General features: G+C 33.9%; 9 protein-coding genes and 3 pseudogenes across 15 annotated transcripts; 7 read left to right on the top strand and 5 right to left on the bottom strand.

Moving 5' to 3' along the window:
• Positions 1-16,558: 16,558 nt before the first annotated feature.
• Positions 16,559-19,119, bottom strand: LOC120149946 (annotated as a pseudogene).
• A 17,933-nt stretch (positions 19,120-37,052) lies between these two features.
• Positions 37,053-39,102, top strand: LOC120149930 (29 kDa ribonucleoprotein A, chloroplastic-like). The gene is made up of 5 exons (XM_039162643.1): positions 37,053-37,505; positions 37,711-37,812; positions 37,939-38,436; positions 38,643-38,743; positions 38,929-39,102. The coding sequence occupies exons 1-4, from the start codon at positions 37,125-37,127 to the stop codon at positions 38,703-38,705; spliced, it is 1,044 nt and encodes a 347-aa protein (XP_039018574.1). The 5' UTR covers positions 37,053-37,124; the 3' UTR covers positions 38,706-38,743; positions 38,929-39,102.
• Positions 39,103-45,829: 6,727 nt separating this feature from the next.
• LOC120149940 lies at positions 45,830-47,268 on the top strand (annotated as a pseudogene).
• Positions 47,269-56,673: 9,405 nt separating this feature from the next.
• On the top strand, positions 56,674-59,424 carry LOC120149906 (serine/threonine-protein kinase-like protein CCR1). Its single transcript, XM_039162615.1, has one exon. It carries the CDS (start codon positions 56,679-56,681, stop codon positions 59,250-59,252), a length of 2,574 nt encoding a protein of 857 aa, XP_039018546.1. The 5' UTR covers positions 56,674-56,678; the 3' UTR covers positions 59,253-59,424.
• A 1,904-nt stretch (positions 59,425-61,328) lies between these two features.
• Positions 61,329-63,225, bottom strand: LOC120149917 (putative serine/threonine-protein kinase). 2 transcript variants are annotated; one of them, XM_039162635.1, is made up of 6 exons: positions 63,004-63,225; positions 62,732-62,853; positions 62,434-62,650; positions 62,063-62,300; positions 61,789-61,939; positions 61,329-61,701 (listed from the first exon to the last, which is right to left on the bottom strand). In XM_039162635.1, exons 1-6 carry the CDS (start codon positions 63,077-63,079, stop codon positions 61,384-61,386), a joined length of 1,122 nt encoding a protein of 373 aa, XP_039018566.1. In that variant the 5' UTR covers positions 63,080-63,225; the 3' UTR covers positions 61,329-61,383. The 2 variants fall into 2 exon arrangements, with proteins under 2 accessions (XP_039018566.1, XP_039018557.1); XM_039162626.1 differs by having other exon boundaries at positions 61,331-61,701; positions 62,063-62,296; positions 62,430-62,650; positions 63,004-63,223.
• Positions 63,226-68,258: 5,033 nt separating this feature from the next.
• LOC120149317 (E3 ubiquitin-protein ligase MBR1-like) lies at positions 68,259-75,668 on the top strand. Its single transcript, XM_039162146.1, has 4 exons — positions 68,259-68,562; positions 73,480-73,578; positions 73,655-73,790; positions 75,556-75,668. The coding sequence occupies exons 1-4, from the start codon at positions 68,368-68,370 to the stop codon at positions 75,666-75,668; spliced, it is 543 nt and encodes a 180-aa protein (XP_039018077.1). The 5' UTR covers positions 68,259-68,367.
• A 1,661-nt stretch (positions 75,669-77,329) lies between these two features.
• On the top strand, positions 77,330-83,566 carry LOC120149310 (MLO-like protein 3). Its single transcript, XM_039162140.1, has 14 exons — positions 77,330-77,573; positions 80,054-80,238; positions 80,325-80,382; positions 80,492-80,697; positions 80,787-80,903; positions 81,199-81,259; positions 81,884-81,972; positions 82,064-82,138; positions 82,217-82,307; positions 82,498-82,548; positions 82,649-82,689; positions 82,809-82,876; positions 82,967-83,027; positions 83,114-83,566. Exons 1-14 carry the CDS (start codon positions 77,330-77,332, stop codon positions 83,564-83,566), a joined length of 1,800 nt encoding a protein of 599 aa, XP_039018071.1.
• A 12,180-nt stretch (positions 83,567-95,746) lies between these two features.
• On the top strand, positions 95,747-97,106 carry LOC120149897 (peroxidase 21-like). The gene is made up of 4 exons (XM_039162604.1): positions 95,747-95,892; positions 95,980-96,128; positions 96,216-96,404; positions 96,509-97,106. The coding sequence occupies exons 1-4, from the start codon at positions 95,817-95,819 to the stop codon at positions 97,079-97,081; spliced, it is 987 nt and encodes a 328-aa protein (XP_039018535.1). The 5' UTR covers positions 95,747-95,816; the 3' UTR covers positions 97,082-97,106.
• Positions 97,107-99,627: 2,521 nt separating this feature from the next.
• On the bottom strand, positions 99,628-104,400 carry LOC120149864 (KH domain-containing protein HEN4-like). 5 transcript variants are annotated; one of them, XM_039162569.1, is made up of 9 exons: positions 102,909-103,604; positions 102,006-102,437; positions 101,632-101,886; positions 101,216-101,536; positions 100,906-100,967; positions 100,685-100,796; positions 100,442-100,605; positions 100,001-100,329; positions 99,628-99,913 (listed from the first exon to the last, which is right to left on the bottom strand). In XM_039162569.1, the coding sequence occupies exons 1-7, from the start codon at positions 103,602-103,604 to the stop codon at positions 100,462-100,464; spliced, it is 2,022 nt and encodes a 673-aa protein (XP_039018500.1). In that variant the 3' UTR covers positions 99,628-99,913; positions 100,001-100,329; positions 100,442-100,461. The 5 variants fall into 5 exon arrangements, with proteins under 5 accessions (XP_039018500.1, XP_039018503.1, XP_039018518.1 ...); XM_039162572.1 differs by having other exon boundaries at positions 99,628-99,860; XM_039162587.1 differs by having other exon boundaries at positions 100,001-100,319.
• Positions 104,401-109,841: 5,441 nt separating this feature from the next.
• Positions 109,842-111,464, bottom strand: LOC120148924 (cytochrome P450 81Q32-like). The gene is made up of 2 exons (XM_039161883.1): positions 110,584-111,464; positions 109,842-110,517 (listed from the first exon to the last, which is right to left on the bottom strand). The coding sequence occupies exons 1-2, from the start codon at positions 111,460-111,462 to the stop codon at positions 109,897-109,899; spliced, it is 1,500 nt and encodes a 499-aa protein (XP_039017814.1). The 5' UTR covers positions 111,463-111,464; the 3' UTR covers positions 109,842-109,896.
• A 6,248-nt stretch (positions 111,465-117,712) lies between these two features.
• Positions 117,713-119,590, top strand: LOC120149301 (annotated as a pseudogene).
• A 9,568-nt stretch (positions 119,591-129,158) lies between these two features.
• LOC120149848 (acyl-CoA-binding domain-containing protein 3-like) lies at positions 129,159-132,029 on the bottom strand. 2 transcript variants are annotated; one of them, XM_039162563.1, is made up of 5 exons: positions 131,173-132,029; positions 130,497-130,602; positions 130,304-130,404; positions 130,149-130,215; positions 129,159-129,220 (listed from the first exon to the last, which is right to left on the bottom strand). In XM_039162563.1, the coding sequence occupies exons 1-5, from the start codon at positions 131,940-131,942 to the stop codon at positions 129,209-129,211; spliced, it is 1,056 nt and encodes a 351-aa protein (XP_039018494.1). In that variant the 5' UTR covers positions 131,943-132,029; the 3' UTR covers positions 129,159-129,208. The 2 variants fall into 2 exon arrangements, with proteins under 2 accessions (XP_039018494.1, XP_039018486.1); XM_039162555.1 differs by having other exon boundaries at positions 129,159-130,215.
• Positions 132,030-144,179: the final 12,150 nt, after the last annotated feature.

Below are 144,179 nucleotides of genomic sequence, written 5' to 3'. Positions count from 1 at the left end.
AGAATTGGCCCTACAACATTTGAAGTAGATTTTGTTGTCATGGATATTCATCCGAGTTATAGTTGCTTGCTAGGGAGACCCTGGATTCACATGGCTGGGGCAGTTCCTTCCTCCCTTCACCAAAAGCTCCGGTTCATTGTTGATGGGACTCTGGTGACCATCAAAGCGGAAGAAGACATCATTGCCTCTATCACTACAGATGCACCATATGTAGGGGTAGATGAAAATGCACTAGAGTCATCTTTCCGTCCTTGGAATTTGTTAATGCTACTTTTATCTCTGAAGGCAAAAGAATTCCCATTCCTCGTCTTCAAAAAATACAAAGATGCAATTAAAAGAGACATTAGCTAGAGGAGCAAAGGTAGGGAAAGGCTTGGGAAAGAAACTGCAAGGCATCACTGAAGGGCCGGCTGCAGTTCCTAAAAGAAATTATTTTGGTCTCGGATACAAACCAATGTACCATGATAAAGTCAAGGATGCACAAAAGCTTAAGGAAAGGAGGAAGGCAAGAGTAAAGGGAGAAGATCTTGTTTGGGGACCCATGGTCATTCCACCACTTTCCAAATCTTTTGTGTCTGGAGGATTTATGATTGACACGCTGAAACAGTCATGGGATATTGAAGATACAGAATTTGTTGAAGATTTATGGGGAAGCCTGAGCATCAACGTTATCACAGAAGATTCTACTGGAGAGTGTTCATTGGCATCAATTCGTCCGTGTCCTCCTGGCTATGTTTTGAACAATTACACTGTTGAAGAACTCCCTGTGTTCTATAAGCACTTTTCAAGAATGCATAATAACAAATCTGTCTCCTTTTGACCCAAATATAATAGGGCTTTTGTAAAAGGAAAATTGTTATTTGTCATTGCTTTAATGAAACAGTGTTCTTCTTTCATTCTAATCTTAGCAAGTATTTTATTCATCTCTTGAGTATTCTTTATTCTTTATTGATAATTATTCTCTTGATAAATATTAGATAAAACTTTTGTCCATAGCCAAATATACTCCTTTTGATTCGCAGGTCTTCAGATATCAACTGTTCGAGTAATGATACTTTGAACCACAAATTGATTTTGAAAATGACATGTGTCTCGAAGAATCTGAGGGTTATAAAGATGAAGAGGAATGTGAGTTAAACTCTGAGCTTGTTAGAATGATGGAGCAAGAAGATAGACAAATATTGCCCCACAAGAGACAACTGAAACAATAAATTTGGGAACAGAAGAGGATATAAAGGAAGTTAAAATTGGCACTTCACTCTCACCAAAAATAAGAGATGGTCTTATAAGCCTTTCGGGAATATAGGGATGTGTTTGCTTGGTCTTATCAAGATATGCCGGGGTTGGAAACTGACATTGTGATGCACAAGCTACCAATAAGCCGGAATGCAAGCCCGTTCAGCAAAAACTTCGAAGAATGAGACCAGATATGCTATTAAAAATCAAGGAAGAAGTGAAGAAACAATTCGATGCTGGATTTTTACAAGTGGCCAAGTACCCTGAATGGGTAGCAAACATAGTGCCAGTTCCAAAGAAAGATGGCAAAGTTCGGATGTGTGTTGACTACCGGGATCTCAATCGAGCGAGCCCCAAAGAAATTTTCCACTCCCACATATCGATACTTTGGTTGACAATACGGCTGGTCATGCTCTTTTCTCTTTCATGGATGGTTTCTCAGGTTACAATCAAATTAAGATGGACCCAGAAGACATGGAGAAGACAACTTTTGTGACAATGTGGGGTACGTTTTGTTACAAGGTGATGCCCTTTGGACTTAAGAACGCTGGGGCAACATATCAAAGAGCCATGGTTACGTTGTTCCACGTATGATGCACAGGGATATAGAAGTGTACGTGGATGATATTGCCAAATCACAAACTGGAGAAGAACATGTAAAAGTATTAAGGAAAACTATTTCTAAGATTAAAGAAATACCAGCTCAAGCTTAACCCGGCCAAGTGCACATTTGGAGCTACTTCAGGGAAGTTATTGGGATTTGTAGTCAGTGAGAATGGATAGAAATAGATCCTGATAAAGTCAAAGCAATTTTGGAATTACCTCCCCCTACAACGCAAAAAGAAGTACGAGGTTTTCTGGGGAGGTTAAATTATATTGCCAGGTTCATCTCTCAGTTGACTGAGAAATGTGATCCAATATTCCGATTACTGAGAAAGCGAAACCCAGGAGAATGGGATGATAGTTGCCAAGAATGCTTCGATAGAATTAAGGTTACCTAATTAATGCTCCTGTCTTGATGCCACCAATCCCAAACAAACCATTGATTTTATATTTGACTGTCTTTGAGAAGTCAATGGGATGTGTGTGGCCCAACATGACGAAACTGGAAGAAGAGAACGAGCTATTTACTATCTCAGTAAGAAATTCACTGACTGTGAGACTCGATATTCCTCTATTGAAAAGCTGTGTTGTGCTTTAGTATGGACTACTAAGAGGCTGAGACAGTATTTGTTGTATCATACTACCTGGTTGATATCAAGACTGGATCCGTTAAAGTACCTGATGGAATCAACGGCTCTAACGGGAAGGATGGCGAGATGGCAAATGTTGTCCGAATTTGATATAGTCTATATGAACCAGAAATCAGTTAAAGGGAGTGCTATTGCAGATTTCTTGGCGAGCAGAGCATTAGAAGACTATGAGCCAGTAAAATTCGATTTTCCGAATGAAGACTTGATGAGTATATTTGTTACTGAAGAAGATACTCCAAAAAATGAAGCATGGAAAATGAACTTCGATGGCGCTTCTAATGTTGTGGGACATGGAATTGGGGCAATACTAGTTTCACCTGAGGGAGATCATTATCCTTGTACTAGTAGGCTCGCCTTTGAATGCACTAACAATATGGCAGAGTATGAAGCATGTATCTTGGGTATTCAAGCTGCAATTGAGCGCAAAGTTAAAAGCCTGGAAGTATTCGGCGATTCTTCTCTGGTTATTTATCAGCTTCGCGGGGAATGGATGACTCGAGACTCCAAGTTGATAGAATACAAGAACTTGGTGATGGAGTTGATCAAAGAGTTTGAAGAAATTTCTTTTGCTTACCTTCCTCGCGAAGAAAATCAAATGGCAGATGCCTTGGCTACGTTGGCAGCTATGTTTAAGGCTGATGATCAATCTCGAATGTGCCTATTCGGATGAGTATAAGAGAAATGCCAGCTCATTGTTGCAACGTAGAAGAAGAAGAGGATGATAATCTCCATGGTATTATGATATTCTCCAATATGTGAAGTATCGGGCTTACCCAGCGGAGGCAACTGAGAATGATAAACGGACCTTAAGAAGATTAGCAATGGGGTATGTCCTTGATGGGATATTGTATAAAAAAAGCAAGGATCAGGTGCTTTTGAGATGTGTGGATAGAATCGAGGCCAAAAAAATACTTGAGGAAGTCCATGAAGGAGTTTGTGGAACACATGCTAATGGATTCACAATGGTTAGAAAAATCATGAGGTTGGGTACTATTGGTCCACTATGGAAGGAGATTGTATCAGATTTGCTCGAAGATGTCATAAATGCCAGATTCATGATAACCAAATACATGTTCCTCCTTCACCACTCCATGTAATGAACGCACCTTGGCCATTTTCAATGTGGGGCATCGATGTCATTGGGGCAATCTCACCGAAGGCCTCAAATGGACATCGTTTTATCTTAGTGGCTATAGACTACTTCACCAAATGGGTTGAAGCTGCCTCTTATGCTAATGTCACAAAAGGAGCAGTGTGCAGATTCTAAAAAGAGAAATCATTTGTAGATATGGAACACCTGAAAGGATCATCACAGATAATGCATTGAATTTGAACAACGATTTAATGAAGGAAGTTTGCACAAAGTTAAAGATCAAACATCACAATTCGGCTCCTTATCGCCCAAAAATGAATGGGGCAGTAGAGGCAGCGAACAAAAACATCAAGAAGATATCACAAAAGCAACTGAAACATATAGGGACTGGCATGAAAAATTACCTTTTGCGTGCTTATCGCACGTCCGTTCGTACATCTACTGGGGCAACACCATTCTCTTTGGTATATGGGATGGAAGCAGTTTTACCTGTTGAGGTGGAAATACCTTCTTGAGAGTGTTGATGGAGTTGAAACTGGACGAGGCTGATTGGGTACAAAGTAGGTTTGATCAATTAAATTTGATTGAGGAGAAAAGGCTGAGAGCTATATGCCATGGCCAAATGTACCAGAAAAGGATGATACAGCATATGACAAGAAGGTCAGACCTCGAGAATTTCGTGAAGGCGATTTGGTACTAAAAAAGATCCTACCTATGCAAAAAGACTTTCGAGGGAAGTGGATGCCGAACTGGGAAGGTCCCTATGTAAAAAGGCATTCTCAGGAGGAGCTTTGGTGTTAACAGAAATGGATGGAGAAGATTGCCTAATCCCGTGAATTCAGATTCGGTCAAGCGATATTACACTTAAAAAAAAAAAAAGGAAAAAAATGAAAAATGAAAGAAGAAAAAATAAATAAAGGAGGGTTCAAGATGAAACCCAAAATGGGCATCTTGAACCAAAGGAGGATTCGAGTTGAAAATCGTAATGGACGGCTCGAATAATCAGAAATTGAAATGGTGGATTCCCTGGAGGCCTAACAGTTTAGGGAAAGACTCTCATGCTCACACATCTTTTGTACGATCTGAATCTTCGAAACATGTCAACTTTCGAGAAAGATTTGGGGTGAAGAAATAGAAGGACTCAGCATTTGATATTCACTATATTTGTCCATTGTTTTTCCTTTGTATATACTTGTTTTCTTGTCCAAAAGATTGTACTTTCTCATTATCTATCTTCAGTGAAATTTTTGAATTTGATTCAATGTCCTCGCAATATTCACCAAATTACTAATCAATAACAACATCGGTTACTATGCTTTACTCTGAAAGTGTCAGATTATGGGGATTTTGAAACAGGTGTTCGCCAGAGAACACAACAAAGGCACGCTCCCATCAATCATTAAACAAATCATTGAGAAAAAAAGAGGGTTTAAATTAAAGAAATCAGTTTCAACATAATCATACTTTTCCCAAGCAAAGAAGTCCCAATTTAAAGGCATGCAAGGAAAGGCCATTCTGAATGAATTTTCTCTGAAAATCAATCAATGACCAAAGAATCAAAAAGGCAAGATAAACTCTCTCGGGGTAGATCAGAAGGACCAAGTCAAAGAATATTTAATGAGAGGTCAAGGAAGTAACCAGGCATGGACAAACGCATAAATATCGCATATTCCGGTCAAGGAGTATGAGAGATTCCCAATGCCAGGATCGAACTGAGCATAACCCTTTAAACATGCATTTAGATCATCCTTAGGGCATATTGCTAACATGAAATCATGGCATATGACCATTTTTACAGGATCTTCGAGACTTATTTATTATTGAAGCAATGAATCAGTCAACATCAACTGACCAGATCTCCTCATCACGTAGGAGAGTGTCAACATTAGGATAACCAGCCGTCCTCATCACGTAGGAACCGAGTTATCACCCTTCCTAACGATGGCCAGAGTTCTTCATCATGTATGAACCATGTCATCTACCCTTAGACGACCAGACTTCCTTATCACTAGGAGCTGTGTCAACCTTAGATAATCAGCCGTCCTCATCACGTAGGAACCGATATCACCCTTCTTAAAGATGACCAGAACTCTTCATCGCGTATGAGCCGTATCATCCCTTGACCAGATTTCTTCATCACGTAGGAATCGTGTTTCCCTTAGACGACCCGAACTCTTCATCACGTATGAGCAGTGTCGTCCCCAACAACCAACATTATTCAATTTCTAAGTTTGAAAGGGAGAACCAGACAAAACGTGTTGGCTTGTCGTCTTTGCACTGTTCTTGTTAACACAAGTATGTGCAAAGAGGGGCAGCTGTAGACACCCGTTTTTGTCCGGGTCTTTTATATTTATTTTTTATTTTATTTTATTATTATTAATTATTATTATTATTAATTTTACATTACATTTTTTTGTAGGCTTAGAAGCCCAATTCAGATTACAAAGGCCCAATCCCGGAGCCCAACAACCCGAAGCCCAATTGGCCCAATCCCGGAGCCCAACAACCCATCAGATTAGGGTTTCAAACCCTAAATCAGATTAGGGTTTCAAACCCTAAAACAAATTAGGTTTCAAACCCTAATCCCCTACTCAGCGCCACAGCCGTTTGGCCTTCAATTTCCCAGCCGTTCAAGCTGGCTGCTTCCCTCACCGCCGCTGTCATCGGAGCTGTGAGGAATCCATCCATCAAACAGTGACCGGTTCCTGTAAAAATGTAACCAAATCAAAGAACAGTGGCCTAAACTTACCCCAAATCTAAAAACCCATTAAATAACACCCGAAAATCCCGAAAAATCTGGATTTTATTCACCCAAATCAGAGAAATCAAATCCTATCTACCTAGATATCATCATCATTTCAATGGAAATCCAGCAAGCAAAGATAAAAGAACAAAAAAAAAGAAACGAAAGGACTAGAGAAATTCGAAACAGAAAAAAAAGAGAGAAGAAAGAAGAGTTTTACCTCCTCCTCGAACCACCACCGTGAACCTCGTTGTGACCTTCTCCGATCCAGCTAGCCCGTATCTGAAGGTAAAGCCTTCTCTCTTCTAGGTTGGTTAGGGTTGGAGTACAGGGGTTTTGGGGTTTTGATTCGCTTAGGTTTTTAGGTGAGAGAGAGATGAGGCTACTCCCCATGGCCACCGATCTCGGTGGCCGGGGAGTTTTGGGTTCTCTGTTGCTAGAGAGAAGGGTTGAGAAGAAGGAAGGTTGAGAGCCTTTTCGGCTCTCTGTTATGAGGGAAGAACGAGTGAAACGGCTGATGGGGGGAGAATAAATGATTTTTAGGGTTTCATAATAACCCTTAAAGGGTATATCTCAGACGTCAAACGACGTCGTTCTGAGACAGGGGAGGCCGAGTGATGGGATTAAGGGCTAATAGCCTATTTGGTCCCTTATCTCTGTAATCTTGCACGCGTGCTCTTAGCATTTATGGGTAAACCACAGTTAAGGTCCCTGTAGCTGTGTAATGGTTGTAATCTTACCACTTTAATGAAATTTCATCATTTCATTTGAGCTTTTATTTTATTTTTGTTACATTTCGTCATTATTTGCTATTAAATATTTTGTGGTTATATTGTGCTTCAGCCATCAAACTTAATTTATTTATACATGTGCAGTATAGTTTATTGTTGGTTCATTTTAGTCACTATTACTATGTAAAAGAAATACATGTTTTATTCATGTTATAATCCATGTATTTTGATTCTGAATGCATTTTGATCACTACTTTTAATATTGGGTTAAATGCGATATGGCTTGCTTGTTTACTTTCATTTTATTTTAGTCCTTAATATATTGTTGAGTTATTTGGTTTCTAGTATTTGTATTTTTAATGTTTTTATTGGGTTCTGTTTGTTTTGTAATTGCTGTTTAGCCTTGAAGATTCTGTTTTTACTGTTTTAGTTCCCAAAAATTCATTTTTTTTCATTTTGGTTTCTAAAGTTTCGATTATATCTATTTTGGTTCTTTAATTTCCTGTATTTTTGCAGTTTAGTCCCTAATTTTTTGTCATTTTAGCTCTTTTAATTTCCGTTAATTACATTTTGCCTTAAATGATTTATTTTGGTATTTTAGTTTGGTTTGTAATATTTAATTGTTGAAATTGTAGAACGGGCGTGGAAAGTACTATTTGACCGAAGTGGTGCAATCCGATACGACGTTCAAATAAATATGGATTGAAAGCACAAATTCTTCCTTTGTACGAGCTTATGAAAATTTTACTGTTATTCTATTCTTGTTATTTATTTTATTTTATGATTCATATTGTTTGATGTTTAATTTTAATCCTTATTTATTTATTTCTTGATTCTTAATATGAATGATGTATGCTTTGGAAAAGTATAATATGATGCATTTTATGTCAATTTTCGTCATTATTTTTTTTAATTTAAAGAGAAAATATCTTTACAAGTAAGAAATAGACGAGGTAGCTTTCCCGGCGGAGGATTGCAAATCTCGGGATTTCTTATCGAGAAAAATTTTTTTATATATTTATTTTAACTAATATTCAATAAATAGATCATAATTTATTTATTATTCTATTTCATATTTTTATTGTATTAATGGTTGTTTGTTAATATTAACGATACATAAATTAAGCATATTTATTTTCTACTCATGATGATATTATTTAGTGGTAATTCAAAGATAGGATATACTTTATAGATGAGAAATGGATGAGATAGCTTTCCCGTTGGAGGATTGCAAATCTCGAGATTTCTTACCAAAAGTATTCTATATTTAACTAATTCAATAAATAGATCATTTTTACTTCATATTCAAATTATAATTTCCACCATTTACGACAATGTGTAAGCTACAGTACCAATTTTGGACGTTGTGGGGTGTTTACCCTTCCCCACACGTAACCGACCCGAACCTATTTTAAATGAATCTTTGGTAACGTAGACCAAATTTTTGTCTTATAAAATTATTTTTCTTAAAAATTGTTTTTAAAAGACGTTTTAGGTATTTGACCTACCTAACCCAAAGGTCGATGGCGACTCTTTTCAACTCTATTCAATTTAATCCAAATTAATCCAAAATACTCAATTTTTCAAAATAAAAGTCATAATTGTTTTTTAAAATAAACATAAATAGTTTTATAAAAAAATGGTTATGACACAATCATTATAATATTAAATTACGAAAAAAATTATAAATCATTTTTCAAAAGAAATATAAAAGAAATTTTATTAATAAGAAAAATAAATTATATTGATGGATCTCTTTTCTATTAACCAAACACTTAAAAATATGGATTTTTTTTAAAAAAATTAACTTAAGTGAAACAAACATACCCTAAAATTATTATGATAACATTTTTATGTTACGGTAATAATTTAATAATATAAAATATATATAAACACTCGTTAATCGAATTTATATCTAATTATGTTGTTCATATAAAGTAATCCATTTATCCCATTAAAAGTGTCTTTTTTTTTTAATTTTAAAATTGTCACATTCAAAATATTATATTAGAAAAATCAACAAACAACAACACTTATATTTTATTTTATATCCTTATATATCTTACTTTTTTACATCTATCAAAATAAGTTGTCAAATCTATCAATAAGCTTTTAGGATAATTTTATCATTTCACTTGATCAAATATATCTCCTAAAATTATCTGTATAGTTAATGGGACAGGGGAGACTCAGGGATGGATCGAGGGGCAGGTGGGGGAAGTCGCCCCCTGAAAAATTAAAATTATTTTATATTTTAAATATTTTCTATGTATTTTCAATTAAAAATTTATTTTCACCTCCTAGAATTTTATAAGTTCAAGTTCATGTCCTAACATAAAATTATACCTATGTCCATGGGGAGTAATAAAACGAGGGAATCTGGAATTTGTACATGAAAGAAAGGGATATGAGAATGCTTGGGGGGTTTGCTTTTGCAAGAACCAAGAAGGAATAAAGCACATTCAACACCATTAAAGGAGCCCCCCCGTCTCTCTCAATCAAGGCAGGTAACAAACTAACAATGTTATAGTTTGATTGGTCGGTCGTTTGGACATCATCCTTAATAATGAAAGGATTATATAAGAATGATCCCGAAATTGTCGATATTAATATTAACGCTCGAAAATCCAAGGGAAAGATCAAATCTAAAACCGCGCGTATGAATGAAGTTTCCTTCCCATATTGGACGGGAGCGCATGGAGTTGTGTGCAATTTTCACTTTTGCAACGTACGGGCAACATATAATACCCTAACACGTAAGGTTGTAAAATCAGGTAATCGATTAGGTTTTAATCGGATCCTAAAGTCGGGTAAATTGAGTACGTGTCAAGTCATGTTAATTTGATGGGTTGGCTCGGATCAGGTCGGGTACAGATAAAATCAGTTCGAGTCATTTTCAGGTTGATTTGATATCAGATTTAGATCGGGTTCAGGTCAAGTCATTTTCAGTTCGGATAGTTGTCAGTTCAGGTCTGAAGCAGATAAAGGCCAAGTTAATTTAGGTTCAGGTGGACTTCAGTCGGATCTCGTTCAGATCGGGTCACATCATTAACAGATAAAATTCAGGTAAGATGTTTACCGAATACAGATTAAGTTCAGGTCGTATCGTCTTTATTTTTGGATTAATTATTTTGCCATCTTTCGTGAATTGCAAGTTGTAATTGTATATGATTTCGAGTAAATTACCAAACAATAATCATGGATCAATTTTGTAAAAAAAAATATGAATCTAAGGACAAAATTGAAGAAATGTAAAATTACAAATAAAATTTTAAATAAATTAAACAACACAAATAGGTAAGGGACCAAATCAAAATAAATTTAAAATGTGATGTTTAAATTAATATAAAAATGACTAAATTATACCCATTTAAAAAGTTATGGGCCAGTTACAAAAATATAAATAACAAATAACAATGGGCCAAATTAAGATACAAATATAAATTCAAGGACTAAATTGAATAAATATAAAAGTGAAAGAATTAAAATTGAAATAAATTAAAAACACAAAAGGTTGAAATCAAAATAAATGCAAAATGTGTAGAAATAATGAAAAATAGACTAAATTACATTCATTTAAAAATTTGAAAAAATAAAAACACTTATAATATATATATATATTATATATATATATATATATATAGTATATAAAGACAACACAACAACAACAAAACCCTATTCCCATATGCAATGGGGTAAGGGGGACGTAGGGTAGTAGGTTGCCCCCAACGCCAGGATTGAGAGCAGCTTCCGTGGAAGACATCCGACAGGAAGAAAATTAAAAATAAAGATAAAATAAAATGTCTGTATAAATAAATAAATAACTAAATACATAGTTGAAAAGTCTTCCTATGTAGTCTTCAATATGCTCGTCTGTAATGGAGAGTAATCCCTGCAAATAAATCCATGCGTAAAAATCTCTGCATATAGACATAAACGTAAGATCCGACTAAATTTAAAAAGAGGAAACCTGAAGAGAATGATACACAATGGTCAAACGATAGAAAGCTACGAGAAGGAATAAAGTCAAATGGGTTAAAACATAAACTGAGGCAACACTAATCCGCTACCCTAGTTCTAAGCCTTCATAAATTATAATAACAGACATATATATAAAGTAGAAGTCATGGAAATTATTACAAAGACATTAAAAAGAAGACATATATATTACACCCTATGTCTGTGACCCGCACTACTCGGCTACCCTGGTCTTAAGTCTCCATACTTTCCTATCAGAGGTCATATCCTCGGTAATGGCTAAATCCTTCAAATCAGATCTCAAGCAGTCTTCCCACTTCCGCCTTGGTCGTCCTCTCCTTCTGGCACCGTCGACTGTAATCGACTCAACCCTCCTGACCGCATCCGATGGTTGTCGCTTATGGACATGCCCAAACCACCGTAGTCTTCCATCCCTTAATTTTTCGGATACAGACACCACCCCAAAGGACATCCTAATAGTAGAGTTTGGTGTCATGTCCCACAGAGTCCTACCACATGTTCATCGAAGCATTCTCATTTCTGCGGCCTCCATCCTCCTTACGTGATCCTTCTTGATTGCCCAACATTCTGATCCATACAGCAGCGCTGGTCTTATTGCCATTGTATAAAATTTCCCCTTAAGTTTTAAAGGCACATTCTTGTCACACAAAACTCCAGTAGAAGCCCTCCACTTTAACCATCCCGCCTTTATACGATGTGTAACGTCATCATCTACACCCCCATCTTTATGTATCATAGACCCTAGGTACTTGAAACATTCCTTTGAGGGGATCACGTGTCCATCTATACATAATTCTACATCATCATCGTTTTGGTTCCTAATAAAGTTTGAGCATAAATACTCTATCTTTTCAATATTGATCTTTAGACCTTTTTCTTCTAAAACAGTCTTCCAAGCAGCCAGTCTTCTATTTAGCTCAGTTTTTGTTTCAGCTACTAGGACAATGTCTTCAACGAAAAGCATACACCATGGAACACCGTCTGGTGTCGCAGAATAGATGTCGTCCATAATCAAGGCAAAGATGTAAGGGCTAAGAGCTGACATCTAGTGGAGTCCGATTTCCACCGGGAATGCCTCGGTGTCGCCAACTGTAGTCCTAATGTAAGTAGTAGATCTACAGTACATATCACGAATCGCCTGGATATAAGCAGTTGGGATCCGTCTCGTTTCCAAGGTCCTCCAGATCGTATCGCGTGGAACGCTATCATACGTCTTTTCAAGGTCAATGAACGCCATGTGAAGATCTCTATTTTTTCCCCAATATTTCTCCATAACCCGTCGAAGTAGATGAATCGCCTCCGTAGTAGACCTACCCGGCATGAAGCCAACTATGTAATTTATATATATAAATATATAATATATAAGATTTATGTATATAGTTTATATATATATAGTATATTAAGTACATATATATTACTATATAAATAGTTTACATTAAAAATTATATAGTTTATATATAAAATGTAACTATGTGTAAACAATATATAAACTATATAAAGTATTAAAGTATATAATTTATATTAATATAATATAAGTTTATATATAAGCTATATATATAAACTATATTTATACGAATTATATATATATAAACTATGTATATAAACTATATATGTATAAACCAGTACGACACATAGTCGACCACGAACCACCGGAGTGGCTAACCAAAATTTTCTTTTAATCTTTTCCGTTTTTAAAAATGACCATGTTGAACTACTCATGCTAAAATAAATCAACTACAATTTAAATAAAATTGTTTATATTAGGAGCTCCCAAAATAATATTTAAATCAGACCAAAGTTTAAAATGAGTTATGACTCATACAAAAATATACAAATCGGGGTTTACAATTATACATGCCCTCTAAATATGAACTTTAGACAAAAGTATGTGGCCTGGTACCTCCTGAGTCTCTCAACATGGGACTCCTGTGGAGCTATGGCAGGTGGGGTTGGGAGTGTTGGCTGAGTAGGTGGGGCTACTGGTGTCCTGGTAAGGCTCTAGCTATGCGCCTCAGGGTAGCAGGCATCTCTCTAAAGAAAGATGCCTCTTCAACTCCCGCATCCCCAGGCTCCTCAAAATCTGTCTCGGGAACTAAATATTCACCGATATCGCTCGTGAGGGAAGCTCTACTCTCGTCCCTACGCTCTGGACTATGACATGGGCTCTCTTCCATATCTAACTCTAAAAATTTAAACAATAAGAGGAGTTACTATGACTATTTCAAAAGCAGGATTACTCTTTACATATCTAAAGGCATGTATACTCATAATCTTTTACTGACTCTGACCTGTAAGTTCTAGGAACGTCTAAATTTGACGCTCTGATGCCACTAAATGTAACACCATAAACCAGTACCACACACAGCCGATCGATCAGAATGCCACATGGAACCACCGTAGTGGCTAACCAAATTTTCTTTTAAATTTTTCCGTTTTTAAAAATGGCCATTTGTAACCACTCATGCTAAAATAAATCAACTACAATTTAAATAAAACAGTTTACATCAGGGGCTCCCAAAATAATATTTAAATCATACAGACAAAAGTTTAAAATGAGTTATGACTCGTATAAAAATATACAAATTGGGGTTTACAATTATACATGTCATCTAAAGTTGAACTCGAGATGTACTGTACTATCTGGGTCTAGATCACTGATGTCAAAAAGTCCTTAGACTGCTTCTGGACTAACCAGCGTAAGGAAACAAATTCCAAACGTTGAACTAACTAGCCTAGTGCAACACTAACAACTAAGTCATACTAAAAGTGTTCATGTCAAGCTCAAGCTAACTGATAACTGCAATAGTGAGTATACTCGTAGAGTGCATTCTCTACTTTATGATAGATATCATGGTGCGGTTGAGAGTTCTGCATCTCGGAGCTCACACTCCCTCTATTCTATCGAGGTTGGTTGCTCGAAATCTCTGCATCGATCAACCCCTCGACTAGCCCACTCCTTGAGTGTCGGACCTTGCACCCAAACTATTTAGCTTTAAGTGCCTCATGCACTACCTAAGGATATATTCGGACTGAATCTATACTTTCGATAATGATAGCATTTTCTAAAGGAACTCGGGTTTCCTAATCATTTCTCGAGCATTATCCAAGGCTATTTTTATGTCATCCTAATTGATATTGTTTCTAAGTGTAATATTAATATAATTAATATTCTCACTTGTAGTCTTATTTGATGATATAATGAAGTGTTGGGATGCAATAGTGTGGTTGTTAGGATTTTAGGGTTTGGAGATGAGGAGAAATGCAGAAAAAGAGAAAAATATGATGAAAAATTCGGGCTTAGTCCTTGGGTTATTTAGGATATTATTTGTGTTACAATTATTACCAAAGCTTAAGTTGCCCTAGTGGTCTTGCAAGAGCTTTGAATCTCATTAGGCTTAGGTTCAGAACAATCTAATCTTAAATTTTGTCTGACAAAATATATCATTTTGATCTGTTTTAAGCATCAAAACAAGGTCGTTCCTTCGAAAAGTTTCGTAAAAAAAGCCTCAAACAAATAGTCAAGCATATTATAAGCACTTAGAAAAATTTTGCACACGGAGACATGACAGACTATTTAATTTGATGTATGCCTTTGAAGTGGTAATTCTATTTGAAATGGGACAAATTGACAGTCAAAATCCAGTAGGTGACCATGTATTATAACTTAAAAGTACGAAACAAGCAATTTCGGGTGGAAGATCTAATCTGATCAATACAAAGGTTAGTTTGTCAACATCACGGAGGGGAAAATGGCCCCAAACTAGGAAGTCCTATAATACCTTTCAGTTTAATGAGGGAAGAGAAACCCAACATGCCATGTAATAACAATTAGCAGCTGAAAAAATGCCCAATAAGCCCAAGCGATTGTATGATCCTCCTAGAAAATGCCTTAAAGTCATAGTGGTCCTCAATATCAGATTCATTTCTAGGAATATGCAGGATTATACATCCACAATTTAAGTATTTCCCTACTTTAAGAAGATGGGCTGATTCCAATGGTTGTGATAAGTCTACTCTATATGACACGTTTTCATCTAATTTTATGACACGTTTTCTTTTGTCTTTTGGCACGTTTTTCGATTGTTTTATCGTTATTTTTTTAAGGATTGATTTGGTATTACCGCAATTAATCAAGATGACACTTATATATTATATTGTTGATCTTTCCTACTTTTGACACTCGAAGTGGATTTGGATACCCGTTATGCGTTTGTAAATATCTTTTCACGTCGCTCGAGTCTGGTTTGTCGGTGATCTTTCAGTAATTTTATTATGTTTTGTGGTTTATTTGTCTATGTGATCGGATCTGTTTAAATTTATGATAAGTACTCTATATGACACGTTTTCATCTAATTTTATGACACGTTTTCTTTTGTCTTTTGGCACGTTTTTCGATTGTTTTATCGTTATTTTTTTAAGGATTGATTGGTATTACCGCAATTAATCAAGATGACACTTATATTATTGTTGATCTTTCCTACTTTGACACTCGAAGTGGATTTGGATACCCGTTATGCGTTTGTAAATATCTTTTCACGTCGCTCGAGTCTGGTTTGTCGGTGATCTTTCAGTAATTTTATTATGTTTTGTGGTTTATTTGTCTATGTGATCGGATCTGTTTAAATTTATCTTTGTTCGAGTGTTTTGGTTAAGTTTTAATATTTCCTTGTTTGGTCCTTATGTGGTCTTAAGTTGCTAATTTTGTTTCAATGATTAGAGAAAATTGTCCTAATTATATGATAATTTACAATTATCATAGTAAATTTTCATTGTAATTTTTGGTATTTTCTATATTTGGAATAAACTTTATGAACCTTTATAAGAAAATCTATTTTGATCATTAATTATATGATAATTGTTTAAATCCGAAACTTATAAGAAGAACAATACTCTTAAAATCATTTAACGAGTTCACTTTAAACAAAACTCATATTAATAAAATAACCAAATTTATATAAATTAAAAAGTCGAGATATACAAAGCCTCTATATTTAAGGATAGGCGAAGGAGAGATGGATAAGAGACAATATCTCTTTAATTTTTTAAATTCTTTTTAAATTTTTAATAAATTTTCTATTAATAATTTATTTTCGGTCTTAAAATTTTATAAACTCTTTTATTTTTAGAAAAGTTCTGGTTTAATAAGTAATATGTACGGAAAGTGGTGGTGACATTAGAAGTGAGTTTGGGAATTAAAGTGGCACCACGTTTACTTCAAAACCCCCATGGGAAGGTGTCAACCGTTGCTTCACTCTGCAAAGGTGTAAGGCTCACGCAGATCCACGTGCCCCCCCAACACACATTTAATACCTCAACCAATGCAACTCGGAGGAATAAATGCGCTTAGCAAACTATCAATTCTGAAGTTGAAAACCATCCATCCTCCCCAAGGTTGAATTGTGAAATCAACATGATGATTCATTTTAACTTGTTTTACAAGCGAACACAAAAATCAAAGGTGAAAAAACAGGTTTGGATAAAACAAATCTCAAAGCATTACAAATGAAGAAAACGAGAACTAAGAGATGGGAAGAGGGGCGCCGTTCCATTCCTTGACGCATTCCATCATGGGATCAATGATCTTGCCTTGGCACATGGCTGTGAACACTTTATCAAACTCCTCACCAGGTGAGACCAGTTTTTCACCGCTTAGGTACCCTGTTCCGAGCTCCTCCCTCACGTATCTGTACAACGGATAAGACCTGCATTCCTTGATCTTGTTGGGGATTGCTGCGTTCCCATTCTCCACTGCCGCCCTTGCGCTCTCCACTTCCTTGGGCAGAACAGCCTTTAGCTCTTCTTCGAAAGCAGAAATCTTTTGGAAGATTGAACTGCTTGCATTCTTCTCGTTTTCGCCGTTTGTCAATGCGTGCTCCACGAGTACTTGCCTCAGCTTTTGCATCAATGGATAGGTTGCGCTGCAGGGGTCGTCGATGTAGGCGAATACGTATTCGCGGTCCACGGCTTTCACGAGATCCTTCTCGCAGAATCTCGAAGGGTGGAGTTCACCGTTGGCACCGGTTGTGAGGATTTTCTTCGCTATCTGGCTCACGGTGTTCTTTACCGTGCTCCTCAAGTTTTCTTCCAAATGCCTCAAGTCAATTTGCTTGGCAAAGGGCCACCAAGTATGTAGAAGACATGAGTTTCAATATATCAACAGCCTCGGCAGTTTTCCTTGAGGAGATTAGTCCCAAGGAGTTCACATCTTGGTTGTGCTGCTCAGCACTTTGAACATGGGTGGTGACTGGATTAGCAAGGTATTGGAGCTCGGAACAATAGGAAGCCATTGCGATTTCAGCGCCTTTGAAACCGTAATCCAGACTGGGGTTCCTACCACCGGAGAGGTTTGATGGGAGACCATTGTTGTAGAAATCATTAACGAGTTCAGAGAATTGAGCAAACATTAGTTTCCCAATAGCTGCAATTGCTAAACGAGAATTATCCATTGAGACTCCAATAGGGGTACCTTGGAAGTTGCCACCATGTAATGCCTTGTTCCTCGAAACATCGATCAAAGGGTTATCATTAACGGAGTTAATCTCTCTTTCAATTGATTTGGTCGAAAATCTGATCACTTCAATCTGTGGACCAAGCCATTGCGGAGAAGTCCTAAGAGCATACCGATCTTGTTTCGGTTTCTGCAGGGGATCCATTTCATGCAATTTCTGAGCTGCTTTAACATAGGAGCTCCCCTCAAGTATGTGTTCCATTATAGCTGCTGCCTCAATTTGTCCTGGATGGTGCTTCAATTTATGTGTCAAATGGTCGGTGAACTCGGGTTTACCATTCATCACTTCAGCAAAAATTGCGGATAATACTTCCGACAGAACAGCCAGAATGTTAGCTTCAAAAAGTACCATGGAAGCCATGCCTGAACCAACTGCAGTGCCATTGACTAAAGCAAGGCCCTCTTTAGGCTGCAACACAAAGAACCCGGAATCGATACCGGCTGCACGGAAGGCTTCCTCCGCATCAAGGGCTTCTCCGTTTGGTCCAACGGCCTTGGAATTAGGCCTGCCTGTGAGTAATCCAGCGATGTAGGAAAGGGGAACAAGATCCCCGGATGCAGTAATTGTACCACGAAGTGGCAGGCATGGGGTGATATTGTTGTTGATAAGTTTTGTAATAGCTTCCAAAATCTCAAATCTGATGCCAGAGTACCCCTGCAGCAGGGTGTTGATCCTAACAAGCATAGCTGCTCTGGTTGCCGAGTGAGGAAGTGTGTGGAATGACTCAGTTCCATGGCCAAAGATCCCAGCATTCAAGAACCTGCAACAACAGACAATTAATTTTATCCAAACTACCAATTCACTGTGAATAAATTTGCCATAAATCCCCCATTACTTTCTTGTAATAGCAACGTTAAGCTTGGAAAACTAATTTTGTTCACGCTCTTTCCAAAAATAGGATCAACTAAACAGCTCATTATAATTTGATGTCAATAATAGTAACTCGGTTATAACTCAGCTCACCATCAGGCAGGGTCAACAAAAGCAGTACTCCATACCATATCCGTACTACAATGCTAAACGTACGTCACTGAGTCAAATCGTAAAAGTCATTTAAACTTACCTGATGAGCTCTTTCTGAAGGGCAGCTCCTTGCTTGGTTCTCCGATGTGAAGTAGCACCAAAACCAGTGGTGACGCCATAGCTGTCGGTGCCTTTGTTCATGCCATCAAGGACCCAATCAGCACTGGCCTTAACTCCAGCCCTCGCATCCTCGGACAGCTCAACCTTGACACCCAAGTCCCGCGTAGCAATGGCAGCGACTTGAGAAATAGTCAAGGTCTCACCACCGAGCTTCACCAACGGGTTGAATTCAGCCACCATGCGTTTCACTTCGTCCAAATGACTCCCCTTGAGCGACTCGGCCCCACGTCCCAGTTCAAAGGATCAACGGCGCCACCGGCAACACCCTTCGAAGCGGTGCAGAAACTCTCCAAAGACCCGTTCTGGTGACCATTTTGAGCGACCGCCTCCATGTCAAAAAGGAAGAAACAAAAAAATAGAGAAGGACCCAGATGAATGCTTGTGCTTGTGTGTCTTAGAGGGAATTGAGAGGGGAAATGGCTCAGGAGAGTTGGTTTCCTGAGGCGAAAGGAGGAAAGAGAGCTAGTTTAAATAGAGAAGAGAGAGTTGGAAGGAAATGAGTTAGTGAGTTGGTAGGTAAGCATGAGTGGGTGACAATGGCGCGCGTGCCTAGAGAAGAAAAAATGTGAACGGGGTTTGTTGAGATCGACGGGAGGCCGCGGATTAAGAAATGATCCAAGGGTCATGGATTGCATTTGACTCACCAAAGTTGGAGGTGGCTCAAGGTTTGAGAAGAGGATGTGGTTGATGACACCATGCTTCAATGCATGATTTCTACGAACCTCTCCAAGTCCTTTGGTTTCCATTGTCCTTAGTGTAGATAAATATTTTATCCAACAATTTTTTAATAATGTTTAAACTGACAAATTTATTTTAAATTTTTTTAAATAAATCAATTCAAGTTAAATTTTTAATTTTTATTTAAATTTAATTGTAAATATTTATAACATTATAATATGAATTAGTCTAATATAACGACCTTTTTATAATCATAAAAGATATACATATATTTTTCTCATATTTTTTATATTATAATATTATTTAATACATAAAATGTCATCTAAAATTATATAATATATTTATAATTTTATTTTTTTAAAAGAATATGTTTTAAGAAAAAAAATATCGATGAGAATAGAAAAGAATTAAATAATTCAAGAAAAGAAAGAATTTATAAAATTATTGCAATAAAAAATAAATAAATAAAATATAATGTTAAAGGATTAAATTATAAAAAGAATAAATTTATTGTTAAAAGTAACAATTGAAGTTACATAAATATTCTATAGTATTAGAGAATCATGTAATTCAAATTTAGTCAAAAATAAACTTAAACTAATATATGAGTTACTAATTCGAGAAATTATTATGGGTACTTCAATTAGTCAAATTGAATCAAATTAAAAATAATAATTAATTAAGTTAACAAATCATATTTTATAATTTAAAATTTATTTCTAGAAAATTATATTAAATATTGAATAACTTTTCAAATCAAATCAAATTTTACTAACCTAATCCTTATTTACTCTAACATTTGGATTATTTCTCTTGGATATTTCTCAGCACAGCACCACTTTTACATTATATTTCATATTTGTGTTTGACGTTATCAACTACTCCATTCGTTTCATTAAATGTATCTATTCGTCGCCAAACAGATGTGAAAGCACCAGTAAGACACAATATTTCTGCAAATTTACCCAAAGAAGTTGAGGAGTTGTTATTAATTGATATAACGGGCAGCCATACACCTGTATTCAAACAAAAAAAATGTATTCATTATTAATTTTTAAAAAGTTAAAATTTTAAACTTTAATCATAATTATTTTAAATATTTCAAATAATTAAATTTTATAAAATATATATTTGAAAACTTAAAACTTATTATTTTATATTTTTATCGATAATAAATTTTAAATAATAATGAGTCAAAGTTAAAAAGTTTGACTAAAAAAGTCAATAGTGGACAGATTTAATGGGACAGAGGGAGTATTAAGATATATCGTATAAACTAACTCACCTCAATAGTTAAATGAATCGTTGTTGTTCTTAAATATCACAGATTTGAGCACCAACGATTAAATATGTTGATTGAGTGTTTATTGTCAAATAGTTGAGAATATTTAGAACCTATATTATTTCATAATCACTTTAGTTTAATAAAAAAAACTATTAAGATATATCATCAACAAGTGTTAAAATTAAATATAATAATTATTATTTTAGTACTTATTACTTATTTTTAAGATAAATTACACTAATCATGTACAATAAGTAAAATAAAAGAGAATAAAATTAAATGATGAGTGGTGTAATTTATCTTAATTTTTATTGTGATTCATTGTATGAAAATAAACCAACCCTGACAACTTGTATGATTTTGACGTGTTCCGACATGTAAAATAAATCTAATTTGGATTAGGTTTTGGACAACTTTTAGAACCCGTGGGTCAATAAGAATGTGCTTCTAATTTAATTTTAATTATACATTTTATCTAAATTATATAAAATATTAAAAGAATAGATTCAAAGAATCATAATTGAATCTCGAGTAAGCAAATTGATTAATGATTATTAGGGATGGCAATTCAACCCGAATATGACGGGTTCCGATCCAACCCGATCAGGTCGAATTTTTTTAAAAAAGTTTGAGTTCGGGTCGGTCGGATTTTTTTTAAATACACTGTTCGGGTCGGGTTTAGGGTGAAAAAAATCCGACCCAAAAATATATATAATTTCACCTATTTATTTAGGGATAATTATAATAATGCACCTCTATATATAATTTTTTTTCAATTAAGTCACTGTTTTTATTGAATAAAAATATTTTTTTATTATTTCTGGTCGGGTTATGTCGGGTTTCTAAGTCATATAATAATTTTTTTTTATTAAGTCACTGTTTTTAGTGAAAACTATCGTGTCTTCTATACGTATTCAATGAAACATTATAATATTTATCTTAGATGAAAAAATAATCATCTTATCGTCCTATATGAACAACTTATTTCTTTCAAAGTATTATATGATCAAATTTACAATATGGGGGGGTTGGTGGTATACTTTTTTTCAACAGACGAAGGTCTTTCTTTTGAATTTATTTCTCAAAATAATTTTCTCAAACTTCACCAACCTTGTTTTGTTTTTTACCAAAAATATCAGCTGGCCTAATAAATTTTAATTTTTTTTTCGTTTTCTAGTTGAGAGTCGTCTTGTTTTGACTATGTCAAGCTTTTTTTTTCACCAACCATGTCGTTTTAAAGATAATAAACGAATTAATTTATCATCTAATAAGTTACAAATATGTTTTTTAAATTTTAATATTTTGGTTAGTTGGATGAGTAGAAAATTGAGATGATAAACAATTAGAAGGGTAAAAATAGAGAGATAAAGATTAATTTTTATTTCCACTACTTTAATTGGTAGGAAAATAGAAAAATTAAAAGATTATTTTTATTTAGGGTAAAATATACAAATGATCCCCTCTGGCTATAAGTTGATGCATTATTGAGTCTCTTTACTATAAAAAGTTATAAAATGGATTCCGACTATAGAGCGTTGCTTTATTGAGTTTCTCAACTATTAAAAGTTACAAAATAGTCAGTTGACTATTCATATGTTCCAAAACTTGTCATTTTTTGTTAAAAATGGATGATAATTTGAGCTTGACGTTAACATGTTGATCGGGATATGATAGTCATTTTAAAATTATGAGATCAAATTTTCTCGCATCTCAATCAGTAGGTTAACATCTAGCTTAGATTGTCATCAAATTTTAACGGAAAGGGATGAGTTTGTAACATATAGGGATGGCAACGGGTCGGGTTAAGGTTGGGTTTTTGTCAACCCAACCTGACCCGAAAATTTTATATCCTACACTTAACCCAACCCAACTCAAAATATATATCTTCCACCCGACTCTGACTCAACCCGAATTTTTAGAATATAAATTTGACTCGCCCTCGACCCAATATAAAATAAGGATTTAATTAAAATAATAATAATTTTTTTAAGAAACGACATTATTATCCTCGAGTCGGGTCAAGTCGAAGCTTTTTCACCATCCACCTAAACCCAACCTCACCCCTTAAAAAATCGACATGACTCGACTCAAACCTAAAATATTTAAAAAAAATCTGACCTATTGGGTTAGTTCGGGACCATCGAATTCGGGTTAAACTATCATCTCTGGGAACATATGAATAGTCAAGTAACCATTTTGTAAATTTTAATAGTCGGAGACTCAACAAAGCAACACTCAATAGCGGGGTCATTTTATAACTTTTAATATTCAGAGAACTAAAAATAATAGTACCACTAAAAAAAGTAGTACCATATAGTCGAAGTACAATTTGTGTGCTTTACCCTTTTATTTATTGCTTGTTTGGTAAAGTAAAAAAGGAGAATTAAGTTTTGAATTTATGGTGTCATTAGTAAAGCAAGTATTGTTGTTTTTAGAAATCCCGTGTTCGATTAGTTGTGTCTATATGTATAAGGTTTCAATGATTAAGAAATTTTGAATAAATATTATCTTATAATCACAACATATTAATAAAAAAATTATATCTTATTTTCTTTTGTATTAACCCCATATGAAATTTATTTTATTTTCATTTTTCTACCTATTAGTAGAGTGGAAGAATATTATTTTCTTCTCATTGATATGTTTGTGGGAATGATAAATAGTTTAAAGAAAAAAATATTTTTTCACATATTGTTCGATGGAACTAAAATATGAGATGAAAGAAAATTAAACTCTAAAAAATATATATTTTGAAATATTTAAGATTCCATTTGTTTTTAGAAAATATTTAATGTTTCTAGTTTTTTATTGTTTTTAGAAAATAGTTTTCATTTTAAGTTTTTTGAAAATTATAAAACGTGTTTAATTAATATAAATGAAAACTTGATTTTAAAAATAAAAAATAGTGAAAATATATTTAATATCTAATTTTCTAAAATATAAATGAATAAACAATTATTAAATTAATTAATTAAAATATAATTATTGAAAAATTTATTACATAAATTTAACATGTGAGTATACAAATATAAAACAATGAATTGATAGAAATTTCATAACACAAAAATTATTTTAGTTTATAATAAGAATATAATATTAATGCATATTGGACATCAATTACATTAAAAAATACACAAAAATGTTATCGTAAGCAAGAGCACACAAAAGTTTCATAAAAATAAAAAATATTTAGTGGTATTTAAAATTATACACTACAAGAAAATGCACCTTTAATGACAATGCAAATGGCCACTACAAGCATTAAATTTAGATACTAAAATATAGTGTGACAAAATTTTCAAGTCGACACTTGTTGTCACTAATAACCCCATCACTATTATATTAGTGACCATTATTCAAAAAATTGTCACAATTGCTCGTTTTTTTGTGATCATCTATTCGACACAATTATCAATATGGATTGTGATGAACTTTTTTGACACTAAAACTATATTTTGTGACCATCAATATTGTTACACTAAGTATTTTTTAATGACCAAATATTTTATCACAACTACATAACTAAATTAATTAAAAAAATTATTATGGAATCAATTATAGTAGATATTACATTTTTTTTGTTGTATCCATCTTCTTTAGGAACTTGCATTGTAATCATTGTCATCGGTTAGTTATTTTTCGTTAACGGTAGATGATACGACCATCTAGTTGTTGGTTTAACATGTTTTTTTTATAAATTGATACAATACATGGCTTTTAAGATGATCGAACTTGGGACCTTTAGAGAAATGTCACAATAAAATACTATTAGTGAAAAATTACATGTGATAAGCTTCAAAATTGTCATAATTATTATCTAAAGAGTGACAAAATAAAAATAAGTCACAATTACTTATTTCGAAAGTGACAAAAATATTTTTGTTATTAAAAACGTAGTTTCTGTGATGAAAGTCTTTAGTGTAATAATTAAATGATCACAAAAAGTCTTAATTCTTGTAGTGTTATCAAATTTTTGTTAAAAAAAATATGAATCCTTTGAACTTTTTTTTAATGTGACCATTAAAATGAGAAGAAATTTATTTAATCCTTAGACCAACATAATCAAACTAAGAAAAAAATATGAAAGCAATTTTGAAAATAAAAATTGTATCATTATTTTAAAAAAATAAAACTTGTAACATAATTTTTTCAAGATATTTCATAAAATTTTATGAATTTTGAAACATTTTAATCAAATTTGTTTCCTTATTTTTCTGCAATTGAACATAATATAAATTATGTCGTACAACAAAACCAATAGGTTGCTGGTTTGAATCCATTTGGGTGTGAATATAGTTTTAGAGATTTTAAATTTCATTCATAAGATGACACGTTTCATCTTATGATTGGAGTGAAAATTTATGAAATTAAATAAATAAGAAATTAAAAAATTCTCTCTAAACAGATGGTGACATATGTCATTATATGATTTGAGAATTAAATTTATTGAATTAAATTACAATTAAGATCAAACTGGTTAAATGTGTAAGTAATAAGGATCAAATATGTAAATATACCAATTTATTGACTCCCACATCAGCTACTCTGTTAAATATTAACGACAAGTGACTTGACTGAGAACAATTAAATAGTTTAGTGGTCTGATTAACAAAACTGAATGATCGGTGATAAATGTAAAAGGACTAAATATTTAAGTAATCAATAATATAGTTTACCCTTATTTATTTATATTTTGGGGATTACAGGTCCAGGGTCCTTACATTATGCAGGGCATGGTCTGTTTGGATTACAGGTCCAGGGTTCTTACATTATGCTTTAATGTTATATTTATACAGTTTTATTATAATTATGGTTCATATTGGAAGAGAGATTAAAATATCATGATTTAAATGTAATCGTATACGGGGATGGACCAAAGGAGGATTAGGGTATTCGTCCTCCTAAAAATTTTAAATTATCATATATTTTAGATTTTTTTTTCTATCTTCTATTGATAATTTATTTTGATCATCTTCTAAACTTTTATAAGTTCGTCCCCTAACATAAAATCATATATCCGTTCTTGATCATAAATGAATTTTATTTAAATATTACAAAATTTTCGATTTGAATTCATAACTTGTAACAAAAAGCACCATATTATTTTATCATTTTTGATAAAATAATAATTTATAGTAAATTATATAACAACCTTGTATCTAAATGATCTTAACAAATATGTTTTAAGGTTCATTTTAAAGTGGTTGTTTAAAATATTTAATTTAAAATAATAAAAAAATAAAAAGATAAATATTCGTATAAGAAAATTTATTGCTTTATTCGATCGATATAAAAATTCTATTAATTTTATATTATATATATACACTAAATTATCAACAATAGTTCAGCAACAAAAAGTTTGTCTATGGAACTGTTTTATGATTTTAATAATCCAAGTAATTCATTAAAATTATAATTATTTTATAATATTTTTTTTTTAATTTTTTACATCAGTTTGTGATAATTACAAAGTAATATATGTTTGAAATATTTTAAATATCTGATAATAAATGTTTAAACACCTCTATATATAACATTTGTTATTTTAATCAATGTGTCAAGCACATGCATGTGTGGTATTTAAATATTTTTAACTTAATTAAGTATTTAAATTTGATTTTATAATTTAAGATAATATTTAAAATTTGTTTATTAGTTAGACACTTGGATTTAATTTGTTGATTTAAGTTAATGTTTTTAAATTTTATTTTTTATTTAAACTAGTATTTTATAATAAATTACTTATTTGAATCATGAAACTATCTTAGGTACTAATTTTAACTTAAAAATTAATTTCAAATATCTAATTGGATTAAAAAAAATAAGCACCAAATTATAATTTAAAACTAAATTTAAATATCTAATTAGATACAAAAAATAAACACTAAAGTGTACTGTAAAATTAAATTTAAATACAAATATATATATATATATATATAAATGCTATTTCCTAGCATTGATTTTAGGTCAATAAATCACCAGTAATGTTGAAATTTGTGGACAAATTAAGTTGAAAATACACGTGATGATGATTAATAATTGAGATTTGGATCAATGGATCTAAACCTTGAATTAACTGAGATTGACGCCGATTGATTTGCTTTATGCATGTGTTTTGCAATAAATATTACTTTTAAATAGAATCATTTATTAGAATGAATATACATTAATTTTTTAAAAGAAAAGTTATTTTACTTTGTAAAATTATAATCCAACCCTAAATTAATATAAACAACATCACTTTTTTCCGACCAAAAAATTCTCTTTTTTTATTTAGGATTAATATTTGGTATATTTTCAATGTGAAAAAAATTAAAAAAAATTATTATGATTTTCCTTATTCTTTCAACTAACAATGTATGTGGTAAGAATTTATTGAACGTAGATACAGATGTACGTTGCTTTCCTTTTAAAAAAAAATAATTTATTAAGGGCAATTCATAACGGAGGTCTTCCACTGAAGATACTCTCAACCTGGCGTTGGGGCAGCCTACTACCGTACCTCTCCCTTACATTATTACATATGGGAATAGAGTCAGCTAATTAATGTTTGGTTTGAGGAAAAATGGTTGATCAATATAAAATATTTTTCTAGTCAATATATTTTTCTTTGCATTTTTTGGAAAATAACCTACGGTATGATTTTTCGTAACTCGTCTTTTAAACTTTTCACTTCAAAGAATAAATACTCAAAATAATTTTATTTTATGTATTTAATATTAATAAAATATTTTAATAAAAACATTAATCATTAAAATATTTTGAATATATTTACTAACATTTCTAATAATATTATATTACATTTTAAATAATATAATAATATACTCAATTATATTATGATAATGTAAGATATTACATTTTAGTAATATATAATAAAGTATTAATAAAATTTATATTATTTATTTTTAATACACCAAATTTTGAGTAGTGACCAAAATGTAAGTTTTGAAAGATTAGTAGTCAAAGTATAAATTTAAAAGGTTCAAAGACCAAAAAAGAAATTTTGAAAAGTTATATATTTTTGCTCGTAAATGAATAGTTTGTCTAAGATTTTTTTTTTGTGGGAATCATAATTTTGATTCAAGGTTTGTATTAAAAGTTATTAAGTAGTAAAATCCGATAAGAGGATAATCGGATCGAACCAAAATTTTACAAAAAATTGAAGGATGTTGGATAAAAGTTGAAAAAAAAATTATTTCCATATTTTAGAACAATTAAATTTAGCATGGAAAAGTGAAATTGAAGTTAATTTTCTCTATTTAGCCAAAATTGGGAAAATAAGTGACTAAATTGCAATTTTCAAAATTTGCATGGCTAAAGTAAAATGTCAACTTCAAGTTGGTATATCTTTGACTATAAGATATTTCAATGGCAATTGGTATATTATGATTCATTAATGGAAAAGTTGGAATTTCTTATATTAGTTTTGTGTCAAGTGTTTTAAGCCAACATGGAAATCATGATTAGATGTGGATTCATGATTGGGGGTGAAGAACATGTTGATTTTGAAGATTTGATGGAAGATTTTTATGTTATTAAGGTTGTAGATTAATTTCCAAGCATGAGTGATGATTAAAATCATCTAAAAGTGCATGAATAAGTTTTAGCCATAGCTAGGGTTTTATGGAGATTGGTTTAATTTTAATTGAAATTGATGTTATGAAGATTAGAATAGCATGAATTAAATCATAGGAGCTTGAATTCATGCTTGAAATTGAATGAAAAGTTTACCCTAGATACTTTATGATTTCCAGCCATGAAAAAAAATATGGGAAAATGTTGAAAATTTTCCTATGGTCTAGAATTGATATTAAATGTGTTCTATGTGATTTCGAGATTGATTTGGATCAATTTGGAACCTTGAGGTAGAAAAAGGACTAGTTTGCAAGTTTTGAGAATTGAGGGATCTTGATGCATAAATGTGTAAATTGGAGTATTCAATGTTGAATTTAAATTATAGAATGCTGGAATTTTGAGTTAAATAAGTGATTTGGGATTAAAGTGCAATTTTGGATTAATTTGGTGATGAAATTCTAATAATCTCAAAAGTTGGGACTTAATTATGAAATTTCAAATGTGATAGTATTATTTTAGTATGAAATTTTAATACTGGAAATTTATATTAGTATGCTGATTTTTAAGATTAAATATTATATTTGGGATCGAATTTCAAGTTTAGTAAAGTGGGTGGTTGAATTGGAAAAGTCTAAGGAATAGAGGATGAAATTTGCAAGTTTGTGAATGCTAAAGTATTGAATTGAGTATATTATTAAGGTTCTGGAAATTTTAGTAATTTATGTGAAACGATCACAATGGTGAAGGATCATTATGAATTAAATGGAAAGGTTGACATGAGTTCTAAGAATAAATCATAATTAGTATCTTGAATGCAAAGTTAGTAAAAGTTGAAGGGTTGATGATGAAATAAATATTTATGGAATTGAATGAGTATTTTGGGAAGTTTGAAATTATGATGGAAATATGATTTAATTTGATATTGATTTAGCATCTATTATGTTTTATAGAATTTATTTTATCGGAAATAGATCATGTCAGTAGAATACTAACATACAGTTTGAAATGGTATTATGTATGTAATGTCATACATATTACGACAAATCTTGTTATTCTAGTGACTCGAAAGCGAAAGGCAAAGTTCTTGAGTAAAAGAGTATCGTATTCAAGTTTCAGTAGTGAGGCAAAGGTGAGTACAATTTATTTAATTATTTATTCTGATTGAGGAAGACTTGCGATAAGTCAACATCATATTATTATTTTAAAGTATGAAATTTTTAAGTATGATTTAATTATAAATATGGATTATTTTCATATTGCTTATATAGAGATTTATGAAAGAGTTTTGGGTTTGAGATTACCCAATACATTTTTCTATTATATTTTTTAGAAGATATTCGAATGAATTTTTTAATATAATTTTAAGAATGATCTATTATTTTAGAAATGGAATTATTTCTTTAATGATTTGAGAAATGTTATTTGAAATTATTTTAGAGCATAAATTGCTCAAAGTATCTATGTTCTAATTATGAATGATTTTGGGTATGAACTGCCCAAATTATGATTTTTATAATGATAAGTTGAAAATGATTATGTTATGAAAATGTGATTATTATATGAATAATATAATATAGAAGCCCATTGTATGTTACATTGAGAATAGTAGATATACTTGGTATGCCAGAAAGTTGAGTAAAGTTCAAGTTATGATACATTCGTGTAAATTACGTATGTCACTGTTGGTGCACATGATATGATTGCCTTGGAGTGCGATTCTAATGATTGGCACTGTGTAGTGCCTAGTGCGCACATTATGTCTGACTCATGTACCTTACATTCTCTTTAAATATACATTGGGCTATGAAAGTAATTGTGAAAACTATGATAAGTATCTAAAAGAAAGAATATGGAAATAGAATGAAAGTTCTGAAACATGTACGAATGAAAAGAATACAAAATGTATGTTATGTTTGATGTTGATTTACATGATTTTTGATAAAATCATGAGATAGTGATTTTCAAGTTTTCAAAGAGGAAAACGGCTTGAATAGCTCGGTTTGAAAGTTTCAATGTTTTTATTTAAATTATAGATTTATGTTTTATTTTGCTTTATGATATTTATGTTTTTTCTCACCATAGCTATTCAAGTCGGCCACCAACCACCGATGTTCCCCTCCTTCCCCCACACCAAGAGGCTTAAAACAAACCTCAACGCCGACCACCAACCACCGGTGTTCCCTTCACTCCCTCACGATCGGTGTTAAAAAACAGGCGAAAACCTAAACGGCGTAAAAAGGGCCACTCGACGTTCGCTCATCACTCACAAACCAAGCCCAGAAAACAAACTCCCAAAGTTAACCTCTCGTCTGAAACTCCCAAAGACCTCTGAGGTCACCGCCGGCCACCAACCATCGGTGTTGCTTGACCGTAAGTTGGTATTTCTCGCACGTCGGCCACCCCTATGCTACGAACGACTGCAAAGAAAGAAAGAAAAAAAAAGAAAGTAAATGGAGAAAAAATGCCAAAAGAAAATATGATTTCATTACTATTTTTTTAGAAATTGGGGTTTACAAAGTGGTTAATTGGGATATTAATAACCCCAACTGCTACATTTTTTAATTTTTTAAATAATGATAAAAACAATAAATAAATGGTGGTTACAACGTGAATAACCCATAAACTCCTATATAAAACATATTTCTTCTTCTTTTTCATTATTTTCATCTATTTCAAAAAAAACCCCTCTCCTAACTCTCTCTCTTTCTCTCGGCCGGCCCTCCGTCGAAGCCTCCCTGCCGCTCCGGCCATCGCTCATGGTGGCCAGAAATCATAAACCAAGTCCAAAACTCCCCTAACCGCTCAAATCTACACTTCTAAGCCCGATTTGGAGTTATAACCACTGAATTATACTCATAAGCACCAAAAAGAACCCTCGACGTTTCGACTTCCCTACATCCGGCCACTACGAAGACGAATCAACCCCGGTTCGACTCCCCTCTCATGTAACTACCCAATCTCCTTTTCTTCTTCTTCTTCTTCTTCTTCTTCTTCTTGATTATTTTCAGAAAAAAAAAGAAGAAAAAAATACCTTTAATTTTTTTTTGCTCTTGTATTGCTGTCGAAAACATGAAGAGAAAAATCCCTTTTACCTTATGATTTTTGGGTTTTTATGCCCAACATTATAGAGATACATAGAATAAAAAAAACAAAATCTAATCTTTGACATTTATTGTATATGATGTTTTGCCCTTTAAATGCCCCGAATTTTCGGGTTTTTGTTGAGATTTCTGACGATATGGTTCGACTGGGCTTGACTGCGGCGACGATCGACGCAGCTAGAAGTGGGACAAGGGATCGACGGCTAGAATCTCTATTCTGGCAGCGGCTGATAAGGATGTGTTAGGGTTAAGGTTAGGTTAGATTAGGGTTTGGGCTTAGTCTGAGCCCGGGTTTGTATTGTTAGGTAATGGGCTTGGGTTTGGTTTAGGTATTTTGGGTTTGGTTTGGATATTTTGTAATAATAAATAAATAATAATATTTTAGAATAATAATAATATATAATATATAATGTAGTTGAAAAATGGTGATTACAATAAAGACTTAATAATTTTTAACCTTAAACCCATTAATATTTTTAAACTCAATTAATTTTAAACCCAAATAAAAACTACTCAAATAAATTAAGGAAAAAATAAATCCTAAAATTACTTGAAAAGAAAAAAAAACTCTTCTCAAATATAAACTCAATTAATTTTACGTTCGTTTGTTTATGTTCGTTTACGTTCGTTTATTTGTGTTCGTTTATCATTTAAACAAGCGAGTATAAATGAATAAAAACAAACTAAATTTCTTAATGAATGAACACGAACAAGAAATTTTGTTCGTTTAGTTGTTTAAGTTCGTTCGTTTGTTTAGTTAAAATTAAACGAACAAGAATATAGCCTCATACGTATTCGTTCGATCTTACAGGCCTCACAACCTCTAGTTTTAACCAAAAAAATTAAAGAGTAAATCTATAGTTAAAACGTGCGGAACACAGTCCAACATATATTTATTAGTGTAAAATTATTTTAAAATCTACGTTTTATGAATAATAAAATAATTTAAAATCTGATCATCGTAGATTATTCATGTACTATTAAAAAACATTATTCATGTAGATTATAAATATTTATTTAACATATATGTATATATATCTCTCATTTAAATTTCAGAAATAAGGATAATGTAATAGTGATTTTTTGAAATTAGATTAAATGTTTTCAAAAAATATTTTTAGATTATTTATTTTCAACTTTAAATACTTAATATTATTCTTAAATAAACACTTTAATAGATAAAATATTTATTTTTAATAAATTTATAATATAAATAATATATATATATATATATTGTTTTATTCAAAAAGTGTTTTACTTACCAAAAACTGGAAATTATACAATTTAAATTTTTAATATTCAATTAAAAGAAACTGATTTGAAATCTTTAATTAAAAAAGTAATTTAAAATATTGAAAAAGAGCACCTAAATTGATTGCTTTTTCGAGGTGGAAGATGATAAGAATGATGGTAGGGGTTAACGGTTTTTGGCCTTTGCGGTTAGTAATATCCACGTGTGTCTAGGGGTGCATATCGATCGACTCGATCGTGAATTTTGTAGGATTCGATTCGTGCTCGTTAAAAAGTTTATTACTCGACTCGACTCGTTACTCGTTAAGTTCGATGTGCATTGTTCGTCTCATTGTTTGCTAAGCTTACAAAACTTTTTACTTTATTTTCTTAACTATAGATAAAATCTACTAATTTATACATAACTTAATATAAATTAATAAATTTAACAAAAAAATTATCTAAAGAGTTTATGAAGTAATTGTAAAGTTTAAACTCCAAAGTAACAATCCACAAATACATTAAAATAATAAATAAGATTTGATTTTTGAGTGTATGAAATAATTTTTTAAGATAACTATTAAAGAATTATATAAAAAAAATTAACGAACTGCTCACGAACTTATTGAATCGAATTAAACTTTACTCAACTCAACTCGTTAAGATTTTAAATTGAGCTCGAATTTAAATCAAATCAACCCAAATTTTATTTTTACCAATCGAATTTGAGCTGTGCAATTCATTAAGCATTGATAGATGTATTTACAGTAATTGGGTTATATTCTCTCTTTATTTTGTTAAAATTTGTCTTACGAGTAATTCTACGTGGGACCATGTAATTTAACACGGTTTTAAACTTAAAATATTATTTTATATTATTTAAAAGTTTTATAGTACTTTCTGTTGTAATAAATATAACAACTGTTCAGAGTTTATAATAAAAAAAGTTATACATTTTATAATAATTTTAATTATAACCGAAAATATTACGAAAAAAATAATATCTTCAATTTTAATCTAAAATGTTATCATGTTAGTCCTAAAAATTTAGATATTTAATAGATTTTTTTATCACAACCGATTTATGTCGTATTTTAACCTTATATCACCACTTCATATTTTAAACTCTCCTAATATATTTTGAAACCCCAAACTCCAAATTCCAGCCCCAAAGTTTGCTACTGTGAATCCATTGCCAGATTTTGTTCTAAACCCTGTTTTGATTTGATTTTTTCCGCAATTACACCTTATCTAGTATACTTCTCATCCTATGTGTATATATATCATATTCATAAAGCTATGAAATAGACGAGATAGATTACGGTTTATTCAAGTTCGATCGATCAAAGTTCAATCAACAATCAAATCGAATGGATTAAACTTAAACTCAAACTTGACTCGAGTTTTCAATGAGTCAAAGTGAACTATTTGCGTTGTCCGGTCTCCTGGAGGTTGCCAACATGTTTGGTATTAGACACACCGCTGTTGATTCGTATGCAATTTCCCGTTCATCTCCCTAAACCTTTGAAAATCAATACATGAGTACAAGGACATCAAACTTCAAAGAACAAATCAACATTGAAAATGATGGTCAGCTGCCAACCAAATTACCAAGAACAACAACAAAAGAAACAGTTTGCATCATTCCAAGGTAGATTAAACATAAAGTAAGAAAAGCCATTAAATAAAATGAAAAACAAAAAACAGTTTACACAATCCCAAGCCAAATAAAACTAGAATTGAATTAGGGTTTTATATTAGGCTAAGGTGATTATAAGTTAATATCTGTAATAAATATTCTCAATTATTTGACAATAAATGCTCAATCACCTTGTTGTAGTTGCTGACGCTTGAACCCGTGACTTCTAGAAATAATAACGATTCATTTAATCAAGGAGGTAAGTTGGTTCGAACATATCTCTAACTTATTTTAATCTTACTGCTCCAATACTTAATAATGCAGCATATACCTTATCAACAAAGTCCGAAGTTTTTCCGGAGAAAAATGGAAAATGTATATAAATAATGGGTAAACTATATGGATGACCACTCGACTATAGGGCTGGTATCGAAATGATCACCATTTTCAAATTTACGATAATATGACAATTGAACTATTAAAATGGGTTCAATATAGCCACTATATGTTACAATCTAACGGAGGGTGATGTGGAGTTAACAAAAATTTATATAATTACACATTTGATCTTCAATATTTGTATATTTTATCAATTTAGTCTTAATTTTAATTTAATTAAAAATTAATACTCCAATCAAGATGTCTCATAAGTCAATCGATTATTGAGACATATTTTTTAATTTTTAAGCTGAAGTGGAATTTTAGTTATTTTTAAAAAATTTAAATTATTATTGTGGAGTTAACAAAAATTTATATAATTACACATTTGATCTTCAATACTTGTATATTTTATTAATTTAGTCTTAATTTTAATTTAATTAAAAATTAATACTCCAATCAAGATGTCTCATGTGTCAATCGATTATTGAGACATATTTTTTAATTTTTAAGCTGACGTGGAATTTTAGTTATTTTTAAAAAATTTAAATTATTAATCTTCACCAACTCACTCACTGATTGGATTCGGACAAACCTTGCTTGCCATGAGAATTTCCCGGATATGTCTTCACCTTGGAACATTCTTTTCTCTATTATTCTTTGGCAAACATGGAAACGCATAAATTGTTTTGTTTTCACCGACTTATGCCCCTCCATGGATGATGTGTTCAACTTGAGTTCTTTGTGGGCTTTTCACTTTGCCAACGGCAATTCTCACACAAAACTCCCAAGATTCGACAAGCTGTGCCAATATTATGGAAGCCTCCTCCAAGCCGGTGATGCTGCATTAATACGAATGCATCTGTTGACACGGTCCAGGTTCGAGTTCGGTGGGGGTGTTGGCCGTTTATCTGATGACGCATGACTCTTTGGGTTCCACTAAGCAATTGGTGTGACCAATCCTCTTCAAGCCGAACTATAGGGTATTTACCTTAAATTTCATGAAGCTTGGAACCATGGTGTTGAATTAGTGCAGCTTCAGTCGAATAGTCTACAGGCAATTAATCTTCTCAACAACCTAAATGCTGGTGGTGATTTGATTCCCTTTGTGCGTGCTATCTCGTTGATGTGTAGTCGTAGCTGGTACGTTGAATTCCTCTGGATCCCCGTGAAGGTAATATGGTTGCAGATAGTATGACAAAACTTACCCTTCCCCTTAACTACGAGATGCACAGATTTTCCGAAGCACAAACATCCATTCTTCATTTGGTTCATAGGGACATTGTTGGTCATCTTTATGTTAAACTTGATGTAATTGCTTAAGGATCTTTGCGTTCAAAAAAATTACTACATATTTCATAATTTTTTTAGAAAACAAGAATAATTCATATGATGATAAAAAATACAAAATATTGATTATTAAACTTTGTTATAGCACGAACCAAGTTACTTCGGCGGTAAAAGAATTGTTGTTATTTCTTGAGATCACATATTCGAGCACCATGAATGATAGGGGTATCAACGTTGAAAGTCAAATGATTTAGAGTTATCTTTAAATAGATATTGCCTTGTACTTACCCCATATTGATAAAAAAAGAAAAAAACTTTGTTATAATATACAAAGAAAATAAAAATATAAACAACACGAATGATTGTTATTTCTAGAAGTTTCGAGTTCAAACACTAATTACTTTATCAGGGGTGATTGAGCGTTCATTTTCAAATTATTAAGTAATATTTAGACCACAAGTTTATGTTGTTTGAACGTGTTTTTGACACTTACGTGCTATTAGCCTACTTTCTTTCATATTCAAAAAATTATTAAAATTTAATGATTTATAAGAAATCAAAGTTATGATTTTTATATATTTTTAAAATTTTACTTTTTTTTAATTATGAATTAAAAATATGAGTAAAAATACACAAATGATCATCGACTATAAGACATTTATCATTTTCTATTGAATATTGGCGTTCAGCTAAACATTAATATGTTGACTGAAAAATGATAGTCGTTTAAATTTAGGATAAGATTTTATCATATATATAGTAGTTAGTCGGTTAGCGTTTTGCTCATACTGTTGTTAATTTTTAACGAAAATGAAAAATTTGAAAAATATGAATTATTGAATAATAATTTTGTAACTTTTAATAATCGGTGACTCAATAAAACAACTCTATAATCAAATATTATTCTATAATTTTTAATAATCAAATTATCAAATGCCTATATTCGGTATACCGTTTTTGTACTCTATCCTAAAAATATTTGAAAAAGGAACATTTCAACCAAAATATCTACTTGAAATCTATATCTTATCAACAAAATATAACGGCCCAGATCTCTCATGATACTTGACGGCAAGGCAACCAAGTAGGCAACTGGATCAGTTGCCCTTATTTATCTCATTTGCCCCTTTAAATATCTAACCTATCCAAAGTTCTTCTGCTTAAACCCTCGGTTCCATTTCGAAAACCTTATCTTTTTAGCAATAGCGGAAAACAACAGCTGAAAAAGAAGCGAAGAAGTCATGTCTGCAGCATCTGCTTCATCTCTTACACTCCCATCTCTCAAACCCAAAGTCTTATCTTTATCAACCTCAACACCCATTTCACTTTCCCTCTTCTCTCTTTCTCACAAGCCCTGTGCAAACCCTCTCTTTTGTTCTGCTCCTCGAAGTTTCGAGCTTTTGACCAAAAAGTCTTCTTTGTCTGCTAAGTTCGTCAGGAACGTTGCCGTTTCATCTGACTATGGGCAGGAAGGTGATTTGTTTGGTAGTGATGAGGACGGAGAAGAGGCTCCTGATTTCTCCCCTGACTTGAAACTTTTTGTGGGAAATCTTCCTTTCAGTGTGGATAGCGCTCAGCTTGCTGGGTTATTCGGTAGTGCTGGAAATGTTGAGATGGCTGAGGTACTTAATTTTCCTTTCTGGTTTTACATTTGAATGTTGAATGCTCAAAAGGAATTTAGCTATTTGAAGGATCATTGTGAAAGTTTTCATTTGATGATTTAATTGAGCATGGATTTGAATATATGCTACATAGACGGTGAAATTTTTTGTGAATTTAGAATCAAAATACTGACTTTGACGTGGTGAAATTTTTTGCTTTCGGCAGGTGATTTACGACAAGGCAACTGGGAGAAGTAGGGGGTTTGCTTTTGTTACCATGTCCACAATTGAGGAAGTTGAAGCTGCTGAACAACAGTTCAATGGCTATGTAAGTCATTATTAATAGCTAACATCCCCATAAAATTAATCAATTCATGATAAGTCTATAGGTTTTATGATAAGCTTCTGTTTGGGTTATCATAAAATTTTCTCCTGTTTGACTTACTGGTTACAGGAACTGGAAGGGAGGGCATTGAGGGTAAACTCAGGACCTCCTCCTCCTCGTAGGGACGACTTTTCTCCCAGAGGAGGAAGAGGCAGGGACGACTACTCTTCCAGAGGAGGAAGAGGATGGGAAGACTACTCTCCCAGAGGAGGAAGAGGCAGGGACGACTACACTTCCAGAGGAGGAAGAGGCGGGGAAGACTACTCTCCCAGAGGAGGAAGAGGCAGGGACGACTACTTTCCCAGAGGAGGAAGAGGCAGGGAAGACTACTCGCCTAGAGGAGCAAGAGGTGGTCCTCCTATGGGTGCTTCAAATCGTGTTTATGTTGGTAACCTTTCATGGGGTGTTGACGATACGACACTTGAGAATTTGTTCAGCGAGCAAGGCAGCGTTGTGGAAGCGAAAGTCGTTTATGACAGGGAGAGTGGTAGATCAAGGGGTTTTGGCTTCGTTACTTACAATTCTGCTGAAGAGGTTGACAGGGCCATCAGATCCTTGAATGGTTCTGTAAGTTCATTAGTGCCTTGATCTTTCGTCCGTGAATGTTTATAGCAAGTTGAGAATTAGTAATTGTATAACGTACTATTGGTGATAGAAGATGTAAGATAGGTCATTTGGCTAATTTATATCGTCAATGTCTTTCATGCTTCTTCCATTCTATGTGACGGCTGTGGGCGCCTACTGAATTTCGTATGCATGATTGTCTGGTGCAGGATTTGGATGGCAGACCAATTCGAGTCACTGTTGCCGAGTCTAGGCCAAGACGCCAATTTTGAGTGCCGATGTTTCCTACTCCTGCTGCTTAACTCATAGGGTACGACTCTCAGATCTTCTGTTTCAATTCTAAAGCACACGAACTTTCTTGTCGGCCTTTTATCATATCCGACATTATTACACATTTTAGTTTGACAATGTGCAAACTGGCATTATATCTCGTCTTAAATTAAATGTTCATTGCTTATGCTTATTTAAGCTTGGATTGGATTCTCTTTTTATCAGGGACAACTGGAATATGCAGCTGGAAGATGGCAAGTGCAGTCTTTTTTTCTGTTCAGTGGAATCTATAAACATGTTTCTTTTTGTCTCAGCTGCAATGGCTGATCTTTTCGACATCTGTGTATAGATTAGAGAAGGTTGACAATATCCATTGAAATATTTGCATTTATCTGTCAACTATTTTGTGTCAATCAAACATGAAAATCCATTACAAATATGTTAATATTTGTGTCAATCAAGATTGGACATGGCTGCACCTACGATTTTAAAGTCACATGACGACGAGGAGCCGCATGCATGGATGGATCGAGGGCAGTTGTTCTTTTAAAAATTTAAAATCACTATATTTTATATTTTTATATATATTTTTTATTAAAAATTATTTTTGTCTCTTAAAATTTTATAAATTTAAATTCGTCTTTTAAAAATGATCATCCAGCTCAGTTGGTAGAGCACAAGGTTCTTAACCTTGAGGTCGTGGGACCGAGTTCCACAGAGGGCATTTCATAATTCAGAGGTCTCTTACGGAAGCTGCTCTCAACCTGGTGTTGGGGGTAGCCTACTATCTTACCTCCTCTTTATCTCATATATATAGGAAAAAGGGACAACCATTTTTTTTTTAAATTCGTCTCTTAATATAAAATCACTGTTTATGGTGCCATGATCAAATGAATATTTTGTTCACTGGTAAACATATATGCTAGATTCGTGATAATAACTCTGAGATGAAGACGGTTGAAACTTGAAATCATAAAACCCTTTATCTGACGGGTAGTTCAACCGTATAACAACTTAATATAAGACAAAGGTCAAGGTATAGCAATTTAATATAAGACAAAGGACAAGGTATAGCAACTTAATATAAGACTAAGGACAAGAGCTATCGAAATGTTATAAACAACATAATATTTTAACATTTTTTGTTCAACCAAAAATATAATGAAAAAGATAACATTTTTTGTTGCAACCTAAAATGTTACGAAGAAGATTTGCATCTGAAAAATATTAAGAAAAAATTAACATTTTAGGTTGTGCTAAGGACAAGAGCTATCGAAATGTTATAAACAACATAATATTTTAACATTTTTTGTTCAACCAAAAATATAATGAAAAAGATAATATTTTTTATTGCAACCTAAAATGTTACGAAGAAGATTTGCATCTGAAAAATATTAAGAAAAAATTAACATTTTAGGTTGCACACAACCTAAAATGTTATGTTTGTTTATAACAATTTTGGTCACTCATTTCCCTAGTCTTATATTAAGCTGATGTAGCGTAGAACTCCCCCTTATCTCATGTGATGTTTCTTTCTTTGAAAAGCTTGAAATCACAAAACCCTTATTCTTGTTTTTTTATTATAACATTTTGACATCTAACGTTTCATTTATAGGGGGAAACCGTTAACAATTGACAAAATAAATATTTTGGCTCTTATTCCTTTTTTCTAAAGTATTTTGACCCTCCATGTTTTATTTTAGGATAAAAAATACCTCTATTTTAGAGCATTAACCATTTAGTAACTAACTACTTCCATACATAAAGGGTCTTTTTTTTACTCAAAATGAAAACTCGGGGTTTAAGATGCTCCCAAAAAAATCATGTAGTTGAAATACTTATAAAACGTTTTTTTTTATTAAATTAAAGTGATTACAAAGTAACATATGTTCTAAATACTCTCAATCTTTTGACAATATAAAAGCTCAATCATCCTGCTACGGTCGCTGGTGCTCGAACACGTGACCTTTAAGAACAATAAAGATTCTTTTAACCACTGAGATAAGTTAGTTCGCGCTACCGCTAATTAAAAGTTAAAACGTTGAAACCATTGCAGTTTAGAAGGGAACATGTAGCCAAAGTACATTTGAACATGTTTCATACAAGCATCTTGCGCAAAGGCGTCAAAAATTACGTTAATTTATATATTTTGCAAATTAACCCTTACCCTTTTATATGTTTGTGAATGGGTATTAATTATAGATTCTGTATATATTTTGTTAAATTGATTTTTTAATGATTGATTATTTTAGTTATAAATTATGTTGTCAACATCATATATTATTGAAATTAATAATTATTTTAATTATGAATTATGTTGTCAACATCATATATTATAGAATTTTTCTTGACCGCATCCCACATTTCCGTTATACAATTATTTTTAAAACATTTTAACGTAAAATATTAAATGGTGTTACATTATTTTTCTCGAAGTCCAACAATATGTAAACAAGAAGGTTCATGTTTCCTTAAAAATTAATATTTAATTAATTCACGGTGTATAATTTATGTGTTATTAACGAGTAAGATGATGATTTATAATTATAAAATTATATTTATTTAATTTATTTTTTTATATGTAATAATCAAATTTATTAATAGTTCATGAAATTATGAATCAAATACTCACTCTTTAAATAATATCCTCACAATAAATGTCAAATTTTACTTGAAAAATCTTCCAAAATTGACTTGATTCAAACCATTTTACATTTTTAAATATTTTTTTGCGAAAAAAATTAATTTTGGATAATAATTTTTAGGGTAAACTACGTATTTAATACTTAAACTATCAATTTTGATCCGTTTTAGTACTTAACCTTTCAATTTTTTTCTTCAAAATCATACCTAACATTTAGTTTTCATTTCATTTTAGTATCTCGCTGTTAAAACTTAATTCGTTTTGTCGAAATGATTTTTCTTTAAAAAAATATTTTTTTAAAAAAAATTGATTTTTAAAAGATATTGTCTCGAATAATTTGGCGACCTTTTAATAATAAAACGTGATTAGAGGAGTCACCACCAATATTTGATTAGGGTATGATTGGACACCCAAAACATATTTTTCATTTTATTAAAAATATTAATTTTAATTAAAACAACAAATGTACGGTCTCCATTACAAAAAAATTGAGTTCGGGAGTCGATTACACGTGGAGAATAATTAGCACCCCACAACACCCTAAATCGGTATCTAGTCGATTAATTAGTTGTTTTTGCAATAAAATTTACGAATTTGAGTTTACTTTAATTCAAGATCACATACAAATAATATTCTTTGAATTTTAGGATGAAACACAATAATATTTAATTATTTCCTATAGAGTAGAATCGACTTCTCATACCTTAAAACAGTCAATCACTACTCCAATCGAAATAAATAAATATTATAATTTATGGTCAAAATCCTTAACCATAAAAGTTTACTATGAAAGGGAAAGAAAGGCAAGGCAGCCTCTTGTCTTTGTCATCTTCGTCACCTCTCTCAAAAATCATATCCATAAACAACTATTCAACCTTTATTCAATGGAGGTCGGGCATTCACTGGTACCGAAGTTAACACCCCGAGCGTGAGCAAGACAGTGAAGAGATGATTAAAGAACACGAAAGAGAAAAAAGAGAGAAGAAACCATCGCTCACAATTTACAGTTTCACGTTGCCATCTTAGTTTACTGCGATTGCCTCTGCCGTAGTAGCCATTGCGACCACCATCACAACTTCTTCTTTGTCCCCCACCTCGGACAACGCGTCCAGTCGGCGATGACAAACATGACCGTCCCCCACATGGACGACAGTTATGGGAACTGAATGTTACCATCTTACTTCAACTGTGAGCTTCACAATTAATGTCCGTTCCCACGAATCTCATTCAATTTCCTAAAGCTTACTCCTGTTGTGTATGAAAGATCTCATTACACATTGTGCGGTTCCATTTTAGAACACAAATAACTTTGAAAACTAGTGTCTCAACAATATCTAAAGTTAAATGAGCAAATTGAAAAAAATTAAAATTACGGTCAATAAAATAAGATAGAAAGTAAAATTCAGTGAGTAAGTATGTAATTTAGCCTATTCCTATTTAACCTCTTTCCCCGCATTCTACAACTAATTGGTATAGTGGGATGAGCCATTAGGTTTTTTAAATAAGGTTAGAGGTACGAATCTTCAGGTTTGCGAATAGAATAAATTGGATTGAGAGGGTCGTCCTCGCTTCTGTAGTACTCGATCTGGATTAGTCGATAAATAGATCAGATATAAATGATTAATTAAAAATATATATATTCTCAGGCGAGAAAATAGAAAAAAATACTCTCATAAGCTATATCGATTAGATTATCCTTATAAGCATAAGTGAACGAAATGAACAGAGCTAATAAAAAATAGAAGAGGATGCCATTTTCTTAAATAATTTAAAATGATGCCATTGGTGTATTTTATAAGCTTGGAAAACTTGCGTGTGAAAACTTTCTTTCAAGTGGCAAATTATCAATGATTTGTTGAGGTTATGCTGTGAGGAGGTTAAAAAAACTTAAAAAAAAATGCGTAACTGGTTAAACAAGTTATGAGTAAAAATGGTTAATAATGTAAACAGTAAAAAAATAGCGCTACCTATTACATTAAATTATTTATCATTTTTTTGAAGGTTGTTAATAATGTAAACGGTAAAAAAAAATAGGCGCTACCTATTATATTAAACCACATACTGATTTTTTTTAAGGTTGCTAATAATGTAAACGGTAAAAAAAATATGTGCTACCTATTACATTAAAATACCTACTGGTTTGTTTAAAGATTGCAAATAATGTAAACGATAAAATAAAATAGGCGCTACCTATTACATTAAAATACTTACATGTTTTTTTAAGGTTGTTAATAATGTAAACGGTAAAAAAAAATAGGCGCTACCTATTACATTAAAATACCTACTGATTTTTTGAAAGTTGCTAATAATGTAAACCGTAAAAAAATAGACACTACCTATTACATTAAACTACATACGGATATGTTGAAAGTATCGATTCCATTTAAATAAATATCAACACTTTTGGAATTTAAAAGAAAAGTAGTAATAACACCTATAAAGTATCGGCACTTTATAAAAATGTATCGATACATAACAGGTAAAAATATGACAAAACCAATTTTATTATGACAAAACCGGTAAAGAGCTACCGGATATGTTGAAAGTATCGATACTTTATCGACATTTTGTTGAAAGTTATGTAATTTATGTTTAAATTTTTTTTAATAATACTTTATGTTTTCCACCTACAATATTAATTTAATAATTTCATTTATATAAAAAATTATTTGATTGTTTAAATATTTTATAAAATATTATTTAGAATTTAAATTTAACAATTTTAACTAAAGATAATAATAAATATATAATATCTATGTTTATTATTTTTAATTTAATAATAATATATACCGTAACATAAAAATAAATCATTACACGCATATAATTACTAAATTACTATATTAAAACTCACTCAAAAATAACCTTAAATTAATGTTTTTCATAATCAAATAAATATGGACACTTTATATATGTATCGATACCTATCGATAACTAAAGTTTACCGGTTACCAAAATTTTTAATAAATTTTCATGTTTTTCTACCTATAACATTATGAGACTGTCAACATAATAGGTAACGCTTTACTAAATTTATTAATTATCTTATTAAATTTTCGGCCACACCGTTTTTTAACCATATATTAGTCTGTATTTTTTTTAGACAACCTCGTGCTTTGTGAAGTTTAAATCCAACAAAATGCAAGGTGGGTCATGTTTCACGGCAGAATTCACCCGATAAGTTAGAGAGTAAAAAAATTAGTCTATCATACCAATTCAGATTTTAATTTTGGGATTTACAAAAAAAAATATTTCAGTATAGGACAACTCGACATATTTACTCAATGAATTTGTCTAAATAATATTTTTTATTTAAATTTATCACGTTAATATTAAGAGTTCTAATAAATATATTTTTATTAAAATTTGTCACACCAAAATGATAAATTCTAGTAAAAAGATATATTTTATTAAAACTTATTATATCGGTATTTAAATCACTATTATAAATGTCATAAATCTCAAATTAATTTTAAGAGTCTATGGTTACTGATATTACACACCATCATTTAGCTATTGCAATTCTTTTCCTAATAACGGGTCATATGTATAGGACCAACTGGGGCATTGAACATGGCCTAGAAAATATTTTAGAGGCTCATAAAGGTCCATTTACAGGCCAAGGGCATAAAGGATTATATGAAATCCTAACAATATCATGGCATGCTCAATTATCTCTTAACTTATCAGATCGGACGGTCGTAAATTTTTCACATTTTATTTTGGCCCCAGAGTGAAAGTGGTGTAATAGTGGAAGATGCACTGCACTCTTAAGAATTAATTAATTAATGGATCATATTTCTTTATTTGTTTAACTTGCAATCCCGTGTATAAAAAATGTATCTAATCACCCATATTTATTTATTTGGTCGCTCATTTAAAAAAATTAATAATAATATTAATATATTATCAGATAATAATACTATGTTATAATTAAAAAAATATTATATTAGTAATTTCATTTATTTTTTAATAACGAATAATTAAAAATAAACTAAATCGTAGCAATATTTATAATTTCAAAAGATAATTAAATGGAGGAAATAAAACCACAAAATAAATATTTGACTAAATATATGATTCATCTTAAAAAAATATTATTATTTTTTATTAATTTAGAGTAATTAAAAGTCAGTATCCGTGAACAAACACAAATTCTGATATTTAAACCCGAACTTCAAATAATAACAATAAATCTTTTAGCACTGATATTCTGAATGCTTATACCCGATATTCCTGATGTTTAAACTTGAAACCTTAAAGAATAATAATAAATCTTTACTACCGAGATTGTTCGTTTTTTTGTAAAGAATATTATTGTTTAAAATATAGAACCGACTAGAAATTAGGAGAGAGCCAAAGAATCAAAGTCCATGAACAACACAAACCACATCTTTATGAAAATGGGGCGGCAAAGCTATATGCTAACTAACACAACTCCATATATAAATATATGCACACATCTTCTCCACTTCCCCATCACACACAAAAAAACATTCGTCACCTCTCTCTCAAGTTCTAATCATCACCTTGATTACTTTGGCATTGAATTTCCTAAGAAACAATGGGTAAGGACATTGAGGTTGGCGGCGAGTTCCAAGCCAAGGACTACCATGATCCTCCACCAGCTCCATTGGTCGACGCCGAGGAATTAACAAAGTGGTCATTCTATAGGGCCGTGATAGCCGAGTTCATTGCCACCCTCTTGTTTTTGTACATCACCGTGTTGACTGTCATCGGATACAAGAGCCAGGTCGATACGACCAAGGGCGGCGACGATTGCGGCGGTGTTAGCATTCTCGGCATTGCTTGGGCTTTTGGCGGCATGATCTTTATCCTTGTTTACTGCACTGCTGGTATTTCTGGTAAGTTTTGGGAATGAACGCTTAAAGGCAACGCAGAGGTTGGTCTTCGTTGGTCTAACAGTTTAGGTATAATATATGAATGCAGGAGGACACATCAACCCAGCAGTGACCTTTGGGCTTTTACTGGCTAGGAAGGTGTCGTTGGTTCGAGCCATATTTTTACATGGCAGCTCAATGCTTGGGAGCCATTTGTGGATGTGGGTTAGTCAAGTCATTCCAAAAGTCTTATTACAATCAATATGGAGGAGGAGCCAACAGCCTGGCCGATGGGTACAACACCGGAACTGGTTTAGGAGCTGAAATCATCGGCACCCTTGTTCTTGTCTACACTGTTTTCTCTGCAACTGATCCCAAGAGGAATGCTAGAGACTCCCATGTCCCTGTACGTCTCAATTAATCTGCAAATTTCTCAGTTTGTTCTTATCTCGCTGATCTTTCTTTTTCTATATTCTGATTGAAGGTCTTGGCACCACTTCCTATTGGATTCGCCGTGTTCATGGTTCACTTGGCAACTATTCCGATCACCGGCACCGGTATCAACCCTGCTCGTAGTTTTGGAGCAGCTGTAATCTTCAACCGGGACAAGCCATGGGATGACCACGTAAGAACCTTTGGTTTTAGTTTTTAGTTTTTAGTTTTTTTTTGCAGAAATTTTGATGCTTATGCGGCCATTTGAATGTTTTGAATTGTTTGCAGTGGATTTTCTGGGTCGGTCCATTCGTTGGAGCTGCCATTGCTGCAATCTATCACCAGATTATACTCAGGGCAGGGGATGTTAAGGCTCTTGGATCGTTCAGGAGCAGCTCAGCCATGTAATTTAAGCAAAATGATTCAAGGGTTGGCATGGAGAATTGGATTAAGTTTCATGAATGTGGTGAAGAAGCTTTTTCAGACCACTGAATTTGTACATCATGTGATGGAAGATGTCGTGCTTTGCTGAATGTGGCACTTATTTGCAATGTGCCTGTTTTCATTTTGTTTCTTTCCCCTTGTCGTGGTGTCTCTAAGTTATGCTTGAAAATTTTATAAAATCAAGTACTTTGTGTTGCTTTATTTAAATGATTTTTTTTTAATTTCAATTACCATCCTTTAATAAAATTTGGACCGAATAAATATGGTGAAATTGGCGTACATGTCCATTTATACAACGACGTACTGACTTGAGTCCTAAATATGCAGGCCAACCAAAACTATATTCGGTTAATTGGGCTCTCATCTCCCTCAACCCATTTACACAATAAAATGACCCACAAATGTATTAATCAAACCGACACCGTTTAACCCTCCCTAGAGTAAAACCCTTACACAGCTCGATCCTTGATTGAATCCCACAAAATCCCCAACTCGTATGAACCTAAATTCCCAATCCTCAACCTAATTTACTTCCTCAATATAAAATTATAGTTATAATTATTGGTAATATTGACTACAAAATCACACTGTTAGCACTAACTGGAAAATAGATAAATAAATAATTTGAATCAACTGAAACCGTGTCGTGGTAAAAACCATTGCCTTAGAAACGAATTTGTCCTAAATGAATTTTCTAATAAAAATAGGTAATTAGAGAACACATATAATGTAGCCATTGCTCATTTAAAAGTAAATCAAAACATCAATAAATCCGTAATTACGGAAAATCACGCTTTAAAACAGGTAAAACATTTACATGTCACATAAGGAACATATTAGAGGATCCAATTATTCTTCGGAGGTACTTGGTAATCAGGAAGGTATTCAGAATCCTTTGCATCAGAGTTACTTAAGTTTACGTTTTTCTAACTAAAGTTTCAAAAGGGTTTAATACAAAAATAAGTGTCTAAAGAATGTCTCGAAAAACGTTATAGTACCTAAAATTTTTTCGTTAAAAATAGGTGTCTAAATTTTTCTCTGTTATATTTTTAGGTGCCTACCGTTAAAAAAACCATTAAGTGAGACGTGTCATGTCCAATTTTTTTAAAAATAAAATATTATTTAAAAATATATATTTTTTAAAAATATGTATGTGACACGTATCGCTTAACTTAACATATTTTTTTAAAGGTAGGCACGTAAAAGTGTAACGGAGAAAACTTTAGGCATATATTTTTAGCGAAAAATTCTTTAGGTACCAAAAGTTAATTTTGAGTATAGTTTAGGCACTTATTTTTATATTAAGCCTTTCAAAAGTAACAAATCGATCACTAAAACATAAAATATGTTATTGAACAACGATTTTATATCTAATTTACCCCCTAAGTTTTCTAATTTTTCCAAATTTTCCCAATGTATAATATATATATGTTTTAAATTGTAAAAATAAAACTTAGAAATTAACTATCTTGGACATGAAGCAATTGAATATTTCGAAAGATAAACAAAAAAATAGAAAGCTTTTAGAATAAATTAGATATAAAATCATTGTTTAATGACATATTTGATGTTTTAATGACCAATTTATTATTTTTAAACCTTCAATGAGGAAAATGAAAACTTCCTCAAATATTACTAACTATTTTTATAGAGTAACGTTTAATTTTATAAATTCAATGACACATCACAATCCTTTAAAGGAGGCAATTAACTCTTAGTGATCACATCTTAATTAAATAAAAATAAAAGTGATCAAATCTTAATTAAATAAAAATGAAAGTGACCAAATTTTAATTAAATAAAAATAAAAGTGACCAAATATCATGTTTTTTGAACTCAACAAGGAAAAGTATACAAAAATCAAACGAATGTGATCAATCTTGTGATTTACCCTTTCGAAAAATAAGTAAATATATCTAACTATTTAATTATTTAAATATTTGAAGGGTAAATTACAAATTTGGTAACTAAAGTTTATTCTCTATCCTATTTCACTCAATGTACTTTAAATCTTTTCAATTTCAATACATTGAGTTTTTTTTTGTCACTCAACAGTTTTCTCACTAACGACGTTATAAATGGACTTCATATAAATGCAAAATAACGTTGTTTTGGTGATTTTTTTAAACAACTTTTGTTTAATGCTGTTAACTATTTATGACAGAGTGATAAAAAAACAATGTATTAAGTTCAGTGAATAAATTGAAAACTTTTAAAGTTCAGTGAGTAAAATAGGAGAGAAGTAAAGTTCAGTGATGAAATTTGTAATTTACCCATATTACAATAACAAATAAATTCTAATTAAATCATGCGAGAAACATTTAACAAAAGATGCGAGAAGAAAGTGATACATATTGAAATTCATAATTATATTATTTAAATACGTAGTACATACATTTATATATAAATAATATGTTTTTAATATATAAAAGAAATAAATATATATTGAAAGTTATAATAAAATTATTTGAGAAAACTTGATGAATTTAAATTGATATTTTTAAGAACACATTAACTTTTGTTATAATTTTCAAAACCCTAGCCTTTTTTTTCTTCATTTTTTCATAGGTTTTTTCCTTTTTTTTTTATCATCATCAATGACATCGATTTAAATCCATCGTCAACCATTATTTTTCCCTTTCTCCCCTCTTTTTAATCCGAGTTATGTTATTTTTTTGTGTAATTAATTTTCTTCTTTTAATATAGAAATTGTAATTGTTTTATATGCTCTTGTGATATGTTCTTTATCTGCTTTTATAAGATATCTTTTTATTCTTTTTAGGATTAAATTTGATGTTATCTCTTTGGATTAAGATGGACTTAATTTGATTATTATGTCTATATGTCTCTTCTTTGGACTCTCAAGCTAGATATCGATAGGTAATCGTTATAATCATCAAAGATAAATTATCATTAAGTTGTAATTATATTAATTTTCGACTAGCCATCATCATATGTTGATGGTGTTTATTTGTATCTAACATTTGATGGTATTATTCTTTTAGTTTTCGAATTTATATTTCTTTTTCAAATTGAATCATCTGACTATATAATCCGCCTAATTTAATACTAGTTGAACAATATAATATTTGCCTTGTTTGATACTAGTTTACAGCAGCACCATCAAAGATCATACTTGTCCAATTTGCTAAATCTCTTTCTAAGACTCTTCTGAGAAAATCAGGGGTTTTAGGGGATTTTATGAGAAAATAGAAAATTTAGGATTCTTTTTAGAAAATTAATTTTTTAAGAGGATAAAATGTAAAATTATAAATAAAATGGGTTAAATTGAACAAAATCTAGGCTGAGTTCCAAGCAAAATCTTCTTACACGACAGTGCACATGCACTGCTCAGAGTCCCCTCCCCGGGCTCCATTGCATATCCTGGACCATGAATCTACCACCCTTACTCTTACGGGTAGATTCAGAAATATATTTTAGGACAAATATACGTATATTAACAACATAAAATCTTTAATGGGATGGGTACAAGTAAAATTTTAGGGTGGACACCGTCCGTAAAATAAGTAACTAATCGAAGAAAAATTCAGATTTCAAGGTGGACACTATCAATAAAATAAATAATTAATCAAATAAAATTTAAATTTTAAGATAAACACGTGTTTATCCTCACTAAACTGTGACTCCGTCATTGTTCACCCTGTAAAATCTCTCTCTCTCTCTATATATATATTCAAAATGGGAAGGTTTGGCTTCATTATCAGTAGATAGTGATCATTCATAGCCAGCGTGGATCCGTATTAATCTTAAAATCTGAATTTTCTTCGATTAATTATTTATTTTATTGATTGAGTTCATCTGAAATTTTACTTTTGCCCACACTATGAAAAAGTTTTGTATAATTAATACATGCGTGCTCACCCTCAAAAATATTTATGGATCCGTAAATATTTGCTTTGAAAACAAGCTTTCCATCTTCTAATTAAAATATTCAATTCATTTCAGGTTTTCATGACATTGGATTCTAACAATAGCATTTGACTTGAGAGTTACCTAACCTTAATTGTCTGGTAAAGGATTAATAAAAAAAGAACCGAATACAAAAAGAATGAGATGGATCCTATGCAAATAATTGGCCTTGGGGATGGTGGGTGGGGAAGAGGGGGGTAATATCTATATTTCATGCACCATATACAATGTACAGACCATTTGAACTAGATCTTTTTGAAGATCCTGGAGACCCCAATTGGGCATTGCAGTTTTGACTGTTGAACACACACACACACACACAAAGGGGGATTCAGGTTGACCAGCCTATACACAGTGAGACGTCTAGTTGCATGAAGAGGGAGCAGACAAGCTGAGTGAGTAAGCACGTGATAAGATGAGGGTGTTTATAATCTCTAGGATAAAGGGTTTTGGCACCTACTGCACAAATCGACACTGAAAATATTATTATAGTGACAACCCAACATTGAAATTTCATTACTGGATTTGTTTCTTTTTTCTTTCGGCCTTCAAAGTTTAGTGTTTTTTTAGATTTTTTTTTTTGGCATTCTGAAGATATACAACACTGCCCTCCATCACTCTGCAATTATTATATTTGACAGCATTCACTTTGCTGTCTGATTACAGTTCCTGTCGTGCTCTAGACTCATTCTTTTGCTCGAGTGCGTGTATGTACACATTCGCATTAAGAGGGAAAAATAGGGTTTTAATAGGGGTGTTCAAATAACCGAATTAATTCGGTTAACCGATCGAATCGAATTAGTTCGGTTAATTCGGTTCGATTATCGAATTAGTTCGGTCGATTAATGGTTAAGAAAATTTTTAGAATTCGGTTAACGGTTAATTTGGTTCGAATTCGGTTAATTAACCGAATTAACCGAAATTAAATTTTAAATTTTAAATATATTATATATAACATATGGGCTCAACCCAAATCATTAAAAACTCAATTAATAATTTAAGATCCAATAACTTTTAAACTTAAATCAATATTAATTAATTAAAAAATTATATAAATTTTTTATTTTATAATTATATATTATTTAAATTAATTGTAAACTGTTTTTTAATTAAAAAAATATTAAATATATTATATATAACATATGGGCTAAGCCCAAACCATTTAAAACCCAATTAATAATTTAAGATCCAATAACTTTTAAACTTAAATCAATATTAATTAATTAAAAAATTTATCTAAAATTTTTATTTTATAATTATTTATTATTTAAATTAATTATAAACTTTTTTTGAATTAAAAAATATTTAATTTTATATAAATTAGAAAATTTTAAAAAAATTCGGTTAATTCGAAATTAACCAAATTAACCGAAATTTATTCGGTTCAGTTAATATGTTTGAAAAAAAATTTCGGTTCGGTTAACGGTTAAAGAAAAAAAATTTAATTAATTCGGTTATGGTTAATTCGGTTCGGTCAGCCACCGTTTTAACCGAATGAATACCCATAGGTTTTAATAAGCCATGTTCATTTTGGTTTTAAAAAAAGGCAAGTTGATTGGATTGGATTCCACAAAGTAGATTTCAATCTAATTAGGTTTAAATGATTCCTTTTAGTCCAAATCAATAAGATTACTATTTAATTCTCTTTATAAAAGTCTGACCGTCAGATCTATTTATCCTGTCAATCTATAAATAGTCATCATCATCTTAGATCTGATACCAACATTAAGAGCATGTATATAAATTACCATGCAAAGCTGAAGAAGAAACGAATCGTCATAAATATTCTTAACGGATATTTTATTAAAAAATGAAAAAAATGCATCATCATAGCATACTTGATTTACAAATTGCTCCTCATTAAATATTCTTAACGAATATTTTATTTCGATTACTTTTTCGTATGTGTTCGATTTAAATTTTATTTTTTTGTTTATATTTTGTTACATGTATTAATTAGGATTTGTTTTCATAAATTGTTTCCATATTATATTTTTTAAATATTTTATATTAATTTTGTCATATAATTTGATATGATATTTTGTTATACAATTCATACATGTAGCATAAATAAAAAAGTATAGTAATTAACGCATACTTACATCGGTGTAAGTATATATATCTCACAACCTAAAAATAAACACATACTTACACTAGTATAAATATGTACATCTCCCAATATTTTAGTACCTAAAAATAAACATATAATTATATTGATTTAAATATGCTTCTATATTTTCAAAAAAAATTAAAAATTAAAATATATTAAATTATTTGTCTACAAAATTTAATAAAAAACATTAAAATTAGAAATTATAGAAAATTATATTTTTTTATGAACTTTCATGTAAATATTATTTACTTTAATATTGAGAATTCAATTTGTTAAAAGAATATATATATCTCAAGGATAATTTAGTAAAACATACCCCTCCGTCCCATAAAAAAATGTCTCTTATTTACATTTTAAATGTCAAAATTTTTAAACTTTGACTATGATTATTTCAAATATTTTAAATAATTATTTTTTTATAAAATATATATTTAAAAAGCTTTTTAAAATATATTTGTACATATTTTTAACAATAATAAATTTTAATTGATAATTAGTCAAAGTTTAAAAAATTGATGCAAAAAAGTCAATACTGGACAAATTTTGTAGGACAAAGGGAGTACATTTTTTCTATCTTATATTCTTTCAATCCAACACTATAAGCTTACATTCTTACCAAACAAATCAAAAAAATGTAATACAAAATTTCCAATAATATGTTAAGTAATATAACATTCCACCAATAGGGGTTGATTCAAGTGGTAATAAACTTGATATCGTTTATGCAAGGTCTTGAGTTCGAGTCCTTGTGTATGTAGAAAATCTCTGCTGGAAAACTCACTCACCAAAACCATGTGTGTGACGCGTGCCGGCTTGGATTAGTTAAGACAAAGTCTTGAAATGAAGAAGACAAAAAAAAAATAATGTAACATTCTGATAATCTTATTTCCAAAAATAATCTTATATTCTATCGGTGTTTCTCCCGAAATATCACCATAACCCTATATATTTCCCTATCAGACACTGTTCAAACTATATTTATAGATCTAACACTCTTTGCAGGAAGATGCGCCCCCTGCACCGCGCTTTACGACATGTGGTCGAAGGCGCGCCCCCGGGGGCGCGCCTTACTAAATGTGTAAAAAACTCGAGTGTTAGTTTTGTAAATATTTTTAAACGGGTGCCAAATACGTCATTAATTTCTATTATAGTGACATTTGTGTAAAAACGTCAGTATTTTGAATTGTGCATACAACCCACACCGCACGGTTCCATTCCAGGTTGTGAACTGGCTAAGGTTTTAATGAAGTGGGCAGTATGTGTAGTGGTTGAGTTTATTAGTATTTTAGTGTCACAAGTTTATTTTTTATAATAATAATTTTTTTATAATTTTAAAAATTATAAATTTAATATATTTTGAAAAAAATATTTTATTTTAAAATTAATTGTTTAAAAATATTAAAAATATTAAAATAAATTTTTAATTACAATTAAGGGATTAAATGAATTATTATTCATTAATTTTTATTTTTTTAACAACAGTTAATAATGTTTATTCATTTTTAATAAAATTATTTTGATTTTTTCATTAAAATTACATAATACGTATAATCTAGTATAAGAAAACTTTGAAGGTAAATATTTTAAAATATGAATAATTTTATAAAATTTTATAACTACTATTTCTTTTACATCATGATGATGATGATGATAAATATTTTATAATTTAAAAAATTATAAATTCCATATATTTTTGAAAAAATTATTACCTTTTAAAATTAATTGTTTAAAAATATAAAAAATATTAAAATAAACTTTTAATTACAATTGAGTGATCAAATGAATTATTATTCACTAATTTTTTCAAAATATATGAAATTTATAATTTTTAAAATTATAAAAATTTATTATTATAAAAAATAAACTCGTAACACTAAAATACTAATAAATTCAACTACTATACACATTGCCCACTTCATTAACTTGTGACAAGACCCTATCCAGAATGTCACTATAATAGAAATTAATGACATATTTAGCACCCGTTTAAAAATATTTATAAAACTAGCACCTGAGTTTTTTACACATTTGATAAGGTGCTCTCCCCGCCTTCGACCACGTGGCGTAAAGCGTGGTGCAGGGTGCACGCTTTCCTGTAAAGGATGTTAGATCGAAAAATATAGTCTGAACGATATCTGACAGGAAAATATATAGGGTTAGGGTGATATTTCGGAAAATACGCCTATTCTATCGGCCAAAGTAAATTAAGAGGGAAAATGAAGGTAGTGGGTGGATAATATTTTGTATAATTCCAAAGTGAGAGGCAGCACAACACACCCCATATTGTTCACTGCCCATTTTGTTTCAATAAGATAACCAAATCAGGAGAAAGGTAAGTGAGGCACACTACTCATCCAGTTTCACAAGCACCTATTTAATCTATTCATAAGTTAGGTCAATGCACGTTAAATAGTGTGAGAAGCTGCCTTTTTCTTCTTAATTGTTTATTAACCTCACTTTTAGGGTTGTTAATATTTAGTTCGACTAGAGTGATTATCAAGGGGCGGTAAAAACAAGGGTAAAACTACGTATTTAGTATTTAAACTATTAATTTTAGTCGTTTTAATACCTAAACTTTCATTATTTTTCAAAATCATACCTAACATTTACTTTTCATTTCATTTCATTACGACACCGTTAAAAACTTAACACGTTTATTATTTAAAATATCAGTTTTGGTTCGTTTTAGTACCTAATCTTTTAAATTTTTTAACTTAACTTTCAATTTTAAACGGGGTACTAAAATAAAACAAACATTAAAGTTTTTAATGGCAGATACTAAAATGAAACAAAAACTAATCTTTAGATATGATTTTAAAAAAAATGAAAGTTTAAGTACTAAAATAGATCAAAACTAATAGTTTATGTATTAACACGAAATTTACCGTGAAAATTATATTTATTAAAAAATTTAAACTTTTAGATTTAATTTCACACCTATTAGATTTTATAATTTGTATTCCTGTTTTTTTATTATCTTTTTAGAAATGATTCTAAGGATATAATTTATTTATATAATTTACTCAATAAAACCTAAATTTGACAGCTAAGCTCAATACATTAAACTGAAAACCAATTGATCATGCGGTTAAGAATATTAGTTGAATTCACACGAATACATATATAAGATTTTATGTCGGAGGATGTACAATATTTAAAATTTATAAAATTTTAATATAAAAGTAAATTTTTAATAAAAATTTATAAAATATATAATAATTTTAAATTTTTAACGAGGCTCCTCTTACCTCTTATGGTTAATTTTGTTGTTGTTGATAATCAAAGTATGTTTGAATAAAATCAACATGAATTGGTTCAAGTGGTAAGCAATTTGATATCGTTTAAGTAAGGTCTCAAGTTTGAGTCATTGTGTATGCAAAAAAAAACTTTGTTGGGAGACTCACTCACTATAACTATACGATGTGGGCCGATCTAAATTAATCAAGATAAAGACTTGAAACCGAAAGGATACCAAAAGAAAAAAAGTATGTTTGAATAAACAATAGAATTTAGTTAACATGGTAATTTAATGAGAAGTGGCGGGTAAAGCTGGAAGTATAAGTAACAGTAATATATGGGAAGCTTTGGTTATTATTGTAGTAAAAATGGGAATGGCGACACCCACGTTGTTTCATCGTCACCCGTCACCAACCTCATTAGCTATTTCTATCCCTTCTCTTTTTCTATTACTCACTTCAACCTCAAACAAACGCCCTCTGCATTTCCACTTCAATTCCATGTCAACAAACAAGAAGAAGACCATAACAGCAGCAGCAGCAACAGCAGCAACAACAAAGACCAAATGCCAATCGCCATGCAAATCCTCAGGACCACCCTGTTCCTCCTCTTATTCCTCCTCGTTTCCGCCATTTCCGCATCTGGGTTCGGATCCATGGGTCCCATCTCCGCCGCATTCGGCGAAGACGGGTTCTTTTGCGCCATTGACGCCGGTGGGAAACAGGAGGTTATATGTTGGAGCAAAAACAACAGCTCTCCTTCTTTGTCCTCTTCTTCTTCTACTACTACTACTTCCCCTTCGTCTGCTTCAACTTCACTAGCATCATTGGAATCTGCTTCTCAAGTTCCTCCCATGGCGGCTTTATCAGGCGGCGAAGGTTTCTTATGTGGCATATTAGCAAACACTTCTCAAGCTTTCTGTTGGAGCTTAATGTCGTCAGGTACGGATCTTGTTCCTTCGATTTATACTACCACAGCATATTCTCACATAGCTTCTGGAAAGAATCATGTTTGTGGAATCAAAGGGGCTTATTATTCTGATCATGGATCTGGTACCGTTGATTGTTGGGAAATTGTAAAAGGCTCTAATGACACTGTAAGTTCAAAACTGAGTTCTCTGTTTTATAATCAGAGTATTAATAACCTTGCTTTCAATAAGATTGTTTCCGGTGAAGGGTTTAGTTGTGGTGGGATCAGAGAAGGAGGGCTTGTGTGTTGGGGACCAACCGCTGCTCTTTTAGGGGTTTCGAATGTTTCGGAGAGTTTCGTAGTTCTAGCTTCTGCTAAAGGTTCTATCTGTGGAATCATGGATTCGACTCGTGAAGTGATATGCTGGGGTGATTCCGATTCATTTTCCGATACTCCTATCGGTCTCCGTTTCATATCATTGACGGCCGGTGCTTATCATTTCTGCGGGATTCGAGAAGATAATCACGGGGTTGAATGTTGGGGCAGCTTCAATTATTCTTCGGTACCGAAGCATTCCGGGTTTATGGCACTTGCTTCATCGGACTTCACTACTTGTGGCATAAGGGAGGATGATTTGGTTTTAGACTGTTGGTCCCGAAATCCCACTTTACATCCTGATTATAATCCTCCTCTGGAATTATGCAGCCCCGGTCTTTGTCGTTCGACTTCGTGCCTCGAAGGGGAGTTTGCTTTCAATGCAAGTAACCTAAACGAGCCAGATTTGACAAGCTTGTGTGTTAGTAAGGATTTGCAGATTTGTTCACCTTGTGCATCGAATTGCTCTGCAGGTTTCTTCTTGTCTAGTCCATGCACTAAGAATGCGGACCGAATATGCACTGCTTGCTCTCTTTGCCAAAACAGTTCTTGTTGGGATGTCTGTGGGCTCCCATCATCTCCAGAGAAACACTGGCATCATATGATTAGACTTGTGATCATAGTTGGTTCTTGTGCTTTTGGTTTGTTGCTGATATTGCTTAGCTGGTGTTATCTCCCACGTATGTTTACGACGGAAACCGAAGGGAAAACGAAACAGTTCAAGTCTTGCATAGGCAAACCGAACCAATTGGATGGTGATGCCGCTGTATTCTCTCCTGTTGCAGTCTCTCCTTGTCCCGGAACAGCTCAAATTTTCCGGCTTTCCGAGTTAAAAGATGCCACCAATGGGTTCAAGGAGTTCAATGAGCTTGGTAGGGGAAGTTATGGTTTCGTTTACAAGGCGGTGCTAGCAGATGGGAGGCAAGTTGCCGTCAAGAGGGCGAATGCTGCCACAATAATCCACACCAACAGTCGTGAGTTCGAAATGGAACTCGAAATCCTTTGCAATGTGAGACACTGCAATATTGTGAATTTGCTAGGTTACTGTTCCGAGATGGGGGAAAGGCTGCTTGTCTATGAATATATGCCCCATGGTACACTTCACGATCACCTTCATGGAGGGCTTTCTCCTTTGAGTTGGAGCCTTCGTCTGAAGATTTCGTTGCAGGCTGCGAGGGGACTCGAGTACCTTCATATGGAAGTTGTACCTCCAATTGTCCACCGTGACATCAAGACTTCAAACATTCTTTTGGATTCAGATTGGGGAGCACGAATTGCAGATTTTGGACTTGTTACATCAAGCGAGAGGGATCTCGATCTTAATGGAGACATGAAAAGTGGTGTGTACAGCTTCGGGATCGTTTTGTTGGAGATTTTTAGTGGAAGGAAAGCTTATGATAGAGATCATACACCTGCAAGCATAGTTGATTGGGCAGTTCCCTTAATAAAACAGGGCAAGGCAGCTGCCATTATCGATTGTTACATCGCGCTCCCGAGAAACATCGAGCCTCTGCTTAAATTGGCGGATATAGCTGAGCTGGCCCTCAGAGATCCTAGTGAGCGTCCTACTATATCCGATATGGTAATATTGTTGCAGCAAATCGTGAAGGATGGACCGATCTTATGATCTTTGCCCCCTATTTTATTTTGAACAGATTAGTAAAACGCACAGGTATTTGGCAACTGTAAATCAATTTCTTGTACATGAGAATAAGAAGCAATGTATTACTTAAATATCCACAAAGTGAAGAAGACTATTTTTTTTCTTAATAAGAGTGCTGGATGATGAACTTAGTTTTCTTGGATGATCCGATCCGATCGATGTCATCGTTGATCGATGATTCATATTTGTTCGGCTCTCATCGATTATACAGTTGCTGCATATTCCATGTCAAATTTACCCAGACATATGATCTCAATGTTAAGATATAGTAAGATATGATGATCACAGTGACACAATCCAATTTATGAACACTTCTATTTTAAGTAATAAAATTGAAATTCTGATTACAATATTATTTCAATTCTTGAATTGAGATTTCATTTCCTTTTTTATTAGATTTTTTTTATTATGATATTATTTCAATTGATTCCTTTCCTTTCCAGAATAGATTTGCTGTCTACGTGATAAGATTAACCTTATTTAAAGCCACTGATACAATATATAATAAACGTTAAGCATGATTTTCCCCCAGAACCCCATAAGTATCTCTTTAACGAATCCGAAACTCACTTTCCTAGGAAATTCCGAGTTCGACTGAGGAGAATCTGGAGTCCGAGGGGAGTCCAAGCACAAAGGGTCGAGTCAACTCTTGGCACAACTCACTTGTGACATCAAAACACAACGATTCTTGTTTTCATGTTCCAAAGATTTTCTTCTTCCATTCTGAAAATAATTGAAGTTTTTGCAACCTTTTTAGTCAACTTGTCACTAACTTATACTATATATATATAATTATCAGGTGTTCCTATGGGAAGTTTTCTTCACAAGCACTGAGAAAGATGATAGGCTGTCCCTGACATGGCGATTTCTAGTAGCAGCTATCAAAACAACAATTGGGGGGGAGAACTCGGTTCATCAATCATGGAACCAAATTGGAGAATTTGGAACCATATTCCTTTTGAGACTGTTCCTTGTGGTGGACATTAGGCCCCACTGTATACCCAATGGGTAGGGAAAGCTGCAGAGAAGAAGATGGGACAAAGGTTTTCTAAACCAGGTGTATAGGCATGGGAATCTATGCCATCCAAGCACTTGCAGACAAATCAGTTTCAGAATTGCAAATAAGCCTTTGCTTTATGATCTTGAAAAGAGAGAAGAAGAGAAAACACACCAAACAATAAAGGCCTTAGAGAAGTACCCACTTTTTCCCACCATCTTTTTCTTTTTTCTCTCCAACCAAACAGCTTCATTCTTACTCTTCACAAACCCAGTCGTTAAATGGGGTTTTTCAGAGACAAAAGTAGGAAAAGGTGGCCTTTTGGGGTAGAAAATTACATGGCTTGAGCATGTGTTTAGAGCTATATATTCTAAACTGACAACTCAAAAGCAAGAGCCAAGTCACCTTGAAGCCCAGCTTGATTATGACTGATTACATGTTCATCCAACATGTCACCCTCTTTCTTTCCTTATTTCTTTTCTTCACTGTATATACATCTCCTTTGCCTCCTTTCCATAGTGCATTTTTGTAAACCTCAACAGTTTTCAAGTATGTGTGTATGCATATCCATGTCTGCATGCCATGTGGTGCTTCTTTACTGTCATATATGTTATGCATCTAATCGTTTTCATATCCATGTATCATTATGAAATGCCTATTTTGCATGCCTGGCTCCCTGTATGCCATTCGCAAAGCCTATCAAGAGTCTGGTGGTCTCCGCGGATGGCATGCGAGGAGTCATGCAGGCATACTGCTACCTTCATCAGGGAAGATGGACGGTGTGTTCCAATCCAATTTCTAACAAAAAAGCTAAAGGATACAGGTAAAAATATCTTCTGGGAACTCTTGTATTAAGTCTTTATTTTTTGCTTATGGCCCTTTTTTTCTTTTACTCACAGCTTATTGTGCAGCAGGGAGAGTTTTGATGTTTCAATCTCTAGCAAACTGTAGTATGTTTATTTTGATATGAAAAAAAAAAATGAAAAATTACTATGGGAAAGTGCTACATCTCTCTGTATGTTTTTCCTATTTTTTACAATGTTTTCAGGACTATATTTGAACAGTTTCGGTGTCGTCGATGAAATAGAGGCTGCAAGGTCAGGAACATGAACTAAGGGGGCTTGGGGTGCTTTCCAGATTTGAAGAGTAGAGGCTCCGAAACGTTGTCTTTTGTCCCAGCTTGATATTCATCAGATCAACAACAAGACCGGGTTGTGAAATCTGGACTCCTTCCATGTCTACATCATTAGTCAGCATTTTCAGGGCCATCGACATCTCTGGTCGGAACCGAGCTGTTTCTTGAACGCAAAGGAGACCAACCTTGATGAATCGAACCGCGTCTTCTTTGGGGTAGTTCATACCTAGTATAGGATCCACCAAATGCAGGATCCGGTTAGCCCTGTATAGCTCCCATGCCTGCATGTTTTCCACACATGATAAAGTACACAAGTTAGTAATCTAATCGGAAAATTTATCGCAATGTTAGATTTCCGCCATTGATACCTTCTGAACAAGGTAATGTTCACCGTGCTCTAAGTCGAAATCGACAACTGTCTGGCCGCTGATAATTTCCAAAAGTAGGACCCCGAAACTGTAAACATCTGTTTTTCTAGTTAAACGTCCGCTGAAGGCATATTCCGGGGCGAGATAGCCTCTATCTCATTTGACATTGCAACAAATTTCATTAGCCACGGTTACTTCAACGACCACAAATTCAATCACACATTGAGAAATATTTATCAAGCCTACGGTAAAAAACCCAGCAATTCTCACTTACAATGTGCCTGCAACATGCGTGCTAATATGAGAAACATCGTTCCTCAGAACTCTCGAAAGACCGAAATCCGAAACTTTCGGTACTAAATTCTGATTCAAAAGTATGTTGCTAGCTTTAATATCCCTGTGCACAATGTGCGGCCTAACTTCGTCGTGAAGATATGCAAGCCCCCGAGCAACTCCGAGTGAAATCTCTTGCCTTGCCTCCCAACCGAGTTTGATCCTGTTTTGCTCTCTACCTATTAATACAGAATGAACAGCAGCCAAAACTGTATGATATAAATCTACTGCTTCCGTACACTATCCGATCAATTTCGAGTATCCCGCGATGTTTTGATTTACAGAGAATATCAAACTTATAAACAAGCTTACCTAGTAACACCTGCGCCAGGCTATTATTTTCCATGTAATTGTAAACCAAGAACCTTTTAGTTCCATCAACACAGCATCCCTTAAGTGTAACAAGGTTTTCATGTTTGAGGTTTGTAAGTGTAGAAATTTCAGACACGAACTCCCTTTCCCCACGCATCGATTCGAGTTCGACCGAAAGCATTTTTACAGCTACAACAGAACCGTTTGCAAGGAAGCCCTGCAAAGATGAACCCAGAATTTGTTATGGACTTTAGTTTCATGAAGAAAAAAAGGCTAACCATGGTCAAAGAGTTTTAACCTTGTAGACGCAACCGAAGGCACCTTTTCCGATCTTGTTTGAAGCAGAGAATCCACGAGTGGCAAGCCTTAGCTCACGGTAAGAGAAGACTGTAAAATTCTCATCATTTTCTCCTTGAGGTTCTGCATTGAAAGAATCAAAGAGAAGAAAGCAAATAACGTTGAATAAACAAAGATTCAATCCTGGAAACACCAAAACCCTTCGCATCAAAACATGGTCAAAGGTACAAGAAAGAGCCAAAAAAAAAATAAATCCAAGTTCATGTTATTTACCCTGTTTGTTCACGTCGATTATGGATGTTTCTGATGGCTGGGGAAAACAATACGAGAAACAGCAACAGAATTTCATGTCTCTGGGTTTGTCTGGAAACTGGAAACCTCAAATTACCCTTTTTTCCTGGGATTGATGTTTGGTAGAGACACAGAAAAGAGAACATAACATGCCTCTGGATTTTGACTTCATAAAAACCAGGACTCCAGACTCATTCACTTCTCCAGCAAATACATAGATCAAATCCCAAAAAAAGGAAATATTTTTATCAATCTGATTGGTTGAATGATGACGGTAAAACAAAAAGTTAATAGAATCAGTTGAGATATAGATTACAGTTGACCTTTGTTTAAGTCTCATTTTATACGTACAAAAAGGTAAGTTGAAATTGTAACCAAAAAAAAAATTAAAGTTGAAACAGGAAAGAAGAACCATCTGAATCAACCTGCCAATATGGACTTCATATTCCAATTATAATGTTGGATTTACTGGAAACCATTTTAGTGGAAAAATGGCTTCATCTAATTTCTGTGGTAAAATGAGTGCAATAATTCAGACGGATAAGTTATTAAAAGTGTTTATAATTCAGACTGTGACCCAATTTTTAAGTGTGTTCGGGACGGTCGCATAATTTTATATTAGAGTGTGACCTTCTAAAACTTTTGAAAGGAATAAATTTATAAAATTTCATGGACGAAAATATATATTCAATAGAAAATACACATGCACGAACCAATTTATCTCCATAGTTTAAAGAATTATTGTTGTTCATAGAGGTCACAAGATCGAGCACCAACTGCCACAACAGGGTGATTGAGTGTTCATTGTCAAATGGTTGAGAGTATTTAGAACAAATACTACTTTATAACCACATTAACTTAATAAAAAATAGAAAATACATAAAAAAAATTAAAATGTATAGTAATCTTAAATTTTCAAGGGACAATTTCCCTCACCTGCCCCCATTCGGTCCATCCCTGGGTGTCTCTACTGTTAAGAATTGATTCTGATGTTTTATCTTGATTAATTCGGACTGACTTACGTCGTACACTTGGCCTTGATGAGTGAGTCTTCCATCAGAAATTTTCTGCATACACAAAGACTCGAACTCAATACCTTACTTAAACGATATCAAATTATTTACTATTTGAACCAACTCCCGTTGATTTTTATCATGTATTTATGATATGTATGATATGCATTTTTAACAGTGTATCTGCCGAAGATATTTTGACACGATAAAATATATTATTAAAAATTTTATTTTTCCGTTTCTAGCCAATTTAACTCAAAAACTGTATCTTTAGACTTAATTTTAACATATATTTTTACTTATTTTTAAATAATAATAATAATAATTTTCCATTATAAATAAAAAAAGGAAAGAAACGTAACATATACTACTTCAGAGTAAAGCCAAATTAACCTTCAACATTGCCCTAATAAAGTCTTAATTATAAACCAAATTCACATTATTAAACCATTTTAGCCAAATCTAAAATCTCCCAAACAAAACCCAAATAAAGTATCAAAAAATGTAATCTTTTCGATTCCATCTTTTAACTTTTGGGTAAAATTTAAGAATGGTTATTAAACTACCAAAAAATTATATTTTAGACACTTAACTTTTAAAAATTATAAAATAAATAATTAAACTCTAAATTTTGTTGCTAATAGGAACCACACCGTCAGTTTTTGTTAATAGGTGACATGACACATTAAAATTAATAGATAATATCTTATTTATTTTCAATTGTAGCTAAAAGTTTATTTTTTTATATTTTTCTAATATCTCTTAGTAATTATTCTAAAAAATACAAGAAAAATTTTAAAATATATGAAGATTTATACTTTATTTTAAAAAAAAAATACTTTTTTTTTAAATTGTGATTTGAAAAAAAAAATTAAAATCATAAAATTTTAATAAAATCCTTCGTTATAAATAAATAACTAATATAAATTTAGACAATATCACTTTTATTCTCATATTTTTTATTAAACTAAACCATCCGGCATCCACTACTAATTAAAGTAATAATTTTCAACTGTAAGGGCCTTACATTAGTTTAAACTTACATTTTTTTTGAGTTGTAATGAAGGGTTTTATTAAAATTTTATGATTTGTAAAATATTTTCTTAAAATTATAATTTTTGAAAAATTATTTTATGATTTTAAAATAAGTTATGAATTTTCATATATTTTTTAAAAAATATTTTTTATGAATCTAGGGTGATTATAAGTAACAATATCTGCTCTAAAGACTCTCAAAAATTTGACAATGGACGCTCAAATACCCTACAATCGCTGGTGCTAGAACCCGAAACCTTTAGGGATAATAACTATCCTCTTAACCATTGAGGTCGCTTAGTTCATGTCTTTTAATCTTTTTATTTTTTAGAAATGTTGTAAAAGTATTAAAATTAAATCTTAGTTACAATTGATGGAACATATAAGATAATCCACTAATTTTAATGTGCCACGTGATTCTTTAAATAAGAATTAATGGTGTGGTGTTCATTTTATAATAAAATTAGAACTTTAATATATAATTTATAGCTTTTAAAAATTTAATGTCTAAAAAATTATTTTGAAATAATTTAGTGATTTTTTTTGACAATTCTAAATTTAATCTTAATCTTACTCAGGGACGGAGTGCCATTGGGGCCAGGGGCCTCGACCCCTGCTGTGTCATAAAATTAATTTTTACCTTAGCATAAGAATCACGATCATCTTAGATATTTTCAGGGTCTTAACCGAAAATTCAAAAATAGATCTTTATAAAATAAAAGTATATCCTATTACTTTGAACAATTAATTTAATATTGCACGAATAAATCATAGAAAAATAATTAAATTTTGTCGAACATTATTTTCATTTTTTTATTAATAAAACACCTTAAATACAAGTAAGTGAATGAATTAAAAAAATGGTTGAAATTTATTTTGAAATAGTTGTTTAGAAGTTATACATCAATGCTTCTTTATTTTGGTAAAGATTACTCTATTACTGATTGCTTTGTTGGTGAAAGTAACAATCGGTGAACACAGCAGGAGGCTATACTCTCTTAGAGATGGTGGAACTTCATGCTCTTTTTCATGTATATTAACATATGGTCTAATTATTTACCTTTCGTCTTGTTTAATAAACAATTTATACTTCCACATGGCATTTGACATAAGTTCCTTATGAAAATGAATGATTTCAAAATTGTAGTTTGTTTCATATTTTGCCTCTTCAATTTCTTTGACGATGCTTGCTTGTGCTACATATTACTGTCCCTGTTTATCAACTTGTTATCCCTTAAAAGTTTACAGCATACTTTAAATTTGAAATCTTATTTTCTCTACTATCTTAATCTTAATGTTTTTTGTATTCTTCTAACTTGTCTTCGTAATGGATAGGTTATTGTCCTCTCTTACAGATTGGAAGTTCAATATCACAAAGGTTAATTATATGCAAATTGGTATATTTTCTTTTGGGAACCAAGGAGGGACTGAACTTTTATATATTCGTTCGGTTACTATTTTCATGACTGGATGAGGAGGCCTCATTCTTCTGCTGTTACTGTGACTTCACAAACTTTTTATCCATTCTTGGTGAAGTGATTACCATTTTCATCCCTCACGTCTGCCGAGTTATAAATCAATTTTGAGTGATGTCCTGACCTGCAATCTTGCTTCTAGTGCTTCCTCTAGCCTTGGCCTGAGGTACTATTGCCTTGGAGTAGCGGGTTAGTGCTGGCAACCAATTTAAAGTATGTTTTTAATTATAATCTAGCCTCCTCTATCTTGCCTTTACTTATTCTTGCCCCAAAGTATGAAGGATGCTCTCTCCAAATTTATGGAATGGGGAGCAATGTATAAGAATATAATTACAAGAGGCGGGAGTACGGCTGACATGCCAGTTTATAAGAAGACCATAGTTATGCCTTTGGTATTAAGGTTGTCTACTTCCTGTGCAAAAGCATACAGCGAAAAGCTCCCTAATTCTTTTGTTGCAGCTCATGTTGGCTCACTCCTAACACATGACTGCTGATCTTGATACGCTACTGATGTAGTGGGCCAAAGTAGAAAGTTTTTTTGTAGTTGCTGAAATTCTAGTCTAGATGGCCCTTTCACGTATCAATTTGTGCTTGTGCCCGTGCCTGTGCTTGTGTAGTGGATGACCTTAACTATGCCAGAATTTCCTGCTTGATGCATTTATAAATTTTGCTTGTATATTTTTACTGTTAATTGATTTCAAAATATTGAAATTTATAAGGTCGTGTGAATATTCTGGTTCTTTGAAGTGCATGTCACTCTATCCTTTTTAGGTTTTACTAGCATGGCAAAACCTTCTTCTCTTATCAATGGATTAAACAGTTCTGGGTAGGAGCACAATGAGGGTGGCTTTATAGCCAATATTTCTCTACCCAGTGGCAACTAATTTATAGGATTCAACTGAAGAATGCAATTCTTAGTGTTGCATTTTTTTTCATTTTGCTGCAGATATATGAGATCCAAAACATGATAGTATTTGTGCCAAACTTGTGGCACTTCTTGATAAGCAATGAAATGCTGAATAGTCAGTGTGTTTTGCTTGTAAAAGGGCCATGTAGACTGAATGCATCCTTTGTTTCAATTATCTACCGTTATTGGAAATTAAATGTTCTTAATAAATCTATTCTCTTCATATTTGAATTTTTTTTCCTTTTACCGGTTCTCTTCTTCTGAGACATTTATTTTTTGCTATTAAGTGACTTTCTTATGGGGCATAGACATGAGAATGAACATGAGCAGGGCCGGAATCATATGCATGCTGAATAACTTCATGCAAATCTAGGTATTGTTGACAGAAAATGTCTATTGATGCAGTGCGTTATTCCTCCCACTGGATGCCAAGTAGTTTTGCAACCTCAAGCCACAGTGTTGAAGCTCCACACTACCAACCTGACACTTCATGTTCATCTCATGATCTTTTTCAGCATCCATCGGCGCCTGGAACATTTGCTCCAGCGCCTGGAACATTTGCTCCAGCCCCTGAGAACTACATGCATCGTGCATGATCTTCCAATTATGATAGGCATACTTTCCATGGAGTTGAGGGTGATTTTGTTGCTCTCTCAATGGGCAGTATAAGAGGACCTCACAAGAGAAAAAGCCCGAGTGTTCCTTCAGTCTGTGAGAGGGGTGGTTCAAGCAGATATGCTGGTGCTGGAAGTTCATCTGATATTCTTCTACCTTCTGGCTTTTGGCAACGGAAACCTAACATAGAAGTCCTGCTCTTCCTCAGGGTTTCCGTGGCAACTCTGCACAATCTGTAAGGGGTATTCGCACAAACTATTCTTAGAGATCTTGCCCAACTTTCAGGGCTTCTTCCAGCAGCATGCGCTTAGGGCATGCAGCACCCTCGGAAGAGGGGATGCAGATTGTTTCTGAAAGTTATCCATCCAGGCACCCTCAATCGTTATATGCTGTAACATTGCGTAATAATGAGCGGGATGGGATGTCAAGGATATATCATGATAGACATCGATCTCTAGCTGATGATGCAGCTTTCCATGGTCGCTTTTCATCTGAGGTACTTACCACTTACGAAGGAATTATGTTCTAGCATATTAGCACTTGAGGTGGACTTACATGTCCTCTTATCAGTAGATTGGAAACCCCTTGGACATAGTGTTAGGTATGGCTCATAAATATACCAGTAAAGAGGACAGGAGATGGAGCGGAGTGAGCGAAGCGAACGCAGCGAACATCAACTGTCCTTACAAAGAAAGTCTCGTTGTGGGGTTACGAATTATGTGGGTTGGGGGTGCGGGGGCGCATCCCTCGCGGTACGGTACATGGTTAATTTTGTAATTATGTACCAGGGTTTTCTATTATAAATAGAGATGTAACCTAGACCTAAAATATCATTTGAATAAAAACTTCTAGCGCCGCCTAGGCACCGAGGACGTAAGCACATTGCCGAACCTCGTAAAATTCTCGTGTTCTTTTGTCTTCTTTACCCGTTTTCGTCAACAATTGGTATCAGATGTCAGGAGCAAAATTCGAAGTCGCGAAATTCGATGGTCAGGTAACTTCGGATTATGGCAAACGAGGGTGAATGATCTATTGGCGCAGCAAGGGATCTTGAAGGCTTTGCGATCTACAAAGCCGGCGTCGATGGATGAGGAAGATTGGGAAGAATTGCAGCAGCGAGCGGCAGGAACCATACGATTATGCTTGGCGGACGAGGTCATGTATCACGTCATGCATCTATCGTCTCCAGACGAAATTTGGAGGAAGTTGGAAAGTCAGTTTATGTCCAAATCCTTAACGACAAAACTGTATCTGAAGCAGCGGCTGTATGGGCTGAAGATGCAGGACGATCACGATTTGGCGCAACACGTGAATGTCTTCAATCAAATCGTTTCTGATCTGGCTCGGCTTGATGTGAAAATTGAGGATGAAGACAGAGCGATGATTCTGTTGTGTTCGTTGCCTCCCTCTTACGAACACATGGTGACTACTCTTACATATGGGAAAGAGACTATCAATGTGAGGAGATTACTGCAGCCTTGTTGGCTCACAACCAGCGGAAGCAGAATGCAGGGGAAAGCTCTCAAGCCGATAGCTTATATGTCAAGGGTAATCGAGATCGTGGACGGAAGCCAGGGTCCGGGAAGCGGAATTCCAGATCCAAATCCAGGGATAAGAAGACGATTCACTGTTACAAGTGCAAGGAGGCGGGACATATGAAGCGAGACTGTCCGAAGTTGAAAAAGCAGACTGATGAGAAGCGTGATGGCTCATCCAAGTCTGTGAACGTGGTCGAGGATGATAATTCTGATTGCAGTGAGGGTGATATGCTTTCTATTTCAACGACACAATTGACGGATGCTTGGATTCTTGATTCTGGATGTTCTTATCACATCACGCCAAATAGGGAATGGTTTTCGACATACAGGCCGGTTAATTCTGGTTCGGTTTATTTGGGTGATGATCGATGTTGCAATATTGTTGGTATTGGTGATGTCAGAATTAAGATGCACGATGGCTCCGTTCGGACATTGAGTGGTGTTCGACATATCCCAGACTTGAAGAAGAATTTGATTTCCTTGGGCACTTTGCACAAGAATGGTTTTATCCCTAAGGCTGACGAGGATAGGGAAACCATTCGGATTGTTAAAGGAGCATTGACTGTGATGAAAGGCAAGATGACTGCAGGGAATATCTACAGATTGTTAGGGAGTACCGTTGCAGGTGGAGTTCACTCTGTTGAGTCCTGTGATGATACGACAAAATTGTGGCATATGCGCCTTGCTCATCTTAGTGAACGTGGTATGGCAGAATTACACAAGAGAAAATTGTTGCATGGTGTCAAAAGCTGTAAGCTCGACTTTTGCAAGTATTGTGTTCTTGGTAAACAGACTAAAGTCCGTTTCAAGACTGCGAAGCACACAACTCAAGGGATTCTTGATTATGTGCATTCTGATGTATGGGGGCCTTCCACGACATCGTCTTTGGGTGGATCTAGGTACCATGTTACTTTTATTGATGATTTTTCACGGAAAGTTTGGGTGTATTTTTTGAAACAGAAATCTGAAGTTTTTGAGAAGTTCAAGCTGTGGAAAGCTGAGGTAGAAAACCAAACAGGACGAAAAATCAAGTGTTTGCGGTCTGACAATGGTACGGAGTACACAGATTCACAGTTCCTACAATTCTGTAAGGAGCATGGGATTCAGAGGCATTTTACAGTGCGCAAGACACCACAACAGAATGGTGTTGCGGAACGAATGAACAGGTCGTTGAATGAAAGAGCCAGATGTTTGCGGTTGAATGCGGGGCTTCCCAAACACTTCTGGGCTGAGGCTGTTAACATGGCGTGTTACCTTATCAACAGATCGCCAAGGGCATCGCTGGCTGGGAAAGTTGCAGAAGAGGTATGGACTGGTCATGATGTTAGTTTTGATAACTTACGGATTTTTGGTTGTCCTGCTTATGTGCATGTACCTGCTGATGAGAGATCCAAACTTGATGCAAAATCGAATGAGTTCATTTTTCTGGGTTACAAGAAAGGTGTCAAAGGATTCAAGTTATGGGATCCAGTTGCGAAGAAAGTTATGATTAGTAGAGATGTCGTTTTTGATGAACAATCCATGTTGCAGCAGAAGCAAGACACGACAGTGGTGGATTTCGAGCAGTTTCCAGTTGAGAAACCAGAAACTTCTCAACCGACTTCTGGTGGTTCCACTACGGATGATTTGCAGGATTATAGTCTCGCCAGAGACAGGGTGAGACGGACGAATATAAAGCCTCCGAACAGATTGGGTTTTGAAGACTTGGTATCTTTTGCACTTATTGTTAGTAGTGATGATCCGGTTACTTTTCATGATGCCGTTACTAGTCAGGAAAACGACAAGTGGATGGCAGCCATGGTTGAGGAGATGGAGTCTTTGAATCACAATCGCACATGGGAGTTAGTTCCCCTTCCTGAGGGTAAGAAGCCGATTGGTTGCAAATGGGTGTATAAGAAGAAACCAGTAGTAACAGAAAAAGAGGGGGAGAAGTTCAAGGCTCGTTTGGTAGCGAAGGGTTTTTCACAGCAGAAAGGAGTTGATTATGATGAAATCTTTTCTCCTGTGGTCAGGCACACTTCAATCCGAGCAGTACTTGCATTGGTGGCTAGTTGGGATTTGCATTTAGAGCAGATGGATGTTAAAACTGCTTTTTTGCATGGTGATTTAGAGGAGCAGATCTACATGCGGCAACCTGAAGGTTTCACTCAACCTGGAAACGAGCATTTAGTTTGCAGATTGAAGAAATCTTTGTACGGGTTGAAACAGTCTCCGAGACAGTGGTATAAACGGTTTGACTCCTATATGATCAAGATTGGCTACAACCGATGTGAGTATGATTGTTGTGTCTATGTTAAGAGCCTTGATGATGGTTCTTTTATTTTTCTATTACTGTATGTTGATGATATGTTGATTGCTGCGAAGAACATGGATGATGTTATCGGTTTGAAAACTTTATTGAGTCAGGAATTTGATATGAAAGATTTAGGTGCTGCAAAGAAATTCTTGGAATGGAAATTTGCAGGGACAGAGACTCAAGGAAACTGCGGCTATCTCAACGGGGTTATGTTGAGAAAATGCTAGAAAGGTTTGCGATGAGCAGCGCAAAACCAGTTAGCACTCCATTGGCGAATCACTTTAAGCTCTCATCAGAACAGTGCCCCAAAACAGATAAGGAAGCTGAAGATATGGCAAAGGTTCCGTATTCTAATGCTGTTGGCTGCTTGATGTATGCGATGGTATGTACTCGTCCTGATTTAGCTCATGCTGTTAGTCAAGTTTGTAAGTACATGTCTAAACCTGGTAAGCAACATTGGGAAGCAGTCAAGTGGATCTTTCGGTACTTAAAGGGTACTGTGGGACATGGAATTGTTTTTGGGAGTCAGCGGGATAATCCTTTGGTTGTAGGATATGTGGATTCAGACTATGCAGGTGACTTGGATAATAGAAGATCTACGACAGGGTATGTCTTTACTCTTGGTGGAGGGCCTATTTGTTGGAAGTCTACTGTTCAATCTATTGTGGCTCTATCTACAACTGAAGCTGAGTACATGGCAGCGGCTGAAGCTGCAAAAGAAGCTTTATGGCTTACTGGTTTAGTGAAGGAGTTGGGTGTTCAACAAGGTGGAGTTCAGTTGCTTTGTGATAATCAAAGTGATATTCACTTGGCTAAGAATCAGGTGTATCGTGCTAGAACTAAACATATTGATGTAAGGTTCCACAAGATCAGAGAGTTTGTTGCATCTGGAGAGGTTTTGTTTCAGAAGGTACATACTGATGAAAATGCCGCTGATATGTTCACTAAGCCAGTTACGACAGACAAGTTCAAGCATTGCTTGGACTTGTTGAATGTTTCGAGTTGTTAAAGAATCAAGGTAACCCAACCCACATTGAATTTTCAAGAGGCAGGATATTCGCCAAGGTGGAGATTTGTTAGGTATGGCTCATAAATATACCAGTAAAGAGGACAGGAGATGGAGCGGAGTGAGCGAACATCAACTGTCCTTACAAAGAAAGTCTCGTTGTGGGGTTACGAATTACGTGGGTTGGGGGTGCGGGGGCGCAGCCCCCGCGGTACAGTACAGGGTTAATTTTGTAATTATGTACCAGGGTTTTCTATTATAAATAGAGATGTAACCTAGACCTAAAATATCATTTGAATAAAAACTTCTAGCGCCGCCTAGGCACCGAGGACGTAAGCACATTGCCGAACCTCGTAAAATTCTCGTGTTCTTTTATTTTCTTTACCCGTTTTCGTCAACACATAGCTTTCAGCATGTTGCATTTGAGGGTGTTTTACTTCATCAAGTGTTTTTGCCAATGAGATGCTGGGAAAATTCTGCACAGTTGCCTTTCCTATGTTTCAGCTTGCCCACCGACGTTTCTGATTTAACAAGCGTTAGCCGTATGTTATATAATTTATTTTGACTCTCTAGGGTTTTACGGTCGCGGACCGCTCCGTTTTTTACGGGTCTAGAAATATGTTTGATCAGCATAGAGATATGAGATTGGACATAGACAACATGACTTACGAGGTATGTACATATTCCCCTTGTTTATTATGGTGCTGTTTCATTCTTTTAAACCTACTTTGGTTGAATTCTGCAGCAGGAACTACTTGCATTAGGGGAAAGAATTGGAAGTGTTAATACACGCTTGCCCGAAGACTCGATATCTAAGTGTTTGGCCGAAACAATTTACCACTCTTCAGATCAAATCCAGTATAAGAGCTCGTGTGATATGCATGGTAAGAATTTCATTCATCTTGTATCATGTATGTTTCAACATGAAATTATCCAGAGCAGATGATCACCTAAGTAGTTTGAGTTCGGCTCCATACAGGAGTATAAGGAGATGGATGAAGTGGGAGCGTTGAAGACTCGTGATCATAAATACCATGGCCATTGTATCAAGAAGTGGTTGTCGATGAAGAATACGTGTCCGATCTGCAAAGCTTCGGTTGTGGGCGATGATCGGAGTTAGAAATAATGACATTTGTTATGTGGTTTATCATTCTTGTATATACATATTCAAACATTTTCTAGGGCAATTTGTAAAAATGGGGGGATTTGTTTTTAAGAAAACTGCTAGTTTTATTAAAAATAAAAATTATTAAGAATTACAATGAAGATTTACAAGTATAACGTAAACGTAAATAAAATTATAATTAGGATATTTTCTTATAACAATTGATATAAAAACTAGTTACTTAGATCACAAAATGACCAAATAAGGAAAAAGTTAAAAACCTTAATCAAAAAGTTAGAATAAAATAAAGGCATGAATAAATTTGACTGCATCGACAAATGAACCACAAAAGAAGATGAAGCTACTGAAGGTCCCCAACAGATCGCAAATCAAAGTCAAGCGACGTGAAAAACATATCTACGAATGCAAAATGTGTATCCAAATCAATCATGATAGTCCAAAGCAGAGAAGATCATTAATAAAGTACATGTGAAAATATTATATTAATATCTTATGCCAGACGCTAGTCAACTAAAGCATAACATCTAACATGGATTATTTTGACAAAAATTAAAATATTAGAGGTTAAAATACTCGAAAAAATAAGTGTCAAAGTGATTATTTGATCAAACGTTAGAGACTAATTTTTTCACTGTGCCTAATCCTTAAAAAATTATGGATTCAATCGAAAATTTTATAATAATATTAAATATAAAATTATATAATTAATTAAAATTATAACTAATTAAAAGATCTATACAATTTACTCGAGAGAAAATTTAAATTTATGAATAAATTACTGAAATATCGGTATTTAACCTAGAAGTAGATGTTGTCCGGCTTGGCTATTGATAGAGTATTGCAATAAAACTTAGATTATGAAAATTGTCATTAACGTATATGATTCTAAAACAGATAGTTGTTGCCTTTTGGTTCATTGATTTAGTAAATCTTCACTTCAAATATGATTTTTTTTAAGATGTCAATCTCAGGTGGTTTGCAGTTCAATTATTTATAATTTTTTAGCACATAAATTTAAAATTCATGATGTTGATAGTCAAATCTTTTAATTTACTTAAACTCCTCCATGGAAGAGTAGGGAAATCATGATCCAACACCCATGGCGACTTATATCTACGATTTGATTTCTAAATCTATAAAATGAAAAGAAATGAAAAATTCTACGATGCTCGAAGAGTAGTGATGAGCACCACTAATGACGAACACCATTAATTTAATTTATAAAAATTTTAGTTCTAAAGGACTCACCGCATAATTATAAATTAGTTACAAATTTAAAGATAAATTATTTAAAATAGAGGGTAAACTATACCAATGACCACCTAATTATTACCCCTTTTCATTTTGACCAATATTTTTGAAATTTTGTCAATCAAGTCACTCAACTATTTAAATGCATTCAATTAAGCCACTTACCATTAATATTTAATGGAGAAGGTGATGTGACAATTAAAATATTCGGTATAATTACACATTTGGTCACAATTACTTTTATATTATATCAATTTGGTCCTAATTTGAAGGGCTTAGATCAGGGGCGATGCCTGCCAGTGAGCAAGGTGATGCCCAGAGTTGTTCAGAAGTCGGAGCTATAGCCGAGTCAAGGTGTGAGCTTGTGGAAGCCAACCAAAGATGAGTCGTTCAGGCCCATGCCCGAAGATAGTGGTGAAAATGGAGGAGACCATGACAAGGGACAATGGCCAGATAGAGAAGAAAGCTCTTCGAGTGGCTAATGAGTGACATTGATGGATCATGGTCAGATAAAGCCATCGAGGAATCATGGCAATGCCAAGTCTGTGTCAAATAAGAAGGAGAGTAGCAAGCCACTTAAATGCTACTTCTGTGATGGTCCTCACTTGATAAGACGATGTCCCGAGAAGAATCGTCTTGATGTCATTGTCAAAGGAGAAGACAAGTCAGAAGGGTAAGTAGCCAAAGATGATATGAATGTGGGTGTCGAAGGAGTCAAGCCAGGAGCGAGGCTCGACACAAATGCGAGTAACGTAGGAAAGCCGAGGGTAAATAAATGAGATCCACTGAAGTATTTCCTATGTCATGGACCACATAGGGCCAAGAGTTACCCAAATAAAGAAAAGCACGGTGCCAATGCAAGTGACGAAGCAGAGAATCCGAGGGTAAAGAAACGAGAGCCATTGAAGTGTTTCCAGTGTGGGGGACCACACAAAGTGCTTGATTGCACAGATGAAGTAAAGTTTGACACGAAAGCCAATGACCAAGCATGAAAGCTGAGGGTAAATAAACATGAACAATTGGAGTGTTTCCGGTGTAAAGGTCCACACATGGTGCGTGAATGCCTAAACCGTATCAAACAATCCAAGGGAAGGGACAAGGCCTAGAGTAGTGAGCCTACCAAGCTTGGTTCAATGATGTTTACTTCTGCCAAGGTTAGTCAAAGCTAGAAGTAGGATGGGTTGCCCAAACCCAATGTTGCCATGGATGCCGAAAAGGTAGCCGTTGCTGTGGAAGCTAGAGTTAGCAAATGGCCAAAAGAGCCTGAGTCGTTTGAAGTGTAGTTGAGCTTAGCGCCTGCCAAGAGTGAGGCATGGTTTAAGTTGAGGAGTCTTAGACATGATAGGGCATTGAAGGAGTATGCGAGTCAGTTTAAGGAACTCGTGTTCAAAGTCCCAGAGTTGACTGAAAAGATGCATTATTTACCTTCACAAATAGATTAAAGCTATAGGCAAAGACGAATATGGAGAAAATGATAATCGAGGAGTTGTATAAAGCCTTGATAGCCTCTAAGTCCATCATAGAATTTGGATTTAAGAAGACGTCCAAGCCAAAGTTGAAAGTTGTAGGTAGTGGCAAAAGAATCTGAGATGAGGGTCGATCCAATAATGAGAAGTAAGGCTCTTCGTGTGATGCTTGTTCGAGTAGAGTTTGTTCAAATGGTAAACATTTGAGTAGTGATCGTTTAATTAGATATCATAAGTCTGGAGAAGACATGTGTGAAGTTGGTATAAGTAAAGGTAGTAGGTGCCTCAAGCCGATGGCAAGAAATGAGCAAACAGAGGGTCACCGAAGCAAGGGACCACAAGAGTTGCAAGCTTTCTTGGATAAAGCTGAGTGGTCCGAGAAGATGGACAAGCCCAGGATCAACTTACCCAAGGACATGGGTGAAGACAGGGTAAAAGAGGTTGTGAGATATGGCTCAATGATTTTGAGTTCTGCCAAGGCAAGTGGAGGTCGAAAGCAGAATGGGTTGATGTATGTGAACATCAACGTTATTGAACAATCGAGAGTTGCCTTAGTAGAACATGGGTAACTGATCTATCCATGTCAAATAAGGTTATCGATAATCTTGTTTTGAAAGTTGAGCCATCGAAGGGCGTGATCAAGACTGTCAATTCTAAAGAGGTTCCAATTATTGGAGTGGCAAGGAAGATAGAGCTGCAGATTGGTGACTGGAGCGACAAGGAGGAATTTAGGGTGATCCCATTGGATGACTTCGATTTTTTCATCGGGTTGGGTTTCCTTGACCGTGTGAAGGCTTTTATTTTTCCGTTTGTCGATGTCATATGTATCTTAGACTCCCGATGGTAATGCATTGTGCTTTTGTTTTGAGATAGTAGGGGGAAACTAAGATCGTGGCGGCTATTTAGTTTGTTGATGATGTTCCGAGTGAGAGGAACATTATTTTGAGATTATCATCGAAGAGACGACCAAGAAGTGGTTAATGGAGTCCAAACCTTTTAGGGACATGATGGGCGAGAGCTTGTCACCTATGTAATAGGGTGGAAGTCTCACTAGACTTCAAGGAAGGAAATGTCGATGCGAGTAGAAGCACATAACTTCAAGATAGAAGTGTTGGTGTGTGGAGTGCCAAACTTCGTGGAGTAAGAAGGGCTGACACATAGGGTGGGTAAATGTGCTGAGGGAGATTGAAGGACATCTCAAACACGTTCCAAGTGTTGAGTTTGATTCTCCATTGTTGATGAGTGTAGGTTGAGGACCTAACCATCTTTTTACGGAATTATCAAAGGTTGGAAGGAACATATGAGACTTTTAGAGTTCTTAGGGACAAGTGAGTGTTGTCGAAGAATCTGAGTTGTCGTGTTGTATGTTGTTAGAGTATCCAAGTCTTTGCCGTTGAATCAAAAGTATCCTTGTTTGGGTGAATGTAAACGAGTATGATGGATTTCCTACTCTCGAGATGTATGCCACGATGTGTTAGATAATGATAAGACATAACGATGTTAACCAAGGCGAGCAAGCCAAGGTGTTTTGTTAGAGCGTCCAATGTGATCAAGACCAAGTGTTCTCACCTAGTGACAAGGGTGTTGCTAGATCAAGTGGAGGAGAATGTCACAAACTAAACTTTTGGGGCCATGGACATTGGCGCAAATGTTCATAATAGGGGTTTTATGTGCGCAGACTTGGGCTTATTGGACATGATAAGTTGGCCCAGTTCTTGGATAATGCTTACGAGTCCATGAATGATCAAGTCTGAGGCGTCCGAGAGAAGTGACGAGGGTGTTACATGTTCTATGGTGGCAATTTTGTCAAGGCTCGTGGATTCGGACCGAGAGATGTACGCGTGGATTTCTGTAAGAGAATCGTACGAAGTGTTAGGCTTGCCCATAACCATCAGACCTAGCTCGTTCCTTGAGAGGTTCCATAAAGGATAATATTATCTAATAATTAAAGGGATAAATACTTAATTAGGGATAATGTTGTATTTGAATTCAAATTCCTTAGAGATAAAGTTCTTGATAAGGTAGGATTCAATCTAAGCCGTCGATATACTTTGATCTAGACCGTTGGATCTTGAGGGCCTCAACTATAAATAGAGGCATGCACTCTTACTTTCTCTCTAAGTTCCTTTGTTTCTAGCTTTCTAGCTTTGTTGGCTTGTTCCCTTTTGTGCTGAAGCTTTTGTGGCTTGCGTTACCGAATGTGAGGGCTGAGATAGCCTTGAGTGTAGTTCCTTTATGAGTTCTTTCGAAGTTCCAAAGTGGTTCAAGTCGTGGTGACTTAGGAAGTCCCCACAATGCTCGTGCTTCTGAGATCCATTCAACCTGCCGCCTAACCCTAACGGGTTTGTTCATCGCTTAGAGAGCCGGAGACTCACAAGGACGTGGTCAAGGCTGACTTAGGCGCCATTTCAACCTGAAAATCGTCTAAGTGCCGCACGAATCAACTAGCAAAAGTCTAGTTAATAGTGTTTCAACATCCACATATGCTTCTCTTATCTTAGATTCCAAAGTTCTTTAGAAAAATAGAAATAACAGAGTTTGCGTCTGCTCTGTTTAATTGCCTTATGCAAATTATATTCGACAATTTTCTTCCTTGTACCTCCAAAAAATTTGATTACATGTTTATAGGCCTTTGATTGTGTGATTACGTTCTAGCTCTGAAAGGCTTAGAATTGTAACAGATCGAATGGTAAAGAAAAAGTTGTATGGTTCCTTTTCTAGAAATGATAATCGTAAAGGTTGGAGAAAAGCTATGATGTTATTTGAATTATATGAGAATTTGGTAGTAACAGGTTTACTTTTAACTGATTGCAGCTTCAGATGTAAAGCTTACAAGGGACGAAATGGTAGAAGATAGCCCAGAAGTTTCAGGGTCTTCCCTAGCATATTTAACCATTGCTCTCCTGACTTTCACAATCTTCTACAATGTTTGTTTTATTCGGTGATAAAGCCGTCCATCGATGGACCGGACTCGGTTCCTCAACCTAGCATCAGCCAGACTGAGTGAGGAGGAGCAGCGGCCGCGGCACAAGAAAAAATAATTTAAAGTTTTTTAATTTAGGCGTTATTATTTGATCTAATTATTATTTCAAATAAGATTATAAAAAAATAATGTAATTAATATTTTATTTTAAATAATTTATGTTTAGATTTTTAATTAATTTATAATTATAAGTTGAATACTTTATAATTTTATAAATTAAATTAACTGTATTCATCGTTAGCGGTGCTCGCTAGCCGTGCTTGTCAAGTGTCGTATAATTTTCCCATATAATATACTGAACAGCTGTATATTCTTTTCAAGATTTGGAAACTGCATTGTATTGGAAAGCAGGCAAGGGAAGTGTAGAAGAAATATCGATAATGGCGACTGAGAATTCACTTAATGGCTCTCTCGAACACACGCCAACATGGGCTGTTGCCACCGTTTCCTTCGTTTTCATCTCTCTTTCCATTTCCATAGACCACGGCATCCGCCTCCTCTCCAAGGTAATGATCATATTAAAAAAAATTCAAAACTTTCTTCTTTTCTTCTTCCGGATATCTATAATCCTGCTTAACGCTGCCGGTTGCAGTGGTTAAAGAGACGTCGAAAATATGCCTTGAACGATGCGGTGGAGAGGCTGAAAACAGGTGCAAATTCCATATAATATCAACCTCTTCTTCTTCTTCGGTTCTTCCCGTGTATATATTAACATGAAGCTCGCGTATAATTTGTTGCATCTGGTTTTCTTTTTTTTAGAGCTGATGATCATGGGATTCCTGGCGTTTCTATTCACATGGAGTCAATCTCCAGTTTCTGATCTATGTGTACCGCCCAATATTGGAGACACCATGCTTCCCTGCAGGAAGAAAACTCAATCCAACGTTCAGCATCTTGACGGCAACCACGAAAGGCAACTGGCTGGTGAAGATCAGGCTGCATTGGCTGATCCTTGCAGTGCTAAAGTATATATGGAATGGAGTGTAATTAATGAATAGTAAAGAGTAAAACCCTTTTTTCCCCATGTTTTTTTATCATGATTTTTGGTGTACAGGGAAAGGTTTCACTCATTACATGGAAGGGAATGGAGCAGCTGCAAGCATTAGTTTTTGTTCTAGCAGTCATGCAGATTGTCTACGGTTTCCTCACCATGGCTTTTGGAAGGGCCAAGGCAATTAAACAACTAATTATCCCAATATTCACTATACTGGAGAATCTTTAAAATTTTCAGGTTTAAGCACACGTGTATATATATATATAGATACGTGTACGTTATTAACGATTAAAAAAAATTCTAAACATATATTCTACCTTATAGTCACAATATACTATTCCGAAATCGAATTTCCTTTATACATTTTATTGATCATTTAATTCTGTATCTCTAACATAAAACATAAAGTTATGCATCTATATGTGATTTCAGATTAGTTAATTTAATCGACTTTGTTTTTTGATTAATGTAGACGAGGCGGTGGAAAGCATGGGAGGAAGAAATCAAAACGACAGAGTATCAAATCTCCCATGGTATGTTAAACACTGTTCTTAAATATTAAAGTGTCGTTTTGAGGCTTTCCACTACCATTCCAAACACAGAATAAATCGTGTACATAGGGAGTCTTTATTTATTTTAATGCAATGCGTTCCACAAATAAATAATTTAATAACATTGAGATCCCTATATTAATTGTTATTTATTTATTGATGCTTCTAGTGAAAACATGTTTCATGGGTCAGGCATGTGGGGCCTTTTATAGGGTAAATTATAAAATAAAATAAAATAAAATTTTATTAAATAATAATTGTTTATTTATTTTTAATTATACTATAATTGTTTAGTTATCAAAATTAAATTTATGCTAAAAGTTTCGAATTGACCATGAATAATTATCGTTCAGAGCTCAGAATATCGTCCATTTTTTAATGGAAAATGACTAGTTTGAAATATAATGAATAGTAAAGTGGTCATTTTATAACTTTTAATAGTCTAAGGACATAACAAAACAATACTCTATAGTTGAAGGACTATTTTATAACTTTTAATAGTTGAGGGACCTAATAAAGCAACACCCTATATTCGGAGGACCATTTGCGTTCTTTACCCTTAAATTAAATATATGTTATTAATATTTGTGTTATAACTATATACAGATCCTGGAAGGTTCAGATTAGCAAGACAAACAACGTTTGCAAGGCGACATGCTTCTTCTTGTTCTGAAACATCACTTCAACTCTGGACTGTATGTTTCCATTACAACACTAAAATTAGCATTCATTAATTGCCACCGAGTTTTGCCTATAATAACTGCTTTGGTTGTGAATTTGGAGCAGAAATGTTTCTTCAGACAGTTCTTTAATCCAGTAGCCAAAGTTGATTATCTCACCTTAAGACATAGCTTTATCTCGGTAATGATCTTCACTAAAAAAAAACCAACTACCTTTGTTTTTCCAAATATTAAGGTAAAACTTGGAGTGAATTTTCAGGCTCACTTGGCAGGAAGGAATAGAAATTTCAATTTCCAGGGCTACATAGAACGATCCCTAGATGAAGATTTCAAGACTATAGTGGCCATCAGGTTCCTCATTTCTTTTCTTTATCACTTTGAGTCGGTGATTTAAAGGGTAGTTACGGTTGTATTACGTTTATCGTGATAACGGATACAACGTTACTGTTATATAGTAGTCTCTATTTTTATAATGGGTCGCTATTTAAATTCCCACTTTGATGTAGTATAAACTGGGACCAACTAACATTATTTAACTGTGTCTGCTGATGTGGCTTTTTGTTGTTATTTTCATGCTTGTTGATGTACATGGTAAGTGCTTCTTGAAGTACAGGACTAACTTCAAATGAAATCTAATAAACAACAATTTTCGACCTTCTTCTTCTTATTCTTCTTCTTTTTGATTCTCCAGGCTGGTACGTGTTCTTCTGGATGTCTTTTCTTCCCCTACTGGTAAGTGTAAAAGATTGTATGAATGATACATTTTTAAAAGAAACCCTAAAGCATTCTTGTCGTAATGCAAATTTATGCAAATTTATGTTCTTTTGCTTAACTGATCGGTTAGTTCTCAGGTTCAATTTGGATTAGGGTCTTGTTATCATGAGCATACTGCAGTGGTCGTCCTAAGGGTTTTATTACCGTGAGAATCACTGCTTTGTTTTCCAACTTAGTGGAAATCTAATACTTTCCGATTTGATAACTGATTTTTGATTCCCTTTATCTTCATTAGGATCACAGTTCAAGTGATTTGCAGCTATACCACACTTCCTTTATATGCACTCGTTACACAGGTGAACCTATTATATATATATCGAGGACTGATATCTTGTAGCTTGATGATTATGATAAGGCTAAGTCGATCGTTATTTGGATGCAGATGGGTTCAGAAATAAAGGGATGTTTAGTAAGCGATTCAATAGCCAAAATAATGGAGCAATGGCTTGCCGACGTTAGAGAGAAAAGGAAGAAACATGAGCTTCTGGCGAGCCCTACTGCTTCTGTGCCCGTGGAGTTGAGCTTCAGGGTGGCTGGTCCATCTGAAATATTCCCTTCTGTCGAGCTGCCTGGCCTTACATCTAGTGAAAGGAAGGATTTATCCAACGGAAGTGGAACCGATGAAGAAAACGACGATCAAATAGTGGAAGTAGAAGGTAATGATTTGTCCACCAGCGGTGAAATTGATGAAAACGACGACGGAATAGTGGAAATAGAAGGGAAGGGTTTATCCAACGGCGGTGAAATCAATGTAGAAAATGATGACGACGGAATTGTGGAAGTAGAAGCAACTTCCTCTTTAGACAGTGGAAGTAGAAGAAAGTTCATCATTTAATTAGCCTCGCGTACATAATAACCTTAGCTTTGGCAAGTAAAAAAATTTAAAGTGAATATGTAAATTTTACGTGTTTATTATTTAGGATAAAGATTATAAGATATTGTTTTGTTGAGTAACGACTATTAAAAGTTACACAATGATCCTCTGATTATAGAGTATTATTTTGTTGAATCATTACATTATTAAAAGTTATAAAATAGTCATCAAACTACTCATATGTTTCAAACTCATCCTTTTCGTTAAAAATTTATGGTTGTTTGAGTTGGACATTAACATGTTTACTGAGATATGATAGTCGTTTGAAATTCTGAGATCAAATTTTATCATATTTCAGTAAACATGTTAAAATTAAGCTCATACTACCATCAATTTTTTAACAGAGAATGATACGTTTGGAACACATGAATAGTTAGGTGATTATTTTATAACTTTTAGTGGTCAAAAAACTAAACAAAACAACACCCTATAGGTGAAGGACCGTTTTATAACTTTTAATAGTCAATGATTTAAACAAATTAATATCTTATAGTCAGATGACCATTTGTTTATTTTACCCTGTAAGTGTAGGTGTTGGATAATTTTATAGGTAATATCATTGTTTTAGCAAGCATTAATAGGACCCCTAGAATTAACCTTCAGGCCACTAAAACGCAAGCGAACAGCTTCTTTAATCTGAGCCACCAGCCTATCCTCCGAAGCCGCAATGCCCTTAAAATGCATATGATTCCGCTCCCTCCAAACCTTTGCAATATAACAATTCCACGCAATGCAAAGCTGATAACAACGATCTCCCTTTCAACTGCCGACAAGCCCAAGCAAATTCCCCATTCCAGTCTAGAACGGCCCTCGGCACATTACACAAACTCAACACACAAGCCCAAACAGCTTTAGTAAAACAAGTAAAAAATAGATGGTCCCTTGACTCTAACTCATTAGAACAAAACTCACAACTCCCATCAATACGCAAACCAAAAGACAAGAGCCGGGCCTTAGTTGGCAGCCTATCAAGAACTACCATCTAAGCTATTACAAAAAATTTAGGAACATGACCCGAGTGTCAAACAAGTCTATCCCAAGGCACCTTCTCACGATGCACTCTCAACTCATCTCAAACCGTACGTAAGGAAGAAAAAGAGTCTCCAAGCAAGCCAAGAATCATACCTACCCTAGTCCGAAGCTGCAAAATACACCTCCAAGTCCAGCTACAACTTTGAGAACACGAAATATGCCAAAAAGAATTTTGCTTCACAACATATGCGTGCACCCAAGCCACCCAAATAGACCCCTCTTTTAAAAGCAACTTTCGAATCAAACCCATAAAGCACGAATGATTCAAACTTTAAGATCCTTGAGGCCCAAACCGCCTTCAAACTTGGGGCTATAAATAGTCGACCAACTCACCCTAGCCCCCTTCATCGTCTTATATTCACCCTTCCAAAAGAACTTGGAGCACAACTGATTAATACGCTTAATTACAACATCAGACAACACCAATTGGCAACTCCAATAATTTTTGCATGCTATAAACGACAGACTGAATTAATTGGAGACGCCCGACATAAGAATGAACTCTAGCTTGCCACCTCAGGAGCATGCTTACAATCCTTTCCACGTGTGGCCCACAATCCCTAATAGTTAACCTCTTCGCAACTAGAGGACCCCAAATACCAAACAGACAGCTTACCCTTCTGGATCCCCGTGATTGCGCAAACTTCCTGCAACGCATAACTATCCATACCAGAAGAAGAAAACTCAGAAATCCCAGCATTCAACTGCAGACCAGAGAAACTATGAAAAACATTCAAAATCTCCCAAACACCCAAAATAGAAGCCACAAATCCCTTAGAAAAAAAACCAACAAATCATCCGTAAAACAAAGATTTATGAGCTTCACCCGATGACACTTATGATGGTACTTAATGACGTCAAACTCGTAGCTCTATCCAAAAGATTGGATAAAATATTCATATTAATAACAAACAAATAAGAGGACAACGGGTCCCCCTGACAGACGCCCCTTAAAGTATCCTACTAAACTGTCATTCGGAAACAGAAAAACAAGGAGCGATAACACAACTCTTAACCCACCCCACCATATCAGCCAACATATCAAGAGCCTCCAAAACTGCAATCAAGAAATGCCAATCCACAGAGTCAAAAGCCTTCTGCAGATCTAACTTCAAAGCACACCTAAGAGAAAGAGAGAGAGAAGACTGATTATACCCCTTAACCAACTCTTGAGCCATTAATGTGTTGTCCCTAATACTACGCCCGGGAATAAAAACACTCTGGCTACTAGAAATGATCTCAAATAGGAAAGGCTTGATACGCGCAACCATAATTCAAGTTAACACACTTAAAAATCACGTTGCAGCAGGAGATGGGTCGAAAATCACTCATGCGAATAGAATTGGGCTTCTTGGGAACCAAAAATAAACTAGCCGTATTAAAAGCATCAAACAACTGGGAGTTTTCAAAAAAATGCAGCACAGAATCAATCACATCCTCCCCAACAATTCCCCATGTTGCCTTAAAGAAAAGGGAAGTATACTCGTCCGGCCAGGGGCCTTATCAGAATCCTGAGCAAACATTGCAACCTTAACCTCCTTGCGCGACACCTGCCTCCTCATAGAGTCCTTAGCAGCATCAGAGAAAGTCACCCCCAGCAAGTCCCTAAGAAGATCAACTGAAACCCCAAGATTAGGTCTTAACTGCTCTCCCAGCAACTTTTTGAAAAACCCTATAGCCTCTTCAGCAATTTGGTCCTGTGACTCCAATAGGCACCCCTGATCATTCTGCAAAACACGAATGGAATGGCGATTATGTTTAATAGTATAGAATGGAAAAATTTTGAGTTACGGTCCCTTTCCTGAATCCAACTAATCCTAACCTTCTGCCTGAAAAAACTCTCCTCAGCACTTTGCAAATTCTGATAGTCAGCAAACACGACCCTTTATCTAGCCTTCAAAACAGAATCAGACGGGTTACTCAAAAGCTGCAACTGTAACTTTTCCAGGCCCACTTTCTTTTCCTTAACCCTCATCGATATATTCCCATACCGAGAAACATTCAGTTTCCGCAGCACAGGCTTAAGCCTCTTAAGCTTCAAAAACAAGGAGCGCATCGGGTCTCTTGCTTGCAAAGGCTCCCTCTAACTCTCCAATATGTGGTGATCACTAGGCTAGACATTGCCTATGCTGTTAATCGTGTCTGTCAGTTTATGCAAGCTCCTAGAGACTTACATTTCCAGGCAGTCAAGAGAATTCTGCGGTATTTGCAGGGCACTTCGGATTATGGTTTGAGGTTTTCATCCTCCTCTCGACTGTCATTGGTGGGCTTTGCTGATGCAAATTGGGGGGCTGATATGGATGACAGGCAATCCACATCAGGATATTGCATCTATTTTGGTGGCAATCTAGTGTCATAGAGTTCTCGCAAACAGCAGGTGGTTGCTCGATCCACTACAGAAGCAGAATATCGCAGTGTTACCTCAGCTGCTTCAGAAATCATGTGTCTTGTGTCTTTGTTCAAGGAATTGCAGTGTTCCTTTCATGGCAAACCAACTCTTTGGACTGACAATACAAGCACTGTTGCTGTGTGTTCCAATCCATACCTTCATTCAAAATTTAAACATGTTGAGTTGGATTTATTATTTGTTTGAGAAATTGTAGCAGCTGGTCGGTTGTAGGTGCAGAGGTTCCAGCATATGAGCAGGTTGCTGATACTCTCACTAAGCCACTGTCTGCCTCGATGTTTATCCGTCATCGGCAGAAGCTGTTGGTCACTCGGACTCATAAGGATGGTTGTGCTTTGCTAACCAGTTTTTCCCAACGTATGGGTGATGATGAAGCTGAAGGTGTGAATGATCTTGATGTAAAGAGTGAGAAGGCAATTTATCATATGGTGTTCTAATCAACTTGACTAAAAAGAATCTTATGCAGTTTTTCTCCGATTTCTACGATGGCAAGTTGAATGATTTTAACATCAACCATTCTTTCATTACTCTTATTCCGAAGAAATCTTCTCCTGATCAGGTAAATGATTTTAGACCTATATCGCTTGTGGGTAGTATATACAAGATCTTGGCTCGGGTTTTGTCGAGAAGGCTTGTCGGGTCCATTAAAGATGTGGGAGAAAACCAATTTGTTGTTACTGCAGGGAAACAACTTGTGGATTGCTCTATAGAAGCTAATGAAATCATTGATGAACTTAAACGAAATAAGAGGGATGGTATTATTTTCAAAATTGATTTTAGTAAGACTTACGACTCGGTGGACTGGAACTTTCTTGACTTTGTTACGAGAAAGATGGAGGAAATGGATCAATCTGTGTATCTCGACTCCGTCAATATCGACAAGGATTCAAATAGCGACTGGATAGCGGTATCACGGTCGCTATGTCGTGGTCGTGGCGGTATCCGAGACCGCTAATGCAGAAAATAGCGGTATGTTGGTTAAAGCGTCGTCCGCTAGAGTGTTCATGGGTGTTACCGTTGGGAAAAGTGAGTTGCGGATTACTCACATCCAATTACGGACGACTTGATAGTGTTCTCGGAGGCGAACGCCGAGATGGTTAAATTTTACCAAATTGTAACAATATAATCATTAAATTTGATTTAAAAAATTAAAGGGTAACAATTTATTTTTATTAAACAGAATAGAACAAAGAAACATTCCCAGACTAAATTGCAGCTCCTACCTTCATAATTGAAGCAACATGTTGCGGCGATGAGATGAATAGCACCTCGCCAACAGAGTTCTTACTGGCCATCTTTGCTAAGCAATTAGCTAGAGTATTACCTGCTGAAAACATGTCTAAATTCAACATTTCAAGTACGCTGCAATAGTACGAATGAAACAATCTTAATGATAAAAAAAATTATTATTATTTTAAGATATTTCAAACTCAAATACGATGTCTGCAGAAATGTTATAGGGCTCATTGTCAAATTATTGAGTTTTTCAATTAAATATTATCTTATCATCACTCTTTAAAAAAACACACACACACTACTATAAAAAATTAAGGGTAAATTACATCGTTCCACACTGAACTTTACTATCTCTCCTATTTTACTCACCGTACTTTTTTTCTTTTTTTCCTAATTTGCTCATTGAACTTTATAGATTGAATCATTTTGCTCACTCAAACATTAACTTTTTAAGGAGTTATGACATGGCACAAGCATAAAAACGACGTTTTCAGAAAATCAAATATACATCAAAACGACGTCGTTTTTTTAATTACATTTTCTCTCTACTTTGCAAATAAGGTGTCCAATTATTGTTGTCGGCCACAACATCATTTTTCATTCCGACCACTGTCAACCGTCATTGATGGTGGCCATTTGGTCTCAAAATCCATGAGTTGGTTTGTCTCGACCCCCTGAGTCCAAATCTAGTGGTTGTTTCACTAGAAAATGTCACAAAACCCATTAATCTTGATTGAAAAGTTTCAGTTTCTTAACTTTCAATCTCCAATTTCGTGGACTTCAAAGCAAGTTTTGGCAAAATGGAGGTCGGATTCAGACTCAAGGTGTCGAGGCGAAGCGACTGAAATTTAGAATCGAACGACCACCATCTACGACGGTCGACGGTGGCATCTAACCACATTCTGCTTTTATTTTATAGTTAGATGAGTAAAATAAGAGAAAAGGTAAAGTTCAATGAGAAACGGTGTAATTTACCCTTTATATTTTTCTCCCTCTCTCCTATTTTACTCACTGTACTTTCATTTTTTAATTTGCTCATTGAACTTTATAGATTAAATTATTTTGCTCACTCAAACATTAACTTTTTAAACGGAGTTATGACATGACACAAGCATCAAAACGACGTCGTTTTCAAAAACTCAAATATACATCAAAACAACATCATTTTTCAAATGCTCTTCTCCTCCCCCCATTTTCTCTCTACTTTGCAAATAAGGTGTCCAATTATCGTTGTTGGCCACGACATCATTTTTCATTCCGACCACCGTCTACCATCATTGATGGTGTCCATTCTGTCTCAAAATTCATGGGTTGGTTCTTCTCGACCCCCTGAGTCTAAATCTAGTGGTTGTTTCACTAGAAAATGTCTCAAAATCCATTAATCCTGACAGAAATGTTTCGGTTTCTTCATTTTCAATCTCCAAGTAGTAAGTTTCGGGAAAATGGAGGTCAGATTCAGACTCAAGGTGTTGAGGAGAAGCGATCCATGAAATTTATAACCGAACGGCCACCATCTATGACGGTAGCATCCAACCACCTTATATTTTTATTTTATAGTTAGATGAGCAAAATAGGAGAAAAGGTAAAGTTCAATGAGAAACAGTGTTATTTACCCTTTATATTTTTAATTATTTTATATTAAATAATAAAAAATGAGACGTCATCACAACGCTAGAGAGATAACGGCAGAGTGAACAAAATGATTACATATGTAAAGTTCAGTGAGCAAATTAGAAAAATTAAAAATACGGTGAGTAAAATAGGAGAGATAATAAAGTTGGGTGAGAAAAATGTGTAATTTACCCAAAATTTAATCACATTATCATGACATAACATCATATTGAATCTTCATTGAAAATGCGTACAAGTTACAACGATCCTCCTATAACCCAACGCTTCAAGCAATTACAAGACATTGTGTACAATCCACAACTCCACCATAAACATCAATTAATCGTTGATGATGTATGAGAACTCGAAGAGCCAATCCCCTTGATTTGATCTAACGATGTGTTATAAAGTAGGGACGGGAATGGGACCCGAACCTGTCCCGACTGATTAGGTCGGATTTTACTGGTAATGGAAGATTGGGATGATTCGACGCTAGAGGTTCACATGGATCCAATTCGTTCAAATTGCACTTATTTTATACATTGCTCAGTAATTTATGTAAATCGTACTGCGAATGGTGTTCTTCATTCGCTTGCTACGAAAGTTCTCCGTTCCAATGTTTCTTATTATTTTGGTTCGGATTGTCCCACAATTTATGGATTTTTGGGCACTCTTTTCTTCTTCTAGGACCCAACTTTATATTGGTAGAATGGGTTTTTATTGAGGTACATTAAATTTTCAAAAAAAATAATGGTAAGAAAAAATTATTGTTATTTTTAGAAGTCTCGAATTCAAATGCAATGTCTGGAGAGATATTTGAGTATTCATTATCAAATTATTAAATATTTCAACTAAATATTATTTTATAATAAACTCTAAATTTAAAAATAAAACACGCTACGATAAAAATCTAATCACGATACTATAAAAATTTATCACATTCATCATGACTTGGCGTACAACGATCCTCCTATGACCCAACATTCAAGCAATTACAAGACATTGTGCACAATCCACAAGGATCACAACTCCACCATAAACATCATTTATTCAATTAATAGCTCTTTATTATAAGTCACATGTCATATAAAAATTCGTCTAACATGTGACTACAAATATTTCATGCTATAACTAACGGGTTGGTTCAAATGATAGATAGCATGGTATCGCTTAAGTACGATCTTAAGTTCGAGTTTTTATGTATGTAGAAAATCTATGTTAGAAGATTCACCCACCAAAGTTATGTATGCGATCCAGATCAGTCCAAATTAGTCATGATGAAACCTTGAAACCGAAAGACAATAAAAAAAATATTAAAATGCTTATTATATTTCAAAATTTTAAAATTGATGTTCATGTGAATAATATTAATATGTGATGAATAATATAATATAAAGTTTAAATAAATCAGTGATTTCAACTTTATAAAAGAAAATAAATAAAATCAATCAAAATGATGTGGATTATCGTTCTTTATTATACAATCATAGAAGAAAAACACTGTTATTCTAAATTATTTTTAATATTTTATAAAATGGTGTAACGATACCACTTGACAAACCTTCACATCACATCAACTTAAAATTATTGGTTAATTAACCTATTAGCAATTTGCTTATGTGACTCACATGTACATGAAGTTCAAACAAAATCTCTCTCTTAATATGAACCACACCTTTAATTTATTTATTTTTGGATATCCCAAAACCAAGTTGGCTCCCTAAAATTTTGTAAATTTATATTATCCCCTATTATAAAATTATGCATCAGTCTCGGGATACAAGAGCACCATTCCACTAAAATTTAGTAATTGTTGTAAACGAATCGAGTTGAGCTCGAGTATTACTGAGCTCGACTTAAAATCTCTGAAATAGAGGTTGACTCGACTCAAAAACTCAAGGGCCTAAAATTTTCAAGCTCAACTCGAGCTCGAAATCATGAACTAAAGCTCGAAAAGGCTCAAAATGAAGAAAAAAAATGAAATCTTAAACTTAACTCGATTGAAGCCTTAAACTCAAACTCGAACCTGAATCTTAAATACATGAAAAGGTTATATTTTATTTTTTAAAAAACCAACGCATAAATGTTAATATTATTAATATTTTTTTCAAAAATAAAATATTAATATATTATATTTTGGAGTTGTTCGCGATCTTTTTTAGTCGTGTATCAAGTAACCCGTTTCGACTCATTAAAACCCGAGTCGAGCTCGAGCTCGAGCTCGAGTTAAGTATTTATCAAGTTTTGATGAAGTAGATCTCGAATAGCTCGCGATCTGTCTCGTTTCATTTACGGCCACGGATGATATTGGAGGCTAATATTTGTATAATTATACTAGACAATTACGTTAGTTTACTTGTTTGTTTGATCTATATTATTAATAAAAATTTAATTGGTGTCATATTTTAATTAGACCTAATTGAGTTGAAAAATTAATAATTAACATTGTTATAAAAAAAATCTTTATCTTTTCATATGATCATATATTTTCATGTAATCATTTATTTATTTGTTTGGGTACATATGTAATATTTAAATAGAATAACAATAAATCACTTATTAAATATTCAAGCGCATGAAATAACCAGTGAGGTTGGTTCAAGTGGTAATGTTACACCCTAAAATTTTGGGTAAAAATATTAGAAATTCATTAAATTACATGAGTTAAATTGAATTTTTTATTAATGATTTTAGGTTAAAATGTAAATCAAAGATGTTTTAAGGACTAACCTTATAATTTTTCCATAACCAAAAATATCATTTAACACAAAAATAAAATAAAATAAAATGGTACCTCGAAGGCATGAACCCATGACCTTAGAGTTATGGCTACCCATGACCTTAGAGTTATGGCTTCCCGTGCCCTAGACACTAGGCTAGCCTTTTGTTAGTGTTTATAATTAATAAAAATATGTTTTATAATAATTTGGTTTTGGTTATAACTCAAAAACAAAATCAGACACCCCTTTCACGAAACCCAAAATCTAACATCTCGATCCTCAAGTTTTCCCCTATCGATCTACCCCGCTCGAGTCTCCATTATTGTGCCTTGTTGCCATCATCAGAACCAATGTCCTCCAACCACTCAACCACGATCCTCAACTTACCCAATTGGTCATCGATCATTGCAAAATGAGGGAAAAACTCATTCGTCACCCCTCATCATCGCTCCCTGCTATGGTCAGCGATATAGGTCACTGTCACCTCCAATCGAAGCGACATGCCACCGCGAAGCAACCCCGACCAACCACCAACGCTAAATGCCCGTAGTTCTTCGTGGATGAACGTTTAAAGTTTTGTCAAAACCCCCCTCGTCGCCTCAGTTAATCGCGATTTTCGGCACCCATCGTCGTCCGTTTGTCTCACCGCCGGTATGGTTGGACTCTTCATCGTTGTCCGCTCGAAACCCAACCCTTGGGTCATAACTTTGTCGTCGTTTTCTCTGCTGCTGGCGTGGGTAAGCTCGGATTTAATTTTTAGTTAATTTTCCTCTCGATTTTGCTTGATTATTGGTTGTGTTTGAGTTGTTTGAAGACTAAGTTGCACTCGGAGTACTCGGTCGACCGACCCGACCCCTTTTCGTCGTCTCACGCGCCGTCACACGCTGGCAGTGCGTGTGGGGCTCCTCTCCTGTCTTGGAACCTCCTAGAACCAGTTCAAGTCAAGTCAAACTGGTATGATTCAACTCGGACCGAACCGAGTCAACTAGAATTGACCTGAGTCAACCCGAACCGGTTTGACCCATTGACCTTGACCCAAATCGTTGACTTATCTGTTGACCTTTGACCAGATCCATTGACTTTAACTTTGACCTTTGACCAGTGTTGACTGTTAACTTTGACCCAAAGTCATATTTTATATTTTGCAATGTCCCGAGTCCAAACCCAAAGTCCATTTTACCAAATTCGAACCCGAAAGCCTCCGAATTGACCCGTTAAACTCGAATATGCATATTGAATTTAAGTATTCATTTAAGTGATTTAATTAAGTGCATCTAATTTAATTGAGGGTCAAGGACTAATTTATGTTATTGTATATTAAGGTACTCATGATTATCCTGACCGTTAGTCTACTTGACATGGTTCCTCCTGATTCGCCCGTCTACGAGAGCTTGTGATTACTCGTATAGTTCTATAACCCAATTAAATACTCAGTTTAGTGTACTACTCTGATAATAATTTTGTTTTGATATGACTTAGGTTCTCGTACAGTCGAAGAGCGTAGTGAAGTTGGTATTCGATAGATCTATTGGACTGTGTGTTCCTTGTGTGCCATATATCTATTTTAAACATCTGTTTGAAATATCATATGCACATGATTATTTTCTCTAATTTGAAATGAATGTTTTGCTCTGATTTGACTATCGTATGATTTATCTGATTTAAGTATAATTCCCGATTTATTGTATTTTAAATCATGCTTGCTTGACACATGTTCTCTGGTTATTGTTTTTACTGATAAATAAATATAAGTCTGAACTTTGATTTCCTGCTACCACTAATTATTGTCTGAAAAATGTTTTACTCAGACATTTATAGTTTTATATATTACTTGAATTAGAACTTACTATTAATAACTATGTTTTTAAAAGGTGTTTATTCATAATATTGATTTAAATTATTGGAAAATGTTTTAGAAAATTTTATCGTAATTTGCTAGATCTGGTTGTAACGCATAGGCCGAGTCTAGGGGGTTACAGGTAAGCAGCTTGATATCGTTTAAGCAAGGTCTCAGGTTCTTCGAGTCCTTGTCTATGCGAAAAATCCCCTATGAGAGACTCACCCACTAAAGTTAGATGTGCGATCCGGATTAATTTATATTTATTTGGACGAAGTATTAGAACTAAAAGAAAAAAAACGCATGAAAGATAATTTGTATGCAATATATATTTAATGGACAATTTTTTTCATATGTACATATTTTTATGTAAAAGATTTTTTTATTCATAAAATCTAATATAAATTATTTTATCTAAACCGATTTAAATTAATATTTCATGTTACTCGTATATGACTATACCTAAAAAGAAAGGCATCAATCGAGCAAAGAGAATTAAACTAATTTCTTTCACGAATGTTTCGAATTGGAGTATAAAGCCCTCGTAAATTACCCAAACTGTTAAGAACCTTTTACGTTCTTATAATATTTTATGCTTAATTTAATGTTCCTTTCTAATATTCTAAATTAGAGTAATTGGGCTCATGGAGGTGTTTTGGGTACGGTCGAATCTCTTGGAATTTTTAATTTTTTTATATTTTATATTTTATTTATTTTTATTAATTATTTAATTTCTCATCCTTAAAATTGTATAACTTCACATTCCTTAAATTTTTTTAATATAACTTCTTAAATTTACATTCTTTTACGCGTCCATCCATAGTTGGGGTGGACCGTCTAATATCAAAATTTTTTATTTTGAAGAAAAATAAATAAATTATAACTCAAACGTTTATATCAATGCTTCAACTTCAAGCAAATATTAAAATTGCTCGAAGATAAAATTAAATATTCAATATTTTTTTAATTCAAACAAACATGCTTAGTTGAATACACACATTAGGGAGAAAAAGAACATGATTGTAGCCTCATGGTGGGGGCGGTGTCTACCGTGAAGAGAGGAAGTGGCCGAAAGGTCAAAGATAGTGGCGTAGGGGAGGCATCCCGATTAAGGAGGTTTCACTAAACGCTCACATCCTAATATTTATGATTTATGATAAATTCATAATATCAAAAAATAATAATAAAAAATAATAATAATTATTTTATTATTAAAATCGTTTAGTTCGTACAATATTTTTTTATCATTGAAGTGGCTCACCGGGTTCGCTCTTCTAGACAGCTAATATATATATAGAGGCTTGGGACAGTCTTTGAGTTGTATCACCCCAAAGATTTAAGGCAACACCATACATATATAGGTCAGCTATGGGTATCAAGAGCCGGCATTGCTGCACCAGCTCCATCTTTCTGTTGTTACCATTACTCCTACAGCTTTATTCTGGTACTTACTGCTGCATTTCATTTCTATGTGCACATCTAATCCCGCAAAATTTTAATTCCATGCTATGAAAAATAACTTCCTTTGCAGCCGAAAGTGATCTCCAGTTGAACTACTATGCTCAAAGTTGCCCAAATGCTGAAGAGATCATCAAGCAGCAAGTGATCAAGCTCTACAACAAGCATGGAAACACAGCTGTTTCCTGGGTTCGAAATCTCTTCCACGACTGCATTGTTAAGGTATACAAGTACCATTTTCTGGGTCAAATATCGGTTCGAATATACGTCGGACATGGATACTTTAACGAAAATGTTTTGTTGGTGCAGTCATGCGATGCGTCGCTGCTGTTGGAGACGGTGAACGGCGTCGAGTCGGAACAAAAATCGGATAGGAGTTTTGGGATGAGAAATTTCAAGTACGTCAAGACAATCAAAGAAGCTCTTGAAGCAGAATGTCCGATGACAGTTTCCTGCGCTGATATCGTCTCTCTTTCTGCTAGAGATGGCATTGTCTTGGTATATATATATTATATATATATATGTTCACTAAACAAAATTCATTTATTTTCGTAAAATGTTTAAATTTTAAGCCTTGTGTACGCCCATGTTACAAACAACAGCTTGGAGGACCACGCATTGAAATGAAAACCGGTCGGAAAGATAGCAAGGAAAGTTACTTTTCGGAGGTCGAAAACAGCATCCCCAACCACAACGATTCGATACAGTCGGTGCTTTCTCGATTTCGATCAATCGGAATCGACACCGAAGGAACGGTAGCTTTACTAGGAGCTCACTCCGTCGGTCGAGTTCATTGTGTCAACTTAGTACACAGACTCTACCCCAATGTCGATCCTACATTGGACCCCGATTACGCCGAGTACCTTAAAGGGAGGTGTTTGTCGCCCAACCCCGATCCAGAGTCGGTGTTGTACTCGAGAAACGACCGGGAGACGCCGATGATTATCGACAATATGTACTACAAGAACTTGTTGAAGCACAAGGGATTGCTTATGATCGACCAGCAGCTGACATCTGATCCGACAACTTCAACTTTTGTGGAGAAAATGGCAGCTGATAATGGATATTTCCATGATCAGTTTGCCAGAGCTGTGATGTTGTTGTCGGAGAATGATCCACTTACGGGAGATGCAGGCGAGATCAGAAAGGATTGTCGTTATGTGAACAGTGCTTAATATTGCAATGTTAAAAAATAAACTGGGAATACAACATGCTTGCTTCTACTTGCAAGTTAATTATGTTTGCATGTGAACTAATAAACTTTTGTGTCAACTGTAATCAACTATGTGCTAATGGCCAGTTATTTATCTTCATACCCTTATTCAAGAACCGAATATCAGATAATTGAAATCTTATATATGTAACTAATAATAATAATAATAACACCAACGATTAGGTTGTCTAGTTGAGATGAGGTACTAAGTAAGGTTAGAGATTTGAATCTGACCATTACGAATTGAGTAAATTGGGTTGAGAGGGTTGTTCTTGCCTCTGCAGTACCCAATTCGGATTATTCGATCAATATATTGGATACCGGTAGTTATACCAAAATAATAATAACAATAAGGGTAAAGAATAGTAATGGTCGCTGAACTTTTCTGAAGCTTTCATTTAGGTCCCAACTTTTAAAACTTGTAATATAGTCCCCCAACATTTAATCCATTTGCAATATGTTCTCCCAACATTTAGTTCGTTTGCAAATATGGTCCCAACATAACTGTTGGGGGACCATATTGCAAACGAACTAAATTTTGGGGGACTGTATTGTAAGTTTTAAAAGTTGGGGACCTAAATGAAAGCTTTAGAAAAGTTCAGTGACCATTACTATAATTTACCCTTTATTTTATAATATATCATATTCAAGTATTAATTAATCTTATATTTTATAAATATAATTAGAGTATTATATAATTTATTGTTAGATTATTCAAATTTTAATCAATAATTAAATTAAATTCTATTATAATTCGAATGATTAAAAAAAATTTGGTGATTAACTTTATTACGTAAGAATTCAATAATTTTACCCAAACAACATCCTTATCCTTGTTCTTAGAGGGCGACCACAATAGCCCGGCGTGGTGGAATGTCCACTCAAGAAGGTGTCAGTTAAGGCTGTAAAATCAGGTAATCAGTCAGGTTTAAGTCGGATCCTGGCAGGTCAGGTAAAATCGGGTACAGGTCAAATCAGGTTAATTTGATGGTTTGACTCGGATCAGGTCGGGTACAAGTCAAATCAGTTCGGGTTATTTTCAGGTTGATTAACACCAGATCCATATCAGGTTCAAGTCGGGTCATTTTCAGTTCGGATCGATGTCAGTTCAGGTCCGAAGTAGATAAAGACCAGGTTAATTTCGGTTCAAGTGGACTTCAGTCAGATCTCGTTCAGATTGGGTCACATCATTGATAGATAAAATTCAGATCGGATGTTTACCAAATACGGATTGAGTTTAGGTCATGTCATTTTTAATTTTGGATTAATTATTTTGTCATCATTCGTGATTGTTAAATTCCAAGTTGTAATTGTATATGATTTCGAGTAAACTACAAAAAAAATAATCATGGATCAATTTTGTAAAAAAATATATATTTAAGGATAAAATTGAAGAAATATAAAATTACAAATAAAATTTTAAATAAATTAAGGGTAAAATATAGTAATGGTCACTGAATTTTTCTAAAGCTTTCATTTAAATCCCCCAACTTTTAAAACTTACAATACTCCTCAATATTTAGTCCTTTTGCAATATGGTCCCCTAACATTTAGTATGGTTGCAATATGATCCCAATATAACTGTTGGGGAACCATATTGCAAACGGACTAAATGTTAGGAGACTTAACTTGTTGAATTCACACTCATATTCATATACAGTGCGGTCCAATTGCTTTAGATTTAATTCTCTAATGGGTCCATTTTCAATTAAAATATCTCTAATTTTAGTGTAAAAACACCCCCTTCTCGTAGCTTGCTATCGTTGACTTCTGTGTATCATTCTCTTTAAGTTCCCTCTTTTTAAATTTAGTCGGGACAAACGTTTCTATCTATATGCAGAGTTTACAATTTGATCATTAACCTGGTATTGAGGATGTTACAAATCGCCTCCGTATTAGACCTTCCTGGCATAAAGTCAAATTGGTTTTCCGAAACCCTAGTATTGCAAGTTTTAAAAATTGGAGACCTAAATGAAAACTTTAAAAAAGTTCAATGACCATTACTAACTTTACCCTAACAATAATAATAAATCTAAAAATTGACAGACACGATATGGACCCAATCCAATATTGATCAAATGCTTGATTCTTGACTCAACCAAACTTACCATATACCTAAATTAAATCTGAACCAGATTAGATTCAACCCTTAATAAAACCTGAACCAATTGTAATCTAAACCCAAATTGATTGCCACTTAGATAAATAATCGCTATTAGAAACAATCCATTAGGAGAGAAAAACTTATATAAAATATACCATTTACTTGAAAATATATATAAATATTTTGAGTTTTCAATATAATAATGAGTTTTCTTGGATTTTGCCCATTTTTCTTCACGGATCTATTCACACGAACCAAGTGACCTTTATAGTAAAAGAAATGGTTAAAAGCCCTTATTTGTAATAATCTTTCCAATCCCATCTTGCCTTTTCTGCTGCTTGTGAATCATCAACAATTACCAACGGATTGTGACATCCAAATGCAGCTGAGTTTCAACTCTTCTGTCCCATCTCAAAATTCAAAGTGCACCCTCTCTAATATCACTTCTTTTTTAATGATTTCAGGACACACTCAAACAAGTCCGCCGAAGAACAAGTTGATGAAGAGAGCAAGCGGAATCGGCATCATAACGACCGCCTTATTCTATTTCCTTTGTGGCATTATCAGATATGCAGAGCATTCGGAAACGATGCTCCGGGGAATTCCAACCCTTTTGGTTGATCAATTTTGCCAATGTCTGCATTGTCATCCATCTCATTGGTGTATACCAGGTTTTTGCCGAACCATTATCTAATAGGTATAATGATATTCACTAATAGGTATAATCAAAATGCCCAGTATTTACTTATTTCTACTGTATGTATAGCTAACAATTACCTCAGCTACGTGGGCATCAGAACTCGATGAAACCAGCGACAATGCTTGACGATGACCAATAAATGTTACTAAAATGTGAAACGAATTCATAGAGAATGTATGTCAGTCAAATTGTTTCCTTACTAGACTGTAGTACAAATTGATACCAACTACAATTTCTCATGTGAGATTGAAAAGGAATGTCAATCCCTAGATAACTTCAAACAAGTTTCAGCATACTCACAGAACTGTTTCGTCACAATCCCAACAACGTGCAATCGTCTTGAGATGACGTGATGAGTTCTAGTAGAAGAAAAAGGACCGGACATCAAACCAATTCCTTCAAAAACCTAGAAAGAATGATTAGGGGGGAAAAAAGTAAACTTGAACTAAATGATCAAAGTAGAGTTGTACCAACCATCAAATGTTACTAGTTTTCAATGGCAAAATAAAAGAAGTTACCTTATAAATTATTAAATAGTTCAAGCAGATTCGGTCTCACTCATCACAAATGCTTGTATCAAAGACTGCGCCGCATGTGTTTGTTCTGGTGTTCCAGATATTGTAATTGCAGTTTCAGTTGCAGCAGGATTGGGTTCGGTAACTGTAATTTTTGCATCAGAAATCTGCAACATTTTTTAGTAAAAATAAGCTCCCTTGGACGCATGATGTATAAAAAACAAAGTACCAGATTCATTGGCATACCTGACGTATCTGTTTTAAACACGCACCATCTTCTCCATAAATTACAGGAACAAGGGAACGAGGAACAACAACTTCGATGGTGGTGCTTGTTATAATAGCTGGTTGGTTTCCTCTACATATCCACACATTTAAGAGAACAAACCAACTGAGATGTTGCCAATGCCATCAGAGGGAAACCTGTAAACTAGTACATTTGAACAGCCAAGTTTGAATTCATTTACCCTCCAAAGCCGGAAATTCTTCGGTGGGGAGGTCCTGAAAATTCTGGCATGCCCATATATCCCTACGAACAAAAACAGAAAGCGCATAATATATTCACGTCAGAAATAAAACTATTCCCATATTTACTCTTCTCTATCAGCCTTACAATTTGTCTCCCATTTCAAATAAACAGATACAAAGAAGTAAACCACAACTACATGCAGCGAAATCTCATAGCAACTTGAAAACTAAAGAGAGGCACATTTTGCCTAGCTACATAGCATGTAAAGGAAAACGTTGCCTCATTATTCAACACTATCACTCTAATACCTGAGGGCCCCATGGTTTTCTTTCAGATATATGAGGAGGCATGCCTGGTCGGTGAATATTGCGCATAAAAGGAGGATCATGGGCGTGAAAACCACCGTGCGGGGGTGGGCCACCAAAACCATCAAAATGGTGAAAAGGACCTAATCCCGGAGTTGAAAATTCTCTCCTTCCCGCAAATGAAGGGAATGGGGTTCCTTGATCCATTAAAACAGAATTTGAAGGATTGTTAATAGAGGGAAACATATCCCGGAATAAATGATGTCGCAACCTAGATGTTATTTGCAAAATAGCATCTCGAACAGCATCATGGTCTCCATTAATCTGCAATGAGTCTGACACGATAAAGAATCAAAGAAAGCAAGAATAACACAAAATTTTCCAAACTTATAAATCCTAAGAGAAACACAGAAGCAAACCTGAACAATTTCTTCGCCTTCTGAAGCACAAATTGGAACCTGATCCTTTCCCAATATACGAATATGAGCCCCGGATGACTTCCTCATTTCAGCTATGATGGAACCACCCTTGCCAAGAAGACAACCAATTTGATTTGACGATACAAGTAACCTGACCATCATAGTCTTGTCCTTGCTATCAGGTATAGCCCTATATAGCCTGCCAAGTACACGAAGAACTGCATCTTGTGCAGGCGATATCCTATCATCTGGGTGCTGAATTTATTAATTTATCATCAGTCTCAAAAAACCACAAAACTTAAACAATCAAACAATAGAAGATCAAAATTTCAAAATCCATTTATGTTTAAACAAATCCAGAGAGCAAATCATACCGCTGGACTAGAGATGATAACTATGCGGTCCTCACAATCAGGAATAGCTTCCACAACTTTGATATCACAGCCTGTCTCTTGCTTAAGAGTCTTAATTATTGATCCACCCTTTCCAATGACAGCACCAACTTTGTCATTAAGACAAAGTAACCGGAATGTTAGCATTTCCAGAGAAGGCATCATTCTGTCACGAATACGAGGGGGAAGTGGTGACTGAAGCTCAACATCCCAAGGTCCTGCAGCAAACGGTGCTCCTTGAGAACTTAAAGAATGGTTTGGTGGTGGGTGGACTTCAGGCCTAGGACCAAAAGACTGAGATGCCTGTCCAGTTGTGTTGAGAGGAAAAGAATCGTGATCCTGAGGTGGATTTTCTATTAGCTGTTGAGAAACAGATTGAAGTGCTTTCCTAACTGCATCAAACTCCCCTGTAATCTGCAGCAAAACCACAAAGCATAAAGTCCAAATAAAAGTCCAGAACGCATTACAAATAATACCTAATTTGCATATTTAATCATATCATAAACTGTTACAGTAGAAACAGCATTATAACAAAGTTTAAATCGCAAATGATTCTTCACAAAACAAAACAGAAAATTAAACCACTCACTCATTAAACTGACACAAGTTTTTTCTTTTTCTTGTTGCTGTTATTTGCAGAATGATATTGCTTAAAAACATCAGATACATAGTGCTAACCAGCTAACTCATTCTCCCCTTTCTTTTTCCCTCAAGTTTTGTTTTGAAAAAGAATCTCTCTTACAAACATCCATGGTTTTTCATAAATCTTATGTCATGAAAATACCCCAGGTTTATTTTCTTCAGGTTTTTTTCTGTACAAATCATGTTTTGCTGTGTGCCACATTTGTTATTAATGAGGGTAATATAAAATAGAACCTAAGGTACCTGAACTAGTTCATCAGAAGCTGAAGCACAAGCGGGAAGTTTGTCTCTAGGAAGAATTCGAATCTGAGCCCCACTTTCGGCAGACATTTGCTTAATTATACTGCCACCTTTACCAAAAAGGCAGCCAACATGACTGGAAAGAACAAGCAATCTTAAAACCATCATGAAAGGCTTAACAGTTTCCTCGTCAACTCCTTCTGAGCCTCGCTCTGCTTCAATCATTCTTTCAAAAACAAGTAACAATGCCTTCTGCAAACAGAAAGTTTCATTTACAGATTGTGAACCTTTCACAGAATCAACAACCTTTTCATTGATGTTTTCATCGTTTTCCTTTTCTTCATCATTCTGGTAGGATGCTTTAGCCTCGTTGATGATATCCTCCTTTCCTTGGGTTCTACCAGCTTCAGTCTCTTTATCATAAGATTCAGAAACTGTGATGGAAATCACTATCTCATCACAACCTGGGACTGCCTCCTCAATTTTGACATTCACACCAGTTCCTTGAAGAATTTGTGATACTGAGCTGTCACCTTCGCCAATGACGCTGACAGATTTAGCTTCCGGACATAGTACACGAAAAACAACACCACCAGGTGAAACTTTAGGTTGGCCTGACTTTTGCAACTTTCTTTTCCCATTTGTCTCTGAAGGGCTCCTACCGTGTAGTCTCTTAGAAGGCGTCAACGGAGCAGACATGGTTGAGGGATTAATTCAAACAACTGTTTCATTCAAATTCAAATAAGAATTCCATAAACCAAAATTAAAACTTACAAAAAAAAACATGACCAAGTTATAAAATCATCCATGTCTAGTATATTACAGATTCACCAATGCTTCAAGTTGGGTCCCCAAGGGCATTAACAAGAGGTAAAAAGGGAAAAAGAACTTAACGGAAAAGGCCGCAGGTCTGTTTCCTTTTCCCCATCACTTGACTAACTGGTAATAACATAACCTACTTCCAACAATTAGACCCCTCACAGTTACCCATTTTCTTAAAACTTACTACATTACATGTAAATTAGTGTGAATCTCCAGCACCTTACCTCAATCGTAAAGAAAGATCCATAGTTTTGTAATCCATGAATTACTCCTATTTTCACACTTCTTTAAAGCTCTACATTTTAGGGGGAAATAGTTAACTCCAGTAAAGTTGGGAAGCTTTATATAACCAGGAATTCAAGCTCTGGGAACACTTCCAAAAAATTCAAAACTTAAAATCCATGCATCTCTCATTCAAAGTATAGAACAAAGAAACAAGCTTTAACAGTTGATTCATAAAAACAACAAACACAACAAAGAAAAGAAAAGAAACGATGCATTAACTACTAAGTGAATGAAGAGCGAAAAGAACTCGCCGTTTGATCGAGAATTTGAAGAAGCAAAAACCCAAAAAGAAAAAACAATTTACTGAGAGCTTCGAGGACAACTAGGATTGGACATAAAAGAGATTGAAGCATTCAGCTTCTTGAATCTTCGGACTAGGTTTCAAATGTAATGTTTCATGAACCGTGGGGGTTATACCGGGATCATGGGCCTTTCAAGTTTTTATGAAAGTATGAGAGATGCCCATTCAGCACAGCTCGCCCCAGCCCATAACTATGGATCATATATAAAGGGGTAAAATTGGCCCACTAGGCCAGACGAGTAAAAATTGGTCCATTAGGCCATCTCAAAAATTAATTTGGGATCTACGGTAAATGTTACAATGTCGTGGAAATTCGTCACACCCACATGACGAGTTTGCCTAATTTTTTTAATCATACTTCCAAAAAATATATAATTTTTTTGTTAGAATTTTTTACATCGATGTGATAAATTCCAATAGAAAAATATATTTTATTGAAACTCATCATACTCATGTGACGAGTTCTATGCACTATAATAAAGGTTGTATATTCCAAATCAATTTTAGAGTTGACCTAATAATATTTCTTTTTACTCGCCAAACCTATTGGACCCATTTTACCTATAAAAGGGTTTGTTTAAATGTCGATTTACTTACCCACTCAATAAAACCGACCAATATAAATCGGGTTTTGGGAAAATGTAGTGAAAAATATTATAAAAATAACAATCATTTATTTAACCATTAAAATTATTTAATTTATACCAATGGAAAACCCTAATTCTATCATTATCGTCGACTCATTTAACGCCACAAAATTCTCACATGTGACTAAAATATAAAATTTGAAAGTTTGGTGGCTAAAGTAAAAATTTTATAAAAGTTCAAGGACCAAAATGATAATTTTCCCAAAAAAAATATTTCATATATAAATAGTTCATATGTACAAATGGATTCTTTATAGAATTCAGATTTTGATCTGGAAATTGTGTGAAGAGCTATTAAACAATAAATTTCGATAAAATATTCGAATAGTCAGAACGAATCGAAGTTTACAAAAATTCAAAGGATGATAGTATGAGGTTATTATATTTATATTTTTAATTAGTAGAATTTAGCACGGATTGGTAGATTTAAGTGGATTTTCCATGTTACACCCTAAAATAGGGTCTAAAATTCTCTTAAAAATTTCACGAGGACTAAATTGAATTTTAATTAAATTCGAGGACCAAAGTGAAATTTTAATTAAATTTTGGATCCAATTTCATAAAGCAACCAAATATGGAGGACCTATGGCATGATTTTTTCTATTTTCTTTTTTTTATATAACCCAAGATGAGGAAAAAATTAATTTTTTCTCTCTCCAAAATTTTTCTCTTTTAGAAATAAATCTTTAACCGTCGTTTCGTCGCTGATCGTTGATCCGTTTTTTACACTTCTCCCACCATCGTGTTCCTTGCGTCATCCTGAGTCCAGTGGTGTCCTTCTTATCTCTGTTGTCGTTAGCGTGTGAAGGGTGAGGAATATCAAGTTTCCGACGTTTCCAAATCAAGCTCTTCGTCGTTTACTGTTGTGAACCGAACTTGGTAAGTGTCTCAAAACCCCTTAAAACGCGCTTAGTAATTTTTTAGAATTTTTCCGACCCTATAAAGCCCCGCACGCACCACCCCTGTGCGTGGGAAAAGTCCACCGCCTGGTGGACTGCTTGGAAATGGGCCGATCTGACTCGATACACCGACCCGCCTGCCCATAGGGGTGTTCATTTTTCAGTTTTAACATAATTAACCGACCGAACCTAATTAGTTCGGTTAATTCAGTCGGCCACCGAATTAGTTCGGTCGGGGAACGGTTAATAATTTTTTTAGAATTCGGTTAACGGTTAATTAACTGAATCAACCGAAATTAAATTTTAAATATTAAATATATGATATATAACATATAAGCTCAGCACAAACTATTTAAAATCCAATTAATAATTTATGATCCAATAACTTTTAAATCTAAATCAATATTAATTATTTAAAAAATCCATATAAAATTTTTATTTCATAATTATATATTATTTAAATTAATTGTAAATTATTTTCTTGAATTAAAAAATATTTAACTTTTATATAATTTAGAAAATTTTTAAAAAAACAGTTAACTCGAAAATTAATCGAATTAACCGAAATTTATTCGGTTCGGTTAATATTTTCAAAAAAAAAAGTTTGGTTCGGTTCGGTTAACTATTAAAGAAAAAAAGTTCGATTAATTCGGTTAATAGTAATTCGGTTTGGTCGGCCACCGTTTTAACCGAATGAACTCTGCCCTAATCTGGCCCGATCCAACATGAACTGTTGACTTTGACCCGAAAAGTCATATTTTATGTTTTTCAACGTCCTGAGTCCGATTTCGAAGTCCGTTTTACCAAATTCTGACCGAAATCCCTAAATCGAGCTTGTTAACCCAAAAATACTTAGTATTTTTAGCATTTTTACTTATTTATTTGAGATTCGGTTATGAAATTGATCCAATAAGATATTTGTATAAATTTACTCGTGTTTCACCTGATTGAGGGTTGATTAGATCCGGTGTTTTCCGTCCGTCAGATCCGCTCGATCCACGTTCTACGAGAGTTACCATAGATTTTCGTAAATTATTTAAATAAAGATTAATATTATTCATATTGGGGTTCCGATATAGATTTTTCGATTCAGGTGTGTTTCATGTTGGTGTTACATTACTGTTTTCAACTATCTGTATGAACTGTTTGAGATTTCTGATAATATTGAATATTTTTAAGACACAATGCTTAATTTTCTGAACACGATTTATCTGATATCTGATTTACTGTATATTTCTGATATGATCTCTGGATTACCGTATTTTCGTATCTGATTTCTGAAAGTGGAATATTTTCATGTTTTAATGGATTAAACTATTGTTTTCATTCAAATATATACATGTTGTTTTTGTCATTGGGGGTTTTATTAGAGGAAGTATCTCCGGCCTAGTCTATGACTTATAAGACTTTGCCGCTTTCTGCAGGCACCTTAATTTTGTGCTCAGGGTATGTCCTTACTGCAGGCTCATCGGCTTTGTGTTCAGGATAAGTCCTTATTTATAACAGACCTACGTACAGTGTAATTCTAGAATAATCTATAACAACCTGACAACACACCATTTAGGGCTAATGCAGCTGTCATAGCTACAACATGTTGGAACGGAGTCGGAGAATTCAAAACGAGAATATAGCAGCCGCACAATTGGTGAGAAGGGGAGGCGATAACATGGAATACCAGAAACACGATCCTTTAAGGTGGACACCACCAGCTGAAAGGTGGGTTAAGATTAACACAGACGGAGCAAGATCAAAGATAGAAGGCATAGCTTCATGCGGGGGAATTATAAGAAGCAGCTCCGAAGCGTGGATTGTGGGATTCGCGAAATACATAGGCATTTGTTCCGTCATTGAGGCAGAGTTATGGGGGGGTCCTCATAGGCCTCCAACAAGCATGGAAACTGGGAGAGAGGAGTATCGTCTTGGAAGTCGACAATTATGAAGTGACTCGGCTGCTACAAAACAGACCAAACCGCGAACACTCATTCATGTTGTTAAATGTAATCGATGAACTAACTGGTAAGGAAGGAATGGATCGTGGAGATAAGACACATCCCCAGGGAAAACAACTTGATTGCAGATAGATTGGCAAAGCTCGCACAAGTGGAAACAATGAATTGCTCGGTACTCTTGAATCCTCCGAGGGAGATTCTACCATTAGTACAGCTAGAATGTCATGACTTAGGTCCAGATTAGATTTATTTTGTTTCACGCTTTTGTTCACCAAAAAAATATATATATATTTAATTTATGCCGGTCAAACTGTTAACTTCTAGTTTAAGAGGGAACTATATAGTTCAACAATAAATATAGGGTAAACTATGAAAATAGTCACTGAAATATTAATAAGTTTTTACTTTTTAGCATGTAAGATTTAAATTAACATTATCGTTTTATAAACGAATTAATCACTCAACTTGTAATAATTGTTAGTTCCAAGGTTTCAAATAGTGGGACGCAAACACAATAACGGCCCACAATTTAATGGTGAGTAACGGATTCACGTCAATAACGGTCCGTAGTGCCCGTAATTTAACGGGTAATGGTGTATAGCGTCGATAACGGCTCGTTATCACAATTATCCTATTGTTACCAACCAAAGATTAAATGGGAAGAGGACAAGACAACAAACCAAACCCTCTGTTTTGAGTGGAAATCTTGCATCTGTTGAGGTTCGTCGCCGATGAAGAAGTTGAGCAGCAGCAAGCTTCCATTTGAGAAGGTAACCCTCTAGTTTTGTAAAAGAAGAGAAATTGACTTATCCTGATTTGAAAAAAAAATTATATTTTATGTTTTGGGCCGTCCACAGTTCACTCCCACCTTAGTTACACTTTTTTAAATATGTTTTTAAAGGTAGGTTAATTTTAATTTCAACCATCCCTCCAACCTTTTAGATTTTTTAATTTAATCTTTAATTTAGAGCATAAACTTTCATTTTCATTTAATTTAATCCTAATTTTAATAATTTAGATTTTACACTTAGAAAATATTCTAAAAATTATTAAAAACGATTCTTTATAATTATAATTATTATGTTTTAGGATAAGTTGTGCGAAATTTTAAAAAAATCACGATTGCGTTCCTCACAGTGACCGCGATGGCATCCGTTATGTTTGCAACCTTGATAAACGCAATGCGACTAAAAACGCAGCCGCAAACACTATTTAAATCTCTGATTGTTATTGCAATCATAGAAGTAGATGTAACACGTTTAAGCATTTTGTATAAATTAACACCATTCTTAAGTTTACGTAGTAACTTCTCTCCCAATTCTTACTACAAAAAAGCTTTTGTAAACGAGTAAAAATATTCATCATAACCCTACATATACAAAGCAAACGGTAGTAAAAGTTAATGACAAGCTAAATGAAAGCAGAAAAGATAAAATACAAAAACTAAGAATACATTTACAGAAAATGGCTTGAAAAAAGAAATTTAAATTCACCTTGATTATAAGTTCATCATGAGGATGCAAAGTTTATGCCTGATAAGGGTGAAAATGATAGCTTCCGAGCTTGCGTGGAGGCACACTCCTTGGCTCGGTGCACATGCAGGTAAAGGGAATGTTAGGCCCCTTGGCCGTGTACTTGAGGTAATTAGTTCTGTCCTTGTTCGTTCACTCTTCTTTCCGCTTCATGTGAAATCATTTAGATGGATTTTGAAAATCTGATCTTGTTGCAGGGACTTGATCCGAGAGCAGCAGCGAGCATGTTTTATCCTCGAGCTTTCGTCGGATCCTGCAACGAGATCATAAGACATGTTAATACAACACAATGGTCTTCCATATTTTCTCCAGATGATGTCTTGTTTTATGCCATGGTGCCAAAGCAGGGGGAATTTTATGTGTCATTGAGCGACCCTGGTGAAATTTGGTCCACAATGGCAGTGCTAAAAGCTTGGCTTTGCAAGTTCCGTCGCATTTCTAAAATAACATAAGTATAAATATTGCAAGTTGACGGAAAACTGAAACTTCTTATGCTTGTTTTTATTAGTTGAAATTATTCAGTTGCAACAACTAGGAATCATCTCCGCCGATCAGTTCAGATGTTACAAAGAAGCTTAAGCAAGGCAGGGCGTGGCCTGCATTTTCCTTCCAAGGGTCGAGCTTTGGGCATGGTGAACCCTGTTCCGGCACTCATGTCGACCAACTCGTTTCCGATCCTCGACAACTCGAAGCACTGAATCAACGAACCTAAAGTCAGTCCGACTATTCTGAGTCCCAGGCCCTCTCCGGGACATCCCCTCCGTCCTGCCCCGAACGGCATCGACTTAAACCCGTCTCTTGCACCCTCTAGTCCTTCAAACCTCTCCGGCTTGAACCTTGCAGACTCCTCCCAAATCCTGGGATCATTCTGTATAGCCCATATATTGACCAACAGCATGGTGCCACTCGGAACTCGGAAACCCTGGACCCTGCACTCCTCTGATGATTCATGAGGCACCAGCATTGGAACCGGTGGGTACATTCTCAAAGTTTCACTTATGATGCACCGGAGGTAAGGGAGTTGAGGCAGGTCGGACTCCTCGATCAAACGCTCATTTCCCACCGTGTTCAAAATCTCAGTTCGAGCCTTTGTAAGCACTTCAGGGTGGTTCAGCAAAAGCGAAAGCGCCCACTCCATGGTACTAATCGAAGTTTCGGTTCCTGCCATCAATAAAATCTGTGCCGAAAACGTTAGATCGTTGTATTATGAATGAATCGAAGAAGATATAACATAATATCTTACAATCATCAGGCCTTTAATGATCTCATCGGTGTAGAACTCAGGTTCTGATTCTTGTAATGACAGCAAAATCTCAATCATGGTCTTCTTCCTCTCTCCATTGGGATCACTCCTCATTTTTCTTCTGTGCTGCTCTACAAGATCTTGCATAAACCTGTCCCTCTTTTTACCACACTCCACCATTCTACTCTCCAGCTTCCTGGACTTAAGCCAAGGCAAGAAATCACCATAATTCGTCGCAGAACTCAACTCGAGAGCCTCAATTTGAATCTCTCGAAACCTTGCAGCTTCCTCCATGATCTCCTCGTTTTCGCAACCGTAATACTTTTTCCCTGCTATCAGCCCCATCATTACATTGTATGTTAACTCGAAGAATGCTGTCTTGAACTCAACAGGTTCATCTCGATGGCACAACAGCTTCCTCATCAATGACTTCACCTCGTCCATGCGTATGCTCGACAGCAATTGTAGGCGGCTCGTCGACAAAAGCTCGATCGATGAAATTCTCCTAAGGTTTCGCCAAAGATCACCATAAGGAGCCCAAGAGAGACCAGTGTAGTCGTAAGCCAAGTGTTTCCCGATGAGCAAGCGAGGGCGGTTGGCGAAAACGATGTCGTTCTTGGCCAGACATTCTTCCGCGGCAGACGGCGACGAGACGACGACGACTGAACGTGAGCCGAACTTGAAGAAGAGTACGGGGCCGTACCGATTTGCGATGCCGAGTAGAGTTTTGTGGAGAGGCTTCTCAAGGAGGTGGAGGTGGCCGATGATGGGAAGACATGGGAATGGACTTGGAGGAAGGTTATTGATTTTGTTTAGAAAGTGCTTTGTGAAAACATATAGGACCAGGAATATTGGTATGTAGAGATACCAGGTAGCCATGGTAGTTTTATCAAGGGTGAAAAGAATTTAAAGAAGAAGAATAAGATGGGTGAAAGGGGAAAAAAAGGAAATGTATTAAATTTGGCTTTCATATTTGGTAAGAACATAGAAGGAAAATGGAAACCAATGATAAGTGGACAACAATGACAGCTAGAATTTCATTCTATTAAATCATATTTTCGTTATATATTTACATATTAGACACCATTTCATATATATTTCTTGATCTAATACTCTTTGCAGAAAGATGTGGCTCATCCACCGGATGTTAGTTTCGTAAATATTTTTAAAATGGTGACTAATACATAATTAATTTCTATTAGGGTGATTTTTGTGCAAAAACGTCAAATTTTTTATGTATTTTTTGTGTGTGCAAAAAAAAATTATGCATTAAAATCTTTAAATCTTCTTTTGCAAATTATTTTATAACTCGACAAATTTTGATTTTTGCATGAAAAATTTATTGACTTTTAAAATTAATTATTTTTTAACAACAGTTAATAATGTTTATTCATTTTTAATAAAATTAGAATTTAATATTTATTTTCTATTTTTAAAAATTAATATTATAAATAATATTTTAAATATATAGGTGATTTTTAGCTTTACCTTCTTTTTTTTATTGAATTTTATTCACTTTTAATTCTTTTTTATTGTATTTTTATTGAATTTTAAATATATGAGTTATAATTCAAAATAATCATTTATTCTACTATTATTCAAATTAATTAAGAAAAATTATGGTAAATGTTTCTAAAAGAAAAGTATAAATGCATACATGAAAATCTAAAGATTTTCCTTTCTTTTGTGTTACTATCTAAACTTGTAACAAAATTCAATAAAAAAAGAATGTAAAGCTAAAATATATCACTTATATATTTAAAATATTCTTCCTAATATTAAATTTAAAAAATATAAAATAAATATTAAATTCTAATTTTATTAAAAATGAATAAACATTATTAACTATTGTTAAAAATAATAATTAATGACTAATGATTCATTTAATATCTCAATTGTAATTAAAAGTTTATTTCAATATTTTTTATATTTTTAAACACTTAATTTTAAATGTCAATAATTTTTTTTAAAAATGTATGCAACTTATAATTTTTTAAATTATAAAATATTTCTTATCATCATCATCATCATTTTGTAAAAAAAAACACTAGTTATAAAATTTTTATAAAGTTATTCATATTTTAAATTACTTACCCTCAAAGTTTTCCCATACTAGATTATACGTATTGTATAATTTCATGAAAAAAATCAAATTTTTTTGAGTTATAAAATAATTTGCAAAAGAATATTTAAAGATTTTAATGCACAAAATTTTTTTTCACACACAAAAAATAAATAAAAAGTTGTATTTTTTACACAAAATCACCCTAACAAAAATTAATTATATATTAGGTATCATTTTAAAAAAATTTACGAAATTAGCAAACAGTCTTTACACATCGTGTCACATCAGCCTGCAAAAGATGTTAGGTTAAAAAATATATCTGAAAGGGTGTCTGACAGATAAATATATAATGAAAAAGGTAATTTTTGAGAAAAATCGTCAAGGGTGTTATTATTTTAAAAACCCTTAAAAATTCATTTATTGAAAAAGTAATCTAGAATAATATTAATTGAAAAAATGTCTTAAAATGTTTACGTAGAATGACATGTCGTTATGTTAAAAGTAATGTTAGACTTTACGTACTACTATAAAAAAACGAATTTTATACATTTATTATTGTTTTTTTCTAAAATATAAATCAATATATTTGAAAAGTTAATAAATCTAACGTTAAATCTATTGTCCAATAAAATATGAGGTCCGTTACACGTGTTGTGTAGAAAGTGAGGTTATCCTAAATAGTCAATTTTATTATTAATGTTTGGAGATTATTTTTTTAATAAATAAATTTTTTACGATTTTTTAAATAAAAACGTCACTTTTTAATAAGTAAAATATAGTTAACGCATTATGGAAAATATGTGGCACCTTTAGATGCCACGCGTAATATTACCGTTTTTAAATTTAAAGATTTTTTTTATATGAGATTAATATTTTACATTTCTTAAGATATGATATTCTTTTTTATTTAATTTCGTGACGTTCTTGCCATGAGTTATCGTCATAGTTATCCACCTTATTTATTTTATCTATTAGGGACCTTTTATGAGTAATTATTTTTAGAGATGAAAAAGATATTCGAATTTGATGGGTTTCGACCCACCCATCATATTGTGTTAGATTTTTCTAAAAAAAATTAGGTTTGAATTGGGTCAAGTTTTTGGAATATGAGTTCAGATTGGGTCGGGTTAGGTTTGAGTTTAAGGTCAACCTGAAAAATAATATAATTATCTTATAATTTAAAAATAATTACAATAATATTTTGTTATAAATTAATTTTTTTTCAATTATATCTCTATTTCATTAAATAAAAACAATATTAAACATATTTGTTTTAAACCGAGTTGAGTTCAGATTTTATCTTAAAAGGTAGATCGAGTTTCAGGTTAGTTGAAATCCTAAATTCAAGTCGGATCGAATTTTGAATGAATGGCTTATATTTTTTTAGATCGAGTCAGGTTGGTTTGAAATCTGACCCAATCCAACTCATACTACTTCCTAATTATTCTCTTCAAAAAAATATACTTAATAAAAGTATTTATATTGTTTTAAAAGTTTTATTTAAATTAAAATGGTTAAATATTCTTCAATTTCTTCGTAATTTTCAGAATAATTGTTACATATTAAATTTTATATATGTTAGTATATTCGAGTAATCACTTCAAATTCTTAATGATTTTTTGAATTTTAACTAAAAAGAACTTTTCATTATTTTATTAAAAATAATTCGAGTAAAAATTCTCATTTCTAAAAATAATTCTATATTTCCTAAACTAAATGCATCCTAAATGAATTGCAGACGTATATTGTTGCACTAAGGTTGATTCAATCTTGGGTAAATTACGTGTTTAATATCTAAATTTAAATTTTGATTCGTTTTAGTATCTAAACTTTTAATTTTATCAAAATCATATCTAAAATTTAATTTTATTTCATTTTAGTACCCATGTTCAAAATTTAACGTTAATTTTTGGGGGAAAAATTGAAAGTTTAATTACTAAAAAGGACCAAGGCTGATAATTTAAACTTTAAATTTTTATTAATGGGATAATAAAATGAAATAAAAATTAAATATTAGATATAATTTTTAAAAAATAAAAATTTAAATATTAAAACCTATCAAAATTAATAATTTAGATGATAGTACCTTTACAAGAAGACTGAAAATCCAGTAAGCTCAGCTGCAGTAGCGGAAATGTTGTGCTTCTCACACGCACAAAGAGACAAGGTTGGAAATTGTGAATTCTTTTTACAACTTCTTTCAGATTTTATCTTTTTAATTGTTTGAGAGTCCCACCAGCACATAACCAACCAATAAACAAATCCCTAAATTGGACACGATAGTCTAATTTAAGGTTAAAAAATGACATAAAATAAATATAATTGAAATTATTATAAAAAAGTATATTATTTTCGGTTGGACGCAACTCGTAATATCATTCGGCCAACAACAATTATCTTTTGATGTGACCAATAACATAACCTTGTGATGTGTTAGAAACAAATATACTATTTTATCTATCAATTTACGGATAGTTATTATGACTAGAGATTTGACATCAATACTAAATATCAATATGTACAAACCACCGTATATGATTGGATACGAGATTAAAGTGTTGTTTGTTTGGCTCTGAATGAAATCATTCAGTGTTGAATGCTGAACGGTTCAGTATTCAGCGTGTTTGTTTCTCACCTCTGAATGATTCAGTGCTAACTGATTCAGCAAAATAGTGTTGAGTGATTCAGCATCAAAGTACATTCTGAATGATTCAGAGTCATTATCAAACAACATGTCACATTAAGAGTTAATTCATACAGAGCCTCTGAATCATTTAGCATTTGAATCATTCATCGCTTATTCATTATGAAGTAAACAAACAGCCCCTAAATCTCTTTCTATTAACCCGTTGAAATTATTAACCACAATTTTCTACTCCAACCAAAAAGAGAACCACCTAAAGCAGTCTCAAGTCACAAGCAGCAAGTATATGAACTAAGAACAAGAAGTGGAAACCTCTTAAACAGAGGGAAAATTACTTTATAGATAAAACTTTGGTGTAATAAAACTGAGAAGGCACATTAAAAAAGACCTTGGCATGGCCCAAGAGGCTACAAAGATTAGTGGGCTCTTCCAAATTGTTAGAATCATTACGGCCACATTTGGCCCAATACCATAGGCGGCTTAATTATTCAGCCCAATATGACATCAGATTTTTATTTTGAAAACTACGACATTTGCTACAGTGACCTGAAACTCTTCACGTGGACATGCCGAGCTTCAATAAAATATTTTTTTTATTGAAATTTATCAATCTAACGTCACAAAATCTAATAAAAAAATTATATTTTTATTAGAACTCGACATTTCGACGTGATGAGTTTATCTTACATTGTAACATTCACCGTAAATCTCAAAATAATTTTAAAAACGATCTAACAGGTTAATTTTGTTTTCACCCGCATGGACTAGTGGGCAGAAAAACCATTGTATGGCCTACGTGGTTCAAAACCACAACACAAAATAGTATTGAAAGTACGCAAACTGCACACGTTAGTACTGAATTATTAATAATCTAAACCCTCTGGACCTGCTTTTCATGAATTTTCTTCTATATACAGCTTGTTTATATAGTAGCCGCATAATCCTTGAGACCTTCAAACATCTGTACTTATTCTGGTTTAATCTATGTCTGAATTCTTATATATATATATATATATAAAAGCTTTGATGGGCTGAGGCATGTTTAAGGGACCACCTTTTGCTTTTGGTTAGAGTCGACAATACCCTGGATTCTAACATTGAAGCCTGTGGTCCCTCAAGCATTGCATTTGCCATTATCATGACAGAGAAATGGAAGGATAGAAAGAGACTGGTTCCTCATTTTGTTTTACAGTATGAGATTTCAGCTATGGTGAGCTCTTTTTTCAGATTCTTCTCGAATCGAAATTCAGAGTTAAACCTGTCGGATTCAGCACAAGGTTGGGAAACTTTGTAGTAGACATGTCGAGGCCTACTGAAATAGCTTTTGGAAATCGAAGTAACATCAGATTTGATGAACTCATGCAAAAGAAAACCCAAGTTTCCTGACAGAATCATGACAAGTATGCACTGGGAATCTAGAAACTTGTATTATGGTGAGTTTAACTGATGTTTGGTCACATAAGACAAAACAGGTTTTAGAAAACGTGAAGTGTTTGTGAATAAACAACGTAGAGGAAAAGTGGGCAAAAAGCAATTACCCTCGTTTAGAATTTAACCGGAGACCTAACCCTACATACATGATGGTGAGGACCACAGCTTGATGATATGGCGAGCACGAGTGACGGGTGCCAGTTGTATGTCGGAGAATAAATTTATAAAATTTTAAAAATAAAAACATATTATCTATAAAAAATACAAAAAAAAATTTGAAAATTTTAGAAGGCGGGCATTGCTAGCAAAAAGGAAGATACATGCTCCGGATTTGGCTGCCTTTTGAGTCTGATAATAAACGAGGAACATAAATTCCTCAAGATATCTGATCTTTTGTGAAACATAAGCAATTAACCATCAATTAAGGGTCAGATGAATTAATTTTACAGTATGAAGCAAACCAGCTGAACATTTCACTTTCAGTCTCTGAGGTCCATTGCAGGCTTGCAGGCTGCAGCCTGCCAAGTTGTCATTTTATCTATTTACCAGAAAGTTTGAATGTATAATATATGGTAGTTGCTTGATTAATCATTTCCCATCCACCTGATTAAAATTGCAACAAGTACAATATGTCAGGTGTTTATGGTTCATTCACTGGAACAACCTCTCAGTAAACCTGTGATTTGTCCTCTTTTCGAGAAAAAAAGAAGACACACATTTGTTTTGGTTTAAATACGGAAAACTGGGTTCTCAAAGCTAGATTATAAAATCCTTTTTAATGCGCCATTAGGTGTCACGACACACCACGTAGCCACCTTCTATTCACTTCCCAATGATCTCTTCTTGAACATTTATAGTGCCAGAAAACCCTAACCCTGCTCAAATCCAGGAAGGTTTATGCACAAAGTCTTTGATCTAGAGAAATGGATTCGCTGAAGAAAAAAGGGATCATTAACATCCCTAAAGCCAGAGATGTAAACAGCATGGTTATGGATCAGATATGCAGAAATCCATCTTGTTTCTTTTGTATCATGAAAGAACGAGACCCATCTCTCAGAAGAGCTGGACTAGCAGCTTGCTTCAAGGAAATGCCACCCATCGGAGATGATGATCAACATGTTTTGGTCCTAAGTGGGCTCTGGAATATTGCAATGGCGCAGCCAGATGATCCCGAGTTCCCATCCCTCGGCATCTTCGACTGCATGGCGAGTTTCCTCGACAAGGGAATCAATGACAGAAACTGGCTTCTCAGGGACCAGAATATCTACATTCCTTACTATGCAGCCCACGTTATTGGCTCTTATACTATGAACAAGGTTGAGTTTGCCGAGAAAGCTGTTCTGGAGGGCGTGATACCCCCATTAATGGAGCTCCTAAGAGGAAATATGAGTTGGGTTGAGCAAAGAGTGGCGGTTCGAGCTCTCGGTCACCTAGCAAGCTATGAGAGAACCTTTGAAGCAGTAGCAGCTTATGAAGAAGAAGTGGTGAGACTCACAATGCACTTAGCTTCAACTTGTTTGGATGAAGTGTACGTTAAGTTTGTTGGTGTGAAGCGTAAGAGTAAGAGGCCCAAATATCACTGCGATTTGCTTACAAGAGGAGTTGGTGGTTCAGAAATGGAGAACCGAAAGGCAGAAGAATGGGCTAGCCAGCTACAGTGCTGGTCTCTCTATCTTCTCAACTGCTTTGCTTGCAAAGAGAAATCACTGAATCTCATTTGCAAGCCGGAGTTTTTGGCTGATTTGTGTGGGATGTGGGGTGGACTGGTGAATCACTCATCTCCAGCCGGTGTGGGATTGATTAGAATTTTGTGTTACAGTAAACGTGGAAGACAAAACATCTCTGAATCCAAGGAGGTCTTTGCCTCTCCAACCCCACGAATTCTCATGGTAAAAGCCTGTGGAGAAGATCACAGGCTTATGACATGAAAGGGTTGGCTAAAGAGAGCCTAATGGACTGCATAGTGTTCATCAATGGTTCCATCAACTCGGACACTAACAAGCGTGTGAAGATTCCGTACTACGCAGCTAGTATGATTAGCAAACAGATGGATGCCACATGGCTGTTTGCCAATGCCCGGTCGAAGGCCACCATCGATCATCACGCAAAACTAGTGCACGAATCAGAAGATGATTATGAGATGAGTAGCAATGAGGATCACCAAAAAGAATGTGATGAAATGATGAGTATGATGATGATGGAGAAGAAAAGTATAGCATCCGGTGAGCATTTACTTGATTTATCATAAAACAGTACAAAGTCATCACTGCAACTCAATTTAAACGGTTATATATACATTATTACATTTAGTAGGTACATATACATTTACTGCAGCATGGCATGGTTCTAAAGTGAATGCAATGTTTAATGACTTTTTTTCTGGTAACCCCTTTTTCAGGTCTGTCCTGCATAATTGAAGAACCTTTGATTGTGAGGGAAAGAAGGTCAAGAAGGAGAAACAAAGCTGTTAAAGCTATGACTTTATCAATGTAAACCGAACAATTAAACACATATCTCATCACTTCGTGTTGCATGTAAGGGCACCATCAAGTTTTGCATATCATGAAAATGGTTTAATCTGTTCATTCAAACGAACGCCATGAGAAATGTTTTAGTGGAACTTCAATTAAGTGGAATGCAAGTGCTGGTTCTAGTGGAAATTTTATATACGTTTTCGGATCAGAAGTAAATGGGGAGGACCACTTGACCACGTTGTTGAGAAAATGTTTACTAATGAAAGAGGGAAACAATATCAGGCAAAAAGGAGAGAAAAGCCAACCTGGCTGCCGTTGCCTCTCCTGCTTTCTGCTGTATGTCGTCGTTTTCATGGGGTGAATGAGGATGCTATTGCAAAGTCAGATATATAAGGAGCAAAACCTTGTATAACAGATGGCTTTGCACTGCATTTTTTATTTTGGATATTATAAGTGGACTCTAAACTTGAAGTTGGATTGTTTAATTTTGGTTTATTTGAGGTTTTGATGCTTATGCGTGATGATTATTATGCATGTTTAGGGATTTAGTACGTTACATATTGTGTTTTTTTTATGTTAAGGATGTTATAAACAGGTCTAATATGGTAAAGCACAAACCAACTTACTTCAGTAGTTAAAAGAATCATTGTTGTTTCTAGAGGTCAGGATTTCGAGCACCAACTATTACATCATAGTGATCGAGCTTTCATTATCAAATGGTTGAGTATTTACAACAATACTATTTTATAATTTATAATCACCTTAGTTTAATAAAAAAAAGTAATAATATGGTAAGTAAGTCTAATATAACTCGTTGAAATAATGCAATAACCTAAAATGCATGAAATGTTAGTGATAAAATCTAATATGATTGAAAAATATCTTACAATAAATCATAGGATTTGGATTTAATGTGCTTTTTGTTCTTAAATTATGTAAGTGTTAATTCATTTGTTTTATATGTTGAAATCATGTTAGGAGCATATTTAGGATATTATAAGCAGGTCTAATATGATAAGTAAGCACTAACCAACTTACTTTAACGGTTAAAGGAATTGTTGTTATTTCTAGAGGTAATGGGTTCGAGCAACAACGAGTACTGCATCATAATGATTGAACTTTCATTATCAAATGATTTAGAGTATTTAAGATAATGAAAATAGACTTTATTAAACAAGTTGAGTCATTATACATCGTTGTCTCTATTTAATTCTCTGTCTTTCACATCATTTTAAAAGGTCGGTTTATCATTTATTGACTATTTTTTATTAATAGATTGTTCCAACAAGTTAAACTGATTTATATTTATTTTTTAGATTCTCTTAATTTTATTTAAATTAGGAATAAATATCAGACTTATACATGAGATCAAATGTGCAATGTGATATATAAATTTTGACTTAATGTAATTATACACATAAAATTTTGATTTTAATTTAATTGTACACATGAAACTTCAATTTTGATTCAATTATATACATTTTAAAATATAATTTATTTATTTATTTTTATATTAGACAGATATAATTATTTCTTGTTCATAATATTTAAGCGTATAAAATTTTATATTGATAACAATCTTAGTAATTTGTAAAAATTGGATGGAATTGAAATTTTGTATATATAGTTATACAAAATCATTTTTCATTTATCACATTACATAATTATCTAAAATTAATATAATTTTTAATATTTACTTTTAAATTACTCGCATTCTTCTTTATCTAAATAAAAAAATTAGTAATCGCGTGATTTTGAATTTTTATTATTCTTTTATGTAAAATAATATATATTTGTAGTTGTGTCTGTAAGGTGTACATGCGTTGTTATTAATTAAAAAGATTTTGAACACATAATATTTTGTAATCACCCTAAATTATTAAAAAAAACATATATTCAACATTTTAAACGATTAATTTAAATTAAGTAAATTTTTATATATTTATTAAGTAAAAGGGGTTCACTTAAATTTTGTTTTGATAATTACCGTAAACGAGACACTAATTGCACGACTAAATGCATGCGTTTGACAGTTGATTGGTTTTAAGTAGGGCAGGGAGATTTGCACTCTAAATTAATTTAGGGTTAAATACATAAAAAATCACTTACGTTTATGTTTTGTCCATTGACATGTTCACTTTCGTTTTTATTTAATTAAGATGTGGCCACCCCGAGTTAACTGTCGTTAACAATAATTAAATATTTTGATATAATCACACATTTGGTCCCTATTATTTACATATTCTCTCAATTTAGTCATATTTTTAATAAATTTAATCCTCCAATAGAATGATGTCACATGTCATGTAACGTAGGGGTGAGCGTTCGATCGAGCCGAGTCGAGTCGAGTAAAAACAATTTTGATCTATTTGAGTTGACGTGTCGTATTTTACTCCGAGTTGACTTATAAATTTTTGAGTCGAGTCAAATTTTTGAGTTTTTTTAAAAATTTAATTATAAATATTTATAATATTATGATATTATATTTATAATATTATTTGGTTCTAATTTAAATAATCTTGTAGACATTGGTTTTCGTCCCTATTATTATTACTATTATTAAATAATAATTACATTTAGTATAGCCCTAACAGAAGGAGCCCAGTTACAGCCAATAACTTGGAGCCCCAACAAAACGGGCCCAATAGCAAAACTCGAAGCCCTATACATCCAACCCAATATACCCAAAACTCAATTAGGGTTTCCAGTCAATCCCAACGTCGCCAGCCCTCAGCCGTTGGATCTGTGAGAGACCCAACGGTCAAGATTAGACCAGATTAGGGATTTACCCTAATGCTCATGACAATCGTCGCCTCCAGAGAAGACCAAAAGGCCACCGACGAAATGCGTGAGCTTTACCACTCACTTCCCACTACGTGAGCCATCGATCTAGCCGAAGTCAACGTCACCGCTGTCATTTTCGATATCACCAGCCATATCCAAAATATCTGGGTGCATTTAATGCACCAAACTGCCCCTAAGACGGCCACCGCCATAGATAGATGACTCAGATGAAGCCACTCCTTCGACTGGTCCGAGAGGTGCACCGTTGGTTATATAAAATGAACCCATAACCTGCAAGGAAAAAAGAATGGGGAGAAGAGAAAATAGAGAAAAACATAAACAACAACCATAGCAGAAACCATTCGAGCAAACAAAAAATAGAAGAAAAATATACGAGAGAGAGAAATGAGGATGTTACCATTAAAAGAAATTTACCTCACCGTCGTCGGAGTCCTCAAACGTCGTCGGAGTTAGGGGTGGTCAGATTCGGGTTTAGGGAAGGTCAGAGGTTATTTTGGGGTCGTTTTCCGAACTCCGGCCGCCGTGGACGGCATCAGAAGTTTTCGACGGACGGTGGCCAGAAGTTGTCGGCTTCCCTCCGGCGAGGGAAATTAGAGAATAGGCCATTTTAGGTCGGTTTAGGGATATATATATATATATCCCTCCCCATACGACGTCGTTTCGGGGGGAAGGGTTGTGCGTTTTGGGTGCGTGGGTAAATCCTTCCTCGAATTCCCCTAACTTTGTAAAATTTTAATTTGGTCACTGTAATTAATTTTCATGTATTTTAATTTGGATCCCAAGTTTTACCCGTGTTTGTTTTAGTCCTTTTATGCTTGTTATTTTATTTTTATGTTTATTTTAATTTGAGTCCTTAGATTTTAATGATTTCATATTAATCCCTGTTTATTTGTTATTTCACATGGTTGATTTTAATTGTATTCAAATTCATCCTTAATTTAAATTGCATGTTTTATTCATGTTTAATCTCTAATTAATTTAGTAATTATTCAATTTAGTCCCTTGTTAGGTAATTGTCTTCTTTAATTAGTGGTATATAGTCGTTTTGTATGTTGATATGCTTACATATGTATGAGTATGCGAATGATTTATCTGCGAATCACATGGCATTATTTTTGCATGAGATGTATGATATCCACACAAATATAGCTCTACTCGACCCATATAAAATAATTTGACTAAGGGTAATATATTTTTGTTTTAAAGTTGATCTGAGGTGGTTGTCTTAACTTATGAGAAAACTACTTCTGACAATTTTAAAATGAAAATGTGTCCCGTTAAGTGAAACCCTAAAATTTGATCTCACCTAAAAATTGGGAACGAGAGAATAAGAAATATTCGTCTATTTAAATTCTTCGAGAAAAGATCGCTAGAACTTATCTAATGTTCGATATCAACGTCTTTAAATAATCGAATATTCTTCTTCTTTCTAAAAGGCTTGGTAGTTTTCTAATTTAATTTGTTTTTATGCATTTGAATATTACGATGGAACTGCAATATTTCTTTATTTCGATTCGAGTTAGAATTGATTGCCTCAAGGTATGAGGGGTCGTTTCTTCTCGCATGGGGAAATAATTAAATATTATTAAGTTTCATTTTTTTTAAATCATAAAGTGTTGTTTTATGGGATCATAAGCTAAATTAAATTCGAATTTGTGAATTTCAATGCAAAGACAAATAATTAATGGATAAGGTACCGATTTAGAGCGTTGTGGGGGTGTTAATCCTTCTCTACACGTAACCGACTCCCGAACTCATTTTCTGGTATGTAGACTTTTTAGTGTTATTTTAATAATTTTAAATTTAATTTTATTAAAATAGAAAAATATTTTGGGTGTCCAATCACACCCTAATAAAATATTGGTGGTGACTCCTTGAACCGTATTTTATTTAAAGGGAATCCCAAATTTTTCGAAACGAGAGATTTTTTTTAAATTACATGACCTTTTTTTTTATTAAAATTTTCTTTTTAGAGATAATTAAAATGTGGTTTATTTTTTTAAATCCAGATGGAAAAAAATCGTCGTTTCGACAGATCTTTTATAACTATATATCATATATGTATATTTCTTTTTTTTTCATATTTGATATATATTTATGATATAAAGTCGAGAGACTCAACTCAAACTTGAAAATCAATCCACCAATTACTAAAAAATTTATTTATTCGAGTTATATTTTACAACTCAGTTTGAACTTGAAAAAAAATTTCGAGTCAAATTGGGTTTATGAAATTACAACTCGAAGTTAATTCGAGTCAAGTTTTCAAGAGTAGAGTCGAAAAGATCGGTTCTTCGAGTCGAATCAAATTTCGCTCACCCCTAATGCCACGTGTCACCGTTCGATTGCTGGATTAACTTTCATATTCGACTAAAAAAATTCAAGTTCAAATCGAGTTGTAAAATACAACTCGAATAACTTAAATAACTCAAAATTTCAATAATTAGTAAATTGATTTTCAAGCTTGAGTTGAGTCTTTGGACTTTGTATCATAAATGTATATTACATATAAAAAAATGAAGAAATACACATGTATTGTATATGGTTATAAAAGATCATTTAAATTAGAATCAAATAATATCATAATATTATAAATATTTATAATTAAATTTAAACAGAAACTCAAAAATTTGATTAACCCGGCTTGAAAAAAAATCTAAGTCAACTTCGAGTTGTAAAATATGATTAAATTTATTTTAACTTATTAAAAGTAGAACTAAATTGAGAAAATATGTAAATAACATGAACCAAATGTGTGATTATATCAAAATATTTAACTGTTGTTAACAACAGTTAACTCGGAGAGACCACATCTTAATTAAATAAAAACGAAATTAATAATATTTTATGTTTTATGAAATCAATGACCAAAAGTCGAAAAAACATATTATATTATTCAACCTTGCCCTCTAGCTCTGAATTTTAGGGTTTATTGTTATTATTTTATTTATGCATTAAAATTCTCTATCCATAAAGTGGTTTTAGTGATTTAAGAATTAAATTTATCTATTCATAAAATGGTTTTAGTGATTAAAGGCAATATTGATGAGTATTTTATTTTGTTAATATTTTGTTATTGATTAATCCGTGTTACCTCCTTTTATAGTGTTAATTTGGGTTATTTATGTTTGAATCTGTGCAAGACTCTATTTTCAAGGAAATAACAATTAAAAGGCAAATTAAACAGATTTTCTTATTTTTTTTCCGGAGAAGTCGAAGCCAACTCATATTCAAAGATCGATCTAAGCACAAACTCTGATTAAATAATCTAAGTAGCAAGATCAAAGGAGGAAAGCAAAGTGAACCATAATTCTTTAGGAATTAAAAAGTTGTAATTGAATTTAAACATTTGATATTTTATTATTTTATTAGGAATTTAGTTTGCATAGAATTATTAGTTTACTATTATTTAAGATTTTTAATATTTATTAATTAGGATTTTTGGTTTGTTAGAATTAATAATTTATTAATTAGGATTTTTAGTTTATTAGAATTAAGAGTTTGAATATTTTAAGAGTTAATATTTTATTTTCATTAGGTTAACTCAAGACTATAAATACTCATAGGGGTGAAGTTTGAGAGATGTACAAGTTTAGAATTTAGTATAGAATTGGTTCTGGCTTTTCTTTTGTTCTTAGGTTTCAATTTAATAAAATTATTTTTCTTTTTCATCTTATTTTCTTCTACACGCCAAGCATGATCTCTACCGTGCTTGACTAAACTTTTCTTTAGCTGATAGCTAAGCGAAGACTCGATTCATTCTTGTGAGAATTGCAAAGGTGCTTCATATCTTCATATTCTTTCTTGATTTTCGACAGACAATAAGAGGCAATCAGCCTTTCTTCAAGCATCTCAACATCTTCAATCCAAAGAGTACACATTGGCTTCATCGAAGTTGTGATCTACAGTTGGGGAGGAGAGTCAACTTGTAGAAAATTCAATTCTCTAATAAAAAACTTAGCGGCGGTCCGCTAAGGAAAATCAAGATCGGGTTTGATTCTCATCGAGACATCATAATCTGAGCATGGGCTTTTCTAGTTCCTAAAAAATCAGTTCACAAAAGAGAAGAACAATTTACAAGGGTTCGACCTTGTAGACTGTAACCGGCAAGTATCTGAAGTAAAATTTATTTCAGTGATTGAGCAAAGCGAAGCTAGAGACTATCTCTCATCTTTATTATTTCTTTAAAATTTACTTTTCTTATTTTTTATTAGCTACACCTTAATTTTATTTTATTTATTTAGTTTACTTGATTGTTATAAACTCCATTTTTTTATTTTATTGTTTTACAGATTTTTTGGTTAAAAATCAATTCAGATTGATATTAGAAATTTTCGAATACTTGTGGACCGACACCTTCTTCTCTATACTACGTTTTAGCATAATTATCTGAGAAAAAGAATTAATTATTTGATAATTACAATGCTTGTCAAATGTTATTTTTCTTAGAGATCCTGAATTCAAACAATTGTATTTGTGGGTATATGAACATTGTTAATAATTAAAAAAAAACTGAAAAGATATTGCATTGCAATTATTCTATACAATTTCTTTTTTTTAAGAAAAATCAAACCTCCACCTTAAGTTGGTAGAATAAATCTTTGAATTTGGATTACCCTATTTAAAATAGGGATAAATTATGTATTTAGTACATAAACTATCAATTTTGATCTGTTTTAGTATCTAAAATTTTAATTTTTTTCAAAATCATATCTAAACTTTCAATTTTTTCAAAACCATCCTAAATCCCCCTTTCTCTCCCTCTCCCAAAAATGAAACAAAAACTAAACTTTAGGTATGATTTTGAGAAAAAAAATAAAAGTTTAAGTACTAAAACAAACAAAAATTGATGGTTTAAGTACTAAACGTGTGATTTATCCTAAAATTTATAACTTATAAATAAATATTTCTTTAACTTATAGTAAATTAATATTATTTTCTTTTTAGGGTTTGTGTGTATGATTTAGGGTTTAGGATGTAGGTCTTGGTGTTTAAGTTTGGGGTTGGGATTTGAGATTTTGAGATAAAATAGATATTGTTTTATTGTGAGTTAAAGAAATGTTTATATATGGGTTATAAATTTTGATAAAATCTAAATAATTTATTTATTTATTTAAATCTAATGGTCACACCTCTTTTAGTTTTACACCTTCTAGGACCATTGGATTGAGTGAAATTAAAGGCTAAAATTAACTCATTGTTTCCCCCCGATGAATATCTTCTCATTCTAACTTTTAATCTCAACCTTTAATTTCTCTCATCCAATGGTCTTAAAAATGTGTAAAAATAAAAGAGTTTTACACAGTATAATTGGATTCTGCCCTACATATATGGGGTAGGATCCGCTTACACTATGTAAAACTAAAAAAGTTAGACATCATTTTAAGATCGATGGATGAGAGAAAATCAAAAGCTTAGAATAATAATAGGAAAAGATAAAATATTCACTGAAAAAACAAGGATTTAATATCAGCTTTTGATTACACACACCACTTATACTATGAAAACTCTAAGTTTTACGCCTTTTAGGGTCATTAGATTGAGGGAAATTAAAGGTTGAGATTAACTCATTGTTTTTCAGTGAATATCTTCTCATTTTTTACTGTTAATCTCAACCTTTAATTTCTTTCATTCAATTATCATAAAAATGTGTAAAACTAATATATATATATATGTTAGGATCCAATTACATAGTATAAAACTAAAAAGTTTTACACCCTTTTAGGATAGTTGGATAAAGAGAAATTAAAGGTTGAGATTAATTCCTTAGTTTTTTTTCGAATTAATATCTTCTCATTTCTTACTATTAATCTTAATCATCTATTTTCTTTCATTTAACAGTCCTAAATTTATGTAAAACTAAAAGAGTACACAAGCACGCGCACAACTATTTTCCAATGACACTAGACTCAATAAACTTTCAAAACCCAATGCAATTTAAACCTAAATAGAAAAAATACATCTATTAAACTTAAATTAATCTAACTAAAATAACTTACGAAAAAAATTGATTAATTCAAAATAATCAAATTAGCCGGACTTTGTTCAATTTGATTAATAATTTTCAAAAAAATGATTCTATTAACAATTAAAAAATACGAATAATTCAGTTTTGACTAATTTGATTTAATCAATAACGAAATTAATCATTTAAACACCCTGCCTATATTTATAACATTGAGAGCCATGATTTGTTTGAATAGTGTAAGGTGATTACAAGATAGTACATATTTAGAATATTCAGGAAAACAATATATTCTTTACAATTAAGGTCGCTTGATGGGTTGAGGAGTCATAAATTAAAGGATGAATCCAAAGTTTCAAGCAGACTACAAATTTTAAAACACAAATAATATCATGATTTAAATTGAGTTCCCAAGTAAACAAGTTAGTAGATAAATTACAAATTGCACCATTTAACTTTCTTCATTCTTATTTTATCATTAAATTTTATATAAATTTAATTTAGTCACTTAACCGTTTTTAGTCACTCGATCGCTAAATCATAAACGGTATGATGACTTGTCAAAATGACACCATTTTTATCCATATAGAAATTATTATTTTTCTTTATTTTTCATTTTTCTTCTCTCTCATTTTTCTCCTCTAAATGAAGCAATTCAAATTTTGTACACCACTCATTGCGACAGACTACGACACTGTTCATCATTCCGGCCACCATCGATGATAGCGGTCTGGTCTGGTCTTTGTCGATGACTGATGAGTCCCGAAACTGATGGCATTGAAAACATCATGCTAAAAGACATCAAAACCGATGGCACTCAACATAGTAAAGGGAAGGTAAAAAAAAACCAAGCAAAGGGAAAGGTCACTCGAATTTGGCAGCTTGGTCTGTCGATATACTAAATATTATCTCCTTAAAAATTTAATCAATTCTTCGATATAGGTCAAATTGATTATTCAGTGGAACGTTAAGGGTATATTTTAATATTATACCTTTCTCAAAAAGAAAAAAGGGTCAGTTTTTATGAGTAGAAACATGGGTGCTTCCTCTTTTATTAACATGCATAATATACAATAACAATCAACAGTTCTGACTTCACACGGCATCGTTTACAAGCAGGATATAGATAAACAACATGATATATTATTCAGTAAATGCTGATATTTATAGTCTTGTTTCTTACCAAACAAACCCAGGAGAATGGCCCCTATGGTCCGGGGGATGAAGTGGGGCAGTGTTAATCAGTCTTTGCCCTGAAATTTCATAATAAATAATGTTATTTATATTCTAACTCAATGATGAAAAGGAACATTCTGATCAAATAAGTACTCAAAAAGCTTAGTCCTAGATGTCATCCAGATCAGTAAAGAACACAAAATGCTGAACCTGTTTACATTTGAAGTAGTATTTATTCGATATAGAATCATCGATCAAGCTGTTGAGTTAAAAATATGGTAGAAATGAGCTTCAGCTTCACATTCTTGGAGGCTTATGGTAATTACATATACAGCCGGAATGGACTTTTTTTATGTAACTAGAAATGGCTACTGATGTTTCAGTAGCATGATAAAGAAACAACATCATTTGCTGCTAAAAAGATGAATGGGGTTGTTTTCATGAGTGACAAAAGCACGCAAGAAGCTCGGTCCAGAATAAGAGAAATGTTTTACGTGTTTTGCGCCTCTCACGGATGCTTAGGTGCTTTCTATTAAGTTCCAGGAGTATGGCAGACATTAGTTCAAGTTCGACATTTTCAAATACAAAAATAGGTCATGTGAAAGCTATTTCCATTTAGGCAATTCAGCCACCGGACAGCCAGAAAATGAAGAGCAAATTAAATTATCTTTTCTCAAGTTATGCATGCAATTGCAGACCAGCTAAAATCTCCAGTTACTACTAGATTTCTACTGCTCTTCCTTCAACATGGTACAGGATGATATAAAAGGAATGTTAAGCTGTCAAATAAAAGAAGAAATGGCCTAAAATTGTATCCACCACATATATTAGTAAGCCATCCGGTTTTGATTATTTTCCTTCTTAAGAGGCCGATGTTTTATATGTTTTAGATTTATGACTAATTCTCATTGCACTTAGATCCTCTGGTGTTTTTGCTTGTCTGGTAACATGGCATGTTTCGATCCATGTATGTTAGATAGGGAGGAGATGAAATGAAGATAATACCTGCTTCTCAGAGCTTGTACTCTCAGTTATGTCACCACCTCCAGGAGCAGATTTCAAGTCCGCATTCCTGCAGCATAAAAGTACTGGCTCAAAATTTTCGGTTTGATAAAGACATTAGCGCAAAAGAAAATCGAGGATTGCCAACATCAGACTACCTTTCATGTGTAAAAACGGCCTGCTTATCTGGAAATGAATTTATATCTGCAGAAATGGAACCAGGAAAGCCTGCGTCTGTAGATTCAACATTTCGCTCTCCCTATACAAGAATCGTGTCAATATAAAGTTTTCCAAGTATTCTCTGTAAAAGAAGTCACTAAACAAATCATACAAAGCCAGCAGGGGACTCACATCAAAATCGTATTCCATCCACCCTGGAAATCTGTCTGAAAGAAGGGTAACATACCGCTCCATAGCCGCCTCCGGATCCATGTTCCCCAGCCTTTGCCAAGCATTCCTTGCACAATGCAAGCAGTGCTGTCCATCACTCATACATAGCAGCTGTCAACCCTGTTATTATAACTACCAATCAAGGTATACCGTGCAAGGCTAAGCCCTAACGTGTTTCGTACTCCATTTTCGACAAAGTTTCCTGGTTATGGTAGCCAACATAAATTTGACCACTATATAAACTCCAATGATTTGTGCCATTCTACATTGGCATAACACTTAAGTGTGTTTCAGATAGCTATAATATAAAGCTTCCCCACCCCACCCTTCTTATTTACTATCTCATTAACTAAAGTTTTCAAAATTGACTAACTTTTAACATGCTATATCATTTAAACTTTAAATCTTGGTGGTTTTACCATATAATATAACTTTTATCTTCTGTGACACACTAGCGAACATTAATTGTGCTCAAGTATATAGCGATATTGATCTTTTGTCTTCCACAATGACATAAGAGAGACATTTAAACCTTAGAAAGTTATGTATAACCACCCACATTCAACACCAACCAAAAAGAAGAAGACAAAACAGATGAATAAATTGTCAAATATTAGATACAGGGAAAGTTAGCTACCATTTGGAGCGAGAAGAAGCCATGAAAGCCAGTGGCTGAGGCTCATGACAAGGCCCTTCTGTTGCAATCTTGTGGAGTCCATAAAGTTGCATTTGAACATCATTCCCCATACCCAAATCTCCTTTCTGCTCAACGAACTTGGCAGCTGCTCCGAAAGCCTTATCCAATTCACTCTTCTCTACCCCTTCCCAATCGTCATCTTCATCATCATTCTCTAGTTTCGCCCCCTTTTCTTCTTCCCCAATCCCTTTCACTTGATTCTCTTCAGACTGCATTTTGGTTTCGTTTTCAGCCTCTATCCCTTCACCAATATATTCAATCTTCTTTTCGGCTCCGAGATCATCGACTATCTTGGCCGTCTCTTGCATAAATTCAACTTCCTTCTCACTTTCAAAACCTTCAAGTTTCGAACTTTCAACGCCCTCCCCTTCTCCAGCTTTAAATTCATCTACCACTACTCTTTCACCGCTCCCTTCAACGCATTCAACAAAACCCCGATCACCAACCCCAGCTTGTTCTGGTTCGAAAACATCGACCTTGTTGTCACCGCTTCCCTGAACGAAATCAACTTTCTTTTCACTCGCAATGCCCTGAACTTCCAATTTATCAGCGAATTTCAAGCCTTGCATCATGATCGCATCATCAGCATCAACCAAAGGCTTCCCATCCACCCCAGAAACACCCGTCGCCAAAGAAACAATCTTGGCAATGAAAAACGAAAAAACAAGAGCAATAAAAGCTGTCATAAAAAGCTCCAGGACAATCCCCATGGTTTAGAACAAATAAAAGTCCCGAAAACAGAAAGAAAAGGGTGATGGGATTAGTGGGAAATAAAGTGGATTAAGGATGAAATACAGTTATAGAAAAGGGTCTTGTGGAGCAAGAAATGTGTATAAAATGAGAAAGAAAAAGAGGGAAATGATATTTGTAGGAGAGAGCAAAGCATATTCGGGTCTTTGAGGAGAGGATTGGGATCGTCTATTGGGGCGGAAGTGGGACCCTTAAGTAGCTGGCAACATTTGTTAAGTCACGGAGTTGCCTTTATTTTTCTTTGGAAAAAAGTGTCAGTAGCCTCCAAAATTGAGCTGACGTGGCGACACTTTGCGTTATCTAATATTTGGTGTTCTTATCCAAAAATCACCCAAATAATCAATAATTACATGTCACGTAACTTTTCCCAAATATTATCGATTTAGCATTTTTCTGATAGAGTGATAATAAAATACATTTCACGATACGCGTGAATAACCCGTTAGTCTTGTTGTTATTGTTGAGGTAATTTCAATACTGATTTTGTATATAAATATTTTTTTGAGTATATAATGAAATATTTTTTTACATTGAATATGTGGTCATGTACAATGAAAAATCATCGTGATATACCAAATGAATTGGAAGAAATTCGACCATTTATTGATCAGAAGTCTGATACAAAGGTATGTACTTAAATTTTATTATTTACCTTTAATTATCGTTGTATAATTATAATATTATTTTGATAAGAATTATACATATTTGTTTTAGTTTGAATGAGCTCCTTATTCTACTCAAGAAATGAGGCTTTGCATCTCACCTCACTTGAGTGACTCATTAGATGTATGGATGGTGGTGGTCTCTCTAATATGTTATGCTATTGTCGAGTGACATCCTATTGATCGTGTGCTCCGCCAATTTGATTTTGTACAACACATTCCTAAAACACCTAAAAATCTCGACAATATGCATAACGTCGCTAAACGGGGCAAAAAGGATGTCAACTAGCTCCTGAAGCATAGTGAGTGGATAATGATTTGGGAGGATCAACGTATACGTATTCCCTCTAGGGAGACGATTCATGTGAATCATTATTCGGTTGTGGGTGACTATTATGAGTAATTCAACACGAACGGGAAGCCATTCCTATTTTTCGAGGAAGTACTAGGCGGGAGCATTCATCGACGTCAAGAAAAGCGTCCACTGTCATAGCATCATTGTCCCTCGACTCGTGGATAGAGAAAAATCACTTCGGCTCGTCTTCAGCTGCAGCACCGAAACCATCACAGCAGCCATCGTCTACACACATTCCCAACCCGCCACTATACATGGTACATCACATCCATTTCAGATGGCACCGCAGCCGTTTCATATGGAACCAACCGGTTTAGATGCTATCGCAACTGGTTCAGATGTCACCACCGCATGGTTTTATGACATCTCCTGGTAGTTATTATAATGACATGCTTACAGATCCATCGTGGGCTTCATATGCTACTTATTTGGCATATGGTGATTCACCACAGACAAATACACCTCCGGCTCAGTATTGATTGCAGTCATCGATGTCGATATTTTCGCAATTTTCATAGTTTTCTATGAGCGGTGGGATAGTTAGTCATATACCTCTAGGGTTCTTATTCTATGGAAGTGTTACATCGTCATCCGTGACTTATCAACAAAATGTAGCTGCTACTACTAATGATGATGATGAGAGTGAAGATTAAGAGCAAGTTATACGAAGAAATCCTCATCGAAATAGACAACTGTCGCCCTGTAGAACACATTCAATACGCAGAAATTGATAGACTTGTTTAGTTTGTAATGCTTTTATCTAATTTTCTTTGTTTATCAACAAATGTATTGAATTATGGACTTCTAATTTATTTTGTTTCTTAATGTTGTTATTATTTAATTGTTTGAATTGTAACATTTATATTTAATGTTTTTATTTAATTGTTTTAATTGTTTTTACTATTTAGTTTGTAATGTTTTTTATTTAATTTTTTACTTGAGTGGCTCATTATTTGTTGATGCTCAAATGACATTAATTGAAAGTAAACGAAAATGAAATAACACAAACTAAGATTTCAGAAACTACAATTACATTGTGATGTTCAACGTTTACGTGATGATAAAAGATATAGAGATTTTTTCCTATTGTGGCCTAGGTTTCTACAATGGTCACATTTTTTGTTTTCTTTGGACGTCTCTCAAATATCCATATCACAATGAATTCAAATAGATTTTGGATGACCTGTCTCTCTCAATAAGGACAAATCTGGTACAATCGGAAGTCAATTCTGAACCTCATCTGAGTCTTTCTCATTACCTATCAGGGGAAACTCAAATCCATATATCTTAAATATGGTTGTAAGTCGGTGTACGAGATCCACAAAACGGTTATAGTCTTAACGTATATGAGAACAAGTTGCTATGACATGGGAGCATGGATACTTCAAAGCTTGAAAAAAAACCCACGGTCATACCACATGTCTTGTAGATTAACTATGAACGAGTTAGCTTCAATCCTTTAAAGAGTTCCTGACATTTCTGTGACACGAAATAATTCATGGATTCGAGAAAAGCTTGTTACAGACATTTCATTTGATGCAACAATCCTTTTTTGTTGATATGCAACAAATCTTGTGTGGTAAACATGGTCGTTTTGCATCAAACTCTCAAACGAAAATATGTCGTTTTAACCAAAGTTGTTACTGGTAAATGGTGCCCCCTTTAAGGTCGATTTGATAGCCTCAACTAAGTTGGTTTTCATATGTCGATATCGATATCCACCATCATATGCATTTGTCCACATTTCTTTGTTAATGATGTTGATGTAATTGTATCCTTGCTCATTTTTTTCTCGCAAATCTTGAAGCATGGTCTCAAACGTTTGAGGTAATAGTTCGTATCATGTGCGTCAAATATAGTACTTACTGTTAAGTTCCCATAAAAAATGAAAATGATTGAGAAATGAAATTAGGTATTGTGACATACCCATGCACACAAGTAATTGACGTTCATCATTCTTCGTAAATTTTTCATGATAGTTCGAGGCAATATGGCAGATACAATATCGATGTTGGACATGGGGCAGTTGCCACATTGGACCCAAAGAGTCCATTGTTGCTTTGATCTCAACTCCGCGATCTGAAATGATACATATTTTCCCCTCGTGACAACATATAAACGTAAGTTTCTGAGGAAAAAATTGAAGATGCGCTTCACGATTCGCGCCTCCCTGACATGTCAGAAAACCCCGTGAAGGCGCGAATTACAATATGCTCTTTTCCTGCAGATACAACACTGATAAGTCCCTTTTGTTGTTGATCTGTTTTGTTTTAGTAATTGATTTCGAGGAAATTGTTCATTATATATTTTAGTAATTAGTCGTTGATCTCCTATGGTTAGGGTTGTAAATAAGACGAGATAAATTGCGAGTTATTCGAGTTCTTAACGAGCTACTTAATATTTGATTCAAAAAGCTCGTGAGTAGCTCGAAATAAAATATATTAAGATTTTATTTTTAAAAAATAAATTATTAATAATATTAACAGTTATGTGTTGCTTTTTTTTAAAATACAATATAAGGTTTTCATGTATTCAAGGTTCATGTTCGAGTTCGAGTTTGAAGTTTCAATCAAGTTAAGTTTAAGATTTTTTTTTTCATTTTGAGCTTTTACGAGCTTCAATTCATGATTTCGAGCTCGAGTTGAGATTGAAAATTTTAGGCTAATGAATTTTCGAGTCGAGTCGAGCTCAACTCCTTAACCCTACCGATGGCGTTGCATGTTAGACAAAAGATTAATTTTAAATTTAACCCTTAAATTTTAAATGACATCGTAATTTAACTCTTAATTTCTCATAATATAAAAATATTTTTATTACTTGAACTCTTGACCCAAATAAATTTTTATTATAACTCACTGGAAATAATAAATATAATATATAATTTTTTATTAAAAACGATATATAAATACAATTATTATTATGTTATATATATATATATATATATTATAACGTATAAATAGATGAATTGATAAAAAATGATTTTAATTTACAGATAAAAAGAACAATGATATCAATTTAGGTGTTAAGATTTTCAAAAAATACATATACATAACTAAGGTTGTTTAGGCGAGTGTTGGCACAAGTGATTAATATTTAAAAATTTGAGTTTATAAGATTAAGTTTGAATTTTACTACCGTCACTTTGAAAATAAAGATAATTTGTAAATTATTATGTAAACCTTAATTAGGTTTTAGGTTTGCCTTTACCCTATAATGGAGTAACAGTCATTGACCTAAATTGATTTTATTTTTGTTACAACTTGTTTATTTTTCCCGGCAGGGTTAATTAATTGTCACCTAACCCTAATTTATGAAGGTACGATTTGGGGTAGACTATTTCAAAATACAAGTTCAACTCATTTGGACATAGCAATATATATATATACAATGTTCGTTAGGTAATTAAAGGTCTTACAATCATTTTAATTGCAACTGAAGATACTAATTTTTATCCATATTATTATTATTATTATTATTATTATTATTAGTATTATTATTATTATTATTATTATTATTATCATTATTATTATTAAATATATTAAATATATATAAATAATAAATTACAGACCAATTATAATTGAACCGGCCCAGTTACAAACCAACCAGAGCCGGTCCAAATCCAACCAGAAACCCTAAATATTTGGGTTTCCAGTTAGGGTTTCCTGACCCTAATCTAGCCAGCCGCCATCTTCAATCTCAACCGTTGGATCTGGTTTGATCCAACGGTCCACCATTTGCCAGAGAAAACCCTAGGGTATCTATACCCTAGGGACACGTCCCAGCGCCGCCGCTGCTGCTTCCAGAAGCCCTCACCGCCTCCGCCGCTGCCACGTCCCGAATGATGCTTCCAGAGAATCAACGCCAGCCGTCCATGCAAGGCTACGGGGTGAGTCACCACTGGTAGTCCGGTGACTCACCGAGGCCCCCTCTTCGGACCGGTCTGAGACGAACACCGGTGGTGGCTATAAAAGCCACCACCCCATCTGCGAAAAAAAAAAAAAAGGGAGAGAGACAGAAACCAGGGACAGAGACAGAACAAAAAAAAGAAGGAAAATAGAGAGAGATATAAAACTACCAACGATCTCAGCAGCAAAGAACCAGAAGAAAAAAAAAGAGAAAAAGGAAGAAGAGACTTACCGAGGAAGCGTCGACCACCGGATCTCGTCAGAACCTTCGAAACATCGAAGGTATTATTATAAGATTTGCTCCGATTAGGAGCCTTTTAAAGGAAGAGAACACCGGGACCGTCCTTAGGACGGTCCGATCTACCTATTCGTATAAAAATATTTTTTTTCGGCCACCAGATGCGGTGGCCGGCGGTGACATTCACGGCGGCACACGGTGGCCGACCAGTGACCGGCTTCCCTCCGATGAGGGAAGCTAGAGAGAAGGCAGAGAGTTTTAAAACTCTCTCTGCTAGAGAGAGAAAAAAAAAGAAATGAAATGGTTGGCCCTTCGGGCCAGCCGGTTTGGACCATTTATAGTCCTTCCCGAACGACGTCGTTTCGGGAAGGACTATGCGCGTAATTATGAAATAGTTAAATCCCGTCCGCAGTCCTCCGAACTTGTAAACTTTACATTTTGGTCACTAAACTGAATTTATAATAATTTTAGTTCAGTCTTTGAATTTTAATTTTGTTCATTTTAGTCTTTTTTATTAAAAAAATATATTTAGGATAAATGACAAATTTAATCCCTTAATTTTAATAAATAATATTTTAATCCCTAGTTATATTTTTAATTTATTTGATTCTAATATCTGAATTTTAGATAATTTTATTTTAGTCACCAAATAAATAAAATAAGGAAATAACATATTAAATCCCTATAATTTTGATTAATTATGAATTAGATTCTTAATTTTATTTTTATTATAATTTAGTCAGTTATTTTATATGTTTTCATTTATTTTATTGTTTTTAAATATATTGTTTTAGTAGTATTTGTATTTTTATTTTATTATATTGTTAAATATTTTTATAAATATATAATAAATAGTAATTTTTAAATATTTATTTTTAATATCGAAGAAAAGGACAGTCTTAATACAACTGGATGTCCTATTCTGATATTTAAATTAATATTTATCAATATCAAAGAAAAGAGCTGTCTTAAGGCACCTAGAAGTTCTTTTCGGATATTTTTAAATAAATAATATTTTTATATAATTTTGAAATAATAGGATTATAAATTAATATATTTTTGAATTTTTAAATTTTAATAATAGAGACAATTTATAATTAAAAAGTACCAATTTTGAGCGTTGTAGGGGTGCTAATCCTTCCCTAAACGTAACCGACCACGAATCCCTTTTTATTATTAAAAAGAACGAATTTTTGGTTATAAAACGCAGATCAGTTCATCTTTTAAATATGGTTTTCTTAAAAACTCTTTTAAAAGATAATTTTTAGGTATTCGACCTACCTGATCCAAAAGGCCGATGGCGACTCACAATTTATTTTTAAAATTATTTATTCACATCAATTTCCCCGCCAAATTTAATATTTCGTGCCCGGACAAAAACCGGTTACGACAGCTTGGCGACTCTGCTGGGGACCGGTCAAACTTTTAAAAATTTAATTATAAATTGTCTCTATTAGTTAAAAATTAAAAATTTATATATTTAATTTTTAATTCTTTCTTTTCATTCTTTTTATTTATTTATTATTTTTATAATATTTATATGTTTTATTTTATTTGCAAGCATTTTATTTCAGTATTTATTTTTTCTGTCAAAGGTTTGAACATTTCTCCTCACACACAACACTTGCATTGCATTACATAAAGCTCTATAATTGAGTTGTCCCTTTTAAGTGGAAGTGAAAGCGACGTCTTCGTGAGAATTTATTCTCCGTGTCAGACCTAGCAAGTAACTTTCGGGGTTCATATGCTCTATGTCTTCGTGAGAATTTATTCTCCGTGTCAGGCATAGAGAAATGTATCCCCTCGAATTGAACTCGATCCACTTTAGTCTGTGATGGACTAGGATTGAGGGTTAGCAGCCTAAGGGGGCACTAACAAGGACAATTCGGGTACCTTGATTCTTAGATCTGAAACCCTGCATATAAAAAACCTTAGAAACTTTTCCGATCCGAAGTCATGCCAAAATTTTGTCCAAAATAGGTATATACACAGGAGAAATGAATTCTGTCTTTCTGTTAATTATTTATTGTTTAAATTACATGTTTATTTAAATTATTAAATTCAGAAAAGCATGTTTAAATAAAGAATATTTATGTAAATGTTATTATTAAATTTCTTTATTATGTAACTAATTTATTTTCTTTTTGTGTGTTCTTTATTTTTCTGTTTGCATTACATCATACAGGATAAAAGACATTGATCCTTGTGTTAATTATCTCATTGGAAAGCCTTCATCTATGGATAAAAAGTGTTCAAGTCAAGTAATTCTAAACTCAGAAGTAAGACAGTGGGCTGAGGATTTACAAAGACAAAAAGGAGACAGTTTGCAGGATGATTATGTATCTGACTTGGCCAGTTATGCTTCAGTTTCACTAAAAAGAAATGATATGCAAGATTTGCGAAGCATTTGGGAAAGTTGGGATTCAAACAAAAAATTGCAGTTTTATCAGACTTACGGAGACATCCCATATCTGCTCTATGTAGAAGTTGATGATGAATTACTCCGAGCCCTAGTTCAATTCTGGAATCCAGGGTACAATTGCTTCACTTTCAATAAGGAGGACTTGGTCCCTACTATTGAAGAATATACAACTTTGTTACATCTTGAAAGTGCTTTGGAGAATCGAATATATTCAAAGTCAATTAAAACTCAGCCCTTTCGAGTTAAATTAGCAAAGATTGCTGGGGTACGAGAAGAATGGGTAGCATCCCGTACCAAACAAAAAGGCGAAAGCGAAGGCATTGCTTGGACCAACATCAGAGAGCTTATTCAGAGTCATCCAGACGCTAAAGTACAATTCGATCTATTTGCTCTGGGTATATATGGTATGGTCATCTTCCCAAAAGTATTGGGATATGTTGAAGCTGCAGTGGTAGACTTGTTTGAACAGCTACCGAAGAAGATTAATCCTGTTTCTGCCATCCTAGCAGAGACCTTCAGATCGTTAAATGCTTGCAGAAGGTTAGGAGGTGGACAATTCTCAGGGTGTACCCAGTTGTTATATGTTTGGATCCGTAGTCATTTCTGGAAGACGGAAAAGGTTTCATACCGACGCTTCAATACAGATTATTCACCATTAAAGGAATTTCTGGAGCAGGAATGGCCAAAAGAAATTAAGAAAGAGATGTGGATTAATGCCTTTCGAAATCTGCAAAGCAATGACGTTGTTTGGCGCGCCCCGTGGCAAATCCAAAGGGAATTCTTTTACAGGTGTGGTGATTACAACTGGATAATGCTGCTCGGATTATGGGGAGGAATTGGATATGCACCACTGCTGGTTATAAGACAGTATGAAGGTCGTCAATTTGTACCTGTCACTGCTGGACTACAGTCATCTGAGTTCGCATTCCACAGCAAAAATTATAAAAGAAATATCATGGAAGCCGTTACAGCTTGGAAAACAACTTGTTGTATTCGAGCTAAAGCAGCAAAAGAAATGCTAACTCCTGATTATGAAGATTGGAGATCTGTCAGAAAAAACGAAAATATTCCTCTACCAGATCAAAATGAGGATATCTCTATGGAAGATCGCATTAAGGTGGTTCCATCAGAGATTGAAATCTTGAGAGCTGAGTTTGAAGCAGAAAGAGATGGCTGGTCGAAAGAATTAGAGCAAATGAGACAAGATAAAGCTATGTTGGGGGTAGACATTGACTTCCATTCATCACAATGTGCAATGTTGAGAAGAGATAAAGAAAAAGGTGAAGATGAGTACAGAACCTTACAGAAAAATTACCAGGAGTTATACAAATCCCGAAAATCATCAGGACCCAGTCAATTGACGGTACAGATGACCAGAGAATTGAACATTGAGAAAAGACGAGTTGAAGATCTGAAAGGAAAGAATAGCCGTCTACTCAAAAGCCTGGAAAAAGGAAAGCAAAAAATGGAAGATTTCGAGGTTGACAGAAGAGAGCGAATTATAAAACACAAGGCTGAACACCGTGAGATCATGAATGAAATGCAAAGAGAAAGGGATCGAGCCAAAGATTTAGAAGAGATGAAGAATGACATCTTTGTTAAATTTGAAGGCGAGAAAAATAGCATGTTCAAGGGATTTGAATCTGAAATGAACCAGTTGATTGCTGAGCTTGAAGTTAGAGGCCAAAAGATGGAAGAATCCAATGTTGAAAAAGAAAAATGGGAGCTAGAAAGAAAAAATTTCAACACCAGACTTGAGGTAGAGCAGGAAGTGGCTAGCAATTGGATGCAAAGATGCAGAAACAAAGATGTTCAAATCCAGAAGCTTAATCAAAGAACACAAGAAGCACGAACAAAACTTGAAGAAGATCTGGATCAGTCTAGAAACAAAAACTCAGAGTTTAATGCTTACATTTTGCAACTTGAAGAATCATTGTTTCAAGAAAAGGTTCGTCTAGGACCTAATGATCTCAAGGAAAGTAATGAGGAAAATGCTGCATTGCGAAGACGCATTAGAGATCTTGAAAAAATTCTGCACAATTGTCAAGTCAGAATCACTGAATTAGAGCAAACTCTTGAAGGAACAACTAAACAATGGCAAAAGTCAACTGAGTTCTATGTCGAAAGAAGTGAAGAAAGAAGCAATATGGTGTTCGAGGCCATGGTACAAATGAGCGAGGTTGCCAGATATATTGGGGAACTAGCTGTTGAAGCCAAAATAATTGAGCATCAAGTTGATCCAGTTTCTAAGTGCGGAAAGAAGGTGTCATGGTTAATGAAAGAAATCATAGAGCTTAATAGGAAAGCTATACTTTATCTGTAGTTATGAAATATTATAAAGAAACTTTTGTATGCCGATGAAAGTTGTTCTATGACAGTTAACTTTTTGGGATCAATGTTTTTTACATACATGCATTTTGCATACATTTATCATTCATTTCATAATTTTCGCTATGAATTATTTTATTTAAGTCAAAGTTCATTAATTAAAATTTGAAAAAATAATATTAAAAGATTTTTCAATCGCAGTTACTCTGGCCAAAAGAGAAATACTACATCACTACAGTACTAGACAAGCTACTAAGAGAATTATGGAGGATAAAATACAGCGTATTGAGGAACAGCATCATAAAGAACAAGAAGAAATGAGAATGAAGTTGGAAAAAATTGAAGCCAGCATTGCAAATTCACAAGACAGTATGATGAAGAAGATAGAGGACATGTTTAAAAGGCAGGTTATCAGTGGAAAAATGCATGAAAATCCTGTATCTTTCGACCAAGAACCCATATATCCTCTAGGTTTTTCACCAGAACCAATTTATCACTCTGGTACTACCCCTATACAAATCAATGCTCGTACATCTGCATTACAAGAAGCTAAACCACATGAGGATCAACAAGTAGATCCTGCATCTTCAAGAAAAAATCCGCTTATATCCGATGTGAAAATAGGGGATCTTAATACTGAGCATTTGATCCCAGATTTAAATGAGCTGAATGAGAAACAAAAAGTAAATGAAGAACTGACCAGACAGATCAAGAGCTTAGAAGAACGAATGAAATCAGTGGAAATAACTGAATCATTCTATGGGTTTGATGCTAGTGAGTTGAGTTTGGTTCCAGACCTAATCCTCCCTATCAAGTTCAAAGCTCCCGAATTTGATAAATATAACGGTACTACATGCCCTTCATCCCACATTACTATGTTTTGTCGAAGAATGACAGGATATGTGAAGGACGAAAAATTGTTAATTCACTGCTTCCAGGATAGTTTGACAGGACCGGCTTTAAAATGGTATACTCAATTGACCAAAGCCAACATTAGATCCTGGAAAGATTTGGCTAAAGCATTTTTAGAGCAATACCGCCATGTGACAGACATGGTCCCTGATAGATGGACTCTCCAAAACTTGGAGAAAAAGAATAATGAAACATTCAGACAGTATGCCCAGAGATGGCGTGACACTGCGGCCCAAGTTCAACCACCTTTGTCAGAAAAAGAGGCCACAGTGATGTTTGTCCATACATTGAAGGCTCCTTATTTAAACCATCTAATGGGGAATGCAACCAGAAATTTTGCGGATTTGGTCATTTCTGGAGAATTAATTGAAAATGTCTTGAAAAGTGGCAAGATTGAATCGAATGATGGATCTAGTTCCAAAAGACCTACATACCGAAAAAAAGAGAATGAGGTCAACAATGCCAATTCTTACAGCAAAGATTCATCGAAAAGTGTTACAATAACCCAGCCAAGGGTTAAGAAAGAGGAAACAAACACTAATCGAGCAGAGTCCAGAGGATCTCGAAAGGAAAATGAAAGGTTGTCTTTTACACCTTTACCAGTACCATATGCAGAGATCTATGATTCGCTGTTAAAAGCAGATGTTATAAGGCCCTATCCTTTAGTTCCCATGCAACCACCATTCCCTCCTTGGTATGATACAAAGGCACACTGTGTTTACCATGAAGGAATTACAGGACATTCTATTGAAAACTGTCTAGCATTCAAAAGGGTGGTTCAAAATTTAATCAACACTGGGAAGTTGGAATTCAATACACCATCCGCATCAAGTCATCCATTGCCAAATCATGGAGATAAAAACGTGAATGCAATTCAGGAAGAGAACAGAAAGAAAGCAAAGACTGACATTTCTGAAATTAAATCTCCGTTTGTTTGGATATTCCAACAGCTTTCTTTAGCCGGTATAATTCCACAACAATTCAGGCCAAAGCAGAATGAAGGCAAGAATTATTGTGAATATCATCAAGAGAAAGGGCATAAAATTCAACTATGTCCTGAGTTTAGAAACTTGGTGCAAAAATTGATGAACAACAGAGAAATAGAATTCTTTGAAGAAGAACCCGGGAAAAAAGAAGATGATGTTTGCTCATCAGAGGATTCTAAATCAAATCAAAGAACAAATGATCCTGTGATCATTAATGTGAAATCATCCACGGTGATTCCTGCACAATAAGCCAAAAGTAGTTATCACCACTCCTCTACCATTTCCATACAAAGATACCCGCAGGGTACCTTGGAATTATACTACCAATGTTTCAATGGTAGGAGGACCTGTTTCTTTAGAAAAAACAGAAGAGAAAATACAAAGCCTGA

Source organism: Hibiscus syriacus, unplaced genomic scaffold, assembly GCF_006381635.1.
Source record: "Hibiscus syriacus cultivar Baekdansim isolate YM2019G1 unplaced genomic scaffold, ASM638163v2 tig00002793_pilon, whole genome shotgun sequence".
Taxonomy (NCBI): domain Eukaryota; kingdom Viridiplantae; phylum Streptophyta; class Magnoliopsida; order Malvales; family Malvaceae; genus Hibiscus; species Hibiscus syriacus.
This window is presented reverse-complemented; position numbering and strand designations above follow the sequence as displayed.

Bases quoted from the DNA above. Each gene is read 5' to 3' on its own strand.
- LOC120149930 (XM_039162643.1), top strand. From the start codon at position 37,125: ATGTCTGCAGCATCTGCTTCATCTCTTACACTCCCATCTCTCAAACCC. The intron at 37,813-37,938 runs GTAAGTCATTAT...TACTGGTTACAG, and splicing joins AACAACAGTTCAATGGCTAT to GAACTGGAAGGGAGGGCATT. The intron at 38,437-38,642 runs GTAAGTTCATTA...TGTCTGGTGCAG, and splicing joins TCAGATCCTTGAATGGTTCT to GATTTGGATGGCAGACCAAT.
- LOC120149906 (XM_039162615.1), top strand. From the start codon at position 56,679: ATGGGAAGCTTTGGTTATTATTGTAGTAAAAATGGGAATGGCGACACC.
- LOC120149917 (XM_039162635.1), bottom strand. From the start codon at position 63,079: ATGAAATTCTGTTGCTGTTTCTCGTATTGTTTTCCCCAGCCATCAGAA. The intron at 62,301-62,433 runs GTAAGCTTGTTT...CTGTATTAATAG, and splicing joins CCTGGCGCAGGTGTTACTAG to GTAGAGAGCAAAACAGGATC. The intron at 61,940-62,062 runs GTAAGTGAGAAT...CAAATGAGATAG, and splicing joins ACGCATGTTGCAGGCACATT to AGGCTATCTCGCCCCGGAAT.
- LOC120149317 (XM_039162146.1), top strand. From the start codon at position 68,368: ATGCGCTTAGGGCATGCAGCACCCTCGGAAGAGGGGATGCAGATTGTT. The intron at 73,579-73,654 runs GTATGTACATAT...ATTCTGCAGCAG, and splicing joins TAGACAACATGACTTACGAG to GAACTACTTGCATTAGGGGA. The intron at 73,791-75,555 runs GTAAGAATTTCA...CCTAATTTGAAG, and splicing joins GAGCTCGTGTGATATGCATG to GGCTTAGATCAGGGGCGATG.
- LOC120149310 (XM_039162140.1), top strand. From the start codon at position 77,330: ATGTCAAATAAGGTTATCGATAATCTTGTTTTGAAAGTTGAGCCATCG. The intron at 80,383-80,491 runs GTGCAAATTCCA...TCTTTTTTTTAG, and splicing joins GGTGGAGAGGCTGAAAACAG to AGCTGATGATCATGGGATTC. The intron at 83,028-83,113 runs GTGAACCTATTA...ATTTGGATGCAG, and splicing joins TATATGCACTCGTTACACAG to ATGGGTTCAGAAATAAAGGG.
- LOC120149897 (XM_039162604.1), top strand. From the start codon at position 95,817: ATGGGTATCAAGAGCCGGCATTGCTGCACCAGCTCCATCTTTCTGTTG. The intron at 95,893-95,979 runs GTACTTACTGCT...CTTCCTTTGCAG, and splicing joins ACTCCTACAGCTTTATTCTG to CCGAAAGTGATCTCCAGTTG. The intron at 96,129-96,215 runs GTATACAAGTAC...TTGTTGGTGCAG, and splicing joins TCCACGACTGCATTGTTAAG to TCATGCGATGCGTCGCTGCT.
- LOC120149864 (XM_039162579.1), bottom strand. From the start codon at position 103,604: ATGTCTGCTCCGTTGACGCCTTCTAAGAGACTACACGGTAGGAGCCCT. The intron at 101,537-101,631 runs GTTTGCTTCTGT...GACTCATTGCAG, and splicing joins AAGGCGAAGAAATTGTTCAG to ATTAATGGAGACCATGATGC. The intron at 100,968-101,215 runs GTATTAGAGTGA...TTTTGTTCGTAG, and splicing joins GAAAACCATGGGGCCCTCAG to GGATATATGGGCATGCCAGA.
- LOC120148924 (XM_039161883.1), bottom strand. From the start codon at position 111,462: ATGGCTACCTGGTATCTCTACATACCAATATTCCTGGTCCTATATGTT. The intron at 110,518-110,583 runs GTAAGATATTAT...TTTTCGGCACAG, and splicing joins TCATTAAAGGCCTGATGATT to ATTTTATTGATGGCAGGAAC.
- LOC120149848 (XM_039162555.1), bottom strand. From the start codon at position 131,942: ATGGGGATTGTCCTGGAGCTTTTTATGACAGCTTTTATTGCTCTTGTT. The intron at 130,405-130,496 runs GTGAGTCCCCTG...ATTCTTGTATAG, and splicing joins GGATGGAATACGATTTTGAT to GGAGAGCGAAATGTTGAATC. The intron at 130,216-130,303 runs GTAGTCTGATGT...TTTATGCTGCAG, and splicing joins GCCGTTTTTACACATGAAAG to GAATGCGGACTTGAAATCTG.